Source organism: Ranitomeya imitator, chromosome 10, assembly GCF_032444005.1.
Source record: "Ranitomeya imitator isolate aRanImi1 chromosome 10, aRanImi1.pri, whole genome shotgun sequence".
Taxonomy (NCBI): domain Eukaryota; kingdom Metazoa; phylum Chordata; class Amphibia; order Anura; family Dendrobatidae; genus Ranitomeya; species Ranitomeya imitator.
The window spans coordinates 136178994-136285590 of NC_091291.1; the positions used below are offsets into that span (position 1 = coordinate 136178994).

Consider the following 106597-nt stretch of genomic DNA (forward strand, 5'->3'; position numbering starts at 1 on the left):
GTCAGCGCCTCTCAGCGGACAGGAGTTTGAATGCAGGGCGCACAGGCGCAGGCGTGGCTGAAGGGAAGGGGAGCCGAGCGGTGCCTCGGGCGGCAAGGGAAGGGGAGCCGAGCGGTGCCTGGGGCGGCGGGCGGCAAGGGGAGCCGAGCGGTGCCTGGGGCGGCGGGCGGCAAGGGAAGGGGAGCCGAGCGGTGCCTGGGGCGGCGGGCGGCGGGCCGTTTACAACCGTCAGGCGGGCCGGATGCGGCCCGCGGGCCGCATCTTGCCCAGGTCTGAACTTGATGGACAGGCAGGAGATGTCTACTGTGCATCAAGCAGAGGTGGCAGCAGCAGAAGAATAAAGACTGTATGCACAATGAAGAAGCCATGATTTATTTTAGTTTTTTTTTTAAAAATCCACTTTTTAACCCTTTCACGACATGCACCACACATGTACGATACATGTTGGGTCTCACCCTTTGATGTGGGCTTCGGTTCCTCATCTTTTCAGGAACATGTCAGCTTATTTCAACAGCTGACATGTGTCCCTAACAGCAGCGGGTGGAATTGGGATCCACTCGAGGCTGTTAACTGCTAATCTCTGGTGCGTCACTAATCCCATCCATCAGTGCCATGTACTAAAGTACTAAAGCAGGATGGCACCATTGAAGCTCTAAAAAACTATAGGGAGAAAAATACTTTATCTAAAAAACTAATTAAAGCTGCCAAAAAGGAAACAGAGAAGCACATTGCTAAGGAGAGTAAAACTAATCCCAAACTGTTCTTCAACTATATCAATAGTAAAAGAATAAAAACTGAAAATGTAGGCCCCTTAAAAAATAGTGAGGAAAGAATGGTTGTAGATGACGAGGAAAAAGCTAACATATTAAACACCTTCTTCTCCACGGTATTCACGGTGGAAAATGAAATGCTAGGTGAAATCCCAAGAAACAATGAAAACCCTATATTAAGGGTCACCAATCTAACCCAAGAAGAGGTGCGAAACCGGCTAAATAAGATTAAAATAGATAAATCTCCGGGTCCGGATGGCATACACCCACGAGTACTAAGGGAACTAAGTAATGTAATAGATAAACCATTATTTCTTATTTTTAGGGACTCTATAGCGACAGGGTCTGTTCCGCAGGACTGGCGCATAGCAAATGTGGTGCCAATATTCAAAAAGGGCTCTAAAAGTGAACCTGGAAATTATAGGCCAGTAAGTCTAACCTCTATTGTTGGTAAAATATTTGAAGGGTTTCTGAGGGATGTTATTCTGGATTATCTCAATGAGAATAACTGTTTAACTCCATATCAGCATGGGTTTATGAGAAATCGCTCCTGTCAAACCAATCTAATCAATTTTTATGAAGAGGTAAGCTATAGGCTGGACCACGGTGAGTCATTGGACGTGGTATATCTCGATTTTTCCAAAGCGTTTGATACCGTGCCGCACAAGAGGTTGGTACACAAAATGAGAATGCTTGGTCTGGGGGAAAATGTGTGTAAATGGGTTAGTAACTGGCTTAGTGATAGAAAGCAGAGGGTGGTTATAAATGGTATAGTCTCTAACTGGGTCGCTGTGACCAGTGGGGTACCGCAGGGGTCAGTATTGGGACCTGTTCTCTTCAACATATTCATTAATGATCTGGTAGAAGGTTTACACAGTAAAATATCGATATTTGCAGATGATACAAAACTATGTAAAGCAGTTAATACAAGAGAAGATAGTATTCTGCTACAGATGGATCTGGATAAGTTGGAAACTTGGGCTGAAAGGTGGCAGATGAGGTTTAACAATTGATAAATGTAAGGTTATACACATGGGAAGAAGGAATCAATATCACCATTACACACTGAACGGGAAACCACTGGGTAAATCTGACAGGGAGAAGGACTTGGGGATCCTAGTTAATGATAAACTTACCTGGAGCAGCCAGTGCCAGGCAGCAGCTGCCAAGGCAAACAGGATCATGGGGTGCATTAAAAGAGGTCTGGATACACATGATGAGAGCATTATACTGCCTCTGTACAAATCCCTAGTTAGACCGCACATGGAGTACTGTGTCCAGTTTTGGGCACCGGTGCTCAGGAAGGATATAATGGAACTAGAGAGAGTACAAAGGAGGGCAACAAAATTAATAAAGGGGATGGGAGAACTACAATACCCAGATAGATTAGCGAAATTAGGATTATTTAGTCTAGAAAAAAGACGACTGAGGGGCGATCTAATAACCATGTATAAGTATATAAGGGGACAATACAAATATCTCGCTGAGGATCTGTTTATACCAAGGAAGGTGACGGGCACAAGGGGGCATTCTTTGCGTCTGGAGGAGAGAAGGTTTTTCCACCAACATAGAAGAGGATTCTTTACTGTTAGGGCAGTGAGAATCTGGAATTGCTTGCCTGAGGAGGTGGTGATGGCGAACTCAGTCGAGGGGTTCAAGAGAGGCCTGGATGTCTTCCTGGAGCAGAACAATATTGTATCATACAATTATTAGGTTCTGTAAAAGGACGTAGATCTGGGGATTTATTATGACGGAATATAGGCTGAACTGGATGGACAAATGTCTTTTTTCGGCCTTACTAACTATGTTACTATGTTACTATGTTACTATGTTACATGACAGTGGGTCGCCGATAGGTTGGCATGATAACCCGAATCTTGGCATGATATCCCTGTGGATAGCTATGAGCGCTGCCAAGAGGTCGTCGCTTATAGCAAGTGGGCATTTCTGTTACACAGAGCAGGGCTGCAGCCCTGCTCTGTGTAGCACAATCAGATGATCACAGCTTCTAGTCTTCTATGGAGACTATTTAAGCAAGTATGAAGTAAAAAAAATATTTTTAAAAAAATATATAGAAAAAAATAAAAGTTGAAATCACTCCCCATTCACCCAATTCAAAAGAGACAATTAATAAAACAAAAAAAATACACATTTTGTATCACCGGGTTCAGAATCACCCAATCTCTCAATATATATATAGAATTATTATGATCGGTAAACGGCGTAACAAGAAAAAAGTCAAAATGCCAGAATTACGGTATGTTTTTTTGGTCGCCGCAACATTGCATTGAAATGCAACTGGCGATCAAAAGATCGTATTTACACCAAAATGGTATCAATAAAAACATAAGCTCAGGGTGCAAAAAATAAGCCCTCACCCAGCCCCATATCCCGAAAAATGGAAACGCTATGGGTCTCTGAAAATAACGCAATTTTTTTTAACAAACTTTGTACACTGGAGCATCATATATGGGGCCCATTATACAATGGAGCACCATATATGAACCCATCATACACTGGAGCATCATATATGTGGCCCATCACACACTGGAGCATCATATATGGGGCCCATTATGTACTGGAGCATCATATAAGTGACCCACCATACACTGGAGCATCATAGATGGGCCCATCATGCACTGGAGCATCATATATGGGTTCCCTTTATACACTGGAACATCATATATGGGGCCAATTATACACTGGAGCATCATATATGGGGCCCATTATATATGGAGCACTATATGGATCCATCATATACTGGAGAGTTAAGTTTCAGCAGGGCAAGGAATTAAATTAACCCCTTAATGACCGTTGATACGCCTTTTAACTGCGGCAGCTAAGAGTAATTATTCCTCAGCGCCGCTGTTTAACGGCGATGAGATATAAGGGTATAGCACCCCCCAGCACCAGAAAATCTCCAGGGTCTTGGCTACAGGGGGTAGCTGAGACCCCAGAGAACATGATTCGGGTCAGTATTTACCGTCCTCAGTCTTGTGATCGCCATTATTCACCGACTAACTTTGACAGATAAAAAAAGTCAGATCTAGCATACTAGAGAAGACAGAAATAGGCTTCTCCGAGCCTCCCCCAGTACCTTCACCATCGCAGGTCCCTCTGGCTCTGTCCCCAACTCTCCGCGTCTTCTTCCCGGACGAGAATGGTAGGCACATGTGCTGTGCGCCCGCCGAGGTCTGCTGGCCGGTATCTGGCAACAATAGGAGATTTTTCCTCTTGGTTCATTTTGATCCCTGTGATAGACCCTATCAGAGTGATCAAAATTAAAAAAAAAATAGTAAATCAAACCCGCCTTTGTCACCTCTGTAGTTAGGTAAAAATAATAAAATAAAAAAATGTATTTTTTCCCATTCTTTGCAGTTAAGGTTAGGGTTGGGGCTAGGGTTAGGGTTAGAGCTAGGGTTGGGCTAGAGTTAGGGTTGGAGCTAGGGTTAGGGTTAAAGCTAGGGTTAGAGTTAAAGCTAGGGTTAGGGTTGGGGCTAGAGTTACAGTCGAGGCTAGTAATGGGGTTAGGGTTGTGTTGGGGTTAGGATTGTGGTTAGGGTTGGGATTAGAGTTATGGGTATGTTGGGGTTAGGGCTGTGTTAGGATTGGGGTTAGGGTTGTGTTAGGGTTGGAGTTATAATTATAATTGGGGGTTTCCACTGTTTAGAAACATCAGGGGGTCTCCAAACGCGGCATGGTGCCTGCCATTGATTCCAGCCAATTTTACATTCAAAAGGCAAAGCCCTGTCATGCACCCAAACAATGGCTTTCCCCCATATATGGTGTTAGGTGTCAAGTTCCCGCCGCTGCACAGGGGGAATCTCGAACCATGTCTGCTGCGGTCTCCCATTCTCCTCCAGTCGCAGTGGAAATGTCGGTCCCAACGTCTGGCTCAGCCTGATACTGTACGAATGGTTACTGCTGCCTTTCCAGGCTCTGCCTTTGTAACCAGCACTGGTCATTGGCGAGCAGGCTTTTCTGGGACTAAGTCCTGCTTTTCATGCACGGAGCATGCCCACGTGAGGACCTCTCATTGGAGGTTGGGGGTCACATGCGCAGGCCCTGTAGCAGCTCCTATTGGTCCACCAGAAAGGTCCTGAAAGAGCTGCAACTATAAAAGGTTTGCATGGCCGCACAGCCATGCACTAGTATCAAATGTGTTTGGCTTATGCCAGTGGATACTATACCACTCTTTACATATGAGGTGTGAGGCTGTAGCTTTGGGACTGTACACTCAGGCAGGCAGCTAGCGTCATTGGGGGCAATTAGTCGCTTGGCTTAGCATCTGGTTCCTTCATGTGTGTGGTTAGAACAGAAGAATTCCAGAGCAAGCACAACCCTAGTTAGGGTAATAGTTTCTGTGTACAGCGCGACTCTGTGAGGCAACAGAGATTGCTTTCAGTTCACACGGGGTGAAGCTTAACTCACGTGTGAGCTCAGAGTTTTTCCGCCCTTACTTTGCAGCAGATATCTCTGCACAGTATGGACCCCGGGCTGCGAACGCACCTTGTAGCTACCTATCTATACTCAGTGCCTTCTACTAGCCCTAACATACGGGGTATCAGTGTACTCAGGAGAATTTTCACAACACATTTTGGGGTCCATTTTCTCCTGATACCCTTGTGGAAAAAGCAAAGTTTGGGACCAAAGTAAATTTTTTGTGAAAAAAGTAAAATGATCATTTTTTCCTTCCTCATTCCAAAAATTCCAAAAGTTCCTGTGAAGCACCTGAATGATTAATATATGTATTGAATGTGGTTTTGAGCACCTTGAGAGGTGCAGTTTTTAGAATGGTGTCATTTTTGTGTATTTTCTATCATATAAGCCCCTCAAAGTCACTTCAAATGTGATCTGGACCCTTAAAAAATTAGTTTTGTAAATTTTGTTGGAAAAATGAGAAATCACTGGTCCACTTTTAACCCTTATAACATCCTAACAAAAAATTTATGTTTCCAAAATTGTTCTGATGTAAAGTAGACATGTGGGAAATGTTATTTATTTACTTTTTTTGTATGATATATCTCTCTGATTTAAGGGCACAAATAATAAAAGTTTGAAAATTGCAAAATTGTCAACATATTTGCCAAATTTCCATTTTTTTCATAAATAAACGCAAGTCATATTGAATAAATGTTACCACTGTCTTGAAGAACAACTTGTCACGAAAAAACAAACTCAGAATCAGCGTGATCCATTAAAGCATTCCAGAGTTATAACCACATAAAGTGACAGTGGTCAGAATTTTTTTTCCCATTTAGGGGTATTGACATAACCTGTCAGCTCGCTGGGCTTTACTTGCCACCACAAGGGCATTATTGTTATTATTTATATATTGACAGATTCCCCCTCCCCCTGATGGACCTCCCGAACGGAGGAGGAAACACATTGGGAGAATACACAAATCTTTATGGGTAATCTTTGAACAGGTCCATACTTGGCTACTGCCCTTGTTAGGACAGGAGCAATGCAGGGGCACCACATGGAGTATTAAGAGATCAAAGCAACTTGTTTCTCCCCCTCTACTGTTTACACTTCTCTTTGCTCCTATGTGGTGAACATGTTACTGAAAAATGAAGCGAGAATACAACTTTGGTGAGACCAAACCAATTTTTGTATTATGAGTGGAGCGCCCCCACGTCAGGGCAATGGGGTACTCGTATCCGGGCCCTTCGGTAGTCACTGGGGATGTCACAGTGGCTGACCCGGTCCGTGGTCCTAGGGGAACGTCCGTTGTAAATTGGGGGAAAGGTCTTTAAAGGGATAATGTTCGTGATGCCACCTGTGGTATTCGGTCAGGGTGACTGACGCTGCTTAGGGGTCCGCTGGGGTGATGTTATGGCAGCTAGATGGTATACCTTCCCACAGGTGAAGTATGTCCCCAGGGCTTCCCAGAGTGTAGATAGTGGATGGTGGATGATGCAGGGCGCAATGAATAACGAGGACACAAGGTGTTAGGACTGGCGGAACGCACCAAGTATAAGGTGTAATGGTATTAGGTGCGTTCGCCGTCCGAGGTCCACCGTGCAGGTAAAAGACCCTGCTGCTAGTAAGACGGACTATATGGCGGTACTAAGTATACACACATGGGTTAACTTCACCCTGCGTGAAGGAAGCGATCCTGTTGCGTCACAGGACCGCAGTACCGCACATAAAGCGCGAGCAAGAAGTCAGCGGACTCAACCCCTACACAGGATTGAAGTCCGATTAGACACTTGCTGGCACAACACCGCAACTGGGTGTGTCAGAGGAACATAAATAGTAATATAAAGGCACAAGAGTGTGTGCGGTGCCGCACTGACGGATGCCACTAACCACCCAGGCTTGGGTCAGGAAAGCGCAGAGCAAGCGCACGGCGCCATACTGGCGGACACAGCAACTGGTAGCTGTATTGTGTGTTTCGTGCTGTTGGATAAGTCGGGCGCTAGATAGCAAACATACACCTTCCGCGAACAGACATTCAATAGGGAGGGTTATTTAAAGAGCGACTTTCACTCACAACACACACACATATTTACAAGACAATACTAGCGCATGGCCGTGCGGCCATGCGAGGCTTAAATAGCTGCAGCATGTTTAGGACCTTCCAAAGAAGGACCAATGGAGTGCTGCAGCACATGAGCATGTGACCCTGGATCTCCACTGAGAGATCTCGCCCTGGGCATGCTCAGAGTGCAAAGCAGGATTTAGTCCTAGCAGCTACAAGGACCTTAGCTGCAGTATCTGATCATGTGACCCTCGATCTCCACTAAGAGATCTTACTCTGGGCATGCTCAGAATGTAAAAAGCAGGACTTAGCCCCAGAAACGTCCGCTCGTCGCTGCCCAGCACTGACTTCAATGGGAGAAGCAGGAAACGCAGCAGTAACTCTAAGCACAGAGTCAGACTGAGCGAGACGCTGGGATCGACGTCTCTGCTGAGCAAGCTCCACTGCGGCAGGAGAAGAATGGGAGACCGCAGCGGAGATGGCCCGAGATTCCCCCTGTGCAGAGGCAGGAACTCGACCCCTAACATTACCCCCCCTCCTAGGGCCCCCCCCCTCCTTGGGCCTCGCTACGTTCAAAGGCAGCAATGAGCTGCTGAGCCCGAATGTGCTCAGCAGGCTCCCAGGACCTGTCCTCAGGGCCATAACCCTTCCAATCCACCAAATAGAATTTTTTACCACGTACCACCTTGTACCCCAAAATAGCGTTCACCTCGTAATCATCCGTAGACGACCCCGATGTCCCGGCAGATGACTCAGAAAACCGGGACATGTATACGGGCTTAAGGAGGGACACATGAAAGGTGTCGGTGATACCAAGGCGTGGAGGAAGGGCCAGACGGTAGACCACAGGATTAACCTGTTCGAGGACCTTGAAGGGACCCAAGTAGCGAGGTGCAAACTTAGTGGACTCTACATGCAGCCTGATGTTACGGGCGGAGAGCCACACTAAATCGCCAGGAGCAAAGGTCCGGGCAGGGCGCCGATGTGCATCGGCGGAGGACCTCATTCTCTCCTTTGAGGCCTGAATGGCATCCTGAGTGCGGTCCCAAATGTCCCGTGCCTCCACTGCCCAGTCTGCCACCCTGGAGTCAGCAGAGGACACGGGCATAGGCACAGGAACCCGCGGATGCTGGCCGTAATTAAGGAGGAAAGGTATCTGACCAGTGGAGTCGGCTACAGCGTTATTAAGGGCGAACTCTGCCCATGGTAATAAAGATGCCCAGTCATCCTGCCTGGCAGAAACAAAATGTCGTAGATATGTGACCAGAGTCTGATTGGCCCTCTCTACCAACCCATTCGTCTCGGGATGATATGCGGAAGAGAGATTTAACTCAATGCTGAGAAGACGACAAAGCTCTCTCCAGAACCGAGACGCAAACTGGGGACCCCGGTCACTGACAATTTTGTCTGGCATGCCGTGTAGGCGGAAGATGTGTCTTATGAACAACGCTGCCAAGGCCCGTGCAGAAGGTAACCGTGGGAGCAGCACCAAATGCACCATTTTCGAGAAATGATCGGTAATAACCCAAATGACGGTACAACCGCGAGACGTGGGCAAACCCACTACAAAGTCCATCCCGACCATCTCCCAGGGCCTGTCTGCCACCGGCGAGGGATAGAGTAACCCAGACGGCCGTTGTCGAGGAGACTTATTTTTGGCGCATGAGACACATGCCAGAACGTAATCTCTGACATCTCGGAGCATATGCGGCCACCAGTACGTCCTCGCCAGCAGCTCAGATGTCCTTTTTGTCCCAAAGTGTCCACCCACCCTGGAGGAATGAGCCCAAGAGAGAACCTCCGGTCGCAAATTTATGGGCACAAAAGTGTTGCCCGGAGGCACAGACTCAAGCGACACCGGAGCCACAGTTCTCAAGCTCTCAGAAGGAACAATAAGCCGAGGCTCTCCTTCCTCCTCCTCAGATGACACAACAGAGCGAGAAAGGGCATCAGCTCGAATGTTCTTCTCCCCAGCGAGATAATGGAGGGTGAAGTGGAATCGGGAGAAGAATAAGGACCATCTGGCCTGGCGAGAATTTAGCCGCTGGGCTGTTTGCAAATATAGCAAATTTTTGTGGTCTGTGAAAACTTGAAAGGGAAAACGAGCCCCCTCCAAGAGATGTCTCCACTCTGAGAAAGCCAATTTCATCGCTAGCAACTCCCTGTCCCCGATGGAATAATTCCTCTCTGCTGGTGTGAAGGTCTTGGAGAAGAAGAAGCACGGATGCTTCCGACCTTGAGCATCCTTTTGGAAGAGGACTGCTCCAGCACCAACGGAAGAGGCATCCACCTCCATTATAAACGGCTTATCGACATCGGGACGATGTAGGATGGGAGCGCTAGCAAAATGAGACTTAGTAGAAGAAAAGGCCCTGGAAACCTCTTCAGACCACACTTTGGGATTTGCTCCCTTCTTGGTGAGGGCTACCAAGGGAGCTACCAGAGTTGAGAAGTGGGGAATGAACTGGCGATAATAATTAATGAACCCCATAAAGCGCTGCACCGCCTTAAGAGAATGGGGCTCTTGCCAGTCCATCACAGCCTGTAGTTTGGCAGGATCCATAGCCAATCCCTGGGCGGAGATGATATAGCCCAGGAACGGTAAAGACTCCTTCTCAAACATACACTTCTCCAACTTTGCATAAAGAGAGTTTGCCCGTAGGAGGTCAAAGACTCTGCCAACATCTCTCCGGTGGGAGTCAATATCTGGAGAAAAGATGAGAATATCATCCAGATAGACTGCAACCGATGTGGAAAGCATATCCCGGAAGATGTCGTTGACAAAGTCTTGGAAAACGGCTGGGGCATTACAGAGCCCGAAGGGCATCACCAGATACTCATAGTGCCCATCTCTGGTGTTAAACGCCGTTTTCCATTCGTCCCCCTCACGGATGCGAATCAGGTTGTAAGCACCCCGCAGATCTAGTTTGGTAAACACCATTGCTCCCCGAAGCCTATCGAAAAGCTCAGACATTAATGGCAAAGGATACTTGTTCTTAACGGTGATAGCGTTAAAACCCCTGTAGTCTATGCATGGACGTAGTTCCCCATTCTTCGTCTGCACGAAAAAGAACCCTGCCCCAGCAGGTGACACTGACTTCCTGATAAACCCTCTTGCCAGATTCTCTTGAATGTACTGAGACATTGCCTCCGTCTCCGGGAGAGATAATGGATAGACTCGACCCCGGGGAGGCTCAGCACCAGGCAAGAGATCAATAGGACAGTCATAGGGGCGATGGGGCGGAAGGGTCTCCGCCGCCTTTTTGGAGAACACGTCTGCATACGACCAATATTGCTTGGGGATAGAGGATAGATCTGCGGGTACCTCTGTAGTAGCAACCTGAACGCACTCTCGGTGACACCTACCCCCACATGATTCACCCCATCCCAGAATTCTGCCTGAGGACCACTCGATGTGAGGAGAGTGGTACCGTAACCAAGGTATCCCCAACAGGACTTCATCAATCCCCTCAGGAATGATGAGCAGAGATATAATCTCCTGATGGGATGGTGACATGGACAGAGTAAAAGGGATGGTCTGATGTGTTATCTGTGCGGGCAGTGTCGACCCATTCACCACTCGTACCATTACTGGTTGAGGTAGCATAACCAGGGGTATTGCGTGACGTTGGGCGAAGGCAGAAGACATAAAATTGCCCTCCGCCCCAGAATCCACGCAGAGGTCTACCAAGTGGGAGGATGAGCCTAATGTTATTGTCCCCTTAAAGGATAATTTGGAGGCAAACGTCGCCGTGTCTAGTGCACCTCCACCTACTACCACTAGACGCTGACATTTCCTCGACCGCTGGAGACATCTGGTGGCAAGATGTCCTGACTGTTGGCAAACATGACAAACCTGGAGTGCACGAGCGGTCCGGGACTTAGATCCTGCTCGTGACACTACCATAGGCTCATGGGACTCAGGAGCCTGGACTGGAGATTCCAAAGGTTTGGCGAAGGTGGGAGCCAGCCGAAACCTCTGCCTACACTGGGCTCGCTCTAACCTCCGCTCGTGAAAACGGAGGTCAATACGAGTGGATACTGTTATTAATTCCTCCAGTGTGGCGGGAATCTCCCTAGTGGGCAGGGCGTGCTTAACGTGGTCAGCCAGCCCCCTCCAAAATATAGGAATAAGGGCCTTATCCGACCACTCCAGCTCAGATGCTAGCGTGCGGAAGTGGACGGCAAACTGGCTGACCAAGGACGAGCCCTGAGGAGGGAAGAGGGAATCAATATCACCATTACACACTGAACGGGAAACCACTGGGTAAATCTGACAGGGAGAAGGACTTGGGGATCCTAGTTAATGATAAACTTACCTGGAGCAGCCAGTGCCAGGCAGCAGCTGCCAAGGCAAACAGGATCATGGGGTGCATTAAAAGAGGTCTGGATACACATGATGAGAGCATTATACTGCCTCTGTACAAATCCCTAGTTAGACCGCACATGGAGTACTGTGTCCAGTTTTGGGCACCGGTGCTCAGGAAGGATATAATGGAACTAGAGAGAGTACAAAGGAGGGCAACAAAATTAATAAAGGGGATGGGAGAACTACAATACCCAGATAGATTAGCGAAATTAGGATTATTTAGTCTAGAAAAAAGATGACTGAGGGGCGATCTAATAACCATGTATAAGTATATAAGGGGACAATACAAATATCTCGCTGAGGATCTGTTTATACCAAGGAAGGTGACGGGCACAAGGGGGCATTCTTTGCGTCTGGAGGAGAGAAGGTTTTTCCACCAACATAGAAGAGGATTCTTTACTGTTAGGGCAGTGAGAATCTGGAATTGCTTGCCTGAGGAGGTGGTGATGGCGAACTCAGTCGAGGGGTTCAAGAGAGGCCTGGATGTCTTCCTGGAGCAGAACAATATTGTATCATACAATTATTAGGTTCTGTAGAAGGACGTAGATCTGGGTATTTATTATAATGGAATATAGGCTGAACTGGATGGACAAATGTCTTTTTTCGGCCTTACTAACTATGTTACTATGTTACTATGTAATGCCAACAGTTGGAGCGCCATATCATGGGTGACACGAGGTCCTAAAAAGACCTGTTTCAGAGTGCTCAGGAATAACGGAGCACTCTGCACCACATGATCTCCACGCTCCCACAGCGGCGTAGCCCACTGCAACGCCCTGTCCGACAATAAAGATACAATAAAGCCCACCTTAGCCCGCTCTGTAGGGAAACGAGAGGCCAGAAGCTCGAGATATATTGAGCACTGACTCACAAAACCCCTACAGGACTTACTGTCACCAGAAAATTTCTCTGGTAGCGGGAGGCGAGATAGCGTCGGTACAGGGGCGGCAGTGGACAAGGTAGCTGCAGCCACACTTGCAGCCTGAAGAGCGACAGCAGTAACATCCACAGCTGAGGTTGAACGCTCAAGAGCCGCCAACCTTCCCTCCAGCTGCTGGAAGTACCGCTGTAAACGCTGATCGTCCATCATTACTAGCCAGACCTTGGCACTAGTATTATGTTAGGACTGGCGGAACGCACTAAGTATAAGGTGTAATGGTATTAGGTGCGTTCGCCGTCCGAGGTCCACCGTGCATGTAAAAGACCCTGCTGCTAGTAAGACGGACTATATGGCGGTACTAAGTATACACACATGGGTTAACTTCACCCTGCGTGAAGGAAGCGATCCTGTTGCGTCACAGGACCGCAGTACCGCACATAAAGCGCGAGCAAGAAGTCAGCGGACTCAACCCCTACACAGGATTGAAGTCCGATTAGACACTTGCTGGCACAACACCGCAATATGGGTGTGTCAGAGGAACATAAATAGTAATATAAAGGCACAAGAGTGCGTGCGGTGCCGCACTGACGGACGCCACTAACCACCCAGGCTTGGGTCAGGAAAGCGCAGAGCAAGCGCACGGCGCCATACTGGCGGACACAGCAACTGGTAGCTGTAATGTGTGTTTTGTGCTGTTGGATAAGTCGGGCGCTAGATAGCAAACATACACCTTCCGCGAACAGACATTCAATAGGGAGGGTTATTTAAAGAGTGACTTTCACTCACAACACACACACATATTTACAAGACAATACTAGCGCATGGCCGTGCGGCCATGCGAGGCTTAAATAGCTGCAGCATGTTTAGGACCTTCCAAAGAAGGACCAATGGAGTGCTGCAGCACATGAGCATGTGACCCTGGATCTCCACTGAGAGATCTCGCCCTGGGCATGCTCAGAGTGCAAAGCAGGATTTAGTCCTAGCAGCTACAAGGACCTTAGCTGCAGTATCTGATCATGTGACCCTCGATCTCCACTGAGAGATCTTACTCTGGGCATGCTCAGAATGTAAAAAGCAGGACTTAGCCCCAGAAACGTCCGCTCGTCGCTGCCCAGCACTGACTTCAATGGGAGAAGCAGGAAACGCAGCAGTAACTCTAAGCACAGAGTCAGACTGAGCGAGACGCTGGGATCGACGTCTCTGCTGAGCAAGCTCCACTGCGGCAGGAGAAGAATGGGAGACCGCAGCGGAGATGGCCCGAGATTCCCCCTGTGCAGAGGCAGGAACTCGACCCCTAACACAAGGGTGCAGTCTCTTTACCTTTATTGAAGGTTTCAGCATCTACAGTCCAGGGTAGGGACCACAGGGTAGGCAGAGTCTGGCCAGTCTGAAGGCAAATCCAAAGTCCCCTTATCCAGGTGGAAAACAATAGCCTTCCTCTAGCGCACAGTAATACAGTAGGTCCCTACTTGCATAAGCTCCAATAAGGTCCTCACTGTTGTTACTCCTCTCACTGCTCCCCGTTGTTGTATAGAACAAAACACGTATGACTGGTGGCCTGAGGCTTTTTATAGGGACCCTAGAGATGCCCCGGCCTCCACAAGTTGCCACCGTGCCTCCTGTGTAAATGGTCAGGCAGCTAACGTGGAATTAACTGTCCTGCCAGTCTCTGAAGTAATGGCATAGAGCTCTTTTCTCCCTCAGTGTTCTGGCTACCGGTCCTGCACTTCAGAAAGAGGCAGCCTGCTTCTAGCTGATCTCCCTCTGATGTTTCACTCCTGTTGCTATGATTTCGTTGCTCACTCACTGCAACACACTTTCTTTCGTGTCCTTTCTTAGGATGCTGCCGCATGGGATGCAGGCACAGCTCCGTGTACCCTCGTCCTCCTCAGACCGCAGTCTGGATCTGACTGGAGATCACTCCAGCCAGCTCGACCTGGAGACCTTTCTGTGTCGGTCCCCAGCCAGGAACTCCCTCTAACTTCCTCCCCAACCCACCAGTTTTACCCAAGTGTGAGGAGTGGCCTAGTAGTTAGAACCTTTGCTCCCCCTGGTGGTCTGGAGTGTGAAGTGTCTGTAATGGTTGTGATACCTGGACAGAAGATCTCCTTCATTGCTTTCAGACGTAACATCACTCCCCTGGTGGAAGAATAACATTACTGCAACGAACCAGGACTCTGGGGCGCTGCATGAGCACTGTTACATTTGAGCACTAGCACTTTATGCATACATTACCTTGTCTATTTTCATGTATTTTTTGGCCATTAACCTTTTAGGGTAATTAGTAAAAGTTATGTTTTAATGTAATTTCTTGCCCTGCTGAAACTTAATTGTACCTATTGGGAAGGTTAATTGTGATCAGCCATATTTTCTGCACTCCTGCTGATATTCATCATACACTGGAGCATAATATATGGGGTCCATGATATATGGAGCATTATATGGGCCCATCATACACTGGAACATCAGATATGGGGCCCATTATATATGGAGCATTACAGTAGGGAAAAAATGTATTTAGTCAGCCACCAATTATGCAAGTTCTGCCACTTAAAAATATGAGAGAGTCCTGTTATTGACATCATAGGTAGACCACAACTATGAGAGTCAAAATGAGAAAACAAATCCAGAAAATCAACCGCATGATATAAAACAGAAAGAACACTATTGGAAATAGACGTAAAAGAACAAGTTATTATGTCAGTGTAGAATGGTTATTAATAATGAAACATCCCATTCCTTCTAGAATTTATTCCTTGGCAGTCTTCTCTAGTTTCCAAATGAATGATCCAGAATGTTTTCCTGGTAGGCAGGAGATAATTAAATAATAGTTGATCGGCACAAGATGCTGATGAAAAGCAGGAAAAAATCAATTTGATCTGATTTTGTTAACAGCTTGTAAGTATTTAACATGTGATATATCCTATTCGTTATAATTGTTGCTAAGAAATCAATTATTTCATAACTTAGAGCAAGTAAGCGTGAGAATCCTGTCTTGGTAAATGACACAAATAGATAAATGGGACATCTGTCGTCTTATAATGACTTTATTGTGTGCACTTAAAATAATAAAAGTCTAACTTCTTCATGTAAGACACGAGTTTTGAACCCTGTAAATGATATTTCCCCAGTGATAAGTGATGCACAACACTTTTCATAATAAAGAAAGAATAATTATTTTTATACACTTGGATCACTAGACTCACATTAAGGAGATTAATAGGATTTAAGCTTGATATATAAGATTTGACTCAACTTGATTCATCTCAGACCTACATCTCTTTGTGAGCTGCAATAAATATCATACTCTTATAGTCAGTAAGGTCACTCACAGCCGTTCTCTTCTTAACCTCACATCGGTCAATGATAAACCCTTCTCCAACTAGAGCTTTCCTGGCAAAATCCTCGTCATAACTAAAAGCATGGAACTTGTCTTTTCCAACTTTGAAAAATGTCATCTCTAAAGCTCCAATTAATATAATATGTCCTCCAGGTTTCAGCAACTTCAAGAACTTCCTGAGATATCTAATGTAATCATCTTGACCTTTGCTGATAACATCCAGGAGCCAAGTACTGATGATACAATCTGCTGGTGGTAAGACGATCGAATCCACCATATTTTCTTTTTCGAGTTTACATTTCACAACATGTTGAAGGGCTGATCGCACTTTTCCTTCTTTATCCTGTAACTGATCACTGAAAGAAATGGAAAAACTATGAAAATGATTATCACACACTGATGAACACAAAGTCATTAGAGCTTCGTGGTTAACCCTGGATCATCAGCTTCAATAATGGGGAAAGTCTTGAATCCAACCAAGATTCTTGTATTTTTACAAACTGTTTATTTGGATATACAGTAAATATTTATGAAAACAATAAAGGTAGTCGTAGGTCCCCATTCATCTTACTGATGCCATTAATTGTGTCATATTATTCTCTTATAAAGTAATACATGCTATTAACACTTTTTTAGTAAACAGAACAGTGCAGCAAATAGCACTGTCTTATATGGAGGACCACTGCACAATATATAATCTGTGGTCAGTCGTGATCATTTTACACTATGTATCTAATCAGAGGAATATATTTGATATTTACATCAAAGCTGAGGTTTGGGATACTCCCATTTTATACCTCTAACTCAAATTTGATATGTACTGAGCATTACTGTTCCTTTCCAACAATACCAATTTATTCTACAACTACCAACCTTGAGACTTGTAATCTGATTGGATAAATGTTTATTTTTTTTACGAATATCAAAAATTTAATTTTGAACAGACTATCATTGTAATTTAAGGTAGATGTCATGTGTCTGGGTTTGAAGCTTTCATCTGGTGCTTTGTTTTCTCTGGGTGGTTATTGTTTTATCTTTGCTTTAGTCTTTTTAGATTAACAGGTATTTTCATTTGTCTGCCCAATCAGCTTTCGAGTGATGCTATATATGCTTTTCCCCCTGCTGGTATTTCTTGCTGGTAATAGTCTCATTTGGATGTCTAGCCATACTGCCTTTGTTTATGCCAGTCAGTGAAAGACCAGCTAGGGTTTACTTCTCTGCTGATTATCCTTTTCACCCTGCACCTATCTTTTGTTTCTTGATTAGGAAGTAGGCGGCATACTCTGTAGCAGTACGTACCTTATCTTTTCATTTTCTATTTCGTTGTTTGTTTTGTCTCACTCTGGAATCTCTATCTCAACACACCTTTGCTTGTGTAGGTAAATTGCACTCTTCTCTGCCGCCCGGTTCTTTAGTAAAAATGTGAGGCGCTCGACTCCCTTTTAGGTAGCATAGGTCCAAGCTGCCATAGTTTAGTCTGTTGTTAGGGCTATTTTAGGCAAATTAGCAACCTCTTATGGACTGTGTGGTCAGAATCTCTAGTCTGTACAGGAACAGGCTGGGTCAGTTTTTCGTTTCTAGCGTTTACCTATTTTACCGTGTGAGTTGTTACACAATCATAACAGTAGACAAAATATGTATGATATTATGACAAGACAACAGTTATATCTTTTGAATGGAGCAAACTAATGTTTGGACAAATACCTCACCTGCTTTCTACATGAAGTTTTGTGACATGGCTCCAATCAAACGCTCCTGTACATTTGTTCACCCATCTTTTTAGCTCCATGATACATGTGTCTCTGGCCCTGAGAACTATGATGTGTTTGAAAAACTCACAGGCGGCAAACAAGTGATGAACCAAGGAACCTTGACTTAGGTCAATCAAAACATCTCCTTTGAAATGACCTGCAGAAAAATCCAAATATTCTAACATACATATGGTACATATTGTATAGGTGAAAATGTTAACATAAAAGGATTAAACAACACTACTTTTATGTTAAACTATGAGTAAGATTCAACATTTGCATTTAATAAGTCACTTTTCTTTTTATCTATTGTGATATTTGTTGACTTTTTTTGTGCCAAATTGTATAAATTGATGCATGTGATTTCTGAATTTTGTACACAAAAATTATTTTTGCCCTTGACCTGTTTGGCAACAGTTTTGGTTTACATGCACACAGCATCAGAACCATAGTCAGTACATGAATGCAACATCAGAACCACACTCAGTACATCAGTAGAGCTCCAGAACCAATGTCAATACATGAACACATCTTCATAATCACCATCAGAACATGACTTATACTTTAGGGGAAGTCCAGCCTGTATACTGGACTACTCTAACTTTTGTGTAGTGACCATAACTTACTGATCTGATGAAGGGCGATACACAGATATGTAATTTTCGGGTGTATCAACTGTGTGTGGTAATGCATTTCAAACTTATCTAATAAATTCTAATTGAGCATCCCCGTTTGCCTTTGGTGTGCAGTTCCTTCCCTCTACCTACTATAGTTAGACAGGAGCTCTGAGGATTGACTCAAAGAACTTGCACCCTCCACAAATTATATTATTTTTAAAGTCTGTCACCTTCATGAAAAAATAAAAGGACTCCGTATACTCACCTCACCACTTGCTGTTTCGGCTCCTTCGTTCCTTATCATCACCCATCTGGTCGTCGCTGCATCTTCATATTGCCGTTGGTCGTACTGAGATCACCGGGCCTATCACAATAGTATCTCATAGGGATGAGGGGTTCCGTGACTGCTGTGACTTTTTTTGCTCAGAACTCTACCAGGCCTATCAAACCTGGAAGTGCTGAGGTATTTCAGTGCTAAGAGTGTAATAGCAAAGGACCAAAAACGGTCCAGCACCTCCTAACATAATGAAGCAAGTGTGAACATGTGCAAGCTGCTTTGACAGTAGTAAATACACTGTATTCGCTAAACTGTATGCAAACATTGAACATATGACATGTAAACTGCAATCCTTCTATATAGAATATACTTATAAAATTGAGGTAATATGGGCCAATTCGTGTATGTCACCTGGCAACGACAAGGAATATATTTTTTGGTGCTACACTGACCTTTTTATAGGAGACATGCCTACCGATGTCAAGGGCAGGTAGGCTCAAGCACTAATTGAAAACCCCCTAAGACTCATGGGACAAACAATGCCTGAAACCCCATGATTTGGTGGGGTGATAATGGGTGCATCATATTGTGTGGAGGGAAGTGCCATGGGGGTCATCATACTGTATGAAGGGCTGTGGGGCTCATCATAGTGTGTGGGGTGGCTTGGTTTCCATAATATAGTGTGGAGTTCTTTCGGGATAATCATATTGTGTAGGCATCTGTGTGTATATGTATTGTATTTGTTGTTTATTTATAATTTTCTGGTGCACTATTACTTTTTTGGTGAGGTCTCAGGGGGCATAAATAGTTTATGTGGGGGGACTGTGGGGACATTAAATCTATATGTGCATGAACCTGAGACATTATTACCATATGGGTGGTTCTCAGAGTTTATTATTACTTTGTTGTTAATGGGACACTCAGGGAATGTTATTACTGTACAAAAACTACAGAGGTAGTTAGGGGGACTATATGAAATTTTAAGTTGACACTTAAGAGTCATTATTACAGCCCAACAAGTGCAGTTATTGACTAATAAACAAGCAATCCCTGCATGTGTTATAGCTATCGAACAGCCGCGAGACATGCATCTGCGGGGAATCGAACATATTTTTTTGAGCACGCCAAAGTCACTGGGTTAGCGCCTGAGCATGCTCCGATAACACCTTATCACAGCACGTTCACTGCTCTCTAGTGTCTAGTTAAAACCATCAAAACAGAACAATTAGGATACATACCCTCGGTAAAAGTTTTTAGGAGAGTCTCAGTGGGAAATATCAAGGAATCTTCTTCAAAGGCGCTATCAGGGCCATTTGCAACGTAATCCTCCAAATGTTGCCTGGAATCAAAGTCATCCACATGGTAGCGCTTATAGGGGCTGGAATCCATCGTCTAATCTTGTATCACACAGTGATTTCTTCTACATCGCCGATCAAGGTCTTTATCTCAATTTACAAAACATATTAGTACTTCCCATATCACAAGCTCCTCTATTCATTCAGAGTCATGCGACCCTACATTTACGTAGTGATTAAAAAGCCAAAATGCTTAACCCTGCAAGGACCAGGCCTTCAGGAATATACAAAACTATTGACTTCACAGCTCCCCATCTGATTCATTTTCATATTATACTGGTATTTTTGAATATTTTTTCTATCTACTATCCTCCTTTCAGACAGGTCTTCCATTTGTTGGGTCCAAAGATGTGACTTAGAGCATAAAGAATTATAGTAGTGTGCACCCAACTCCATATCACTGCATGCAGCACATTACACGTCAACAGTGTTTTAAAGGTAAGGTGCCGCAATTTTTATTTTTGCATTATTGATTATATAATCAGTTATTTTAAAAAGTAAAAATGAATTCACTAACTTTTTTTAATTCAATCATGGGGGGCTGCCATTTGCATTTTATGATGTGTAACGTAATGACATGTTACTGTACACACCTCAAATACGGTTGCCCCTGCTATCAGACCGCATCTCCTACACTGCGGCTGCCTCCTGTTGGGATTTGCCCCCTTGGCTTTGAGAGGAGATTGGTGCCATTTTGTGAAGCCCGCAGCGTAAGTTTCTGGCTAGACTTTCCCCCTGTCCACGCTTAGTGCCCAGCGTGAGCCAAGCGATGACAGGAACTGCTGAGTGACAGGAGATATGAGGAGTAGAGGTCCTGGATGTGGTGAGTATTGGCGGCGGGGAGTGTTAATCGCAACCTGACACCACTAGTAATAAATTAACCCCCCTCTAATACCCTGGCGCACCAAGAAACAAGCACAACTGTAGACCACTTATGCTAGTGATATTACCCCCTACACAACTTCCCATCACCACGGTAGTTTTAGCATTAATATTTTTTTCCTGTTTTCTGTTGTCCAAAAATATGGTACAAGCTTCAAACTAAATCTAGTGTGAAAATTCACCTGCAGTGCAGATTTTCACAACGGATTTTTAATGTATAGGGCAAATTCAAGGCAAATTTGTATGAAAAAGCCACAACAAAATCCATATACATACAGATACATGTAACCCCTTTCTTATGTACAGCACCATGGAATTAATGGTGCCATATAAATTAATAATAATAATAATAATAATAATAATAATAATATACAGCATCTGCAAATTTTGAAGTGGATTTTCTCTGGATGTTCATCAAAATCTGCATCTGAAAATTTGCACATGTGAATGCATCAGCTGAAATGTGAATTCTACCATAATAAACATATTTTCTAAGGTGCTGGAGAATACAAAAGGGAGAACATTGGTACTACTTACCCTAGAGACCCTATATTCTTCACTGTTTGTTCCCTGTTGTTCATTATTTGTTCACTGTTTATTCACTAGAACTTTGCTATGCTCACTTTGGTATGCCTGGAGCAGTGTGTTTTACCTTTTTAATTACCCAAACCACAAATAATCAAATTTGCTTAATTGGTATCTTGCTAAAACCAATTAAACATAGAAACACTAATATACATACCCTGTGTGAAACTTTTTGTAAGATTTTCAGTGGGAAATATCAAAGAATCCTCTGCAAAGACAATATCAGGTTTATCTGAGACATAATTCTCCAAACTTTCTCGGGAATCAAATCTATCGCCATGGTAGAGCTTATAGCTACTGGAATCCATTGTCTAGTCTTATATTGGAGATGGGGTGATTTTTTTGCACTGGTGGTCAAGGTCTTTATATAATCAGTAGGAATCAATTAACAATCCAAAAGAAGAAAATGTCCAGTTTCACCGAATCCGTGAAAAAAAGGTTTCTTTATTCACAAACTTGTAACATAGAGAATACAAACTTCAGCACAAACCATATGGGTGTGAATCTCAACGTGTTTCTGGAGACTAAGCTCCCTTAATCATGACATTCCAAATGACCCATGTATCCCACTTAAATAACTCTAGACCGGTGAACACACCGGTAAAATAAATGATTGATGGAACTAGTTTGGGGAGTGGGCATGAAGTAAACGAATGTGAAAGGTTAGATAGCATGATAATCTATTTAAATAACATGAACTTATTGGACAACAATAAAACAAAAATATTACAAATAATTATTATACAATTTAAAAAGATCTACACAATGAAATCTGTCACAATTTTCATAGTTAATATTTGCTGCCAAAATGTTCAATAGAACTAGAAACAGAGGGATTTTTGGTACTCACCGTAAAATCTCTTTCTTGGAGCCTTCATTGGGGGGACACAGGTAACCATGGGTGTATGCTGCTGTCGCTATGAGGCTGACACTATGCAAATAAAGGAAAATAGCTCCTCCTCCACAGTATACACCCATCGACAGGTACAGAGTACCTCAGTTAGTGTTAAAGCAGTAGGAGAAGAAACCAAAAACTCAACATATGTACCAACCCAACAATGTATACAGCACATATGGGGCATGGCCTGAGGTATACAGCACATATGGGACACGGCCTGAGGTATATAGCAGATATGGGGCACGGCCTGAGATATACAGCACATACGGGACACAGCCTGAGATATACAGCACATATGGGACACAGCTTGAGGTATACAGCACATATGGGGCACAGCCTGAGGTATACAGCACATATGGGACACAGTCTGAGGTATACAGCACATATGGGACACGGCCTGAGGTATATAGCAGATATGGGGCACGGCCTGAGATATACAGCACATATGGGACACAGCTTGAGGTATACAGCACATATGGGGCACAGCCTGAGGTATACAGCACATATGGGACACAGTCTGAGGTATACAGCACATATGGGACACGGCCTGAGGTATATAGCAGATATGGGGCACGGCCTGAGATATACAGCACATACGGGACACAGCCTGAGATATACAGCACATATGGGACACAGCTTGAGGTATACAGCACATATGGGGCACAGCCTGAGGTATACAGCACATATGGGACACAGTCTGAGGTATACAGCACATATGGGGCACGGCCTGAGGTATACAGCACATATGGGGCACGGCCTGAGATATACAGCACATATGGGGCGCGGCCTGAGATATACAGCACATACGGGACACAGTCTGAAATATACAGCACATATGGGACACAGCTTGAGGTATACAGCACATATGGGGCACAGCCTGAGGTATACAGCACATATTGGACACAGTCTGAGGTATACAGCACATATGGGGCACGGCCTGAGGTATACAGCACATATGGGGCACAGCCTGAGGTATACAGCACATATGGGGCACGGCCTGGGGTATACAGCACATATGGGGCATGGCCTGAGATAAACAGCACATATGGGACACAGTCTGAGGTAGACAGAACATATGGGGCACAGCCTAAGGTATACAGCACATATGGGACACAGGATGAAGTATACAAAACATATGGGGCATGGCCTGAGGTATACAGCACATATGGGACACAGCCTGAGGTATACAGCACGTATGGGACACAGCCTGAGGTATACAGTACATATGGGGCAAAGCCTGAGGTATACAGCATATATGGGACACAGGATGAGGTATACAGAACATATGGAGCATGGCCTGAGGTATACAGCACATAGGGTACACGGCCTGAGGTATACAGCACATAGGGTACATGGCCTGAGGTATACAGCACATATGGGGAACAGCCTGAGGTATACAGTACATATGGGACAGAGAATGAGGTATACAGCACATATGGGGCACATCCGGAGGTATACAGCACATATGGGGCACGGCCTGAGGTATACAGCACATATGTGGCAAAGCCTGAGTTATACAGCACATATGTGGCAAAGCCTGAGGTATACAGCACATATGTGGCAAAGCCTGAGGTATACCGCACTAAGGCTACTTTCGCATTTGCGTCGGTACTCACCCGTCAAAAAGCGTTGGCGCGAAGTACCAACGGAAGTTTGTCCGTTCACATTTCTATCTGTATTCCCGGGGAGGAAAAGAGTGAGTGCGAGATTTCCTGCTGGGCATGCGTAGTCAGAAACACTGGATACAATGTACAGAAAAACGTTCCCTTGAATGCTTTTCGCAAAAGCCGGGCCGTCACATTTCGCAGGATCCAGTGCCCGGCGCACAAAACGTGAGTACAAACGTCGCTAATACAAGTCCATGGGAAAAGGCAGGATCCTGCATTTTCAAAAATCGACGTATTGCGATGGCAGAGGAAAGACGGAAATGTGAAAGCAGCCTTATGGGGCACATCCGGAGGTATACAACACCCAACCTCAGGCTGTGTCCCTCGCTCTCCCTCCCCAGAGTCTCTGGCTAGGATGGGGGGAGCGAGGCTCAGCACAGCCATTTCCCCTGCACTACCTACCATGCTCTTGGAGCCTCACAGCAGTAAGCCCGCCCACCTTATGGACGGGTGTGCAATCACTGCTGAGCTGAAGGTAGTAAGGCTATGTGCACACGATGCAGATTTAGTGCGGATCCGCAGCAGATTTTTCCCCGCAGAAACACTGCAGATCCGCACTGTGATTTACAGTACAATGTAAATCAATGGGTAAAAAAAAAAAGCTGTGCAGATGGTGCGGTAAAATCCGCGCGGAAACACTGCAGATTTAAAACAAGTGCAGATTATTATTATTATTTATTATTATAGCGCCATTTTTTCCATGGTGCTTCACATGTGAGGAGGGGTATACATAATAAAAACAGGTACAATAATCTTGAACAATACAGAGTCACAGCTGGTACAGGAGGAGAGAAGACCCTGCCCGCGAGGGCTCACAATCTACAAGGGATGGGTGAGGATACAGTAGGCGAGGATAGAGCTGGTCATGCAGCGGTGTGGTTGATCGGTGGTTACTGCAGGTTGTAGGCTTGTCGGAAGAGGTGGGTCTTCAGGCTCTTTTTGAAGGTTTCGATGATAGGTGATAGTCTGATATGTTGGGGTAGAGGGTTCCAGAGTAGGGGTGATATGTGAGAGAAATCTTGTATGTAATTGTGGGAAGAGGAGATAATAGGGGAGTAGAGAGGAAGATTTTGTGAGGATCAGAGGTTGCGTGCAGGAAAGTACCGGGAGACGAGGTCACAGATGTATGGAGGAGACAGGTTGTGGATGGCTTTGTATGTCATGGTTAGGGTTTTTCTACTGGAGTCTCTGGGTAATGGGGAGCCAGTGAAGGGATTGACAGAGGGGAGAGGCCGGGGAATAGCGGGGGGACAGGTGGATTAGTCAGGCAGCCGAGTTTAGAATAGATTGGAGGGGTGCAAGAGTGTTAGATGGGAGGCCACAGAGCAGGAGGTTACAGTAGTCAAGGCGAGAGATGATGAGGGCATGGACTAGAGTTTTTGCAGATTCTTGGTTTAGGAATGTACGGATCCGTGAAATATTTTTGAGTTGAAGGCGACAGGAATTGGAAAGGGCTTGGATATGCGGTTTGAAGGAGAGATCAGTGTCAAGGATTACCCCGAGGCAGCGAGCTTGTGGGACTGGGGATAGTGGGCAGCCGTTTCCAGTAATGGATAGGTTCGTTGGGGGGGGCGCGTGAGATTAGGGAAAGACAATGAATTCTGTTTTGTCCATGTTAAATTTTAGAAATCTAGCGGAGAAGAAGGATGAAATAGCGGATAGACATTGAGGGATTCTGGTTAGTAGGGAGGTGATATCTGGTCCAGAGATGTAGATCTGTGTGCCATCAGCATAGAGATGATACTGAAAACCGTGAGATTCTATGAGCTGTCCCAGGCCAAAAGTGTAAATGGAGAAGAGCAGGGGCCCTAGAACTGAACCTTGCGGGACTCCGACAGATAGGGGACGAGGTGAGGAGGTGGTGTGTGAATGGGAGACGCTGAATGTTCGGTCAGTTAGGTATGACGAGATCCAGGATAGGGCCAAGTCTGTGATGCCGAGAGATGAGAGGGTCTGTAGTAATAGGGAATGGTCCACTGTTAGGGCAGTGAGAATCTGGAATTGCTTGCCTGAGGAGGTGGTGATGGCGAACTCAGTCGAGGGGTTCTAGAGAGGCCTGGATGTCTTCATGGAGCAGAACAATATTGTAACATACAATTATTAGGTTCTGTAGAAGGACGTAGATCTGGGGATTTATTATGATGGAATATAGGCTGAACTGGATGGACAAATGTCTTTTTTTGGCCTTACTAACTATGTTACTATGTTACTATGACAGGTCCAGGAGGAGGAGGACAGAGTAGTGTCGCTTGCTCTTGGTGGATCTGCAGCGTTTCTGCACCCTTCCATTATAGAAATTCGCAGTGGTAAAAACCGCAGAAAATCCGTACAAAATCTGCATCAATTCTGCATAAAAACCACACAAAATCCGCATAAAATCCGCAGCAAATCTGCACCTGCAGTTTCTGCCAGGAGATGCAGATTTTGTGCAGAAAATTCTGCTCCCCATTCCGCAACTTGTGCACATAGCCTTCGTGCTAATGGAAATGAATAGAAGATGGCCTCTGTGTCCCGCACTGCTGTCAGCTAAGCTCTGTCGTCGGCACAGTCAGGAGGAGGAGGGGAGGCTCCAGAGGAACACAGTGCTGGCCTGAAGTGAGTACTGGAGCTTCCTGTTTATGTCTTTATCCTGACTGACTCCTGTCCTCCATCCCAACATAAGGTGATTTTCCCACACAGCTGCTCTCCCTGCCCCTCTACCATTTCTGCCCTCTGCTAATATCACAATGTCTCCCCTCACTAGTGTTCTGTGATGGTGACGGGGGTCCTCATCTTCTTCATGGCGCTTGCTGCCCGAGATCCAGAGATCTTATTTCTGTGTGTATAAATGTACACTCAAATGCACACTTTATAAATTAGTACAATGTGTGTGTCTGCAATGCATTTATGTCAGTGAATGTGTGTACATTTGACATTTTTAGTGATAAACATAAAGAAGCATATACACTTTAGTTAAATGTGTCACAAAAAATGCCAAAACACACCTACCTTTAAAAAAAACCTTGCACTTTTATGTACAGAATTATTAATTAATATATCTATAACGTGGTTTATAGCTAAATATAATAGTAAAAAAAAATTGCCACCTGCACATGCCCAAATTGGTTAATAAAAGTAGATAATTAAAAGGGTTGTCCCATTTAAAAAAATTACTTCCTAAGCTCAGGGGTATAAAAAAGGCACAAACAAGTGAATTTTACTCTTTAGCTTTGTTGAGTGACTACAGCACTGCAGACAATCATTGAACCCGGTGTCAGATGTAGCCGTCATAAGCCACTGAGCTCGGTGATAGATTACAGCACGGTAAGCATTTTGTCTCTGCTGCAGCCAATCAGCAGACAAGAGAACAATGGAAAGAGGCCTCGCTGGACCCCAATAGCGTGACTAAGGTTATGTACGCACAGTGTCTTTTTCAGGATTAGTTTGCTTGGAAAACACCTGAAAAAATGCTAAAAAAATATACTTCAGGATGTGTCTCATATGTGCTGTATACCTCAGGCTGTGTCCCGTGTGTGCTTTATACCTCATTCTCTGTCCTATATGTGCTGTACACCTCAGGCTATGTCTCATATGTGCTGTATACCTCATCCTGTGTCCCATATGTGCTGTATACCTCCGGCTGTGTTCCATATGTGCTGTATACCTCAGACTGTTCCCCATATATGCGGTATACCTGAGGGTGTGTCCCATATGTGCTGTATACCTCAGGATGTGTCCCATATGTGCTGTATTCCTCATCCTGTGTCCCATATGTGCAGTATATTTCCAGCTCAGTGTCCCATAAGTGCTGTATACCTAGGTGACACCAAACCTTAGGTGTCATGACACAGGATGGGGTTTTTCTCCCGTCCTGGTCTGGTGTGGGTTAACCTTGTTTAGCCTCTCTTTGGTTCAGGGAGGGCTATTTAGGTCTGCTGCTGTCCTTGCCCTGCGTCAGTGATACTTTTGCTTACCCGACTTGAGTTGTTGGCCCAAGTTATTCTGATATCGTTGTGCCTCTGTGTGCTTGTGTTTGCAGTGTATGACCCGGCTTAGACTCTGTTTCTGTTTCTGCCTCTTGGTTCAGTACAGCTCTTCTCTCTAGTTCTCACCCCTGGCTCTGTCTTTGACCACTCTCTCTTTTTATTCTTTTGTCCTGCGCTTTCGTCTGGCTACCGACCTCAGCTTATCCCCCACCATCCTTCTGTTTCGTCCCTGGCTACTGCTCATCTTCCCGGCTTCGGACCACAGCTTGCCTGACTACTTACCCAGCATTTACGTAGCTGTCGGTTCTCATCCGTTCTTGAAGCTTGGCTCCGCCCCCGGCGCCTTCCAGGGCATCATATGATCTGCCAGGTCCTGCTCCGCTTTTCCTCGAGCACTGCGGTGTCCGAGCATTGCCTGGCTGTCCTACGTTTCACGTGTAGCGACCCATAGAAAGACACAAAGTGTGTGTGGGTCTTTCCATTAGGTATATAGCCCATTGTTTATGCTGATAATTTTGTACGGCTCCCGAACAATGTTAAATATCCAAAAGGCCTTTGGCACAAAAAAAGTTTCCCACCCCTGCTGTAGAGCACCACAGGAAAGCCCAAGGATACACGGCTGTTGTCATTATCCTGCTTCTTGATGTCATTATCCTGAGATTTGAGCAGTTCATAAAATTTCCCCCTCCTCCTGATTCCCACATTAAGATTTCCCCGGACCCTGAGTACTACTGCCATCACAGCTGAAATTGTCATAAACAATAACTAGAAGCTCCAAGGTTCCTCATTTCCCAGAGCGCAGCCCACAATTTTGATTTATCAACAATAGGTAAGCATTTGAAATGTGTTCTTCATCTCCACTGCCCCCATCTCATCCAAGTCCAAACACTGACCAGTCCTCTCATCCAATAAATCAACTGGAAGACGTTGTTGTTGTTATTGTTGTTGCTGCAAATATTTGTTCTTAACCCCTGTGTTGCTGGGGCTTAAGTGACAGATAGAAGTATCTTTGATGTAAGTGAAAGACCACAATGTAAAAGATTACGTGTTACAGCAGCAGAGAAGGTGGACTTTGCTGAATACTTACTCAAACCGACGGTGTCACCGTCAGAGGTAACATCATCCTGCTGTAACTGAGACAAATGACGTGTCATATATTCTAGAACATCCCCTGTTTTTTCCCCATTAATACATTTTCAACGGCCAATAGGTCAATTACTAGATGTTGTAGTATTTTGTTTTTTTTTCTGCAAATTATTGTGTCCTTTGTCATTTTTACTTTTTCTTTAGTCGTCCATTTTGTTTCTATACTTTAACTTTGGCCACTATTTCAATCACAATTATTCCCCCCTTGCCAAGCAGAATTGATGAAGAAATTCTAAGTAGGTACACGTCCAGAAAGCTAGCAATGGTAACAGACAGCAATATTCCTGTGGATATGGAGTGTACAGGTGTCAAACTAAAATAGTTGTATAAAAAAACACAGTGACAGTGACAGTTACCGTAAATGTGTGGATTTATTAATTATTTCTATGCAATTTGTTTACGCAGCACTTACCCCTTCCCAAAAAGGACTGAACAAGAAATCACTACTGGTGTGGCACTTATAAATGAGATATATGACTACTAAAATACGGTTGTTTAAAAATAAAAGTATGCTGTGATGCCAACACTTTGTGTGAGAGACAGTCGCAGTTAAATATCAGGACTTTGGTTAATTTTCTTTAGTATTTATTTAACACAATTATTTATTCCATCCCGAAAAGGATTGAAAAGAAATTTAAAAACTCAGCATGCTTGCTTGTGTCAATCGTACTTTCTCTAACAGACACTGAGTTTAAATTTTTTTTGAGTTTAAGGAATATTGCGTTGGCTTCCTGCTTGCCTGTGCACGAAGAATGCGAAAAATGTTTGTCAGCTATACTATATCAATGTGTGATAAATCACACTGGCACTGCTGCTGGCATCTCTGCTACCTCTCCCTATATCTATATTATTCAGAGATTACTAGACTCGTTCTATTTTAATTCTGTTGAACAACACAAATTGTCTGTAGTATTTGCTCAATGTTTTAGGCTGCCATCACACTAGCAGTATTTGGTCAGTATTTTACATCAGTATTTGTAAGCCAAAACCAGGAGTGGAACAAATAGAGGAAAAGTATAATAGAAACATCTGCACCACTTCTGCATTTATCATCCACTCCTGGTTTTGGCTTGCAAATACTGATGTAAAATACTGACCAAATACTGATAGTGTGACGGCAGCCTTAGGGGTTTCGCTCCATATATTGCTAAGCTATAAGCCGAGATGTTCTCTTAATTATTCAAATTTGTCCTAAAATCTCTGCTTGCACAAATCGAATTGAAAATTCTTTTCATTATGCGGATTCCGCAAATTTACAAAAATTTAATTTAAGTTTAATCTGCAACAAACTGATTTACTTATTTCTGCTAAGTGGTAAGTGTTAAAAATAAATGCAGACAAAATGTAATCATCTGATTCCTTGTGATGTTTTCTCAGTAGAATGAATAATGTTTTTGTTTGCTGAAGTCATCTTCATCAAATAATGACAGCACATGAGGATCAGAAGATCTGACAGTCAACCAACAGCTGAGTATACCTAGGTGACACCAAGCCTTAGGCTAGGTTCATATTGCATTAGGGCAATCCGTTTAGCGCTAAGAGCTAGCGGATTGCGCTAACGCAATGTCTTTTTTGGGGTCGCGTTTAACGTCCCCGCTCTCGCAGATCCCCGATCTGCGAGAGTGGGGAACGGACCTCGGGCGCTCCGCGGACGCTGCAAGCAGCGTCCGAGGCGCGTCACAAAACACCGGCACATCGCTAGCACGTGCCGAAAATGGCATGCGCTAACGATGCGCATTCCCATTGCTGCCAATGGGCGCGCTAACGGACGCGTTGCATGGCGTTAATTTCGCCGTGCAACGCTGTTCATTAGCGCGGTCCCATTAACGCAATATGAACCTAGCCTTAGGTATATAGCGCATAGTTTATGCTGATCATTTTTTATGGCTCCCTAACAATGTTATAAATATCCAAATGGCGATTGGCAGAAAGAAAGGTTCCCCACCCCTGCTGTAGAGCATCACAGGAAAGCCCAAAGATACACGGCTGATGTCATTGTCCTGCTTTTTGATGTCATTATCATAATTTGTGATGTCATTATCCTGAATTTTGAGCAGTTCATAAAATGTCTCCCTCCTCCTGATTCCCACTTTAAGATTTCCACGGCCCCTGAGTACTACTTCCATCACAGCTGAAATTGTCATAAACAATAGCTAGAAGCTCCAAGGTGCCGCATTTTCCCAATTTTGATGAATCAACAATAGCTAAGCATTTGAATTGTTCTTCATCTCCACTGTCCCATCTCATCCAAATCCAAACACTGACCGTTCCTCTCATCCAATAAATCAACTGGAAGACGTTGTTGTTGTAAATTTTTGTCCTTAATTCCTGTGTTGCTGTGGCTTAACGAATCAGAAGTGTCATTGATGTAAATGAAAGGCCACAATGTAAAAGATTACCTGTTACGGCAGCAGAGGAGGTGGACTTTGCTGAATACTTACTCAAATTGATGGTGTCACCGTCAGAGGTAACATCATCCTGCTGTAACTGAGACAAATGATGTGTCATATATTCTATAACATCCCCTGCTTCTTCCCCATTAATACATTTTCAAAGGCCAATTGGTCCTTTGCCGGATGTTGTGGTATTTTTGTTTTCTACAAATTATTGTGCTCTTTGTCATTTTTACATTTTCTTTAATCATACATTTTGTTTCTGTTCTTTAACTTTGGCAACTATTTTCAGTCACAATTATTCCCCCTTTCCCAAGAAGAATTGATAAAGAAATTCTAAGTAGGTACACGTCCAGAAAGCTATCAATGGCAACAGACCTCAATATTCCTTTGCATATGGAGTGTACAGGTGTCAAACTAAAATAGTTGTATAAAAAACACAGGGACAGTGACAGTTACCGTAAATGTGTGGATTTATTAATTATTAGTGATAAGCGAGTGTACTCGTTGCTTGGGTTTTCCAGAGCATGCTCGGTTGACCTCCAAGTATTTATGACTGCTCGGAGATTTAGTTTTCATCCCAGCAGCTGAATGATTTACAGCTACTAGCCTGCTTGATTACATGTGGGGATTCCCTAGCAACCAGGCAACCCTCACATGTACTCAGGCTGGATAGTAGCTGTAAATCATTCAGCTGCCCTGATGAAAACTAAATCTCCGAGCAGTCATAAATACTCGGAGGTCACCCGAGCGTGCTCGGGGAAAACCCAAGCAATGAGTACACTCGTTCATCACTATTAATTATTTCTTTGTCGTTTGTTTACACAACACTTAACCCTTTCCAAAAGGACTGGACAAGAAATCTGTCAGGATCCCTGCTGCAGACTTACAGCAGGAGTCTGTACACGTGTTACAGAAGGACAGAGAGAGAGAGTAAGGAGCACTGTGGTGAGCTTTCCTGCCAGAGCGCAGGGCCTGAAGCATGTGACCTCCAGGGAAGTGGATGGAGGTTGGGCCAGACTCCGAGTAGCGGCGGTGACTGGCGAAGCCGGAGAGTAGTCTGAACATGCCGAGGTCAAGCCGGGAGGTCAATGAAATGCCAAAAGGGTGAGACGTAAGCGTGGTCAAGATGTAGCAAAAAGGTCGGGGAGCCGAAGATAGCGGTGCAGTACAAACGGGGCAGACAGGATGGAAGTAAGAGTACCAAGCCGAAGGTCAGAGCCAGAAACAGACAATAAGCACAGAGTCACATGGCAAAGCACAGAACCAGAAAATAGGCTGAGTTATACTCAAGAAAGCAAATGGGCTAAACAGTATGCAAGCACACCAGGGGGTCAGACACACAGCCAAGACAGATGTATCACTGAGAAGGATCCCCAGATGATGGCGGATAAATATAGCCCTCCCCAAACCAAAAGGAGGCTATACAAATTTACCCTGAGAGGACAGGGAAGGAACCCTGTCCACAACCATGACAAAATCACTACTGGTGTGACCCCTATAAATGAGAACTATGACTACTAAAATACGGTTGTTTAAAAAAAAGTTTGTTGTGACGCCAACACTTTGTGTGATAGTCAGTCGCAGTTAAATGTCAAAACTTAATTAATTTTATTTAGTATTTTTTAAAACAATTATTTATTCCATCCCGAAAAGGATTGAAAAGAAATTAAAAAAACTCAGCATGCTTGCTTATGTAAACCATACTTTCCCTAACAGACACTGAGTTTAGATTTTTTTGAGTTTAAGGAATATTGTGTTGGTTTGCTGTTTGCCTGTACACGAAGAATGAAAAAAATGTTTATTTGTCAGCTATACTATATCAATGTGTGATCAATCACACTGGCACTACTGCTGGCATCTCTCCTACCTCTCCCTATATCTATTAAATTTCTTTATTAGTCAGAGACTACAACACTCATTCTATTTTAATTCTGTTGAACAACACAAATTGTCTGTAGTATTTGCTCAATGTTTTAGGGGTTTCGCTCCATAAATTGCTAAGCTATAAGCCAAGATGTCCTCTTAATTACTGAAATTTGTCCAAAAATCTCTGCTTCAATCTGTACCTCGGCTTTTAAACAGGCTATGACAATCTCTCCTTATTGGTTGTGCTTTACCATGTGATGTGATAGCTGCAAATCAATATGGGGAAGCCCAGGTGGCGGAATCTAGGTCATGTGTGCCATCTGTGACTGATGCAATCTTCTGCTTTAAATACAATGGTGAAGGACTTCTTCTTTTTTTTTTTTGCAACTCGCACAAATCAAATTGAAAATTCTTTTCGTTTTGGTAAATCAGCAAATTTACAAAAATTAAATTTAAGTTTAATCTGCAACAAATTGAGTTACTTATCTCTGCTAAGTAGTAAGTGTTAAAAATAAATGAAGAGACAAAATGTAATCATCTGATTCCTTGTGATGTTTTCTCAGTAGAATGAATAACGTTTTTGTTTAATGAAGTCATCTTCAGCAAGTAATGACAGCGCATGAGGATCAGAAGATCTGACAGTCATCAACAGCTGAGTATACCTATAAAGTACAAAGTCACATAGCAATGAGAGTTTTATTTAACCCTTTACACTGTTCGTAGCACCCCTTGTGTGATCACTCGCTGTGGAAATGCCTATGATTGGCCGCTGATATTATGAAATAAATGCTTGGGATATAGAAATCTCCATTCCCACCAGCTTTACTCTTGCTTTGACCCATGTAATAGTTTTACAGACCAGCAATGACCAGAGATAAGTAACAGGAAAGAAATATATCTTGGTACCGTGTTAGCCAGTAGATAGAAAAATAATTAGAATTGAGAGTCCTCAGTGGTTGATACCTTTTAATGGCTAACCATCTTTTCAGTTAGCCATTAAAAGGTATCAACCACTGAGGACTCTCAATTCTAAATATTTTTCAGAGATAAGTAATGTATTTAAAAGTTCAATTTACAGCCAAATGTTATAAGTGAGGAAGCCAAGTTTTGCGTAATGTGTCTATTTGAATCACCAAGTCATTATGGTGTTTGGCTGGAAAACCTCTGGCCCAATCAATCAATCAACTTACTGTTAGGGCTAGCGGAATGCACCAAATAATTAAATAGATAGAATAAGATGCGTTCGCAGCCCGGGGTCCACCATGCAGAGATGACGGACTATATGGTGGTATAATGAGGATACACACATGGGTTAACTTCACCCTGTATGAAGAAAGCGAACCCTGTTATGTCACATAGTCACGGTACCGCACAGAGAGCGCAAGCAAGGAATCACAGAACTCTATCCCAGGACACAAGATTAGAGTTCGTGTAGACCTCTTGCGATCGACACCACAATTGGGGTATTAGAGTAACTAATATGCACAGAAGTTCATGCTGTGCCACACTGGCGGACGCCACTAACCACCCAGACTTGGGTAAGGTAAGTGGAGCGCCCCCAGACGCAGGGCCGCGGGTTACTCGGTACCGGTCCTCTGCTGGCTCAGTTCTGGGGATGTCACGGTGGCTGGACCCAGTCCGTGACCCTGCTAAGGGGCGTCCAATGAAAGGTGATACGAGTCTGTCAAGGTTTAGTGACGCCACCTATGGTATTCGGTCGGGGTGACCGACGCTGCTTGGGGTCCACTGGGGTGATGTGATGGCAGCTAGATGGTAAACCTTCCCACAGGTGAAGTATGTCCCCAGGGAGTAGTGTATCATCCATATGTCTTGTCAAACTCAATCTGACAGGTGCCCCGCCCCCTATCAAAGTGTATCAAAGTGAGTAACCCCTCCCCGCCTCCTGTCAGCCAGCTGTCCCCTGCGTCTGGCTGACTTCCCCTTTTGATATAGTTTGATATTGTTAATTTCATCCAATGATTATTATCCCAGTAATTGTTTTTTATATTAGATTTTCATGTGTCGTTGTTGTGAGATTGCATATTGCATTCTGTAATCAGGGCAGTGTGTTTTATTCATGTTTTATAACACACCATGCCGTTTTATATATTTTATATCCTAGTCGTGTATTTATTTGACACTGTGATTCTCATTTTTACACGTGGTTTATAACACCATTCTCATTATATGTGGCATATTATATATATGACCCATGTTACAACACCCGCAAGTATGAAGCGGGGTGTTTTATACGTTTATAAAAAACAAAGACACAATATTGTAAAAGTTTAAAAGATTTTATTGTTGCAAAATAAACAGCTCAAAGACATTTCAATAATATATAAATTCTTACAGAATATAAAAAGTAAAAACATTAAATAGTACAATGAACATACATCATTACACTTCTTACAAAATAATTAATATAGCGTTACAAGGCGAGTACAGCATTTATCCTGTACATTCATTACATCATCAGCCACATGGTTTGTAGCATCAGTAGAGACCTTTTTTTAGGTAGCAGAGTTCCGCGTGTGGTGCCTAATGACGGTGAATGTAAAGATTGAATTGTACGTGGCGTCAGGGCTAGCTTCTGCAGTGTAGATACAGCGTGTGTCTCACTGCTGGAAATTTTTAATTCATCTAAAAGCTTCCTAGTAGCGGGCTTACCCACAACTGTAGACGGCATACTTAGCTCTGCCATAGCCTGCATAAATGAATCCCAACCAGGAGGTAAATTTCTGCTGTTCAGAGCATGACTCTGTGTTGTACTACGTACCAAATCCAGTAAGTTAGACCCTGGTATTACGGAGCCTTTGAAAATAAATTCTGCTTTATTATTCCAGGCTGTAACATTTTTATTCTGCAGTAACCTGTTTAGTAAAAATTCAGCATTCTTTTTATATCTTTGGTTTATATGGCTGACAATTTCAGCGACCTCTTGATTTTTATCAGAGTTGGTATTTGGCAATTGTTGCTGACCAGGATCAGGAGTGCTAACGAGATTTAAAGCCGTTACTTCTTTTGAGCTGTGCCTCGTATGTACCAAGTAGCGCTGTAGCACGGAGCTATACATTTTAATTTTCACATCATCAGGAATGTCAAGACGTTGTAAAATGGCGCTAATTTCATCATCAAGGCGGCGTATAACACTGTTGCGTATGTTATCTGCAGCACAGGGCCTTAGTTTGTCTAGCGCCTGTTTGGGGACTAGATACATTTTCTCTGTATGCTCCATTATTTTCCGGCGAGCAGGCTTGTTATTATTGGAATTGCAAAAGCTAAAAGAGGGCCGATAAACCCACCGGCCTGCTTTAGTAGGCGCTTCTTTTTCTTTATGGGCTGAGACCTGTCTCTCAGGGTTCTTATAGCTTGACGCCACTTCTTTAATACGCCCTTTTGATGCTCTTTCAGCGGAATCCTGCCTTTTAAGATGTTTAAAGCAATCTCGCCTATGGCTGTAATTAAATCATTGCTTGCATTGCGCAAAATAGACTTTCTGACAGCGGGGGTTGCTTTCACCAGTGTTTTTAAGAGCGCCCAGTTACGCCGGAGCCTCTCAGACATCTTTACATCACAACACACACAGCGTAGAATGTCTGATACCGGGTAAAATTCACTTTTTAGAAGTGTTTTTCTTTTGAACATAGACAGCGGGCAACACTGGTGGAAACAACCCGGTCCTTAAGCGAAGATCCTCAGGGGTATTAGCTCTCAAATCTACAAGCAAATATCCATAAGGCTCCCGCGTGGCATCCTCAAAAGCTTCTAGGAAAAAAACGTGTTTTTCCGGGATACATTTGCCGAGCTAGAGTTAAAATTTGTAATTTATCTCGGGGGTTATTAAAAAGCACCATGTATTTAGTGTTTAAATTTATCATGCGGCTTTTCTTACCCTGACAAAATATGTTTTGTACCAGGTAGAAAATGCTGAGATTTCTGTGGTGCACATACTTGGTAAAGGCTTTTTCTATCTCACAATTTTCACTAGCACTCTCCATGAGATCATCAACAATAGCCAAATTCACCTTCTCCGGCGGGAATAATTCGTCATCTACGAATGTATTCGGCAGACCCTCCACAAATCTGGTGTTGGGAAAAGAGAGAGAGATTTCATCATATAGTTTTTGCCAACACGAATAAAACCAAACAATATTATCAGGTTTCTGAGAAAAATTAGCTTCAATATAATATAGCATTTGTTTTACAAAATAGCTCTTTCCAGAATTAGACGGTCCTGCTAGAATGCATGAGAATGGGTGTTGCAGACGTGTATCCATCACAATACGCGACTAATACCCAAAAGGTAATGTAGTGAAATCGTCTAATAGTCGCCGCTTTGTATAAATGCACTTTTGTGTTTTGCGTAATGGCCTTGTTTCAATATCCCAGTACTTTCTATTTCGCACAACGGACGCCTGCTGTACGACAATACGTTTCTGAGTTTCTGCGGCACAATTGCCCGGGTAGTCCAGAACTAGATCTTTTAGACTGCTGAAATTAATAGATTGCAAGTTACCAACATTTAGTGTTATCCCCTTAACTTTTAAGACAGTTTTACCGGTGTTGAGTTTGTATCCGTAAATTTTGGGGCCCGCGGATACAAATTCTGTGATGTGTGTACCATCAGGTATTTCACTGGTCATTTCCCCCAGGTAATCGCCTAAAGGCGGCTGCCACTCACCATCTCTCTGTACAAAAATAACTGAATCTGTGTCGTGATAAAGGCACCTCTCCTGCAGCCGGTCCAGCAGCGAATAGAGCTCTAACCGAGCATACGCTGTTGTAAAACACCCTATAAAAATGTTTGTGTTTTTGTTGAGTGTGTGGTGGCCTTTTGCATATTTCCAGTTAATGGTTGCGGTGTCGTCATCAAGGAAATGAAACATCGAAATGTCATAGTGAGGCAGGAACAGATACTTAAAAAGCTCATCTCTATCCCTAACAATGCTGGTACATGATAGATTAGATCTCTGAGCAAACTTTCCCCATAAAGAATGTAAGAAAAGCTTGGAGATCTGTCGCTTAGCAGGATTGACAGCTATATTTTCAGGCCGTAATTGGACACCTTCTTTTTCAAGAAAAGAGTCAATGTACTGCCTTTTCTTGTCGTCATCAGTGCACCAGCTAGGATAACCAGAGGCTTCCTGCTTATCCCTAAGATGTAATTTAATGTAGGGAGCAAACAGATCATCAGTAGTTTTAGGAAAATGCCATATTTCATAGATGTATGCGATCCGATACCCTTTTTCTATCGCCATCTCGAGCTCTATAGTGCACCAGGTGCCTGTCAGGGCACGTTCTTCATCACTATGAGCACAAATATCTGTCTGGGAGTTTACAGCGCATGTGTAGCAAAGGGGGAACATTAATTTTTTGTTGCGTTTTACCGGTAGAACTGGAAAAAAGAAATCTCTCGGTGGGTAGACCTTGACTTTAGCAATGCCAAAGTATTTTTTAATGAATCCAAAATTGTCATAGATGATGTCTGGGTGGCCTACAGGGTATATTTTAGTTTTGTTTACAAAGGGGTACAGACTGGTGAAATCGTAGTAATGTAAAGTCTCCCCTTCTTCCAGATGGTGATAGAGCTTAATGGCATTAGTTCGGCCGCCATAAAGCGCATCACGGGGGTCTAAAGGAACGGGGAATTCCATCTGACGGAGAAATGCTTGAAGGTTAGAATCATTTTCAACCATTTCATTCCACGCATGCTCCCACATCACTTTTACTGTGTACCCGCAGCACTGTAAGTAACGCTTTTTAGCTAAAAAGGTATAATATAACTGGCCGTAGGACGTGTTTGTGACCTTATTCGTGTCATTTTCATTATAGCACACGGGACACCCGTGGTAAAAACAACCCTGAAATTCAAAGACTATGTGTTGGCCGCTAACATAGGCATAACCATCTAGAAAATACTTCCCGACCTGTTTTTCACCGCCTCTCAAAGCGTGCTGTATGTCGATGTTCTCTGAGTGGGCTACATACATGAGCCATTGTATAGCGGGTGTCGAGTAGCGCTTTTTTGCCTTGTAATAATTATCACCAGGTAAAATGGCGATTGTCTTTTTTGGAAGAAATTTAAACTGGTACATTGTCATACACACCGAGGCCAGGGTGATGAGCTGAAATGGATCAACACATCTGCTCACTACAATCCGTTGCTTTTGACGCTTACAGTATTTTTTAACATTTTTCTGTCTCATCTGCATAATACGCTCTCTATAGATCTCGCAGGCGTGTCTCAAAATTTCAACATCTTGTTTGCAATAAGATTTTAGCTCGGCCTTGAAGTCAAAAGTTGTATTTACCTGTGTATCATACCACTCCAGGAACTCTACCTTCTCACCAGGTGACATGTACTCCACCCCATAATATTTTACATCAGGTATGGGGCCTACATAATTTTGGTTTTCTCTGGTATTGAAAAAGTGTGGAAAATGTCCTTTGCTGCCTGAAACGCCCATGGCCTGTGGTAATTTATTGAGTTTCATGGTGATAAAATTTAGAGAGTCGTACAGGTATCACCCTCAAACTCCCAGGTGGGGTGACCATACAGCGTTGTAGCATAAATATAATTCGGAATGTGCGTGCCTGTCTCCTGCATACATTCAAAATCATAAAAGATATAACAATCTGACTCATCCTGTGCTACATACTTCTGCATGTAACAAAGATGGGCATCGAATTTATTTATATGTCTGCGACATACAGGACAGCGCAAACCATTACATTTATGCTCTGTTTCGCTATTTCTGAGAACAAAACGGTTGCATTTATCACAAAATGTTTTAAGTCTTTCGCTGTGTTCTGGGACATAGTGCACCAGCACATGCGCATTAATGCTTTTCGGCTTTGCCCGCAGTTGGGCAAAGCATACTGCGCGTGCGCAAGGCGAGATTGCATTGCGCACGCGTGTACTATGGAGGAAACCTAATCAAATTCAAGACAATATTACAGCCAGCGGGAAAGGAAGGGGTGCATGAAAGAACAGAAAACACCACCCATCTGACCATTAACAGAGCCCGCCAAATTCAGGTGACAGAGTCCCTTTAAAGAAGCGCACCAGCATTATACCTCCCAACTTTCAAAGAAGAGAAATATTGACAAAATATGTAAATTTTTAGTGCACCCCTAACCGCATCCCTAGGCTCACACATTTTGCCATTTCTTTCTACCCTGACAGAATGAGACATCAGACCACCAGGGACAGCAGGGTGAAGACCCAAATCTGAGATTGTTCCACTGCATCTGGAACAGTTGGGAACTATAGATCAATTTTTTGTTAATTCATTCATAGTTGTAACAGCCATACCATTTTTACGTAAGCTTCACTATATGATGTATTGCTTTTAGGCTAGATTAGCTGTAGTTTTTTTTTAAGTGCCATTTTCCCAAACCAGTATGTGAGGCAGTGTTCACACATAGTGTAAATGCTACATTTTTTCCTGCAGATTATCTATACGTATTCTGAAGGTATCTGCACCAAACTAAGCAATAACAATCTCTATTCGTTGCATTATTCTGCATTTTTTATGCTTTCCCCCTTTATTTGTTGCATTTTTGGTGCAGATTTGAAACAGCATTTTAATGTATTTTATTGTAGAGAAAAGCTTTTATTTTATGCTTAAAAAAATTCATGTTTTTTTCTGGCTTCCCATAAAATCCTATACAGTAGGAATGCGTGAACCCGTACTGGAAAGTTCTGGTTTCATACCGGACTTCTAGTGTCCGGTACCGGATCCCGAACACGGACTACTTATTGTATGTCCAGTTTTCTGTTCAAGTCCAGAAGTTGAATAAAGCTTGTTGAAAGACTGCAGCGCCGGGAAGAACAGAGGCTGAGCACCAGAATTAGCGGATCTAATGGATGTGCCATTTCTGGAGTGGCTGGGGCTGATATTTTTAGGCTGGGAAGGGGCCAATATCCATGGCTCTTCCCAGACTATTAATATCAACATGGAGCTGTCTGCTTTAACTTAGCTGGTTATTAAAAAGAGGGGATCCCACATAATTTTTTTTATGGTCCTCCCTATTTTTAATAACCAGCAAAGGCAAAGCAGATGGTTGTGGACTGAGATTAATAGCCTAGGAATGGTCATGGATATTACCATCTCACAGCTGTCTGTTTTCCCTTGGCTGGTGATTAAAAATGGGGGGACCATACTTTTTAAAATTTATTTATTAACAAGTACAGTAAAATTCACATGCCATGCACAGCCCCACTCCTCCACTTAGACATCCACCTCCTGGTTCAAGATTATTATTTTTATTTTTTTTATTACACATTATTTTAAGTCATTTTCCTATCCACATTTCTTTCCAGGGGATCTTACCTTCATTTTGCTTCCTTTTGCAGCACCTTAGCCCTTACTTTGACCATTTTACAGCCCGGAAGTTTGGGTCCCCATAGAATTATATAGGGTCTGAGGTCACGTTCAGGTCAAGTTTGAGTCCACCAGAAACAGCTGAACCCTGACATCCATAGGCCCACTCATCTCTACTATAGAGAAAAACTCGAAAACAGCAAAATTCAGAGGTTTTTTTACTTTCAGTGAATGGAGTTTTCATGAAATCACATCCACTTTGCTTGGAAAGTTTACATGCAGCAGATTTTCTGCAAAAAACGTAGCAGTGAAAATCGCAGCGTTTGTACTAGAGGTATACACAGCCTGACTGTCAAAATATATAAGATTTAATTAAAACCAAACTAAAGACTCTGCTGAATTGCACCATTTTTAAAAATCCTTTTTTTCTCTATACGTTTCTATAGGGAACCTGAGAAAAACAAATGTAAAAGCACAGTTGGATTTTTAACAGCAAATTCAAAGATTTTCTGTACTATGACAAAGTATTAAAAATTCCGCTTCCCATCTGCACCAACAGTTTATCAAATAAGTGAGAAAAGGCCCACAAAATGACAGCAAAAACACATCTCTATCCTGGTCTGCATGGCTCCTCCTCCCTATCCTTGTATGCATGGTCTCCTCATCCCTATCCTGGTATTCCTGGCACCCATTAAAAAAACATAAAGGAAAATAAATCGTCCTATTTACCTTCCATTCGCTACCTCGCAGCGTCTCATTCCAGTGCAAGCAGCTGATTTATGCCTGTAAGCAGCACATGGCAGGGACGTCATGCCCTGCTTCCAAGCAGAGCACAGCTGTTGGAATACTCACTGCTCTCCATGGCGGGACTATGTGCGTGGAGGGCAGAGAGCATTCATTGCTATTCATTAGTGTGTACAGTGTCAGCTGCAGCTACCGACTTCCTGCAGCCGGGCGGTCATGTGTGCCCGTTTCTTAAGAGAAATGAATAGGCTTCCTGCAACGGCCGGGCGGCCATGTGTGCCCAAGACAGTGAATATTCATTTCTCTTTAGCAGCGGGCACAGGCTATAGCTGCAGCAGTTGGCTCCTGCCTCTGAAACCCGCCGCTACCGCTCCCCCTCCATCTTCTAGGACCCTCACTTGAGTATAAGCCGAGGGGGGTGCTTTCGGAACAAAAAATTGTGATGAAAAACTTGGCTTATACTCAAGTATATACAGTAAGTGAAATATTGGGACCATAGTCCTGACCTCCCTGGACAGCTCAGCCAAATCAGGAATGCTGAATCCAGGATCGTTGGGACCTATGCAATCATATTTGTTTTGATTATAAATGACAGCAAAAGCTGTTAATAAAGAATAATGTAGAGCAGAGATGTACATAGAGATTCAGCATGGCAGTGGGGATGGAGGAAGAACACATCTGAATAAGCCCCCAGTCCAGGCAACCACGTTTACAACCATGGTGGTGCAGCATAATCATAATGGGTAAAGGGAAACCTCAGCAGATGTTAAGGCTGTTACTGAAAAAGCAATAACTACACAAACACTAAGTGAGAAAATACTGCTTGGCATTGACCATATAGGGGTGGATATCAGTTCTGCAGAACATATTATGCCAGGCAAATTTTGAGATGGACGTATGAGACTACGGTATCAATATAGCAATGCTATTGGGAGCCAACCATGTCTGGCTGTATGCTTGTGACACTCAACGGCCACAGTGAAAATGGTGTGTAATATTTCCTTGCTCAGAACAATTTGCAGGATTAAGGGCAAAAATATTATTAGCCCTGAAGAGAGGTTTTGGTAAGAGTTACAGGCTACAGCATAAAGGTCGTGCAATTCACCCTATCCTGTCCTACGTGATCCCTTCAGCGCAATCTCTCCCTAAGTGCTGCTGACAGCAGTATTACTATTTATTATAATTAGCCCTAAGAAGGACTGTTTTGTGCTTCACAGAAATATAAATGTGGCTGAATCCCGCGCTAATATGCTGCTACAACTCTGTCCCTCATCAGCACCTCTCCCTACGCTGCCTGTGTCGGGTACACTGTGCCGGGCATGGGTCACGGGTCTTATATACACCTGATGATGTTATGCGGCCAGCTAATCACAGTAATGCCACAACCAAGATAGACTATGAGATTACTGTGACTGGCAGGAATCCCCACATGTTCGTTGACTGTCTTAAAAGAGCCAAGCATGCGGGATCGGGACTAGAGCTCCTGCTCTAGCATAAAAAAATACTCACTGATTAATGAGAATCCCGAGCACAGTGATGCTTGAGCGAGTAAAGAGTAGTGACGAGCACGCTTACTCGTCAATATTTAGGATGGAAACCCAGCTTTCTGACCCTGAGCATTACATTGCGACACAAGATCCTTTGGTAATCCTTTGCTAATCCTGCCTCGGACCTGATGGTTTCTTCTCTTGCCAAAGACCACGATTCCGGGTTGAAGTATACAGCAAAATCCCAGCACAGTGTATGTGCGATCTGCTCTGTGGAGCTACCCGCTACGTTTAGTGAAAAAGCTCTGTACTACATAATAATAATAATCTTTATTTTTTTTTTTTTTTTTTTTTTTTATATAGCGCTAACATATTACGCAGCGCTTTACAGTTTGCACACATTATCATCGCTGTCCCCGATGGGGCTCACAATCTAAATTCCCTATCAGTATGTCTTTGGAATGTGGGAGGAAACCGGAGTGCCCGGAGGAAACCCACGCAAACACGGAGAGAACATACAAACTCTTTGCAGATGTTGTCCAAGGTGGGAATAGAACCCAGGACTCCAGTGCTGCAAGGCTGCTGTGCTAACCACTGCGCCACCGTGCTGCCCTGCATGCATAGAAAATACCATATGTGAAGAGTCCCCAAGATTTGCATCTGACTTAAAAGAGCTGATCAAAACCCAGGTGGAAGATGCGCTTAAAGGTGTGAAAAGTTCAAAAAGAAAGTGTAAATCCAGACATAGATCCCCAGAATTAAGTTCCAGTGAGGAAGATAGTGACCGTTCCAGTTCAAACAGCTCACTCTCTTCACCCTCATCCACTTCATCCTCAGAGGGGGGTCGCAATTGCTTCCCTATTGAGGAAATGGATGCCTTAGTAAAAGCAGTTAGAGCAACAATGGGGCTGGTAGAGTCTTGGCCCCAAAAAATGGCACAAGACTTAATGTTTAGTGGCCTAGAGCAAAGGAAACGGAGAGCGTTTCCATTAAATGAGAAAATGCAATCTTTAATAAAAAAAGGAATGGAAAAGGCCAGGCAAAAAAGTCCTCTTAACCCCAAAGAGAAAATACCCCTTTGATGATACTGTTTGTTCTTTCTGGGGAAAAGCGCCAAAATTAGATGTTGCTATTGCAAAAATATCCAAAAAATGAGCCTTGCCTTTTCAAGACATGGGGACTGTTGTAGCTGTTTGCGTTCTGACCCAATGTCAGACATGCCAGCTGTTTGCTGACTACTGAAAACATATAAGATAAGAAGTATAAAATCCTTGAAGAGGAGACTAACAGGCTACAGTGTCATAAGAATACATTCTAGCAGTTAAAGGCAAAAGACAATTAAAGGCAAAAAATTAACCCTTCTATGTCAATTTCCCCCTTTTGTAAATGGTATAACCTCTGCCAAAGGGTCAGCTGATGTCCACAAAGGAGCTACTGTCATGGGTCTGGTACCCATAAGGGGGGCTTTCTACCTGCTTCGCCCATCCACCCTCAGTGTGGACACTCACCTCCCCCGTCAGCAGTGGCCATGCGGGGCCTATGATACACTACAGAAGGTTAAGCCTTAGATTTTTTTTTCCTACACATACACTCTTCAATAGCTTATGTAATGCATATATTAGTGCTTTTTCAGCTACATAAAGCAATAAACAAAATAAAACAATAAAAATTGCATGCAAGTCTGTAAAATACCAAAAAAAAATCCATTCCTCTAGGCCGCTAAGCCAATTGACTGGATTTAAAAAGGAGTCTCTATATTGTATTAGTCTCGTTAAGAGCCTTAAGGAACCTAGGAAAATCTGAGTCCAAGTATCATTGTGCATGAAGTGTGGTGTTAATACCGTTCTTGGCTCCAGGGGTAAGGCTAAGTACAGCATAGTCCTTGCATTAGCAAGATGATTTCACTGCACTCAAACAAGCAACACTCGCATTCAAATCAGCTCTCACCTCTGCTAATCAGGCCTATTTTACATCCCTCGTATGTTCTTTATCCAATAACCCCAAACAGTTGTTCAACACTTTTAACTCCCTCCTCCACCCACCACTGCCCCGTCCGAGTTCCCTAATCGTTGCTGAGGACTTTGACACGCACTTCAAAAATAAGATAGACTAAGCAAGGCAAGTCTTTGTTGTCAAACCACCACAACCCCTTTGTATACCAGACCAATGCCCTAACTCCATAACTTCCCTCTCCAAAATCACTGAAGGGGAGCTTGCTCATCTTCTCTCCAAATCACATCTCACCACTTGTGCACTTGACCCCATCCTACCTCCTCACCACCACACTAATCCCACCCCTAACCCATCTCTTCAACCTTTCACTAACTTCTGGTACCTTCCCCTCTGCTTTCAAACATGCCACAATCACACCTATCCTCAAAAAGCCATCACTTGACCCAAGCGCTTTGTCCAGCTATCGCCCCATATCTTTGTTCCCATTTGCTTCCAAAGTCCTTGAGCAGCATGTCCATGCTGAACTTTCCTATCACGTTGCATCTAACTCTCTCTTCAATAACCTACAATCTGGCTTCCGTCCCCAGCATTCCACTGAGACTGCCCTGACCAAAATTACTAATGACTTACAGCCAAAGCTAACAGACAATTCTCTCTACACCTCCTTCTAGACCTGTCCTCAGCCTTTGACACAGTTGACCACTGCCTCCTACTACATATCCTCTCTTCCATTGGTGTCAAAGACCTTACTCTATCTTGGATCCCCTCATACCTTACTAACCTCATATTTAGCGTTTCCTACTCCCATACTACCTCGTCATCTCGCCCTCTCTCTGTTGGTGTCCCTCAAGGCTCTGTCCTAGGACCCTTACTCTTCTCCATCTATACACTCGGCCTGGGACAACTCATAAGGTCCTATGGCTTGCAGTGCCATCTATATGCTGATGACACTCAGATCTACCTCTCTTGCCCAGATGTCACCTCTCTGCTCTCCAGAATCCCAGAGTGTATATCAGCCATATCCTCCTTCTCCTCTCGCTTCCTCATGCTCAGTGTAAACAAATCTGAACTAATTATCTTTCCTCCATCTCACATATCTTCCCTGCCTAATCTATCAAAATAAATGAAGTCACACTTTCCCCTGTCCCCAAAATCCGCTACCTTGGAACAACCCTTGACTCTGCCCTGTCCTTCAAACCGCACATCCAAGTTCTCGCCACCTCCTGTCGCCTCCAGCTCAAAAATATTTCCAGAATCCATTATTTCCTCAACTCTCACTCTACCAAAATGCTTGTGCATGCCCTAATCATCTCCAGCCTCTACTACTGCAACATCCTCCTCTGTGGCCTATCTTCTAACACTCTCGCACCCCTCCAGTCCATACTTAAATCTGCTGCCTTACTAATTAATCTCTCTCCTTGCTACACTCCTGCTTCCCCTCTTTGCAAATCCCTTCCCTGGCTCCCAATTTCCCAGCATATTCAGTTTAAACTACAAACACTGACCTACAAAGCCATCCATAACCTTTCTCCTCCGTATATTTCCAAGCTAATCTCTCAATATCATACCTCACATAATCTCCAGTCCTCCCAAGACCTCCTTCTCTCCTCCACACTTATTCTCTCCTCACCCAATTGCCTCCAAGACTTCTCCCGAATATCCCCCATCCTCTGGAATTCTGTGCCCCAACACGTCCGGTTATCCACCACATTTGGATCCTTCAAAAGAAACCTGAAAACCCACCTCTTCAAGAAAGCTTACAACTTGTAATGACCACATGGCCACCTCAACACTATCGGAGCTACTGCAACCCCTGAACTGCTGTCTCCTCCATAATCCTGTAGAATGTAAGTCCGCAAGGGTTATTAATGTCAGCTCACAGCTGTATACTTAGCCTTTACTGGCTATTAAAATGGGGCCCCCCCAAAAAATGATGTAGGATTCCCCTATAATTAATAATCAGCAAAAGCTAGGCAGACAGCTGCGGGCTCTTATTAATAGCCTAGGAAGAGGCCATGGATATTGGCCACTCCCCCAAGACTAAAAACATCATCTCTCAGCCCCCCCACACACAAAAAGTGCATGTATAAGATGTGCCAATTATGGCACTTAGCCTCGCTCTTCCCACTCTCCCTGTAGTGATGGCAAGTGGGATGATAGTTGAGGGGGTTGATGTCACCTTTGTATTGTCAGGTAACATCAAGCCCAGAGGTTAGTATTAGTAATGGAAAGGCATCTTTGAAACACACACTCAGAATAAAGTCCTTTAATTGAAAGAATGATAAAGACTCCTTTAATAAATCTAAAGCAAACCATACTTGCTGCATCGCTCATTCCAGTGAAGCCATTGTCTCCTGCAAGAGAATTAAAATAACATGCTGCACAGACATGGGGTGATACAACCACAACAAGTACTGCATCCTTAGCCACATCTTTGGCTGTGGCCAGGAGCGTTCGCGGGTCTGAAGTTCACAGGTGCGGCAAGGATTGTCTAGCCTGGGCCTTTTTTGAGATAGCATGGGATGAGCCAACTCGCGTTACCTGCCAAATTTGCAAACAATTACACAGTAGAGCAAAAAATTGCAATAATTTGACTACTACATGCATGAATCGGCACATGAGCGATCAACATGTGTTAGTTTGGGAATCTAACGGTGCTAAAATGCACACTAGCGCGCCTCGACAACTTCCATCAGTCCCATAAACTGCATCTGCTGCTCCTTCCTCCTCTGTCACCATGACAAGTGTTCTCACACAGGTCTTCAGCCGCAGATCCTCCACTAGTTTATCCCCTACAGTCAGGGTTTGTGAGAGCCTGACAGTTACGGAAGTGGAGATGCCTCCTGATTTTCTAAGCACAGCATCCAACCCTCGGCAGTTGTGGTCATGTAAAAGAATGTTTCCTCCTACACATGCCAAAGCTAAGAGCTTGAACTCCACCATCTCCAATCTGTTGACCACAGAAATGCTGCTTTTCCCCCTGGTGAATACAGATAGTTTGAAAAAGCTAATGGCCATCGCAGTCCCGCAGTACCAATTGCCCAATTGCCAAAACTTCTCTAAGAAAGCTGTGCCTGCGCTATACTAGCATATCACAGACACTTGTTCCATGAAAAAAAATCTATGCCAGGGTGCATTTCACCACTGACACCTGGATAAGTAAACATAGCCAGGGGAGTTGCATCTCACTGACTGGTAACTGGTGGCTGTGGGGTAAGCAGGCAAGGAGCTGCTCCACAAGTCTTGGAATCCTCAAGGCTTGGAAGAGAAACCTCTGTATCTAACAGTTTCTCCACTGCTTCTGCCTCCTTCACCTCCTGCAGGGCCTCCACCTTCGCCCTCAAAGTCTCCCTTAATGAGACATGCATTCTAACAGTGCTGATACAATCCCTCTCACCTTCCTACTGCACAGGCAGGGTTTTCCCCAATCAAGGAGTGTTTAAATTAATATGCCCTGGAAATCGCAGTCACACAGCTCAAGAGTTGTGGACAACTATCCATGCTGAGTTAGAGCAATGGCTGTCTCCACTTTAAACTGGAGCCAGTGAAGGCCTTCTATGATAACAGTGTGAAAATGTTTGCGGCCCTACACCATGGCAATCTTATCCATGTGCCTTGCATGGCTCACGTTCTCAATCTGGTGTTCTAGCAATGTGTGCTCACTCCTACCGTTCGCAACCCACAGGTCACTTCCATCGCTACAGTGGTCTTTCGGCCTACCAGGTATCTAGTAATTATGCGATGTGCCAACATGGTGAAATTCCACTTTGTACATGTTGCAGCGACTGTGGCAGCAGCAATGAGCCCTGTTGCGGTATTTCCTTTTTCCATAGCCTGAGCCAACGCAGTACAGATGTGGTGCAAACCACGGTATGCAGAGTGAACACATGAAAAACCTCTGCACCCTTCTGTACAGTTTTGAAATAGCTACTAAGATGGTTAGTGCTGACAATGCCATCCTCAGGCTCACTATTCTGATCATGTCCATGCTGGAGCACACTTTGAATAGTCTGCATGAGGAGGTGATGGTCAGAGAGGAAGTTGAGGAGGGTGCTGAAGGGATAACAAAATCTCAAAGTTCCGGACTATCATTGCAGAAGCAGGTGCCATAGGAGGGTGGATTACAGCGACTGAGGGGCGCTCATGGTACCAGACAAACTGCTAGTGAAGGTGCAGTAGCTGAAAACCAAATGGAGTAGGAAGAGGCACGCAACAATAATGAGATAAAGAAGATAATGATTCCCTCTGTTGTCCGTGGTTGGCGTGAGGGGACAAATGAAGCAAGCTTGAGTGTTACCTCGCAACCAACACACAATAGACTTGAAACTCATGGAAGCGCCCAACACTTGAGCGCCTCCTTGCTGCACTATCTGCAACATGATGCCCGTATTCTTTGGGTTAGAAATAGTGCTGACTACTGGGTTTCCACTTTGTTAGATCCATGGTACAAGAGCACATTTTGTCAGATGCTTCCACCCTGGAAAGGGATATGTGCATGCTGGAGTATCGAAACTAGCTTGTAGAAAATATTAAGAGTGGTTTTCCCTGAGGCTGCCGTCACACTAGCAGTATTTGGTCAGTATTTTACATCAGTATTTGTAAGCCAAAACCAGGAGTGGGTGATAAATGCAGAAGTGGTGCATATGTTTCTGTTATACTTTTCCTCTATTTGTTCCACTCCTGGTTTTGGCTACAAATACTGATGTAGAATACTGACCAAATACTGCTAGTGTGACCGCAGCCTAAGACAGCAGTGAGTAACACAATGTACATCGTAGTTATAGTCTTCCAACCCCGGGAACATCACGTTGTCAACACAAAAACATTAGCAGAAGCAGCATTGCAAGTAGCAGTAGCAATTTCTGAAGTTTCACACATGTTTTAGACAAGCCCATGCACCAGCAGAACGACTTGAGAGGATGGGGCAGGAGTATCTCAAGCTTAATATCAATGCCATCAGGGGGGGGGGTTGGACCCTTTTGCATTTTGATTTTCAAAAATAGAAGTGACCTGAGCTTGCCTGTAATGCCTTGGAGGTTTTGTTATGCCTGGCAGCCAACGTTCTCTCCGGACGTGTCTTCAGCTCTGCTGGTGGTGTCCTGACGTATCAGCGCATTCAGTTGTCCCTTGAAAGTATAGACCGCTTATTTTCAGCAAGATGAACAAGTCATGGATCTCTAATGACTTTGTCACCCCAGCCATAGGTGATGATGTAGTTTTCAGTGTGCTGCATTGATCTTGTGTTATTGCAGTCTGTGACACCTTTGTCATGGCTTCTGTGCCTGCTGTAGTTACTGCTGATGTTACAAACAATTTTTTTCAAATGTGGAGACTCTAATCTGGTGGTTTACCTGTAGTGGAAGGGGTGTCAGAGCCCCATTATGCTATTTCTACTCTGAGGAAATTGATGCCACTTTAGTGGTGTGTGGCAATAATTTTTTTAAATTGAAGTTGGGACTCCTTCATGTGTGTTGCCTGTAGCAGTAGGGCTTGGAGACCGGCAGGCCTGCACTTACTTTCAGTCAACTACCTGTGTTGCTATTCTTAAATATATATAACAATAGTAGTCTACTAAACTGATGTTTGTGGCACCTGACTATGGCTGAGCATAAAAGTAGTTTGAGCTGTTGCAAGAGGTATCAGGGTTCCAAGCACAGCTGGTGTACACTGGTCCCTCACCCACCTCATCTTAATTTAAACTTAAATTCAAAACTTTAATTGATACCTCATGCATGGTCCATGGCTGACTGCTGCTGTGGCATTAACAAATTTCTACTGTGGGTAATTGATCAGTGTTACTATTCTTACATTTCTAACAGGCTGATATTTGTATAATCTGAGTGTGGCTGAGCAAAACCCAGGGCTGCCACCACAGCGGGCCTACACTGGTCCGTCACCCACCTGTTAATTTGAACCTAAATTCAAAGCTGTAAACACTGCCCCAGAACCTGGCTCATAAATGGCCCATGCCTGACTGTTGCTATGGTATTATACAATTTCTACTGTGGGTTAGTTGATGGCACTTTTCCTGGAGGCTGCCCCTAATTTTTCAAAATGTTTGGACTCAAAGGTTGGTCTCCTTCATGTGTGTTTTCCAACATTAGCAGGGCTCTTAGAGCACCAGGCCTACACGTGACACTTATCCAGCTGTTACTGATCAATGTTTAAGCTAGAAATGCTGTCCCAGGCCCTATTCTATGCATCCATGCTGCAAAATTATACTATTTGTACTCTGGGTCAATTGAAGCCACTTTTCTTGGTATCTGCCCCTAATTTGAGCTGTTGTGGCTGCTTATATGCCCCCTGAAGGTGTTGGGACTTTTGCCAAAAGGTTCACTCATCTTTATTCCTTAGCACCTGTGCTATAAATATATAATTTATTTATTTTTAAATAATGTTTGGTATGTTCTATTTTTGACAACCAGCATGGCAAAACTAACAGCGGCAGGCTGCAACCCTCAGCTGTCAGCTTTATCATGGCTTTTTATCAAGAATAGAAGGATCCTCATGCTGTTTTTTTAAATTATTTAAATAATTTTAAAAAATGGCATGACCTCACACCATTTTTGACAAGCAGCCAAGCTGAAGATGAAAGCTGAGGGCTGGTATTCTCAGGCTGGTAAGGGGTCATGGATATTGCCTCCCCCTGCCTAAAAATAGCATCCCGCAGCTATCCCAGAAAACGTGCATCCATTAGGTGCCCCACTTCTGGCACTTTGCCAGGCTCTTCCCACTTGCCCTTAGGCCGTGGCAATATCCATGGCCTCTTACCAGCCTGAGAATACTAGCCCCCAGCTGTCAGCTTTAGCTTGGCTGATTACCAAAAAATGTGGGGAACCCACACTTTTTTTTAAATTATTTACTTAAATAATTTTAAAAAACAGCGTGGAACCCCTCTATTCTTCGTAACCCACCCGTAGCTGTCAGTTTTGCCTGGCTGGTTTTCAAAAATGCAGGGGAACCCAAATCAATTATTTTTAAATTATTCATTTACAGATCAATTGATGGGTCAATTGATGCCACTTTTGCTGGTGTCTGCCATTAATTTTTGCTCTTTTTGCAGCTTTTGGGACCCTCTAAATGTGTTGTCTGTTTTTAGTTTTTCTTCCCATTGAATTGGATGGTGTTCAGCTACTTTCAGTGAATATGGTCGTTGAATATCAAGAAGTTCAGTGAACATAGCCTAACCGAATCTTTAAAGGTTTGCTCAGCTCTAGCGCTAACTACTTTGCTCCAATGCTATCCTATTCATCCTATGATCTATTGACTGTGGAACAACCACTTTCATCGTTTCTCCATTTCTTTCAGTGATCTGTTACAGGACAAACAAGGAAAAGTGCGATCAGCTCTTTAACAATGTTGTGAAATGTGACCTCAAGAAAGAAGATATGATGGATCCGATCGTCTTACCACAAGCGGATTCTATCCACGGGACGTCCTCCCATTGGAGGTCGGGGGTCACATGTGCAGGTCCTGAAGCTGTTCCTGTTGGACCACTAGGAAGGTCCTTGAGTGCTGAAACTATAAAAGGTTTGCATGGCCGCACGGCCATGCGCTAGTATCAAACCTATCTTATGAGCTCAGCGCCAGTGTGGTCATGGTTGTATGTGGTCAGGGTATGGCTGAAATAAGCCCCTAGAATACCGGCACCTCCGGTGAGGAGTATTGTGTATGTGGATTCAGGGCTGACGCATAGACATTAGAATTCCGGCTCCACCAGGGAGGAGTTGCTTGTGTGCTATTCTGACTGCATGACCACTGTTGGCTCTATTACGTAGCTGTGATCTCCTGTGAGGTTAACAGGGCACAGCGTTCTCTTTTTGTAGTGAATCTGTGAAGTAACAGAGTTTGCTTATACCACCATATAGTACTGCCTGTTACTAGCAGCAGGTTTCTCTCCTGCACGGTGGACACCAGGTTGCGAATGCACCTACTATCTCATATATATATTTATTCGGTGCGTTTCGCCAACCCTAACACAGGCGTCCAGTATCTGTTGTTTCCGATGCTTTGGGGTCATCTGAAGGCAATTGTCTGTGCTGTGAAGATACGAGATGTGCAGCATCTGAAAAGAGGGTTGCATTGACAATCCAACACAATGGGCAGCAGTTTCAACACATCTTATAAGTGGTCATAAACTTCTAGACAACTCATGAAAGAATAAAATTACATTAAAACCAAGCACACCATTGTTTTTCTTGTGAAATTCTCAATAAGTTTGATGTGTTACATGCTCTTCCCATTGGAAAAAATAAAGTTGGATCCAAAATGGCCGACTTCAAAATGGCCACCATGGTCACCACCCATCTTGAAAAGTTTTCCCCCTCGCATATACTAATGTGCCACAAACAGGAAGTTGATTTCACCAACCATTCCCATTTTATTTAGGTGTATCCATATAAATGGCCCACCCTGTATGTTTTAAATGTTCACTTTGGCAGTGTGTAAAGTTTTTCTTTTGGAGTTTCTTTATTTTCTGCTTTATGGCTGCAAAAAATATAGCGGATTAATATATTGGTGCTAATCAACTATAACAGATGGTATAATCTGGTGATTTATAGCAATCCACTTTCAGTGGATCTTAAAATTTGAATCAAATTTAAAAAGAAACATTACTTCACATAATTATCTATTGGTAATAACTGAGGGGAATGAGGGAAAATACATAGAAGCAGGAGTGTATACTCTACCAACATTTGAGATAAGTTATATCATTGAAGAAGAACTATATACATTTCAGATAAGTGATATCATTACAATATGGTAGTGCTCATGAAAACCTTTTTCATATACATGTATCTAAAATAGAAACTATATTGTTGATTTTCTGTGACAGAAATGCATATGATTACCTTTGCTATCAGTTGGTTTCATGGACTATTAACTATTGGTCATCGCTCATAAACCTATAGGTTGGGATATATATATCTATCCCTTCACAAACATACCCATCCCCCACCCATCTCTTCTACTTCTATGAGGGCGAATTAGTGAAAATTAGGGAAAGCTGCCATGGAGCAGGGGCACCATATTGTGCCCCCTGGGTACCAACCTCCGCTGGTAGGGAGGAAAGAATTTGATAGATGTTTGTAGGGAAACTATCCCCTTAAATCTACATGTTCTGGATGACAAGAAGTGATGACATTAAATATTAAATATAATTTTTGCTGACATGACTGTCCCACCAATCTTTCTGTGTTCCTCTTAGCAGAGATTGGTCTGACAAGGGTGGACAACCTTGTGACCTAAAACTGTCCAATATCTTACTCTTCCCTATATGGAAAATGTATTTAGTTCCTGAGTGCACACAAACGGTCTTGAAAATTAGATTTTAACTGATATCAATAAAAGTTTACAGTTTTAAAAGAGTATTTTTGTTTGTAAGTTTCGTATAATATACCCCTAATTAAGTAATTTCGTAAGTAATAAGAAACAACTAGAGAAGAAGACATTTTTTCAAGTGGAAATGAATTCTTCTCAAATTCTGCAAAAAAAAACGCATTCTGGCGAATTCAGATTTTTTTGTAATCTGCTGCATACGAATTCAGCAAAATGGCGTCTAGCTGCGACCATTATCCTGCTGAAAAGTAGATGGTCGGAAAAGTTAAAAAAAAAAAAGAAAAGAGGAACATCAAGATCTCTGGAGATGAACTTGTGACTTTGAGATTGTTGATATTGTTTAACAATTTGGGTTCTCAAGTCCTCAGACAATTACATTTTTTTTCCTCCTCTTTCTGTTCTCCATGCTAAGTGTGGCACACACAGATACACAATGCAAAAACTGTGTTGGGGGTCGAGCTCCTTCCTCTACGCAGGGGGAATCTCGGGCCGTCTCTGCTGCGGTCTCCCATTCTTCTCCTGCCACAGTGGAGCCTGCTCAGCGGAGACGTCAGTCCCAGCGTCTCGCTCAGTCTGACTCTGTGCAAAGGGTTACTGCTGCCTTTCTAGCTTCTGCCATTGTAGCCAGTACTGGGCAGCGGCAAGCAGACATTTTGGGACTAAGTCCTACTTTTCCTCTTTTGAGCATGCCCAGGGTAAGATCTCTCATTGGAGATCAAGGGTCACATGCTCAAGTACTGCAGCTAATCCCATTGGTCCTCTAGGAAGGTCCTGAAGGTGCTCAACTTCTGTGACAGTCTCCCATTGGTCCTTCTGGGAAGGTCCTGCACTTGCTGCAGCTATAAAAGGTTTGCATGACCGCACTGCCATGCGCTAGTATCAATCCAAGTTATGTGCTTTGCGCCAGTATGGTTATGTGTGATTGTATTCAGGGACCCAGCTGAAATAAGCCCCTAGAATACCGGCACCTCCGGTGAGGAGATTGTGTGCTTGCATGATCACTGACTGCTATCAGTTCGGCAGTTAGCTTGTGCTCCTGTGAGTCTAACAGGGCGGAGTGCTTTCCTTTCACGGCTACTCTGTGAAGTAACAGAGCTAGCCTATATCGCCAAATAGTGCAACCATTCACTAGCAGCTGGTTCCTCCTGCACGGTGGACCCCGGGCTGCGAACGCACCAATAATAATAAACATCTATATTTACTCGGTGCGTTCCACTAGCCCTAACACTGAGTCAAGTTCTCCCCTTTTTATCTGGTTTTAGGTGTGATTTTCATATTGCCCACACCTGTTACTTGCCACAGGTGAGTTTGAGCATAAACGACTACATTGCCCTTTGAAAAGTAAGATTTTAATCAATATCTCACTAAATAAAATAACATTTTCCAACATTTTGATGAGACTGAATTTCCTAGAACTTTCTTAGCTCTTAGCATGACACAATCTTCCATTTTACTCAAATTAGTTGATGTAAAAATAAGTACAGCCACATCAAAATCTACTGCATCTAGTATTTATATGACCTCCATTATTTTTAAGGAAAGCATCAAGTCTTCAAGGCCAGGAATGAGCAAGTTGCCAACATATTGCAGCATCGCTCTTATTCAATTCTTCGACAACGAGCTCTTTTAGAGCCCGGATGCTGAACGGAGAGTGATGACAACTTGTCTCTTCAGAATTTCCCTTAGGTGTTTGGTGGGGGTCAGATCAGGACACACTTGACCACTGAATCACTGTCACCTGCTTTCCTTCTGAAATACAACAGATGTGAGTTTTGAATCAATGCCATGTTGGAAAAGAACTCATTTACTAAGGGCACCGAGCAATGGCGACATCTTCTCTTTCAATATAGAGAGTCGTCCATCTATGAATTTACAATGCCATCAATGAACTGTAGCTCCCCAACTCCAGCAGACCCACTTAAGGACACTGCCTCCATATTTCACTGTAGGCCCCATAAGTAAGTAGTGAACATGCTTTATCAGATAATAAACAGGATACTCTAGTCAGCTATTGTGGTGAGGCATCCGGTCTCATGTTTCACCAAGCTTTGTCACAGGATAAGTGCAATCATAGATGGACAAAATATGAGATTTTCAATGGTGAAAAGCAAACTTAAAAATTGTGTATTCCTTAAATTAGGGTCATTAATGGGTAAAACATTTTTTTGCTTATGTTATATTTTATATTTGACTGTATAAATGAAGAGAAGAACTTGTGATATGATAAGTAAACATATTCCTTGCTAAATAGATTTCTGATAATGGTATAAAGGCCTTGAGCAGCAGTATAGAAGGAGTCACCCTGCCTGTGATAGTAGATTAGACGATGGATTCCAGCACCCATAAGCGCTACCATGAAGATAACTTTGATTCCAGACAACATTTGGAGAGTTATTTGTCAGATAAAGCTGATATGATCAATACAGAGGATGTATTGAAATTTCCCATTGAAAATCTTCTGAAACGTTTTACAGAGGGTAAGTATCCTAATTGTTCTGTTTAGATGGTTTTAACTAAATACAAATAAGGCAAATTTGGTTTTTAGTGGTTGGGGGATCAAAGGTGGAAAGCACAGTGCCCGACTCATTTCAACCAAGGGTAGTAGAGCAAAGCTGTGTTTGATTATTCCGTATGATGAATACCATACAATTTCAGGGGTTAGTGTAACTGTTTTCCTCTGTAATTTTCAAAACACTGGAAATAAGTTGAGGATAATAAATGGTTTAACAAACATTTCAGTTGTTGGTGCAATTACTTTTAAATCTGCTGTAATAATACGTTCACATTTACAAATGCAGATTTTGCTGCAGATCAATACTAATTCCGCATTCAATTTGGATTTTGATAGTAATTGGCCGTGTGTTGCACAAGATAAAATCCAATGTTAAAGTCTCCAAACTTCAGGTCAATTTCTGAAGATTTTTTTGCATTGTGCAAATGAGTTTCCTTAAGAGCTCAGATTATAACTTATTGATATGAATGTTATCTTTAAAGAAGCACACCAGCATCATACTGTGGCAGCCCCTAAACACATCCTTATTCAGATCCATTTACCATTTCTTTCTACCCTTATAGGAAAAAATATCAGGGGGGTATGGTGGCTGCAAAGGAAATTCAACAGACCACCTGGGATAGCAAGAAGTAGACCAAAATCTGGGACTGTTACTATGCATCAGGGGTATTTTGGAGCTATTGATTTATTCTTTGCGAATTTGTTCATAAAGTAGCATGTAAAAACGTTGGCACCCCTGGCCAAAATTACTGTTATTGTGAACAGCTAAGCAAGTTGAAGATGAAATGATCTCTAAATCTGGAAAAAAAAAAAAAAAAGGAGAAATTTTTGAAAATTTCATAAAAAAGAAAAACTGAAATATCACATGGTCATAAATATTCAACCCTTTTACTCAGACACTCATATTTAAGTAACGTGCTGTCCATTTCCTTGTGATACTCCTTGAGATGGTTCTGCTCCTTCATTGGAGTCCAGCTATGTTTAAATAAACTGATAGGACTTGATTTGGAAAGGCGCACACCTGTCTATATAAAACCTCACAGCTCACAGTGCATGTCAGACCAAATGAGAATCATGAGGTCAAAGGAACTGGCCAATTAGCTCAGAGACAATTGTGGCAAGGCACAGAACTGGCCAAGGTTACAACAGAATTTCTGCAGCACTCAAGGTTCCTAAGAGCACAGTGACCTCCATAATCCTTAAATGGAAGAATTTTGGGACCATCAGAAGTCTTCCTAGACCTGGCCGTCCAGCCAAACTGGACCATAAAGGAATGTGACCTGGGGAGGTAAATGACATCAGGGAGGAGGCCAAGGGACTTCAGGACACTAGGTATAACATCACCCTGTTCAACCCAAATACTGTCCCCCCAGAATATTATTTACCAAGCCACCAAGTGACCATCCCCCTAGCTTTGTGGTCAGCACTCTGGGGTTGGATGCAATAGGTACAAGCTTGGTTCTCATTGGGGCATGTGGAGCTTCCCAGGTCCAACCATGGATTAGAGGGAGGATATGGAGGACCCCCACTGGAAAAACAGACCCCTGTCCCAGCTAACTAAACACAAAGTCTTCGTCACAGGTCTTCCCCCATCATGGAATTGGCAGGATCTGAAAGATCATATGAGACAAGCTGGAGATGTCTACTATGTTGATGTACACCAGGTTGGAATGGGTACTGTGGAGTTATTCACAAGGACAACATGCAATATGCCTTGAGGAAACTGAATGATACAAAGTTTTGTTCTTATAAGAATGAAAGCTCTTACATTTGTGTCCTTGCTGAAAAAAGTGGGGGATGAGTGTGAGGCGAGGGCCACTTACTAAAGACTAATGGACAAATGGACGTAGAGTCGAGTCCACAGCTCTAAGAGATAGAAACTTTTTTCAGCAAGGAGCATTGGTTACCTCAGTATTATTGTAATTTAATAGATATTTGCTTGCTGTGTTTTATTCGTGATTTGCTCGCTCGTCATTTCATCCACAGAAATCAATTTGTCCATTCAGTGACAGCAAGCAGAGGAAGACGTGCAGGTTAGATCCTATGTATACCTAAGGCTAGACTATCAATCTCATCTGTATCGCAAGGTCTCATGCCAGTGTACTCCCAGTCCTAGGTCCATTGTATGGATGGGGATTGTAGACCCAGGGGAGCCATAACAACAGGGGATCTCACACGCAGTCCCAGGTGATAATAATATTAATCTTTATTTTATATAGCGCTAACATATTCGGCAACGCTTTATAGTTTGCACACATTATCATCGCTGTCCCCGATGGGGCTCACAATCTAGAATCCAGTGGCGTAGGAAGAGGGGTGCGGGGGGCGGGCCACCCTGGGCGGCACAATGCGGGGGGGTGAGTCACCGGGCCGCGGCTGGCGCTGCAGCTGTATAACGCTATTGACGTGCAGGCCCGCGCCCGCACATCAATAGTTACCAGCCACCAGCCAATCTGAGGCAGCTGACGTCAGTCCCAGCATGCATATCGCTAGCGGGAGTCCCGCCTGCACCCCACAAGCGAAGAAGTGGGGCCATTCCTCTCTTCCCCCTCCCAGAGCAAAAAGGATACAACCTCTGGATAAGGTGATAAGCGTGCCGGTAATTCTGGATGAGGAAGCAGAGAGACACGGTAGCCACCGGACTATGACACCAGGAGCGGTACAGGCAGCAGAACAAATCACAGCTCTCCTGGAAGGAAGCAAGAGTCAGTGCACTGGAGAGAGCAGGCACATACCAGGCGGGGGGGCACATACCAGGCGGGGGGCAAACGCTGGGGCTAGGGAGGGCTGGCACTTACTGGGGTCTGCAGATCTTTGAGCTGACTCCTCAACTGGAAGAGTTCCGAAGAGGTCAGTAAGATACTGTTCAGGTTTTGGACCATTGTGGAGGCAAATTTCAGATCCTCCTCCTGCAGCAGGATGTCCGCCGTGGAGTGGAAGATGTTCTCAGCATACAGGAGAAGACACAGCTGTCTGAGGGAAGAAGGGTTAGGAGGAGGACGTTATACTCCTGACAGACCCCCAAAGAAATTCCCCAAGTTCATCCAAAGCAACCAGTGAGGGGAAGCTGTGTGGGGGACCGATACACTGACTCATAGCTAAACTACAGGGCAGCGGTGTGTGGGGGCAGAGACCCCGACTGATCACCAAAATATAGGGCAGCGACCCCGACTGATCACCAGTTTCTGAGCGTGTTGTCCTGACTATTTTTGGTAACCTTTGTGTGTATTGAGCCGGGGGGGCGCCAAACTCGGGAACAGCCCCGGGCGGCAAAAGCTCTAGCTACGCCTCTGCTAGGATCCCTATCAGTATGTTTTTTGAAATGTGGGAGGAAACCGGAGAACCCGGAGGAAACCCACGCAAACACAGGGAGAAGCTACAAACTCCTTGCAAATGTTGTCCTTGGTGGGATTTGAACCCAGGACCCCAGTGCTGCAATGCTATCCACTGAGCCACCATGCTGCCCATGTGATGATGCCCAGGTGATGGAATATGCTTCATTCTGTGAGCTAACGGAAAATGTTTATGAGGGAGGGAGAAAAAGACACATAGGTTGAATCAGGCAGTTGTTGAATCAGGCAGTTGTTGGAGTGACTTTGAACGGAGAGGATACAAGCTGAGATGGATCATCTATGGAGTTTTGGAGATCGGTTGCTGGCTGGGCTGGATCCTCCTGCTACGGTTGAGGGATCTGTTGTCTGGATTTAACAAATTATCTTAAGGATTGTTGATCCTGGATACATGGACGTCGATTGTGATATTTGTCGTTTAGAGGAGCTTGGATTGCGACTACAGACTATAATGGCAGGAGATATGAAATCTGTGGGATAGCAAAAGTTCAGAGACAGTGAGCATCACCTGATACCTGAGCAGTGGGACTATCGGCCCCAGGGAAAGGATCTTGTGTATTGAGGAAATTGTATTTTGGCCATCTACCTGGATTTGTTATGCAACCATGGGTGTATGGAATTAAAAATATTTGCATTGCTTTCCTGTCTAGGTTATTTTTATAAACCACAACCTCAGATCCTCGCAGGATGAATTACAAGAACAACTTATATTACATTTACTGCTTGCGTCCAGATATGTGTCGTCATTTGTTTGCCCATCTGCAGTCACCCATACTTAATTAATTCTGAGAGATTATTGGTTTATTTGTCTATGTATGCATGTTTCCATTTTCTTTCTGACATTCTAGGATTAAGGGTGCCCCTTTTGCTGCAGAATCTCATCAAGTTTCTTTTTAAGCTTCTTTTAAAAACAAGATGAAATAAACTCATATATTTTACCGAGTTGGGTGTGCTGGATTTAATCCTCCTTTTCCTCTATAGTGGGTACTTTAGTCTTCCTCTAAGATGATTTCATGTACAGTAGATATTTTGGAGCAAATTTGAAGCCAATGTGGAAAAAGGAAGAAAAACAGGTCAAAGACCAAAAAAAAAAGAAAAGGAAAAGGATATAGATGAGCAGATCAGGCAAATTTCACTGTTCGTGTGGGTTTTCTCAAATAATTTGTACCTTATTATAATCTAGGGTGTCTCCAACCTGAAGAATTTGTTGCAAAAAGGTCAATGAATATCACAAGACATAAAAATGAAAAAATAAAATTTAATGCACCTATGGTTTACAGTAAAATTAATATATTTAGATATTCGTAACTGACATTGTGACCGTTTCACCTCTATGTATAAATATTTCAATATTTGGGTTTTTTTCTGCAGGTCATGTTAAAGGCGATATCTTGATTGACCTTAGTGTTGGTTCCGTGGTTCATCATTTGTTTGCAGCCTGTTCCTTTTTCAAGCACATCATAGTGCTGAAGATGAGAGACCAATGCATCATAGAGCTGAAAAGATGGGTGGACGAACGTACAGGAGCATTTGATTGGAACCATGCCACAAAACTTCATGCTGACGTAGAAGGAAACTGGTTAAGCATTTGTCCATAAATTGGGGGAATTCCACTGTCATTGTTTCTACAGTACAAAAGATATCCTTAATTTCCCCAACTGCTGGTTAAATAGCAAATTCCATAGTTTGCAAAAAAAAGAAACTTTATTATAATAATAGTACACCAAGTAACACTATGGGAAATGATGAAAAGGACCACTTAAGGTGATGTGTGCACTCCAGTATATTTAGATTTATGTAAAAAATGTTCATTCTTACATGTATTGCACTGGCCCCAGATTTCCCTATAAAATTCGCTATGGTTTAATATGTAAAAAACTTTAGATGTGGTGTATCGGAAGCAAATGGCTTCCATCATCAGGGATCGTGGAGCTAGCCGTTTGCTTCCAAAACGAGTAGGAATTGATACATTCAGTTTTCCTTACAACCATCGTGAAGTCGCGTGACACTGGGTTATTCAAGTTGACCTAGGTACTCAATTCACCGGACTCTTCAACTTACACGGGTGTGGATTTCAGCAAGTAGGTACAGCTTCAAACCTTCCAGGCGCACCGTCGTCTGTAATGGAAAATTTCAGTATTCCAACTCCATTTTACGTGGACTGTGCAAAAGAGGACATCTTACCAACAGGTGCACGTAGCGGGACTACTAAGGTTGGCGTATTCTGGTCCATTTATTCAGTGTGCAATGTTATCATATTTGTATTAGATATTTAAAAATGTATCTATATTAGCAGATGCGGGAATAAGTCGACTTAAAGACAATTAAGGGTGGCAATTGGCATTGGCAAACATAACAATTAAGCCTGCATATAATTAGCAATACTTAGTCCTTCACCGAACGGGGTTTATTTGTATATTTCACCCTCAGTTCCATGTGTAGGAAACTTGTGCGAGACACATCTAAAGTTTTTTACTTATTGACCATAGTGAATTTTAAAGAGAAATATGGGGCAAGTGCAATACGTTTAAGGATAACATTTTTACATAAGTCTGAATATACGGGAGTGTATACATCACCTCAAGTGGTCCTTTTCATCACTTCCCATAGCGCTAGTCGGCATACTATTCTTAGTGCCGTCTTAGTGTAATATTGAGCATCTTTGGTCTACCTTATTTTATAATCACATCCTATTCAAAATTTATTTTTACATGTCAGTTAAAAATGTCACAGTTTTTGGAGCTGTAGAATAATGAGTACTGTTGGAAGGGAACAGTAAGGCTCAGTTTCCGTCACATTTTGGTTAGAGGAATAAAATGGCAGTATACAAAGATCAGCTCTGATGTATGTATCCAATGTATTCCTCTAATTAGCCACACAGTGGGAATTGATCATCATTGACCAAAGAGCAAAAAGCATTTCACGATATTCGTTTTTGCAGTGGCTCTCTGTATAGGAAAGCGCAATTTGCTGCATTTTTCTACTTTGTAAAAATTTTTGCCAGTGTATACTACATTAACAGAGAACGATAAGACACCATATATGGCCTCATATAGGTGAATGGAGCCCTACAGATTTATGCATTTAAAGGGAACAAAACAATTATATCCAAACAATATATAATAGTCTTCGGGGATTCAACTATTTCCGCAACTGGAAGTCAATGATCCATTGATAACCACTGAGCTCTAAAGCCTTCCGATATAGTATTGACTGGGGACCATAACTTTCATAATTTTTCTCATTTATTTCAGTGACCAGTTACAGGACAAAGAAGGAAAAGTGCGATCAGCCCTTCAACATATTGTGAAGTGTAACTTCGAGAAAGAAGATATCATAGATCCGATTGTCTTACCACCGGCAGATTGTATCATCAGTGCTTGGCTTCTGGAAATTATCAGCAAAGATAAAGATGATTACATCAGATATCTGAGGAAGTTCTTAAAGTTACTGAAACCTGGAGGACACATTATAATAATTAGTAGCTTAGAGATGACATATTACACAGTCGGGAATCATAAGTTCCATGGCTTGAATCTTGATGAGGATTTTGTCAGGAAAGCTCTAGTTGGAGAAGGTTTGATGATTGACAGCTGTAAGGTTAAAAAGAGAACAGATGTGAATGACTACATTGATTATAAGGCCCAGATATTCATTGCAGCTCACAAAGAGATATAGGCTTATGACACAAGATGAGTTGCCAAGTCAAATGTTATATTTAAAGCTTAAATCCTATTAATATCCTTAATCTGTGTTTAGTGCATGATTCAAGTGTATAAAAAAAATAATTGTTCTTTCTTTATTATAAAAAGCATTGTGCACAATGTATCCCTGGGTAAAATACTTAAGAGCATCCATTCACACTCATGTCTTCCACAAAGGAGTTGGATATTTAATATTATAAATGCACACAATAAAGTCATTAAAAGAAGACAGATGTCTGATTTTCCTACTTGTGTCCTTTAGTAAGACAACATTTTTCACACTTACTTCCTCTAAAAAAAAAAAATTTATGAGCAAACAGTAACAAAAATCAAATGAGATAAAATTGATTTTTGACAGATATCTGCTTTCAATCAGCATCTTGCGCCAATGAACTCTTAAATATTTCCTTATTACCCGGAACACCTACTGGATCATGAATTTGGAAATTAGAGACCCCCAAGGTATAAATTCTAACAGGGATGTGATGATCACCAATAATAACCATTCTTAACCAGCTTAATCTCGAGCCATGGAGACTTGCAGGATGAACACTCTATGGGAAGATGGATCTTGTACAAGCCTAGATAGGTCCACCAAGGTCTTCTCCATGGTTACCTTGAAAGTATTAAGCCATCAGGATGCTGGTCTTTCTCTTTGCCTTGTTCCTTCTATTCTTCCATCCATATTGTTCTTCTCCAGTGATCGCTCTCTTCGTATGATGTGTTCACAGGAGGCAAATCGTAGTTTGGTGATCCTTGCTTCCAGTGATATGTTTGGCTTGATTTTTTTTCCCAAAATTGATTAGTTTGTTCTTCTTGCAATCCATGGTATTGATAACATCCATCTCAAGCACCCCATTTTGTAGTTGTCAATTCTTCTTCTGTCTTGATTCTTTATCGTCCATTCTACATAGACTCAATAGCTTCTTTTATCTATTTTCTATGGTACTTAGAGATGAGCGAATCAAGCAAATTTAAAAATTTAGCTGTTTGCGTTGTGGAAATTCTATTCGTAGAAAATTATTTCTTTGCAAATTGAATATCCCTTATTATGGTCTAAGGGCTCTTAAGACCTTAGAGCAGAGGTGGGAACCTTTTTTTCTGAAAAGGGCCATTTTGATATTTAAACCATCCTTCGAGGCCGTACATATTGTTCACAAACTCCACCCACAAAATAAGTGTTGATGCTGGCACTGGTGTCAGGATGTAATCTTTCATTGCTTGTGCCTCGGCGTTCAGTAGTGAATGCTGTGTGCACATGCTCACAGAGAAAGAAGATATTAAAATACTGGTGACCATCAAAACACAGCTGCCAAGACAAGTACTGTGGCCCCCAGGAATTTGCCCGAGGACTGGAGAAAAGGTAAATTACAACCTTTGAGCTTGAGGTTCCCCACCCCTGCCCTACAGCATAATAAAAGTAATATGAGGAGGTAACCCAAAAAATGAGAATTACTTAATTAAAAATGTTTTATTCAAGATAGCATCTTGAAAACATTAATCCCATTCAAAATACAGTTCAGTTGACGATATGCACTTGTCCCAATGTTTTTTCCACTGTTCGAGACATATTTATAGTCTTCTAAACTAATGCTGTTAAGTGACTTCAGATTTGTTTTTCTTAACCTCTTCTACATTCTGAAAACACTTCCCTATAGGTTATTCTTTATTCTTGGGAATAAGAGGTCTCAGGGGGCTAGTGTTAGGGGTCGAGTTCCCACCTCTGCAGAGGGGGAATCTCGGGCCATCTCCACTGCGGTCTCCCATTCTTCTCCTGCCGCAGTGGAGCCTGCTCAGCAGAGACGTTCGTCCCAGCGTCTCGCTCAGTCTGACTCTGTACAAAGAGTTACTGCTGCTTTTCCTGCTTCTGCCATTGAAGCCAGTGCTGGGCAGCGGAAAGCAGATGCTTCTAGGACTAAGTCCTGCTTTTCTCGTTCTGAGCATGCCCAGAGTAACATCTCTCAGTGGAGATCGAGGGTCACATGTTCAGATACTGCAGCTAAATCCATTGGTCCTTCAGGAAGGTCCTGTAGGTGCTCAGGCTCTGTGGCAGCCTCTCATTGGTCCATCTAGGAAGGTAATGTACTTGCTGCAACTATTTAAAGCTCGCATGGCCACACGGCCATGCGCTAGTATCTTTCTAAGTTATGTGCTTTGTGCCAGTGTGGTCATGTAAGATTGTGTTCAGGGACCCAGCTGAAATAAGCCCCTAGAATGCTGGCACCTCCGGTGAGGAGATTGTGTTTGTGTTTATTCAGGGACCTGGCTGAAATAAGCCCCTAGAATGCTGGCACCTCCGGCGAAGAGTTTTGTGTGCATGTATGACCACTGACTGCTCTCAGTTGGGTAGTTAGCCTGTGCCTCTGTGAAGTCTAACAGGGTGCAGTGCTTTGCTTTCATGGCTACTCTGTCAAATAACAGAGCTAGTTCATACTGCCATATAGTGCCGCCGTTTGCTAGCAGCAGGTTCTGCTGCACAGTGGACCCCAGGCTGCAAATGCATCTATAACAATAAAACATCTATATTTACTCGGTGCGTTCCGCTAGCCTTAACAGCTAGTTTGGGCAAGTAAGGGGTGGGTAATATACCATTATCATGACATTTACCAAAAACTGGTTGACTTTCAATGCTGTGTTGGCAGGCATGCTGTCATGATTAAGCAGCAATCGCCACAATTCATGTTGTTCTTTACTCACTGCCTCACGCAATCACTTCAGCACTTGCAGTTAGTAACGTTGGTTGGCTTAGGTAACCTGAAGAATAAGTTCAACATGAACAACTTCTTTGATGTTGAAGAAAAAAAAATCATGGACTTCAAATTTGACTTTATTTGCCATGACTTTTTTTGGCCTGAGCGATGAATCTGTCTTCCACTGACCCTGAGCGATGAATCTGTCTTCCACTGGCTGGACTGTTGTTTAGTTTCAGGATCATAGGCGTAACACCAAGATCCACTGTGATGACTTTTGACAAAAAAATCAGGTTCACCCCCCCCCCCTTACTCTTATAACTTAGCCCCCAGTGACTTCTTCTTATTCCCAAGAATGAAAAAAATCCTAAAGGGGAGGTATTTTCAGAATGTAGAAAAGATAAAGAATAAATTGCTGGGGACAATTAACATCATTAGTTCAGAAGAATATAAATGGAATGGAAAACTATTGGGACAAGTGTGTGTCATCTAATGGAGAGTATTTTGATGGATTATTTTGAAGGAGAGTATTTTGCTTCTGTGCCATTATAAAAGGTTCTACTGTGGGTCAATTGATCAGTTAACTACATGTGTTACTTGCCTTACTTTTTTCTACCACTATTGCTGAATGAAACTGATGCTTGTGCCATCTGAGTGTGGCTGGAATTTTAAAAAAAACTTGGAGATGTTGCATGAGGTATCAGGTTTCCCAGCTAAGATGGCTTTCAACTGGATTGCAACTTCAATTCCAAGCTGTAAATGCTGGTTGGCTGCTGCTGTGACATTTGCAAATTTCTACTGTGGGTCAATTGATGTCACTTTTCATAATGTTTGCCCCTAATTTTAGCTCTTTGGGAAGATTTTTGTCACCCCTGAAGTTGTTGTCTATGCATTTGGTTTTGCCTCCCATTGAATCTAATGGGGTTCGGATACATTCAACTAACCATTCGGCGATCTGAACCTTGAAAGATTCACTCATCTTTACATCTTCACCTTTACGGTCATTGGTACATTTTCAGATCGTCTTAAAGTCTTCTAGGCCAGGAATGAGCACGTTGGCAGCATATTGCAGCATTGAACATATTCAAATCTTCGAGAATGAGCTCTTTTAGAGCCAGGATGCTGAATGGAGAGTGAGGACAATTTGCCTCTTCAGAATTCCCAATAAGTGTCTTGTCGGAGTCAGATCAGGAGACACTTGGCCTCTGAATCACTGTCACCTGTTCTCCATCTGAAATACAACAGACATGAGTTTTTGATTAAGGCCATATTAAAGAAGTACTCGCATACCAAGAGCACTGAGCAATGGCAGCATCTTCTCTTTCAATATAAAGCAGGCGTCCTTCTATGAATTTATAATACCATCAATGAACTGTAGCTCCCCAACTCCAGCAGACCGTCATAAGGAAACCACCACTATATTTCACTGTAGGCCCCATAAGTAAGTAGTGAGCATGCTTTATCAGATACAGTTGTGCTCAAAAGTTTACATACTCCGGCAGAATTTTTGCTTTCTTGGCCTTTTTTTAGAGAGTATGAATGATCACATCAAAACTTTTTCTCCACTCATGGTTAGTGGTTGGGTGAATCCATTTATTGTCAAACTACTGTGTTTTCTCTTTTTAAATCATAATGACAACCCAAAACATCCAGATGACCCTGATCAAAAGTTTACATACCCTGTGTTAGGGGTCGAGTTCCCGCTTCTGCACAGGGGGAATCTCTGGCCGCTTCTGCTGCGGTCTCCCATTCCTCTCCTGCCGCAGGTAAACCTGCTCAGCAGAGACGTCGGTCCTTGCGTCTGGCTCAGTCTCACTCTGTGCTTAGGCTTGCTGTTGCTTCTCCAGCTTTTGCCATTAAAGCCAGTGCTGGGCAGCAGCGAGCAGACGCTTTTGGGACTAAGTCCTCCTTTTTCCCTTCTGAGCATGCCCAGGGTGAGATCTCCCATTGGAGATCAAGGGTCACATGCTCAGATGCTGCAGTGGTTCCCATTGGTCCTCCTGGCAGGTCCTGAAAGGGCTAACTTCTGTGGCAGCTGCCCATTGGTCCTTTATTGGAAGGTCCTGAAAGTACTACAGCTATATAAGCTTCGCATGACCGCACGGCCATGCGCTAGTGTACAATTGTATACGTGTGTTTGTTGTGAGTGAAAGTCGTTCATTAAATACCCCTACCCTATTGTATGACTGTTCGCGTATGGAGTATGGCTGCTATCTAGAGCCCGTCTAATCACTCAACGTGTCACACACGTATCAGCGTCTATTGCTGTGACCGCCAGTGCGGCGCCACGTGCCAGTAGTGCGCTTCCTGACCCACATCTGGGTGTTTAGTGGTGTCTGCCAGCACGGCACAGTTCGCACTTCGGTGCTCTAATTATTATTGTTACCTAACACACCCAGTTGCGGTGTTGTGTCAACAAGTGGTCTAATCGGACTTCAATCCTGAGTCTTGGGGTTGTGTTCGCTGACTCCTTGCTTGCACTCTTTAGTGCGGTATTGCGGACCTGTGGCTTTACCGGGTTCGCTTCCACCGCCATATAACGCTGCCATTTACAAGCAGCAGGTTTTCACCTGCACGGTGGACCCCGGACTGCGAACGCATCTATTACATCTTTCTTGGTGCGTTCCGCCAGTCCTAACACCCTGGTTATTTTGACCTGATAACATGCACAGAAGTTGGCACAAATGAGTTTGCATGGCTACTAAAGGTAACATCCTCACCTGTGACCTGTTTGCTTGTAATCAGTGTGTGTGTGCATAAAAGCTGAGTGAGTTTCTGGGATCCAGACAGACTTTTGCATCTTTCATCCAGCCACTGATGTTTCTGGATTGTGAGTCATGGGAAAAGCAAAAGAATTGTCAATAAATCTATGGGAAAAGGTAATTGAACTGTATAAAACAGGAAAAGGATACAAAAAGATATCCAAGGAATTGATAATGCCAGTCCGCAGCATTCAAACTGGGATTAACAAATGGAAAACCAGGGGCTCTGAAAAAACAAAACCACAGTCAGTTAGACCAACAAAAATGTCGGCCACAACTGCCATGAAAATTGTTCGGGATGCAACGAAAAATCCACAAATAACACCAGCTGAAATGCACGACTCTCTGAAAACTAGCGGTGTGGCTGTTTCAAGATGCACAATAAGGAGGCACTTGAAGAAAAATGGGCTGCATGGTCGAGTCGCCAGAAGAAAGCCATTACTGCGCAAATGCCACAAAGTATTTCGGCTACAATATGGAAAACAGCACAGAGACAAGCCTCTAAATTTCTGGGACACAGTAATTTAGTGTGATGAGACCAAAATTGAAATTTTTGGCCACAACCATAAACGTTACATTTGGAGAGAGATCAACAAGGCCTATGATCAAAGGAACACGATTCCTACTGTAAAACACGGAGATGATTTGCTGATGTTTTGGGGATGTGTGAGCTACAAAGACATAGGAAACGTGGTCAAAGTTGAAGGAAAGATGAATACAGCACATTATCAGCAAATACTGGAGGCAAATTTGCCCGAACTGCGCATGGGACATACAGTCATGGCCAAAAGTATTGACATCCCTGCAATTTTGTCAGATAATACTCAGTTTCTTCCTGAAAATGATTGCAATCACAAATTCTTTGGTATTATCATCTTCATTTAATTTGTCTTAAATAAAAAAAACACAAAAGAGAATGAAGCAAAAAGCAAAACATTGATCATTTCACACAAAACTCCAAAAATGGGCCAGACAAAAGTATTTTAGGCTTTTTCAGGTAAGTTTTGGCAAACTCCAGCCTGGCTTTTTTATGTCTCGGGGTAAGAAGTGGGGTCTTCCTGGGTCTCCTACCATACAGTCCCTTTTCATTCAGATGCCGACGGATAGTACGGGCTGACACTGTTGTACCCTTGGACTGCAGTGCAGCTTGAACTTTTTTGGATGTTAGTCTAGGTTCTTTATCCAACATCCGCACAATCTTGCGTTGAAATCTCTTGTCAATTTTTCTTTTCCGTCCACATCTAGGGAAGTTAGCCACAGTGCCATGGGCTTTAAACTTCTGGATGACACTGCGCATGGTAGACACAGGAACATTCAGGTCTTTGGAGATGGACTTGTAGCCTTGAGATTGCTCATGCTTCCTCACAATTTGGTTTCTCAAGTCCTCAGACAGTTCTTTGGCCTTCTTTCTTTTCTCCATGCTCAATGTGGTACACACAAGGACACAGGACAGAGGTTGAGTCAACTTTAATCCATGTCAACTGGCTGCAAGTGTGATTTAGTTATTGCCAACACCTGTAGGTGCCACAGGTAAGTTACAGGTGCTGTTAATTACACAAATTAGAGAAGCATCACATGATTTTTCGAACTGTGCTAATACTTTTGTCCACACCGCTTTTTATGTTTGGTGTGGAATTATATCCAATTTGGCTTTAGGACAATTCTTTTTGTGTTTTTTCATTTAAGACAAATTAAATGAAGATAATAATACCAAAGAATTTGTGATTGCAATCATTTTCAGGAAGAAACTGAGTATTATCTGACTAAATTGCAGGGGTGTTAATACTTTTGGCCATGACTGTACTTGGACATTCCAACATGACAGTGATCCAAAACATAAGGCCAAGTCGACCTGTCATTGGCTACAGCAGAACAAAGTGAAGGTTCTGGAGAAGCCCTCTCAGTCTCCTGACCTCAATATAATTGAGCGACTCTGGGGAGATCTCAAGAGCGCAGTTAATGCTAGACATCCCATGAATTTATAAGACATGGAGGATTTTTGTCAAGTAGAGTGGGCATCTTTGCCATCTGAGAAAATAAAGAACCTCATCCACAACTACCACAAAATAGTTCAAGCTGTCATTGATGTTAGAGGAGGCAATACACAGTATTAAACATTGGGGTATGTGAACTTTTGATCAGGGTCATTTGGATGTTTTGGGTTTTCATTATGATTTAAAAAGAGAAAACACTGTAGTTTGACAACAAATGCCTTCACCCAACCACTAACCATGAGTGGAGGAAAAGTTTTAAGGTTATTATTCATATTCTTCGAAGAAAAAGCCAAGAAAGCAAAAATTATGCCTGAGTATGTAAACTTTTGAGAACAACTGTAATAAACAGCATACTCAAGTCAACTATTGTGGTGAGGCATCCCGTCTCATGTTTCATCAGGCTTTGTCACTGGATACGTGCAATCATGGACACAATATTAGTTTTTCGATGGTGAAAAGCAAACTTAAACATTTTGTGTACTCCTGAAAGTAGGGTTATTAATGGGTTAAACATTATTTGTTTTCCTTACATTATATTTTAATTAAATGACTGCATAAATGAAGAGAAGAACTTGTGATATGATAAGCAAATATATTCCTTGCTAGCATGCTTTGTAAATACATTTCTGGTGATGATATAAAGTCCTTGAGCAGCGGAGTAGAAAAAGTTACCCTGCCTGTGATAGATTAGACGATGGATTCCAGCACCCATAAGCGCTACCATGAAGATGGCTTTGATTCCAGACAACATTTGGAGAGTTATTTGTCAGATAACCCTGATATGATCTCTGTAGAGGATTCCTTGATATTTCCCATTGAAAATCTTCTGAAAAGTTTTACAGAGGGTAAGTATCCTAATTGTTCTGTTTAGATGGTTTTAACTAAATACAAATAAGGCAAATTTGATTTTTAATGGTTCGTGGGATCTAAGGTGGAAAGTACTGTGCCCGACTCATCTCAAGCGAGGGAAGAAGAGCAACGCCGTGTTTGATTATTCCATATGATGAATACTATCAGATTTCAGGAGTTAGTAGTGTAACTGTTTTCCTCTGTAATTTTCATAACCCTGGAAAATATGTTGAGGATAATAAACAGTTAAACAAAGATTTCATTTGTTGGTGCAATTACTTTTAAATCTGCTGTAAGGATACTCTCACATTTACAAATGCAGATTTTTCTGCAGATCAATAGAAAATCCACATTCAATGTGGATTTTGATACTAATTTACCATGCATTGCAAAAGGTAAAATACAATGTACAATGTTAAAGTCTCCAAACTTCAGGTCAATTTCTGAAGATTTTTTTGCATTGTGCTCATTTATAACTTATTGGTATGAATGAGCGCAACAGCATCATACCTCCCAACTTTCACAGAAGAGAAAGAGGGACAAAATATGTACACTGTGGCAAATTTTTGGCGCACCCCTAACTAAACCCTTATACAGACCCATATACCATTTCTTTCTACCGTTATAGGAAAATATAACAGGGGGTATGGTGGCAGCAAAAGACATTCAACAGACCACCTGGGAGAGCAAGAAGTAGACCAAAATTTGGGACTGTTACTCTGCATCTCGGGCATTTGGGAGCTAAGTCTGGGAAAGTCTTGGCACCCCTGGTTAAAATTACTGCTATTGTGAACAGTTAAGCAAGTTGTAGATGAAATGACTTCTTAAAAGTCTAAAGTTAAAAACTGACACATTTCCTTTGTAATATATATATATTCATTTTAAAAATTACAAAAAAGGGAAATTGGCTGATGCAACAATTTGGGCACCCTTTGAGATTTGTGTGCTCATATAACTTTGACCAAGGTTTCAGTCCATTATTCCATTAGGGTTACAGCAGCCGTGGGTTGTTCCAAGTAGCTGCCTAGCACTCTGAAAATGAAAATGGTGGAAACCCACAAAGCAGGAGAAGGCTATAAGAAGATAGCAAAGCATTTACAAGTCGCCATTTCCTCAATTTGAAATGTAATTAAGAAATGGCAGTTAGCAGAAACAATGGAGGTAAAGAAAAGGTCTGGAAGACCAACCAAAATTTCAGGTACAGCTGCTCGTTGGATTGCAAGAGAGGCAAATCAGAACCGCTGATTGACTGAAAAAGACCTTCAGAAACATTTAGCAGATTCTGGAATTGTGGTACATTGTTCTATGGTTCAGAGACATCTGCACAAATATAGTCTTTATGGAAGAGTCATTAGAACAAACCTCTCCTGCACACTCACCATAAAATTCATCATCAGAAGTGTGCAAAAGAACAGCTAAACAAGCCTGATGCATTTTGGAAACAAGTCCTGTGGACCGATGAGGTTAAAATAGAACTCTTTGGCCACAATAATCAAAAGAATATGTGAAGAAAAAAGGGCACAACATTTCAGGAAGGAGCATCTTGTCAACAATTAAGCATAGGTGTTGGATCAATCATGCTTTGGGGTTGTGTTACAGCCAATGGCATGGGTAGAGGGAAGAATGGATTCAATGAAATTTTAGCAAATTCTTAATGCAAGCATAATGTTTGTGGTTTACTGCTACAGAGAGGTAGACCCCGTAATTGATTTCTCCTGCGCTGATTATAATTACTTTACTTCATATGAAATGGTCTTAGCTGTTAAGTGTTGGCCACTGCCCTCTCATATACAGTACAGATCAAAAGTTTGGACACACCTTCTCATTTAAAGATTTTTCTGTATTTTCATGACTATGAAAATTGTAAATTCACACTGAAGGCATCAAAACTATGAATTAACACATGTGGAATTACAGTATATACTTAACAAAAAAGTGTGAAACAACTAAAAATATGTTTTATATTCTAGGTTCTTCAAAGTAGCCACCTTTTGCTTTGATGACTGCTTTGCACACTCTTGGCAGTCTCTTGATGAGCTTCAAGAGGTAGTCACTGGAAATGGTTTTCAAACAATCTTGAAAGAGTTCCCAGGGATGCTTAGCACTTGTTGGCCCTTTTGCTTTCATTCTGTGGTCCAGCTCACCCCAAATCATGGGCCTCTTGGCTGCAACTCTGATCAGTCTTCTCCTTGCTTGAGGTGAAAGTTTAGAGGGACGGTCGGGTCTTGGTAGATTTGCAGTGGTATGATACTCCTTCCATTTCAATATGATCGCTTGCACAGTGCTCCTTGGGATGTTTAAAGTTTTGGAAATAATTTTGTATCCAAATCTGGCTTTAAACTTCCCCACAACAGTATCATGGACCTGCCTGTTGTGTTCCTTTGTCTTCATGATGCTCTCTGTGCTTCAAACAGAACCCTGAGACTATCACAGAGCAGGTGCATTTATACGAAGACTTGATTACACACAGGTGGATTATATTTATCATCATTAGGCATTTAGGACAACATTGGGTCATTCAAAGATAAAGAGAAATAAACCAGCTAACCCATGATGCATTAGGTGAACTTCGGGAGCACGGACCCGTTGTGTCCAAATGTGTAAAGTGCAAAAATAGAAAAATGTCCAACTCAACCGAGTCCGTGAAGATAAAATTTCTTTATTCACAAACTTGTAGCACAGAGGGTACAAACTTCAACACAAACCATATGGGTGTGAATCTCAACGCATTTCTAAGGCTAAGCTCCCTTAATCATGATCAACGTAAATCACAACTAACATCCCACAGAGGTCTGGAGTTGGAATGATGCTCAAAATCAAAGTGGAAAATGAAGTTACAGGCTGATCCAACTTCAGTGGAAATGCCTCAAGACAAGAAAATGATGCTCAGTAGTGTGTGTGGCCTCCACGTGCCTGTATGACCTCCCTACAATGCCTTGGCATGCTCCTGATGAAGCGGCGGATGGTCTCCTAGGGATCTCCCAGACCTGGACTAAAGCATCTGCCAATTCCTGGACAGTCTGTGGTGCAACGTGATGTTGGTGGATGGTGCAAGACATGATGTCCCAGATGTGTTCAATCAGATTCAGGTCTGGGGAGCGGGTTGGCCAGTCCATAGCTTCAATGCCTTCAACTGCTGACACACTCCAGCCACATGGTGTGGCATTGTCCTGCATTAGGAGGAACCCAGGGCCAACCAAACCAGCATATGGTCTCACAAGGGGTCTGAGGATCTCATCTCGGTACCTAATGGCAGTAAGGTTACCTCTGGCGAGCACATGGAGGGCTGTGCAGCACTCCAAAGACCCCAAGAATTAGAGTTGAGACTGTGAACAAATTCAAGGGCTTCCAATTCAGTGCCTGTCCAAATTAAAAAGAGATCGTCTATGAAGCGACGATAAAAAACAAGCTTACCAGCAGCCAGACGGGACTGCGCGATGAGGACGGACTCAAAAGTTCCCATAAACAGATTTGCGTAACTAGGGGCGAATCTCGTCCCCATCGCGCAGCCCTTTATCTGGCGATAAAAGAAATGCTCAAAAGTGAAAGTATTATTATGTAGAACAAACTTAATAGCATCCAACAAAAAAGTTCTTTGCAGTTCAGGCATTTGATCATCCAAAGACAAGAAATGTTCAACCGCCTCTACACCCCGATCATGGGGTATATTGGAGTAGAGGGCTTGAACATCCATTGTTATGAGGACACAATTAGGGACACGGGGGAAAGCCTGGAGAGTATCAATCAGGTCAGATGAATCTTTAAGGTATGACCCAAGACTAACAACATATTTCTGCAAAAATAAATCTACGAAGTGAAATAAGTTGCTAGTGATTGAGTTAATACCGGAGATAATGGGGCGACCTGGGGGATTAGAGGGATTCTTATGTATCTTGGGCAAAAAGTAAAAAAATGGAATTCTGTAATGAGAGATATTAAGAAATCTGAATTCTTTCTTATTAAAAAGACCCAAAGAATAAGCTCCTTTTATAAAATTATTGGACTCAGAAAAAGTTATTGCGGAGATATCTTGGTCCAATCTAACATAGAATTCACAATCATTTAGAATTCTAAAACCCTCCTGAGTATACCAGTTTCTGTTCATGACCACCACTCCTCCCCCTTTGTCAGCATTCTTGATAATAATATTCACATTTTCCCTTAGGGATTTCACAGTCGCTTTCTCACCTATAGTCAGGTTACCATTTTTCTTTTTAAATAAAGGATCAGTGAGTAGCATTCCAGCCCCCCCCCCCCCCCTGAATCTTTGTCCATTGATACTTCTCATGTGTTCCTTTTTTTTTTTTTTTTATCGGGGTGTAGAGGCGGTTGAACATTTCTTTTCTTTGTATGATCAAATGCCTGAACTGCAAATAACTTTTTTTTTGGATGCTATTAAGTTTGTTCTACATAATAATATTTTCACTTTTGAGCATTTCTTTTATCGCCAGATAAAGGGCTGTGCGATGGGGACGAGATTCGCCCCTAGTTACGCAAATCTGTTTATGGGGGCTTTTGAGTCCGTCCTCATCGCGCAGTCCCGTCTGGCTGCTGGTAAGCTTGTTTTTTATCGTCGCTTCATAGACGATCTCTTTTTAATTTGGACAGGCACTGAATTGGAAGCCCTTGAATTTGTTCACAGTCTCAACTCTAATTCTTGGGGTCTTACCTTCACAGCTAATTTCTCACGCTCCTCAATTCAATTTTTAGATCTAATGGTACGTGTTGACACTGAGGGCTGTTTCTCCACCACTATACACTTTTGAAAGGTGGATGTGAATAGTTACTTGAATTTTAATAGTGGACACCTTCCCAAATGGATCTGAAACATCCCGTATGGGCAGTATTGGCGCATAAGAAAAAATTGCACAAGAGACAAGGATTTTTTTGAAGAGGCTAAAGTCTTAGAGCAATGTTTTTTACAAAAAGGCTACCCTAAAAACTGGTTCAAGACACCCTTTCTAAAACAGGAATATTGTCCCAATATGAATGTATACAGAAAATTAAAAGTAAAACTAGTAGGGGTGCTAAATCCATGACCTCTGAATTTGCCAAGTGGAGCTTGGTTACAACCTTTAATCAATCTCATGCTACTATCAAAAGACTTTTGAAAAAATATTGGTTCATATTGGAAGGTGACCCGATATTCTCAGGTCACATCCCTACCCACCCCAGAATAATTTATAGGCGGAATCGCACACTCCGCAACCTAGTTGCACACAGTAATACAGTTATTAGCCCCAGTGCCACATCCGCGACCCAGCTAACAAAAAATCCTTGCTGTTTTGCTTGCAGATCTGAAAAATGTCTGTGTTGTAACTCCATCAGAAATGGTGTTAAAGAATTCACATCCAATACTACTAGTATTAATTACAGAATCAACTACCATGTCAACGGTCAATCCTCATTTGTAGTATATCTAATAAAATGCGGATGTGGGCTCCAATATGTTGGACGGACTATACAGACCATGCACGCAAGACTGAACAAGCATCGCCAAAATATTAGGAATGGTTTTATGTTGCATAGCCTATCCAAGCATTTTTTAACCAAGCACCAAAAAAATTTAGAATCTCTGAAACTGACGATTATAGATTTTATACCAGAAAATGTATCTGATAGGTATGGGAGCTTGCGTAATGGGGAAAGTTTCTGGATTTTTAAGTTGGGGACTCTGGCGCCTGAAGGGTTAAATCTTACCATTGAAAGGGTTAACAAGTGATCTCTCTGTTTTTAATCATTTTTATAGTGTTTTTATAGTGTAATTTTATTATATGTTGTCTTATTTTTGCATTTTACCATGTTTTATATTTTAATCAGGTCTAGGGGCTTTATTTAATCTTTTTTTATATATACATAGTTTTGTTCCTATTGTGTTTTTACCATGTGACCTTACTATTTTATCATGTGAGTTGTTCTTATCATGTGACCTGCTGACTGTGAATTTTATTGGTTGCTATTTGTTTAAATACCCCTTCCTGTTACATAGTAACATAGTAACATAGTTAGTAAGGCCGAAAAAAGACATTTGTCCATCCAGTTCAGCCTATATTCCATCATAATAAATACCCAGATCTACGTCCTTCTACAGAACCTAATAATTGTATGATACAATATTGTTCTGCTCCAGGAAGACATCCAGGCCTCTCTTGAACCCCTCGACTGAGTTCGCCATCACCACCTCCTCAGGCAAGCAATTCCAGATTCTCACTGCCCTAACAGTAAAGAATCCTCTTCTATGTTGGTGGAAAAACCTTCTCTCCTCCAGACGCAAAGAATGCCCCCTTGTGCCCGTCACCTTCCTTGGTATAAACAGATCCTCAGCGAGATATTTGTATTGTCCCCTTATATACTTATACATGGTTATTAGATCGCCCCTCAGTCGTCTTTTTTCTAGACTAAATTATCCTAATTTCGCTAATCTATCTGGGTATTGTAGTTCTCCCATCCCCTTTATTAATTTTGTTGCCCTCCTTTGTACTCTCTCTAGTTCCATTATATCCTTCCTGAGCACCGGTGCCCAAAACTGGACACAGTACTCCATGTGCGGTCTAACTAGGGATTTGTACAGAGGCAGTATAATGCTCTCATCATGTGTATCCAGACCTCTTTTAATGCACCCCATGATCCTGTTTGCCTTGGCAGCTGCTGCCTGGCACTGGCTGCTCCAGGTAAGTTTATCATTAACTAGGATCCCCAAGTCCTTCTCCCTGTCAGATTTACCCAGTGGTTTCCCGTTCAGTGTGTAATGGTGATATTGATTCCCTCTTCCCATGTGTATAACCTTACATTTATCATTGTTAAACCTCATCTGCCACCTTTCAGCCCAAGTTTCCAACTTATCCAGATCCATCTGTAGCAGAATACTATCTTCTCTTGTATTAACTGCTTTACATAGTTTTGTATCATCTGCAAATATCGATATTTTACTGTGTAAGCCTTCTACCAGATCATTAATGAATATGTTGAAGAGAACAGGTCCCAATACTGACCCCTGCGGTACCCCACTGGTCACAGCGACCCAGTTAGAGACTATACCATTTATAACCACCCTCTGCTTTCTATCACTAAGCCAGTTACTAACCCATTTACACACATTTTCCCCCAGACCAAGCATTCTCATTTTGTGTACCAACCTCTTGTGCGGCACGGTATCAAACGCTTTGGAAAAATCGAGATATACCACGTCCAATGACTCACCGTGGTCCAGTCTATAGCTTACCTCTTCATAAAAACTGATTAGATTGGTTTGACAGGAGCGATTTCTCATAAACCCATGCTGATATGGAGTTAAACAGTTATTCTCATTGAGATAATCCAGAATAACATCCCTCAGAAACCCTTCAAATATTTTACCAACAATAGAGGTTAGACTTACTGGCCTATAATTTCCAGGTTCACTTTTAGAGCCCTTTTTGAATATTGGCACCACATTTGCTATGCGCCAGTCCTGCGGAACAGACCCTGTCGCTATAGAGTCACTAAAAATAAGAAATAATGGTTTATCTATTACATTACTTAGTTCTCTTAGTACTCGTGGGTGTATGCCATCCGGACCCGGAGATTTATCTATTTTAATCTTATTTAGCCGGTTTCGCACCTCTTCTTGGGTTAGATTGGTGACCCTTAATATAGGGTTTTCATTGTTTCTTGGGATTTCACCTAGCATTTCATTTTCCACCGTGAATACCGTGGAGAAGAAGGTGTTTAATATGTTAGCTTTTTCCTCGTCATCTACAACCATTCTTTCCTCACTATTTTTTAAGGGGCCTACATTTTCAGTTTTTATTCTTTTACTATTGATATAGTTGAAGAACAGTTTGGGATTAGTTTTACTCTCCTTAGCAATGTGCTTCTCTGTTTCCTTTTTGGCAGCTTTAATTAGTTTTTTAGATAAAGTATTTTTCTCCCTATAGTTTTTTAGAGCTTCAATGGTGCCATCCTGCTTTAGTAGTGCAAAGCACTGTTCTCATTTAATAAACTTCCACCTGATGAAGACGGTTTAACCGTTGAAACGCGTTGTGGTTCAACACTAAAATCCTTGTTTTGGTCTCATTTCCAGCGCTCCTAGGACCGTTATTACTATTTACTGCATTTTGTATCCTCCTAGAAGGTTAACGGCTGGAGCTGCGGTGGACCTTTTGCTTTCAATTCTAGCTGTGACCCTCACAGCGCTCCCTAGTGACCGCTTTCTTTTCCCTTGAATTTCATTACTAAAGGAAAAGAAGCTCTGATTGAGGTAGCAGTTAGGATGAGTGGGCTACAAGATGGCAAAGAGCAAGAGGACTCGAGTCCTGCCAGTACTGCTGCTGCCGTTTCTTCATCCTCACCAGATGAGGAGTTTGATTTCGAAAAGTATTTGGACGACATGGAGCAGGCAAAGTGTTGCCACATGGAAAAAGATTCCACTCCCATAGAAAACCGATTGATCATATTTCAGCATAATTTTTCACTTGCTCTCAAAGAAGTAAAAGAGTCCAATCGTTCATCAAAACTGACTGTGCACGAGGCAATTCCTTTACACCCTGAAATTGTTAGAGATGTCGCCCATGTTGTTACTGCTTTACCACCAACCCAAGTTAGTGTAGAGAGGTCGTTCTCTAGCCTTAAAATAATTAGGTCAGATTTAAGGTCATCTATGAAGGAGGATCTGGTGGAGGCGATACTATTTCTCAGAACAAATTCGTAGACTGCACAAATGTTATTCAGTACGTTTTTGTTGAAAACTGTATTTTTCCACCTACTGCATAATGTATAATAAATTGTAAATATGCAAAAGTTTTTGGTTCTAAAGTTGTATTCCAATAAATATATTTTATATTCTATCTACAAAGCTTGATTATTGTATCGTAATAATGATTAAAAGCTTGATGTTACCATTTTACTACAGTAAATTTATCACTTAAACTTAAACATGAGCCATGTATGAGGGAGTCGGAGTTGGTGTCATGGAAATTGATGAGTCGGTGGTTTGACTTACCGACTTCACAGCCCTGTCTCCAACTTGAAGAGTTTGTTGCAAAAAGGTCAATGAATATCACAAGACATAAAAAAATAAATAAATGTTTAATCCATCTGTAGTTTACAGTAAAAGTAGTATACTTAGATATTCATAACTGATATTGTGACCTTTTCATCTCTATGTATAAATATTTCAATATTTGAATTTTCTTTGCAGGTCATGTTCAAGGCGATATCTTGATTGACCTCAGTCTTGGTTCCATGGTTCATCATCTGTTTGCAGCTTGTGACTTTTTCAAGCACATCATAGTGCTGAAGATGAGAGACAGATGCATCATAGAGCTGAAAAGATGGGTGAATGAACGTACAGGAGCATTTGATTGGAACCATGCCACACAACTTCATACTGACATAGAAGGAAACAGGTTAAGCATTTGTCCAAAAATTGTGGGAATTCCACTGTCATTGTTTCTCCAATACAAATGTACAAATGATATGACTGTGAAATAATAATGAGCGTACCCTGGCACTAAATATCCTTAATTTCCCCAGCTGATGATTGAATAGCCAATTCCACAGTTTGCAAAAAAAGAAAATGAATTACAATAATAGTACACCAACTAGCGCCTCGGGAATTTATGAAAAGGACCACTTGAGGTGATGTGTACACTCCCACTTATTTAGATTTATGTAAAATCTTTCATCCTTACATGTATTGCACTTGTCCCAGATTTCCATACAAATTTCGCCATGGTTCATTATGTAAAAAACTTTTGGTGTGGTGTGAAGCAAACGGCCTCTGTCATCAGGCATCATGGAGCTAGCCGTTTGCTTCCAAAATGAGTAGGAATTGATACATTCAGTTTTCCTTACAACCATCTTGAAGTCGCGTGACACTGGGTAGTTCACGTTTACCTGCATACTGAATTCACCGAAGTCTTCAACTTACACGGGTGTGGATTGTAGCAAGCAGCTACAGCTCTAAATCTTCCAGGCGCGCCATCATCTGTAATGGAATATTTCAGCATTCCAACTACATTTTACGTGGACTTTGCAAAAGTGGACATCTTACCAATAGGTGCAAGTATTGGGATTACTAAGGTTGGCGTATTCTGGTCATTTTATTCAGTGTGCAATGTTATCATATTCATATTAGATATTTCAAAATGGACGTATATTAGCAGACATGGGAATAATAAGTCCTTGCTTAAAGACATTTCAGGGCGGCAATTGGCACTGCCAAACAACGATTAAGCCCACATGTAATTAGCAATACTTAGTCCTTCACCGAACGGGGTTTATTTGGATGTTTCATCCTCAGTTCCATGTGTAGGAAACTTGTGCGAGCCACAGCTAAAGTTTTTTACATATTGAACCATAGCGAATTTTAATGGAAAATCTGGAGCAACTGCAATACATGTAAGCATAACATTTTTACATAAGTCTAAATATACAGGAGTGTATATGAGTTGCCTGCCAGGGCAGTGGGGTACTCGGTACCGGTCCGGTCACAATTAAAGGGGAGGTCACGGTGGCAGTGACCCGGTCCATGGCCCTGGGCACCCAAGTAAAAGTGACGGTTTTTAAAGGGGTTGTGGAAATAATGAAACTTTGTGACGCCACTGTGGTTCTCGGTCAAGGGTGACCAACGCTGCTAAAAGGGGTCCTCTGGGGGCGATGGTGCTGCAGCAAAGATGGTCTCACTTCACACAGGTGAAGTTGGTCCATAGGGCTCCCGGTGTATTTGGCAGGGATGGTGAATGCCAGCTGCCAGCAAATAAATGTAGGACACAGGGTTGCAGTCTTTACCTGGTTTACTGATGTTAAGCATCCTCGGTCCAGGGCACTGGCAACAGGTATAGATGGAGTTTAGGCAGCCTGAAGACAAGTGGAAATCCCCTTGACAGGTCAGTTTGGGATCCTTCCACTATGCACTGATCTGTAGTCCCTTGCTGCCTGTAGTTGTCTAAGAAGCTCCTCTTTCTTCCCCTGCACAGTAGGCAACTTGAGCCGTTTCTTTGGGGTCTCTGTCAACGGTGACTCCGGACTCTGATTGCTGCTGTACCTCAGGTATTATGTGGGCAAGTCCCTTTTAGTTTCCTGCCCTTCGGTTCTGCCGTGGGACTTGTAGTTCCTCATGACATTGGGCTCCCGATGCCCGGTTTCTGCGCTCAGGTTAGAGAGGCCCAGTCACAGCCTTACTCTAGCTCCTAAGTCCTTCTGTGCTCCTTCACTGTCTGCTACCAACTGTCAACTCTCACTGCCTAGCAACTGACTCCTCCTCCTGACCAGAGAGAGCAGCTCCCCTCAAGTCGGTAGTAGAGCTCCCCCTTCTGGTCCAGAGTCAGAACAGTGTAGTATGTGCTGAATACCTGTCAAAGGGATTCCACCTGCCTCCAGGCATGGCATTACCCTCCCCGAGAGGAAGGCAATACCACTGTGGTACCTGAACTCCTGGGGTGCCATATATACATCACCCCAAGTGGTCCTTTTCATCATTTCCCATAGTGCTAGTTGGCATACTATTCTTATAACAAATGCTATGACTGCGGTCTCAGTGTAATATTGTGTATCTTTTCTCTACCTTATTTTGCAAGCACAACCTATTTTAAAATAAAATTTAGATGCCACTAAGAAAATTCACCCTTTTTGTAGCTGTAGAGTAATGAGTATTGTTGGAATGGCACAGTAAGGCTTAGATTCTGTCACATTTTGGTTAGAGGAATAATATGGCACTATACAAAGATCAGCTCTATTGTATATATCCCATGTATTCTTCTGATTAGCCATACAGTGGGAATTAGTTATCATTGACCAAAGAGCAAAAATTGAGCACGTGAAGAAAACACACGAGTGCCGGGGGATATGGATATCCCCCCGCCATTACCATTCTGTGACAGAGCTTACACAGTCACAGCTCTCTGGCACACCCTCCCCCCCCTTACCTTCAGGTCAGTCAGGGAACTGCACCTAGGATAAGTAGTCGCTGGAGAGTCTTCCCTGTCACGTACTGGTTATTGGGGCTGTTAGGTGCCGGGATTCTCCCGCTTCCCAGGATAGATCACAAGCATTGTCTGGTGCTGTGGTCTCCCATTCTGGTCCTGCCATTGGGATTGCTGCTCAGCACAGACATCGGTCCCAGCGTCTTGCTCAGGATCGTGTTATACCTCTGGATGTTACGGATGGCTCTTCAGCTACAGTTCAGACCAAAAGTTTGGACACACCTTCTCATTTAAAGATTTTTCTGTATTTTCATGACTATGAAAATTGTACATTCACACTAAAGGCATCAAAACTATGAGTTAGCACATGTGGAATTATATACTTAACAAAAAAGTGTGAAACAACTGAAATTATGTCTTATATTCTAGGTTCTTTAAAGTAGCCACCTTTTGCTTTGATGACTGCTTTGCACACGCTTGGCATTCTTTTGATGAGCTTCAAGAGGTAGTCACCGGGAATGGTCTTCACTTCACAGGTGTGCCCTGTCAGGTTTAATAAGTGGGATTTCTTGCCTTATAAATAGGGATGGGACTATCAGTTGTGTTGTGGAGAAGTCTGGTGGATACACAGCTGATAGTCCTACTGAATAGACTGTTAGAATTTGTATTATGGCAAGAAAAAAGCAGCTAAGTAAAGAAAAACGAGTGGCCATCATTACTTTAAGATATGAAGGTCAGTCAGTCCGAAAAATTGGGCAAACTTTGAAAGTGTCCCCAAGTGCAGTGGCAAAAACCATCAAGCGCTACAAAGAAACTGGCTCACATGAGGACCGCCCCAGGAAAGGAAGACCAAGAGTCACCTCTGCTTCTGAGGATAAGTTTATCCAAGTCACCAGCCTCAGAAATCGCAGGTTATCAGCAGCTCAGATTAGAGACCAGGTCAATGCTATACAGAGTTCTAGCAGCAGACACATCTCTACAACAACTGTTAAGAGGAGACTTTGTGCAGCAGGCCTTCCTGGTAAAATAGCTGCTAGGAAACCAATGCTAAGAACAGGCAACAAGCAGAAGAGACTTGTTTGGGCTAAAGAACACAAGGAATGGACATTAGACCAGTGGAAATCTGTGCTTTGGTCTGATGAGTCCAAATTTGAGATCTTCGGTTCCAACCACCGTGTCTTTGTGCGACACAGAAAAGGTGAACGGATGGACTCTACATGCCTGGTTCCCACTGTGAAGCATGGAGGAGGAGGTGTGATGGTGTGGGAGTGCTTTGCTGGTGACACTGTTGGGGATTTATTCAAAATTGAAGGCATACTGAACCAGCATGGCTACCATAGCATCTTGCAGCGGCATGCTATTTCATCCGGTTTGCGTTTAGTTGGACCATCATTTATTTTTCAACAGGACAATGACCCCAAACACACCTCCAGGCTGTGTAAGGGCTACTTGACCAAGAAAGAGAGTGATGGCGTGCTATGCCAGATGACTTGGCCTCCACAGTCACCAGACCTGAACCCAATCGAGATGGTTTGGGGTGAGCTGGACTGCAGAGTGAAGGCAAAAGGGCCAACAAGTGCTAAACATCTCTTGAAACTCCTTCAAGATTGTTTGAAGACCATTTCTGGTGACTACTTCTTGAAGCTCATCAAGAGAATGCCAAGAGTGTGCAAAGCAGTCATTAAAGTAATGATGGCCACTTGTTTTTCTTTACTTAGCTGCTTTTTATTCAGTCACCATGACAGCACTAACAAGAGAAGGGATCCGCTCTTCAGGGACAGGAAACCTACAGAGATAAAAGGGTGGCACCTCTCTCCCGCATCAGTTGGTTTCCTGACCCTGACAGGGGACCCTGCAGACATACCTTATGAAGAAAGGTGAAGATGGAAGACTATGCCCAGGCCCGGCAGACCGGTTCAGGAGGCGGGAGATCCCCTTCCTCGGTATTTTGTGGAGTCTAGGAGGTGCCACTCCACAGAGGGCTGTGGATGTAGGCAGCAGGGGAAAGCAGCCTTCAGGGGGAGTGCTGACTTTGAGGTGTCCCATCACCGCAGGTAGAGGTCTGTTTATTATGCGAGGCCCTGTCTTCCAGAGCCCTGCGGTGGAGCTGCCGTCCTCTTCCGGTCGGACAGGGGTGTATCGCACATGTGGCTTGGTTGGCGTTCCGGTCACAGCGGCGCACAGAAGGAGGCCTGGTGATTGTCGGCAGCGCATGTGCGGTTGGGCCGCGGTGGTGATTATGGTGGCGCCCTGTTGATTATGGCCGGCGAGGAGTGATGACGCGCAGCACATGTGCAGTGAGGCCACAGCGGTGAATATGGCGGTGCCCTGTAGATTGTGCCCGACGAGGAGTGATGACGCCTGGCGCATGCACAGTGGGGCTGCGGTAGTGAATATGACGGCGCACTGCAGTACACAACGTGGGAATGCGGACGCTTGGCGACTCCCGGGTCAGGTGAAGCCATTAGGAGTGATGCGTGGCACAGCTGGTGGGGATGGTTCTGATAAGGGGGCGGGCTTGTGGGGAAAGGGCCTCCCCTATACTATGCACCAGGCAGTTCACCTGGATTGGCCTGCTGACCCCATCCGGGGGAGGTACCAGAGGGGGACCAGGCTATTTAAGAGATCCCTTTGGGACTAATACGGGCTCCTTATTCTTATTGGAAAATGGAGTCTCAGGAGCATGGTGCAATTCAGCAATCTCCAGAACAGCAGTCTCGTTCCATGGAGGAGCCCCAAGTGTTGGCTATTCAGCGAAGGTCCAGTGGCAGTAGTCACCCGGAAAGGAAAAGGACCAGCCAGAATCTTAAGCCTGGTAGATCCTCAAGCCGTAAAGATGATGCACCGGCTGTGAAGGATCCCTCGCAGTCTACGGTACCACTCAATTACTTTCCAGGGGTAAGTGATCTCTGAGAAAGTTCACTTGGTGATGTGTGTCTCCCCTTATGTTCCCTCTCTCCTTTTATATCAGGGAAAGAAACAGTCCACTAAAACTAAGCATAGAGAATGTGCTGAATGTGGAGTTCCTTTACCGGACAACCACATAAAGAAGCTATGCGGACCTTGTATGCAGCATTTGATAGCGAAGGAGATGCCAGACTTTGTAACCAGCCTGAAACAGATGGTCAGGCAGGAGGTTAGAGGTTCGGTCAAATCCCTTTCTCAGGATAGAGATATCAGGGGAAGAGAACCCAGATCCCCAGTTTCATTTGAGGACAGGGATTCAGGGGAGCTAAGATCAGAGTCCCCTCATTCTTCATCTTTTTCTTCAGAGACTGAGTCCGGTCATTCATGTTTTTCTTTTGACCGGATAGACCGGCTGGTTAAAGCGGTAAATAATACTATGGGGATTGAAGAGTCCCCGTCAGAGAAATCTATGCAGGATGTCATGTTTAAAGGGCTAGACCAGAAATCTCGTAGATGTTTTCCGGTGGTTGATAAGGTGAAGTCCTTTATTCTTCGAGAGTGGAAGAAACCTGAGAGGAAAGGTTCTCTTCCGCCATCATTTAAAAGGAAAAACCCTTTTGAGGAGTCAGCATCCTCAGCATGGGATAAGGCCCCAAAACTCGTTGCTGCCATAGCCAAAACTTCCAAGAAATCCTCTCTACCATTTGAGGATTTGGGAACTATAAAGGACCCGTTGGACAGGAGAGCTGATGTGTTTCTTAAAGGGGCTTGGGAAACATCAGCTTGAGCTCTCAAGCTGTCAATTGCAGCCACCTGTACAGCACGTTCTATGATAGTGTGGTTGGACAGTTTAGATCAACTTGAAAGCAAGACTCCGAGGAATGAGATTTCATCCTCTCTTTCTATGGTTCAAGGAACGGCAGCATACCTTTCATATGCTTCTGCAGATTCTGTGAAGCTGGCAGCCAGATCAGCAGCCCTTTGCTGCTCGTACAGCCATTTGGCTAAAATGTTGGCCGGGTGACATGCAGGCCAGATAAAAACTGTGCAGTGTTCCATGTGAGGGGGCGCACTTGTTCGGATCAGTTCTAGATGAACTATTGGAGAAAGCAGGGGATAGTAAGAAACGTTTCCCTTACTTAGGAAGACCCTCCTACAGATGGGGTACTAATAGAAGGTGGTTTGACCGTACAAGATCTAATAGAGAAAGGTCCAGATATGACACCAATAGGAAGAAAGGTAGAGACAATGACTGCCAGACCGGGTGGGAGGCAGGCTTTTGGCCTTCTATCTGGCTTGGCTAAATATTTCTAGTAGCCCATGTGTCCTAAACATAATTAAATCAGGACTAAAGTTTGATTTTCAGAACATTCCTAATGATAAATTTCTGGTAACACCTGAAAAATATTTAGAATTGAGAGTCCTCAGTGGTTGATACCTTTTAATGGCTAACTGAAAAGATGGTAACAAATTGCAAGCTTTCGAGACTACACAGGTCTCTAACACGGCTAACCAATTGTCACGATTCCCCTGACCGCTGTCACCAATTGGTCAGGATTCCCACCGTGACCGTCACCCCTACATCACAGATTGAGGTGACTTGAGGCCAACAGACGGCTATCACACGTGCAGGGGGGCTTATCTTAGTTATCCCTCTACTGCTACAATGTGATGAAAAAACACACACAAGGCTATTGACCTCTTAGTTTACAGCAGGAGCTTATTCTAGGTATCCCACTGCTTTCAATATACCACAAACTGCAGGGATTTATGTATATCCCACTTACAGTTCCACTTAACACTTGCAGCTCTCTGGCGCCCCCCTTACTCTCAGGTCAGATTAGGTACTGCACCCTGGGTAATTAGTCGCCAGAAAGGCTGCCTGCTATGTACTGGCTATTGGGCACGCTGCAGCGACGCGATAACTACTCCCACTCAGGCAGGAACAATAAATATCAACGCCGCAGTCACTGCAGCATCACTCAACAGTCTGCACACGGTATCGCCGCCACCAGCTTCGATTAAACGGGTCCGAAGCTAACCCAACACAACAGTAACAGTAGCGTATTTCCCTTCAGAAGACTTAGGGTACGGTTTAGAACAGGTTACACGGTACCAAGATATATTTCTTTCCTGTATGGTAACACCTGTACATTCTTCACCTGCAGAACAACTGGCATTAGAGTCTGAGGTCCAGGAACTTCAACAAAAGGGTGTATTGGTGGAAGATCCTGAAGCACAGAGAGGTAAGGGATTTTATTCCCCCCTCTTCTTGATTAAAAAGCCAGACGATTCCTTTCATACTATCATCAATCTTAACCCCTTCCCGACCTTTGACGCATACGCTGCGTCATGAAAGTCGGTGCCATTCCGACCCATGACGCAGCATATGCGTCATGGAAAGATCGCGTCCCTGCAGGCCGGGTGAAAGGGTTAACTCCCATTTCACCTGATCTGCAGGGACAGGGGGAGTGGTAGTTTAGCCCAGGGGGGGTGGCTTCACCCCCTCGTGGCTACAATCGCTCTGATTGGCTGTTGAAAGTGAAACTGCCAATCAGAGCGATTTGTAATATTTCACCTAAAAAACTGGTGAAATATTACAATCCAGCCATGGCCGATGCTGCAATATCATCGGCCATGGCTGGAAACACTTATGTGCACCCACCCCACTCCTCCGATCGCCCCCCCAGCCCCCCGATCTGTGGTCCGCTCCCCTCCGTCCTGTGCTCCGCTCCCCCGTCCTCCTGTCCGCTTGCCCGTGCACCAATCACACCCCCCGCGCTCCAATCAAACCCCCCCGCACTCCGATCCCCCCCCGCACACAGCGACCCCCCCGTGCTCCGATCCACCCCCCCCCGCACAGCGATCCCTCACCCCGTGCTCCAATCCTTCCCCGTGCTCCAATCCTCCCTCCCGTGTTCCGATCCACCCCCCCCATGATCCGATCCACCCCCCCCCCGTGCTCCGACGCCCCCCCGTGCCCTGATCTCCCCCCCCTTATACTTACCTGGCCGCCCGAGGTCCGTCCGTCTTCTTTCCTGGGCACCGCCATCTTCCAAAATGGCGGGCGCATGTGCAGTGCGCCCGCCGAATCTGCCGGCCGGCAGATTCGTTCCAGAGTGAATTTTGATCACTGAGATATAACCTATCTCAGTGATCAAAATAAAAAAAATAGTAAATGACCCCCCCCCTTGTCACCCCCATAGATAGGGACAATAAAAAAAATAAAGAATTTTTTTTTTTTCACTAAGGTTGGGGTAAGAACTAAGGTTAGGGTTAGGGGTAGGGTTAGGGGTAGGGTTAGGGTTAGGGGTAGGGTTAGGGGTAGGGTTAGGGGTAGGGTTAGGGCTAGGGTTAGGGTTAGGGGTAGGGTTAGGGTTAGGGGTAGGGTTAGGGGTAGGGTTAGGGCTAGGGTTAGGGCTAGGGTTTCGGTATGTGCACACGTATTCTGGTCCTATGCGGATTTTTCCGCAGCGGATTTGAAAAATCCACAGTGCTAAACCGCTGCCGATTTATCGTGGATTTACCGCGGTTTTTCTGCGCATTTCACTGCGGTTTTACAACTGCGATTTTCTATTGGAGCAGTTGTAAAACCGCTGCGGAATCCGCAGAAAGAAGTGACATGCTGCGGAATGTAAACCGCTGCGTTTCCGTGCAGTTTTTCCGCAGCATGTGTACAGCGATTTTTGTTTCCCATAGGTTTACATTGAACTGTAAACTCATGGGAAACTGCTGCGGATCCACAGCGTTTTCCGCAGCGTGTGCACATACCTTTAGAATTAGGCTATGTGCACACGGTGCGGATTGGCCGCTGCGGATCCGCAGCAGTGTTCCATCAGGTTTACAGTACCATGTAAACATATGGAAAACCAAATCCGCTGTGCCCATGGTGCAGAAAATACCGCGCGGGAACGCTGCGTTGTATCTTCCGCAGCATGCCAATTCTTTGTGCGGATTCCGCAGCGTTTTACACCTGTTCCTCAATAGGAATCCACAGGTGAAATCCGCACAAAAAACACTGGAAATCCACGGTAAATCCACAGGTAAAACGCAGTGCCTTTTACCCGCGGATTTTTCAAAAATAATGCTGAAAAATCTCATACGAATCCGCAACGTTGGCACATAGCCTTAGAGTTGGGTTGGAATTAGGGTTGTGGTTAGGGTTAGGGGTGTGTTGGGGTTAGGGTTGTGGTTAGGGGTGTGTTGCGGTTAGGGTTGTGTTTAGGGTTATGGCTACAGTTGGGATTAGGGTTAGGGGTGTGTTGGGGTTAGTGTTGGAGGTAGAATTGAGGGGTTTCCACTGTTTAGGCACTTCAGGGGGTCTCCAAACGCAACATGGCGCCACCATTGATTCCAGCCAATCTTGTATTCAAATATTCAAATGGTGCTCCCTCACTTCCGAACCCCGACGTGTGCCCAAACAGTGGTTTACCCCCACATATGGGGTACCAGCATACTCAGGACAAACTGCGCAACAATTACTGGGGTCCAATTTCTCCTGTTACCCTTGAGAAAATAAAAAATTGCTTGCTAAAACATCATTTTTGAGGAAAGAAAAATGTTTTTTTATTTTCACGGCTCTGCGTTGTAAACATCTGTGAAGCACTTGGGGGTTCAAAGTGCTCACCACATATCTAGATAAGTTCCTTGGTGGGTCTAGTTTCCAAAATGGGGTCACTTGTGGGGGGTTTCTACTGTTTAGGCACACCAGGGGCTCTGCAAACGCAACGTGACGCCCGCAGACCATTCCATCAAAGTCTGCATTTCAAAAGTCACTACTTCCCTTCTGAGCCCCCACGTGTGCCCAAACAGTGGTTTACCCCCACACATGCGGCATCAGCGTACTCAGGAGAAACTGGACAACAACTTTTGTGGTCCAATTTCTCCTGTAACCCTTGGGAAAATAAAAAATTCTGGGCTAAAAAATTATTTTTGAGGAAAGAAAACGTATTTATTATTTTCACGGCTCTGCGTTATAAACTTCTGTAAAGCACTTGGGGGTTGAAAGTGCTCACCACACATCTAGATAAGTTCCTTTGGGGGTCTAGTTTCCAAAATGGGGTCACTTGTGGGGGGTTTCTACTGTTTAGGCACACCAGGGGCTCTGCAAACGCAATGTGACGCCCGCAGACCATTCCATCAAAGTCTGCATTTCAAAAGTCACTACTTCCCTTCTGAGCCCCCACGTGTGCCCAAACAGTGGTTTACCCCCACACATGGGGTATCAGCGTACTCAGGAGAAACTGGACAACAACTTTTGTGGTCCAATTTCTCCTGTAACCCTTGGGAAAATAAAAAATTCTGGGCTAAAAAATTATTTTTGAGGAAAGAAAACGTATTTATTATTTTCACTGCTCTGTGTTATGAACTTCTGTGAAGCACTTGGGGGTTCAAAGTGCTCACCTCACATCTAGATAAGTTCCTTTCGGGGTCTAGTTTCCAAAATGGGGTCACTTGTGGGGGGTTTCTACTGTTTAGCCACATCAGGGGCTCTGCAAACGCAACGTGACGCCCACAGAGCATTCCATCAAAGTCTGCATTTCAAAACGTCACTACTTCACTTCCGAGCCCCAGCATGTGCCTAAACAGTGGTTTACCCCCACATATGGGGTATCAGCGTACTCAGGAGAAACTGGACAACAACTTTTGGGGTCAAATTTCTCCTGTTACCCTTGGGAAAATAAAAAATTGCGGGCTAAAATTCATTTTTGAGAAAATAATTTTTTTTTTTTTATTTTCATGGCTCTGCGTTATAAACTTCTGTGAAGCACTTGAGGGTTCAAAGTGCTCACTACACATCTAGATTAGTTCCTTTGGGGGTCTAGTTTCCAAAATGGGGTAATTTGTGGGGGATCTCCAATGTTTAGGCACACAGGGGCTCTCCAAACGCGACATGGTGTCCGCTAATGATTGGAGATAATTTTCCATTTAAAAAGCCAAATGGCGTGCCTTCCCTTCTGAGCCCTGCCGTGCGCCCAAACAGTGGTTTACCCCCACATATGGGGTATCTGCATACTCAGGACAAACTGGACAACAACATTTGTGGTCCAATTTCTCCTATTACCATTGGCAAAATAGGAAATTCCAGGCTAAAAAATCATTTTTGAGAAAAGAAAAATTATTTTTTATTTTCATGGCTCTGCATTATAAACTTCTGTGAAGCACCTGGGGGTTTAAAGTGCTCAGTATGCATCTAGATAAGTTCCTTGGGGGGTCTAGTTTCCAAAATGGGGTCACTTGTGGGGGAGCTCCATTGCATAGGCACACAGGGGCTCTCCAAATGCGACATGGTGTCCGCTAACAATTGGAGCTAATTTTCCATTCAAAAAGTTAAAAGGCGCGCCTTCCCTTCCGAGCCCTGCCGTGTGCCCAAACAGTGGTTTACCCCCACATATGAGGTATCGGCGTACTCGGGAGAAATTGCTCAACAAATTTTAGGATCCATTTTATCCTATTGCCCATGTGAAAATGAAAAAATTGAGGCGAAAATAAATTTTTTGTGAAAAAAAAAGTACTTTTTCATTTTTACGGATCAATTTGTGAAGCACCTGAGGGTTTAAAGTGCTCACTAGGCATCTAGATAAGTTCCTTGGGGGGTCCAGTTTCCAAAATGGGGTCACTTGTGGGGGAGCTCCAATGTTTAAGCACACAGGGTCTCTCCAAACGCGACATGGTGTCCGCTAACGATGGAGATAATTTTTCATTCAAAAAGTCAAATGGCGCTCCTTCCCTTCCGAGCCTTACCATGTGCCCAAACAGTGGTTTACCCCCACATGTGAAGTATCGGTGTACTCAGGAGAAATTGCCAAACAAATTTTAGGATCCATTTTATCCTGTTGTCCATGTGAAAATGAAAAAATTGAGGCTAAAAGAATTTTTTTGTGAAAAAAAAGTACTTTTTCATTTTTACGGATCAATTTGTGAAGCACCTGGGGGTTTAAAGGGCTCACTATGCATCTAGATAAGTTCCTTGGGGCGTCTAGTTTCCAAAATGGGGTCACTTGTGGGGGAGCTCCAATTTTTAGGCACACGGGGGCTCTCCAAATGTGACATGGTGTCCGCTAAAGAGTGCAGCCAATTTTTCATTCAAAAAGTCAAATGGCGCTCCTTCCCTTCCAAGCCCTGCCGTGCGCCCAAACAGTGGTTTACCCCCACATATGAGGTATCAGCGTACTCAGGACAAATTGGACAACAACGTACGTGGTTCAGTTTCTCCTTTTACCATTGGGAAAATAAAAAAATTGTTGCTGAAAAATCATTTTTGTGACTAAAAAGTTAAATGTTCATTTTTTCCTTCCATGTTGCTTCTGCTGCTGTGAAGCACCTGAAGGGTTAATAAACTTCTTGAATGTGGTTTTGAGTACCTTGAGGGGTGCAGTTTTTAGAATGGTGTCACTTTTGGGTATTTTCAGCCATATAGACCCCTCAAACTGACTTCAAATGTGAGGTGGTCCCTAAAAAAAATGGTTTTGTAAATTTCGTTGTAAAAATGAGAAATCGCTGGTCAAATTTTAACCCTTATAACTTCCTAGCAAAAAAAAAATTTGTTTCCAAAATTGTGCTGATGTAAAGTAGACGTGTGGGAAATGTTATTTATTAACTATTTTGTGTCACATAACTCTCTGGTTTAACAGAATAAAAATTCAAAATGTGAAAATTGCGATATTTTCAAAATTTTCGCCAAATTTCCGTTTTTATCACAAATAAACTCAGAATTTATTGACCTAAATTTACCCCTAACATGAAGCCCAATATGTCACGAAAAAACAATCTCAGAACCGCTAGGATCCATTGAAGCGTTCCTGAGTTATTACCTCATGAAGGGACACTGGTCAGAATTGCAAAAAACGGCAAGGTCTTTAAGGTCAAAATAGGCTGGGTCATGAAGGGGTTAAAGGCCTGAGTAAGTTCCTATGGGTCCAATCATTTAAAATGGAGTCTGTAAAAACAGCAATAAAGTTATTGTTTCACAAGTGTTTCATGGTCGTCTTAGGTCTTAAAGATCTATGATAGTCCCTATACATGAAGACCACCAACAGTTTTTAAAGGTGGCAGTCTCACTAGGCGGAAAAGTAAAACACTTCCAATAAAGGGCCCTCCAATTCGGTGTTGCAGTTGCCACTCGTGTTTTCACAAAGATAATGGTGGAGGTCATCGCACATCTTCATGAACAAGATATTCTAGTGGATCCATATCTGGATGACCTATTAATCATAGGACACTCAGATTCACACTGCTCGGCCCAACTAACAAAAGTAATTGCAGCCTTACAAAGTTTGGGATGGATTATTAATTTTAAAAAATCACGTTTACAACCCCTAACAGTACAAGAATTCCTGGGTCTCATCTTAGACTCCAAGGTGCAAGAATGCCGCCTACCAGATACAAAGATAGACAAAATTCGACAACAGATACTCAAAGTCATTAACAATCCATCAGTCACGTTAAGAGGGGCAATGTCACTGTTAGGCTCACTCACGTCTTGTATCCCGGCGGTTCTTTGGGCCCAGTACCACACTAGATTCTTACAGTGGGATATACTGTACAATACTCATCGTCAGAAGGCCACCTTGATTGTACCTTTTCCTTGTCGGAGGCTTCTATACAATCCTTACGTTGGTGGTTACACACGCCAAACTTGCGGACAGGTGTCCCCCGGATAAACCAGATATCTCGAGTGGTGACCACAGATGCTAGCCCCACGGGATGGGGAGCACATATGGGTGATATGTGGGTCCAGGGAGTTTGGTCACAGTCCGAGCAAAACCTATCCTCCAACCTTAAAGAGTAATTGGCGGTAGAACGAGCTCTGAGTTATTTCCTTATGTTCTTACAGGGCCGACACGTCAGGCTATTTTCGGACAATCAGGTAATGGTAGCTTATATTAATCATCAGGGGGGAACCCGGTCCAGATCTTTAATGGAAGTGGAGGGTGGTATCTTTCAAATAGCCGAAACTCATCTACTGTCACTCACATCTCTTCATATAAAGGGAAAACACAACATTGTGGCAGATTACCTAAGTCACAGAAAACTCAGGCAAAGAGATTGGGTTCTCAATCAGACCGTCTTCAATCAGATCACACTTCTATAGGGGTGCCCGAATATAGACCTCTTCGCCAGCAAAGAGAACAAAAAGAGTCACCAGTTTTGCTCCCTAAACCCCAGGGACAATCAGTACGCGGTGGACAACCTCCTAATTCCATGGCGTTTCAACATAGCCTATGACTTTTCCTCACTGAACTTGATCCCGATTCTGAGGAAGATACGGGAGGACAGAGCTTGAGTAATCCTTATAGCGCCATTCTGGCCCAGGAGGCCGTGGTTTCCGTGGCTGAGGAAAATGTCTGTTTCCCAGCCTTGGATTCTTCCAGAACTCCCAGACCTCCTCTCCCAAGGTCCAATTTTCCATCCACGAGTGTCCAAATTACATCTGGCGGCATGGAATTTGAAGGGTCATTACTGAAAAGGAAGGGGTTTTCACAAAGACTGATTAATACTTTACTTAAAAGTAGGAAGGTTTCCACAACGAATATTTATGTTTGAGTCTGGAAAAAATCTTAACTGTTTCAGGAGTAGAGATTGGTCAGAAAATCAGTATTACTAAAGTTCTGGAGTTCCTACAGAGGGGTCTGGAGATGGGGCTAGCCACTAGCACCCTTACATAGTTACATAGTTACATAGTTATTAAGGTTGAAGGAAGACTATATGTCCATCTAGTTCAACCCATAGCCTAACCTAACATGCCCTAACATGTTGATCCAGAGGAAGGCAAAAAAAACCCCATGTGGCAAAGAGTAAGCTCCACATTGGGGAAAAAAATTCCTTCCCGACTCCACATACGGCAATCAGACTAGTTCCCTGGATCAACGCCCTATCAAGGAATCTAGTGTATATACCCTGTAACATTATACTTTTCCAGAAAGGTATCCAGTCCCCTCTTAAATTTAAGTAATGAATCACTCATTACAACATCATACGGCAGAGAGTTCCATAGTCTCACTGCTCTTACAGTAAAGAATCCGCGTCTGTTATTATGCTTAAACCTTTTTTCCTCCAACCGCAGAGGATGCCCCCTTGTCCCTGTTTCAGGTCTATGATTAAAAAGATCATCAGAAAGGTCTTTGTACTGTCCCCTCATATATTTATACATTAAAATAAGATCACCCCTTAGTCTTCGTTTTTCCAAACTAAATAGCCCCAAGTGTAATAACCTATCTTGGTATTGCAGAGCCCCCAGTCCTCTAATAACCTTGGTCGCTCTTCTCTGCACCCGCTCCAGTTCAGCTATGTCTTTCTTAAACACCGGAGACCAGAACTGTGCACAGTATTCTAAGTGTGGTCGAACTAGTGACTTGTATAGAGGTAAAATTATATTCTCCTCATGAGCATCTATGCCTCTTTTAATGCATCCCATTATTTTATTTGCCTTTGTAGCCGCTGCCTGACACTGGCCACTGAATTTAAGTTTGTCATCCACCCATACACCCAGGTCTTTTTCATTGACGGTTTTGCCCAGAGTTTTAGAATTAAGCACATAATTATACATCTTATTACTTCTACCCAAGTGCATGTATCAGCTTTAGGGGCTTTATACAATTGTAATTTAGCTAACAATTACTGGGTTGCTAGATTTATCAAAGCAGCGGCTAGGTCAAGACCCATTGTTAAGAAAAAACTAGCCCCGTGGGACTTAAACTTGGTACTTACAGCTTTAACTGAACCCCCCTTTGAGCCTATTGATTCTGCTCCTATAAAAATCCTGTCTTTTAAAACAGCTCTTTTAGTTGCTCTTACATCAGCAAGAAGAGTTAGTGACCTACAAGCCCTCTCTAGACAGCCTTAATACTTCCAGTTTAGAAACGATAGAGTAGTATTAAGAACGGATCCTCCTTACCTTCCTAAGGTAGCATCAAAGTTCCACAGACTTCAGGAAATAAATCTCCCCACTTTTTTCCTAATCCTAAAAATCAAAAAGAACTCAAACTCCATTCATTAGATGTTAAAAGATGTCTACTCAGATATATAACTTTAACAGACACTTGGAAAAAAGATGGTTGTTTGTTCATATCCTTTCAGGGGGTCAGGAAAGGGTTTAGGGTGTCCAAAAACACCTTAGGTAGATGGATTATGGAAGGGATATCTTTGGCTTATTCAGCAGGTGGCCTAGAAGTCCCGGAAGGTATAAGAGCTCATTCCACTTGGGCCATGGCGACATCCTGGGCAGAAAGGTCGGAAGTGTCGATTGAGGATATATGTAAGGCGGCCACATGGTCATCTCCGTCTACTTTCTTTAAGCATCATAGATTAGATCTGGGTGGCTCCTCCGATCTCACGTTTGGTAGAAGGGTGCTGGAAGCAGTAGTCCCTCCCTAACACTTTTTTCTCTGTAAATCTCTCGTTAGTGCTGTCATGGTGACTGCATGAATACTCAAGCTACTTAACGGTAGCGGTGTTTTTCAGGAGCCCATGAAAGCACTCCTATATTCCCTTCCTCTAGGCTGGTATGGCTTATCACCACTTGTTTATATACATTTTTAAGTTTAATCACAGGGTGAAATGTATAAATTGTTTATGTGCTACTAACCAAGGAGGTCCTCTCATGCTCTGTAATCCAACTGATGCGGGAGAGAGGTGCCGCCCTTTTATCTCTGTAGGTTTCCTGTCCCTGAAGGGCGGATCCCCTCTCTCGTTAGTGCTGTCATGGGCTCCTGAAAAACACTGCTACCGGTAAGTAGCTTGAGTATTTTCTTGCCATAATAAAAATTCTAACAGTCTATTCAGTAGGACTATCAGCTGTGTATCCACCAGACGTCTGCTCAACACAACTGATGGTCCCAACACCATTTATAAGACAATAAATCCCACTTATTAAACCTGACAGGGCACACCTGTGAAGTGAAAACCATTTCCGGTGACTACCTCTTGAAGCTCATCAAGAGAATGCCAAGAGTGAGCAAAGCAGTCATCAAAGCAAAAGGTGGCTACTTTGAAGAACCTAGAATATAAGACACATTTTCAGTTGTTTCACACTTTTTTGTTAAGTATATAATTCCACATGTGTTAATTCATAGTTTTGATGACTTCATTGTGAATGACAATTATCATAGTCATGAAAATACAGAAAAATCTTTAAATGAGAAGGTGTGTCCAAACTTTCGGTCTGTACTGTATAAACCTCCAATCTGTCACTGCCACACTCCCCCAAAAACATCAGAATGGTATGCTGCCACCAATTCCTGGTTAGATATTAGCCCAATCCGTTAACAAGCTTATATCAGGTCAGAAACCAAACCCAGGTAGCATGAAAATACTAGCCACACTCCCAGATGTGGGAAATCAGGTTTCGAGATAAAAGAGCAGCCCAAAATTAATTGATATTTCAATTGCCAAAAGGCGCACTAGGTACTACAAATATATACAGAGTAATGTACAGATATTACAGCCAGAAGTACACATAAAAGTAGGGTACAGGTTGGGGATAGCAGTTAGCTGTATGTGTCACGTTACCGTTTCTTCTAACTTGTGGATGGAGAAAAGCTCTCATATCCACAGGTACCTTCATAGTTTCTGGTCCGTCTCCACACGTGACATGATGCGGCTTCCATGGCATAACATTGACAAAGGCTAAAGGTGTGCAGCTAGCATTTAACCCCTAGCTCACCCCCTCCCATATTTGCCACCGCCCTTCTGAGTTGGACTGAATTCTCCTCCCTTGACCTCCTAGTTGAAATAATTCCCAATATCTAGGATGGGTCATAATTCCAAGGGTCCAAACAGGACGACTGACGTCTCAATGGGTTTGTTGGGGCTGGACCGATACGGAGAGTCCAAACTTAGGTCAACTAAGAGGTTCTGAAGGGCCAGTCTCGATAGCTCGGTATCTGGGACAGCTAGAGAAATATGAGATGCAGGGGTGTGTGTGGAGGGCTCCCATGGTTCTGGTGGCATATGGGACTTAACCCTGAGATGCACGGTACTCTCATAATTCATCTCTAGATGTCAGTGATGCTCGGTCTGGAGTTTACATTGATAGATAATTGATGCTGGCCGCCTTGCACAAAAGACAGCAGGGGTCTCAGCTCCGCTTTTCCTTGCCTTTATTAACAGGTGGCCTCTAATTCTCTGGCCAAATTGCGAAGTTCTGTTCTTTTGGGAATTGTGTACTTGTCCCATGGGTGGGGGCCACACCCCTGCTGTGCAAGGGAAATCTCTGGATAATCTATGGGGCGTGAATTTATATATCCAAAATGGAGTCTCCCTCATCATTCATAGACCATTTAATGGTATACTTTTTTTGCAGTGGCTCTCTGTACAGGAAAGCGCTATTTGCTGCACTTTTCTATTTTGTAAACATTTTTGCCAGCGTATAATACATTAACAGAGAATGATAAGACACTATACAGTATATGGCCTCATATAAGTGAATGGAGTCCTACAGATTTATGCATTTGAAGGGAACGAAGCAATTATATTCAAACAATATATAATAGTCTTGGAGGATTCAAGTATTTCCCCAACTGGAAGTCAATGATCCAGCGCTAACCACTGAGCTATAAATCCGTCTTATTTAGTATTGAGTGGGGGACCATAATTTTCACAATTTTTCTCATTTATTTCAGAGATCAGTTACAGGACAAAGAAGGAAAAGTGCGATCAGCCCTTCAACATATTGTGAAATGTGACCTTGAGAAAGAAAATATAATGGATCCGATCGTCTTACCACCAGCAGATTGTATCAACAGTGCTTGGCTTCTGGATATGATCTGCAAAGATAAAGATGATTACATCAGATATCTCAGGAAGTTTTTAAAGTTGCTGAAACCTGGAGGACACATTATGATAATTGGTTGCTTAGAGATGACATTTTACACAATTGGGAAACAAAAGTACCATGCTTTGAATTATGATGAGGATTTTGCCAGGAAAGCTCTAGTTGGAGAAGGTTTTATCATTGATCGTTGTAAGGTTCAAAAGAGAACAGTTGTGAATGACCACAATGATTATAAGGCCATGATATTCATTGCAGCTCACAAAGAGATGTAGGTCTATGACACAAGTTGAGTTGCCTTGTCAAATGTTATATGTAGAGCTTAAATCCTACAAAAAGCCTTAATCTGTGCCCAGTGCATGATTCAAGTGTATAAAAATATAATTGTTCTTTCTTTATTCTAAAATGCATCATGCACAATGTATCCCTGAGGAAAATACTGAAGAACATCCATACACACACATGTCTACCACCAAGGAGTTGGATCTTTAATATTATAAATGCACACAATAAAGTCATTATAAGATGAAAGATGCCCGATTTTCCTACTTGTGTCCTTTACTAAGACAAAACTTTTCACACTTACTTCCTCTAAGTTTTGAAAAAAATTATTTATGAGCAAGCAGAAACAAAAATCAATAAATATTGGGTAACACTTGCGCTCGCCATTAGATCACCAATTGGTTAGAAACTGCAAGAAGATACGTCCCCCAGCTGCTGGAATCACTAACAGAATAAGTGCCACTTCTGTGAAAAAGAACAATAACCAGATAACAGATACTGTGCTTAGGGGATATGGCCACCGATGCCAACCTTGCAGTAATCAATACAACATGTACGTATTTACACCAACTACCAAAAACAAGCATGAATATGTTATGGCAAAGCTGCAACCACAGAAGTCCTTACATAGCTGTCGTGGCACCCTAGCTGCGGGAATCGTATGGCCGTATGAACCTGAATGATGCAGCACTTACCCTACTGAATACGTGTCTACGGCCCGGAGATACGACTGCTACTTCCGGCTATGCAGCTTGAAGCTTGCAATTTAAATCTCACTTTTTTGGGGGGGAGACTGCGGCAAAAAACAGGCCCTGTGTATTACACTACACAATGTAAGAGGCAGAACGTGGCTGGCAGATATACGACCAACAGAACTGACGTATAGAAACTTGTTGTCAATTTAAATCTCACTTTTTTGGGGGGGAGACTGCAGCAAAAACAGGCCCTGTGTATTACACTACACAATGTAGAATGCTGCAGAATCTCATCAAGTTTCTTTTTAAGCTTCTTTTAAAGACAAGATGAAATAAACTCATATTTTTTACCAAGTTGGGTGTGCTGGATTGAATCCTCCTTTTCCTCTATAGTGGGAACTTTAGTCTTCCTCTAAGATGATTTCATGTACAGTAGATATTTTGGAGCAAATTTGAAGCCAATGTGGAAAAAGGAAGAAAAACAGGTCAAAGACCAAAAAAAAAGAAAGGGAAAGGATAAATATGAGCAGATCAGGCAAATTTCACTGTTCGTGTGTGGGTTTTCTCAAAGAATTTGTACCAATCTAGGGTGTCTCCAACCTGAAGAATTTGTTGCAAAAAGGTCAATGAATATCACAAGACATAAAACTAAAAAAATAAATGTTTAATCCGCCTATGGTTTACAGTAAAAGTAGTATATTTAGATATTCGTAACTAATATTGTGACCGTTTCATCTCTATGTATAAATATTTCAATATTTGGATTTTTTTCTGCAGGTCATGTTAAAGGCGATATCTTGATTGACCTCAGTGTTGGTTCCGTGGTTCATCATTTGTTTGCAGCCTGTTCCTTTTTCAAGCACATCATAGTGCTGAAGATGAGAGACCAATGCATCATAGAGCTGAAAAAATGGGTGGACGAACGTACAGGAGCATTTGATTGGAGCCATGCCACAAAACTTCATGCTGACGTAGAAGGAAACTGGTTAAGCATTTGTCCATAAATTGTGGGAATTCCACTGTCATTGTTTCTACAGTACAAAAGATATCCTTAATTTCCCCAACTGCTGGTTAAATAGCAAATTCCATAGTTTGCAAAAAAAAGAAACTTTATTATAATAATAGTACACCAAGTAACACTATGGGAAATGATGAAAAGGACCACTTGAGGTGATGTGTGCACTCCAGTATATTTAGATTTATGTAAAAATGTTCATCCTTACATGTATTGCACTTGCCCCAGATTTCCCTATAAAATTCGCTATGGTTTAATATGTAAAAAACTTTAGATGTGGTGTATCGGAAGCAAATGGCTTCCATCATCAGGGATTGTGGAGCTAGCCGTTTGCTTCCAAAACGAGTAGGAATTGATACATTCAGTTTTCCTTAGAACCATCGTGAAGTCGCGTGACACTGGGTTATTCAAGTTGACCTAGGTACTCAATTTACCGTTTCTGTCACATTTTGGTTAGAGGAATAAAATGGCAGTACACAAAGATCAGCTCTGATGTATGTATCCAACGTATTCCTCTGATTAGCCACACAGTGGGAATTGATCATCATTGACCAAAGAGCAAAAAGCATTTCACGATATTCGTTTTTTGCAGTGGCTCTCTGTATAGGAAAGCGCAATATGCTGCATTTTTCTATTTTGTCATCCAAAAGCGGATTTAAATCCAATTCACTGCATGAAGAGATCCATACAGATTAAAAAATAATATTTTTATTGATAATACAATATAAAAACATACACAAAAGACAAAACTTGATATACAAAAAACAAACAAAGTGTCCTATGGGGGGAGAGACAACAACCATAACCACCGCAGAATATATCACAAAATCAATCAATATATAAACATATAACCGTAGCCACTGCAAAGGCTGCTGCTAAATATCATAAGGTGGGATGGCTGAAAAAATCCTAATATCTCTGGTGCAGTGCAGGGAAGAAAAATACAAGGTGGAGCCCTAAATGCCCCCACACACCAACGCAATAACCTTGTCCATATACCTAACACTATGCTATATATCCAAATATCCTCACCATAAAAGATATAGCAAGCACACTACCCAGCAGAGTGGACGTATTACCTGATGGTGCGGTGTGTCTCGACTCCCCCAAGCGCCCCGACGCGCGTTTCACCCAAGCTTCTTCCGGGGGCGTCTCATTTATTTCAGTGACCAGTTACAGGACAAAGAAGGAAAAGTGCAATTAGCCCTTCAACATATTGTGAAGTGTAACCTCGAGAAAGAAGATATCATAGATCCGATTGTCTTACCACCGGCAGATTGTATCATCAGTGCTTGGCTTCTGGAAATTATCAGCAAAGATAAAGATGATTACATCAGATATCTGAGGAAGTTCTTAAAGTTACTGAAACCTGGAGGACACATTATAATAATTAGTAGCTTAGAGATGACATATTACACAGTCGGGAATACTAAGTTCCATGGCTTGAATCTTGATGAGGATTTTGTCAGGAAAGCTCTAGTTGGAGAAGGTTTGATCATTGACTGCTGTGAGGTTAAAAAGAGAACAGGTGTGAATGACTACATTGATTATAAGGCCTAGATATTCATTGCAGCTCACAAAGAGATATAGGCTTATGGCACAAGATGAGTTGCCAAGTCAAATGTTATATTTAAAGCTTAAATCCTATAAATATCCTTAACCTGTGTTTAGTGCATGATTCAAGTGTATAAAAAAATAATTGTTCTATCTTTATTATAAAAAGCATTGTGCACAATGTATCCCTGGGTAAAATTCTTAAGAGCATCCATTCACACTCATGTCTTCCACAAAGGAGTTGGATATTTAATATTATAAATGCACACAATAAAGTCATTATAAGAAGACAGATGTCTGATTTTCCTACTTGTGTCCTTTAGTAAGACAACATTTTTCACACTTACTTCCTCTAAAAAAAGCATTTATGAGCAAACAGTAACAAAAATCAAATAAGATAAAATTGATTTTTGACAGATATCTGCTTTTAATCAGCATCTTGCGCCAATGAACTCTTACTTAAATATTTCCTTATTACCCGGAACACCTACTGGATAATGAATTTGGAAATTAGAGACCCCCAAGGTATAAATTCTAACAGGGATGTGATGTTCACCAATAATAACCATTCTTAACCAGCTTAATCTCAAGCCATGGAGACTTGAAAAATGAACACTCTATGGGAAGATGGATCTTGTACAAGCCTAGATAGGTCCACCAAGGTCTTCTCCACGGTTATCTTGAAAGTATTAAGCCATCAGGATGCTGGTCTTTCTCTTTGCCTTGTTCCCTCTATTCTTCCATCCATATTGTTCTTCTCCAGTGATCGCTCTCTTCGTATGATGTGTTCACAGGAGGCAAATCGTAGTTTGGTGATCCTTGCTTCCAGTGATATGTTTGGCTTGATTTTTTTTCCCAAAATTGATTAGTTTGTTCTTCTTGCAATCCATGGTATTGATAACATCCATCTCAAGCACCCCATTTTGTAGTTGTCAATTCTTCTTCTGTCTTGATTCTTTATCGTCCATTCTACATAGATTCAATAGCTTCTTTTATCTATTTTCTATGGTACTTAGAGATGAGCAAATCAAGCAAATTTAAAAATCTAGCTGTTTGCGTTGTGGAAATTCTATTCGTAGAAAATTATTTCTGTGCAAATTGAATATCCCTTATTATGGTCTAAGGGCTCTTAAGACCTTAGAGCAGAGGTAGGGAACCTTTTTTTCTGAAAAGGGCCATTTTGATATTTAAATCATCCTTCGGGGGCCGTACATATTGTTCACAAACTCCACCCACAAAATAAGTGTTGATGCTGGCACTGGTGTCAGGATGTAATCTTTCATTGCTTGCGCCTCGGCGTTCAGTAGTGAATGCTGTGTGCGCATGCTCACAGAGAAAGAAGATATTAAAATACTGGTGACCATCAAAACACAGCTGCCAACACAAGTACTGTGGTCCCCAGGAATTTGCCCGAGGACTGAAGAAAAGGTAAATTACAACCTATGAGCCTGAGGTTCCCCACCCCTGCCCTACAGCATAATAAAAGTAATATGAGGAGGTAACCC

General features: G+C 43.0%; 3 protein-coding genes across 4 annotated transcripts; 2 read left to right on the plus strand and 1 right to left on the minus strand.

The window, feature by feature from the left end:
* Nucleotides 1-15537: 15537 nt before the first annotated feature.
* LOC138650882 (nicotinamide N-methyltransferase-like) lies at nucleotides 15538-19945 on the minus strand. The gene is made up of 3 exons (XM_069740738.1): nucleotides 19730-19945; nucleotides 17556-17754; nucleotides 15538-16202 (listed from the first exon to the last, which is right to left on the minus strand). The coding sequence occupies exons 1-3, from the start codon at nucleotides 19878-19880 to the stop codon at nucleotides 15779-15781; spliced, it is 774 nt and encodes a 257-aa protein (XP_069596839.1). The 5' UTR covers nucleotides 19881-19945; the 3' UTR covers nucleotides 15538-15778.
* Nucleotides 19946-57364: 37419 nt separating this feature from the next.
* LOC138651086 (nicotinamide N-methyltransferase-like) lies at nucleotides 57365-105382 on the plus strand. Of its 2 annotated transcripts, none has more exons than XM_069741070.1 (3): nucleotides 57365-57581; nucleotides 103301-103508; nucleotides 104705-105382. In XM_069741070.1, exons 1-3 carry the CDS (start codon nucleotides 57431-57433, stop codon nucleotides 105096-105098), a joined length of 753 nt encoding a protein of 250 aa, XP_069597171.1. In that variant the 5' UTR covers nucleotides 57365-57430; the 3' UTR covers nucleotides 105099-105382. The 2 variants fall into 2 exon arrangements, with proteins under 2 accessions (XP_069597171.1, XP_069597170.1); XM_069741069.1 differs by lacking the exons at nucleotides 103301-103508; nucleotides 104705-105382 and adding exons at nucleotides 62338-62545; nucleotides 64221-64899 and having other exon boundaries at nucleotides 57381-57581.
* Nucleotides 72766-102077, plus strand: LOC138651087 (nicotinamide N-methyltransferase-like). Its single transcript, XM_069741071.1, has 3 exons — nucleotides 72766-72961; nucleotides 82144-82351; nucleotides 101398-102077. Exons 1-3 carry the CDS (start codon nucleotides 72811-72813, stop codon nucleotides 101819-101821), a joined length of 783 nt encoding a protein of 260 aa, XP_069597172.1. The 5' UTR covers nucleotides 72766-72810; the 3' UTR covers nucleotides 101822-102077.
* Nucleotides 105383-106597: the final 1215 nt, after the last annotated feature.

Coding starts and splice junctions, on each gene's coding strand:
- LOC138651087 (XM_069741071.1), top strand. CDS start 72,811: ATGGATTCCAGCACCCATAAGCGCTACCATGAAGATGGCTTTGATTCC. Junction 72,962..82,143: donor TCTGAAAAGTTTTACAGAGG/GTAAGTATCCTA, acceptor TTTTCTTTGCAG/GTCATGTTCAAGGCGATATC. Junction 82,352..101,397: donor ACTGACATAGAAGGAAACAG/GTTAAGCATTTG, acceptor CATTTATTTCAG/AGATCAGTTACAGGACAAAG.
- LOC138650882 (XM_069740738.1), bottom strand. CDS start 19,880: ATGGATTCCAGCCCCTATAAGCGCTACCATGTGGATGACTTTGATTCC. Junction 17,755..19,729: donor CCTAAAAACTTTTACCGAGG/GTATGTATCCTA, acceptor ATTTTTCTGCAG/GTCATTTCAAAGGAGATGTT. Junction 16,203..17,555: donor AAACTTCATGTAGAAAGCAG/GTGAGGTATTTG, acceptor CATTTCTTTCAG/TGATCAGTTACAGGATAAAG.
- LOC138651086 (XM_069741069.1), top strand. CDS start 57,431: ATGGATTCCAGCACCCATAAGCGCTACCATGAAGATAACTTTGATTCC. Junction 57,582..62,337: donor TCTGAAACGTTTTACAGAGG/GTAAGTATCCTA, acceptor TTTTTTCTGCAG/GTCATGTTAAAGGCGATATC. Junction 62,546..64,220: donor GCTGACGTAGAAGGAAACTG/GTTAAGCATTTG, acceptor CATTTATTTCAG/TGACCAGTTACAGGACAAAG.